The sequence below is a fragment of the Eptatretus burgeri genome, chromosome 2 (genome assembly GCF_056783735.1).
Source record: "Eptatretus burgeri isolate ZD-2024b chromosome 2, Ebu_testis_v1, whole genome shotgun sequence".
NCBI lineage: Eukaryota > Metazoa > Chordata > Myxini > Myxiniformes > Myxinidae > Eptatretus > Eptatretus burgeri.
This window is the reverse complement of record NC_140962.1, coordinates 43,171,103-43,315,281: the sequence shown is the minus strand read 5'-3', so window position 1 is coordinate 43,315,281 and position 144,179 is coordinate 43,171,103. Positions and strand designations below refer to the sequence as shown.

Sequence of the window (144,179 nt, the reverse complement as noted above, 5' to 3'; positions counted from 1 at the left end):
ACTCTTTTTTGCCAACTCGGAGAGTGATTTTTCATTTGACAGTTATCCTGTTGTTCCTATTCCTTTATTGCGTACTTCGATTTTGTTTGTTCCTATTCCTTCGTTTGTTTGGACTGTATGGAGCACAAAATTTAGTTGAACCAATCCTCCTGAAATCATTTTCCCAGAAAAGGTAACACAAACGGCCATAACGTCCTCAGAACACTAACTAAATACCCCATGACATATTGGCTTCACACGATACACTTTCATGTCCCACCGACACCCAAACTTTTCTATTGCGTTCGACGCCCTTGGTCCTGTCTGCTGGCATTAGTTGGTGGATGTTAATGATCCCACGGTGTTATTTGCGGAGTAGGCCAGCTATTGTGGGCACCATGGCCAAATTCCAAATTCCTGCCCGAACTTAGTTGAACATCAGGCCTGGCCAGCCGGTTCATTTTAGACTTGGGCCAAAAATCCCCCCCACCCCCCCCCGGCCAACCCCACAAGAACGTGGGAATAATTTTGGCCCTTAAAGAAAGAAGAAATTCCCTTCCAAGGAACTTTACCACAAGAGGCCCATCAAATCCTGCACTCTGATTGCCAACCTGTGGTTGTTTGTCCGTGCTCTAGCCTTTATCAATGCTGAGCATCAAGCAAGGAAGCAGCACGTACCATTTTAAAAGTCTTTGGTATAACTTGACCAGGTTTCAAACTGCTGACCTCCCAGACTTGGAGGAGACACTCAAACGATCGCACTCCTGAGTCTGGTGATCTTGATGGTTGATTCCGTTACACAATGAAAAAATAATGTTAAGATTTAACCTTGATATGTATAATCCCGAAAATCGGTTCCCCAATCCAGCATCAAGAGGAGCAGTTTGTGACCGTCATGTTGGCTTTCAAATGTTTAGACTAGAAGGGCACTGAGTGGAGCGCATAACTCTGCCACGTAATGCCTGATCCACGAGAACATTTCAGGCCCAATACATTTTTGAAATATCATGCTACACAGTACTATATCGTTTTTGGCCCCATCTCTCAATGGTGAAGATTCACTTAAAAATTAAATAATTCTTATATCCAGATCCGGATCCAGATCTTCACCAAAATATAATCGGTTCATCCTTGTCACACACCGAACCTGACCACAAAATTTCATTCGGATCCGTCCAAAACTTTTTTGAGATATCCTGTACACAAACAACCAAACAGACAAAGAAACAAACAGAGAGGGGTGAAAACATAACCTCCCTCACCTTCAGTGCTGGAGGTAATAAAACATCAGATGCATGGCTCGCCACGACTGTGCATTCATTTTGTACGTACAATGATATTCAGGCTGAATCTCTGTATCTCGGTGAATGTTTGGCTTCACTTAACTTGACATTCCAGTGATTATTCATCAAGAGTATTTCAAAAAGACAATTAGGCGTTCACATCTTATGACTTTCAGATCATCAGGATCTTTTCAAACAGTCATGCCCCTGAAGAATGTGGATCCAGGCCTTGAGCTTCAGGCTTCTCAAGATAGACCTGCGCAACACACCCCTTCCGGTGGCACTCATCGGAGGTGCTCCCCCAGGGTTGCACAACAAAGTGGTGTCCAATGTGCCAGCAAAGGTAAAAATAATAATAATTATAATGATTGTCACAATAACGAGTCATCAAAGCAATTGGATACACCAGATGTGATGGAAATTATTTAATTTATTATTCAGATATAATAGCATTGTGAAAACAAATGTGACATTTTATGAGTAATAATATCAATTGTTAAATAGCTGTAGTTTTCCTGGCGATGATTGTGAATGGAATAGTTTATTGAATATGATTTGGTCATGTTGATACTGTTGTTTTGTGTGAGCATTATTTATTTGTTTGCACCTCTTGGCAGGTTCTGCCTCTGGAAGTGGGCGCCGGTTATACTCCTGAGTGAAGTGCACACTGGAACATGGTTTGGGGTAGTAGTTACATATGTTACATATGCTTTTTGCCTCACATCTCTTTAATCCCCTCTTTCAACACCAAACTCTTCCTTTTCATTAACAAGACAATATCCTACACTACTCAATGAATGAAAAACAGGTGAACAGTTCTATCAACACAAATAAAAAAAACTTTTTGGAAAGTTGGTTTGTTTTGTTTTAATGCCATTTAAACATCTGTAGGATATATGTATATATATATATATATATATATATATATATATATATATATATATATATATATATATATATATATATATATATGTATATATACTGTGGGCAGGCAGGATGGCACAAGTTGAGTTGCCTGATCAAGATCGGCTTATTTAGACTTTAGTGAAACCTCAAGTAGATTATTAGCTTTTCTGGAATTGGAATTCCACAAAAGGTATATTGTCATCATGCACTGCCGATCTGTCTGTCTCCTATTTCGACTTCTCCGGCCAAACCGCTACAATGATGCGGCTGAAATTTGACAGCAAGGTTCTGCTCCTGACTGGTAACGGGAATTGCAAAGCTCGTTCCGGTCACATGACTTTTAGTCAATCAAAATGGCGGACTTAGTAAATTCCTTCAAAAATCTTCTGCTCCAGACCCACCGGTCAGAATGCTACCAAATTTGGTGTACAACATCAGATGAGGGTAGGGAGTGTAAATTGCGGAGGCCATGCGAATGACCTGATCAGAAGTGTGTCAAAATGACAGACTTCGTAAATTATTGGGAAAATCCGTAAATTCCTTCAAAAATATTCTTCTCCAGACCCACCATTCACAATGCTTCCAAATTTTGATTACATTATTCCAGAGCCGAGATAAGTTACAGGTCCATTGGTCCGATTTATATTAACTACGTGGGAGTGTAATACTACAATGATGGGCCAAACGACCTCTTTCTTCCTTGTTTAAGGTTGTACAGGATTGTGCAACCACTCGTTAGACTCAATGTAGTCCTGATGTGCCCTTTGTATATTAATTTCTGTTCTGCATATGGAAAATGTGGCTTAATGATTAGAGTATCCACCCTGATGGGAAGGTTCGCAGTGTGAACCCGGTCGAGTTATACCAGAGACTTAAAATGCTACGCGCCACTTCCTTGCTCGCCTGGAGAGACCACGTCACCAATGAGGATGTGCTGTCACAGTGTGGAAAACGGCACCTGAGTGAAATGATGGAGACGCGTCTGAGGTTGGCACGTCATGTCCAAGGACTACCTGAATGGTGATGCACTAAAGTCAGTATTGAATGAATTCCACTTGGCAGGAAAACAAAGAGGGAGGCCAAAAAGATTTGGAGCAGCACCTTTAAAGAAGACCTCAACGAGAAGGAAACCACGTGGAGCAGAGCGAAAGAGCTGCCATGGAACCGGATTCAATGGAGACCATTTGCGGCCCATAATGTTCCAAACAGGATGGGAGGAAGTAACTAACAAACTAACAAGAATCCCAGGGGAACTGTGGATTTAACAATAGCAATAGCAACAGCATTGATAACTATAAGGGCACTCGGTAGAGCACATACCTCTGCCACGTAATGCCTGATCCACGAGAACATATCGGGCACATTACATTTTTGAAATATCATGCTATACAGCACAATATCGTTTTTGGCCCGATCTCTCAATAATGAAGAATCACTTTAAAAATTCTAGTTGTCGGATCTGGATTTGGATCTTCACCAAAATCAAATCAATTTTTTCTTGTCACACACCCAACCTGTCTACCGAGTTTCATCCAAATCCATCCACTTTTTGAGACATCGTGCTATATATCGTTTTTGGCCCTATCTCTCAATGGTGAAGAATCATTTAAAAAATCCTCGTAGTCGGATCCGGATCCGGATCTTCACAAAAAATCTCACCAATTCGTCCTTGTCACACTCCGAACCTGTCCACAAAATTTCATCCGGATCCGTCTCCAACTTTTTGAGATACCTTGTACACAAACAGATAAACAGACAGACAAACAGACAGAAAGGGGTGAAAACATAACCTCTTTCACCTTTGGTGGTGGAGGTAACTAGAGAGTTCACAGAACTGTTTTTAGGAAAACCCTCTTTATCTGGAAAATCTCTGTAGATCTACACTCTGGAAAATCCTCTTTATCTACATGCTGATGACTTCACCCTCTGCCGTGACATCCCTCATCCTTCAGAAAGGCAGGCTGCAGCCTCTTCATCCCTCTCTTCAGACCTTGAAAAAAATCACAGGCTGGTCAAACACTTGGAATACATCTTTCAATCCCTGACAAATCTCACAATCTCACCTTTCTCTCTCCAAAAGGATCAAAAGGACCAAAAGCTATTTACTTTCTTAACAACCCACTTGAGGAAGTTGTCATTCAAACTCCTGGGTCTCACTATCAGCCATGATCTTTCTTGGACAAACCACATTTAAAAGTTGGCTTCCAAAGCCAGCCGCCGACTGGGCATCCTCCATCGTACAAAGTTCTTCCTTGACACACCTGAGCTCCTGTCCACCTACAAGGCCTCTCCCCTCTTGGCTGGCTCCCCTGCCTCAAATCTCGATCAGCTTGACACTGTGGAAACCAAGACCTTTAAAATTATTGGAATCTCCCTTGATGAAGCTGAGTCCATGGGCCAATCACATGACCATCACAGACAGGTTGGTGGTATCTCTGTCTTCTGCATATTATGAGACTAAGAATTCGTCACTCATTGGGTGTCATTTCCCTGGTGTCTGTTGATGCACCGACTGAGGCGCGTGATCTCGCCGTGAAGGACGCATTCTATGCCACGCTCGAGTTTGTGGTTGATCAATGCCGCAGACGAGATACATTTCTAGTCTTGGCGGATTTCAATGCATCGACTGGAACTGATAGGGATGGTTATGAGACGTGTGTTGGTCCCCATGGGTCTGGAACTGTGAACCTGAATAGCACTAAGTTCCTTGACTTTGCAAGAAGTCATGGAATTAGGGTGGCCGGTTCATGGTTTCAGTGCCCACAGGCTCATCGCTGGACTTGGTATTCCAACGCCGGTGGTGTGGCAAAGGAGATTGACCATGTCCTCGTTGATGGTGGCTGGAGGATGATCCAGAACTGCAGGGTCCACCGGAGTGCTCAGGTCCTCAATACTGAACACCGACTTGCAGCAACTATTAAGTTTCACCTTAAATCCAGGAGAATGGTACCATCCCAGCCGAGGCTGGATGTTGGCAAGCTCAAGGGGTGGAGGGTAGCTGAGGAGTTTGCAAACAGGCTGAGTGGAGATTTGGGGGGTCTGGGTGCTTTGGAAGATCCTGAAGAGTTGTGGAGCGCCTTCAAGACCACTGTCCTTGATGTTGCCGGTGGAAGTCTGGGAACTCACCGGAGGGCAAAGAAGAATTTTGTCTCTCAAGGGACACTGGATACCATTGACCAGAGTCGCAGGGTCAGGCTGAATGGCAGAGCTGAGCTGTTCAGAGAGCTGAGGCATAAAACTGAATGTGTGCCAAGGGTGGACAAGGAGGCCAATGTGCGAGGAATCTGTGAGGGGGTAGAGCATCACCTGTGGTCAAGTGATCTCGTCCTGCTTACAGGGGAATTCACACATTGCGTTCATCCAAGCACATCCCTCGATGTACTGCAGTTTGAGCAGAAGGTGGGTGGCTCTTGACAGAGGAGTCCGAAGTGAAGGCCCGCTGGGCCGGTTACTTTGAGCGGTTGTACCAGACTGATACACCAGCTGTCGAGTTGGACATCAGGGGTGTTACAATCCCTGTTTCTGACCCTCCAATCAACTGTGGTCCACCTTCCTTTGTGGAAACAGGCTGTGGTGAACCGGTTGAAATAGGGTAAAGCTCCAGGGATCTGTGGCATCCATGCTGAACTTCTCAAGACTGGTGGAAATGCTGCACTCGTGTCGTTGCATGCAGTTCTGTACTCTGCCTAGAACACAGGCATCATCCCAACTGAGTGGAAGAGGGCCTTGTTGTCCCTTGTTATCCTTCTCTGGAAAGGGAAGGGTGATCGCCAAGACTGCAACAACTACCGAGGGGTGACGCTCCTCTCAGTGCCGGACAAGGTCTTTGCTCGAATAATTATTGATAGGGTTCGCCACCATCTGCTTGAGCACCAGCGTTCAGAGCAGACAGGCGTTACACCAAAGAGGTTAACGATTGACCGTATCCTTGTTCTTCGGGTCCTCACCAAATGCAGATGAGAGTTTCAGCAGAGAATGCTTGCAGCTGATGTTGATCTTTGCAAAGCGTTCGATTCAGTGAATTAGGATGCCCTCTGGAGAATTCATGGTCTTTGTGGGGTGCCACCAAAACTGATCAATCTGATGTCAGAACTGCACTCTGGTACTGAGAGTTTTGTGAGATGTGGTTATGCCATCTCCGACTTATTTGCAGTTGTTAATGGAGTTTGTCAGGGGTGTGTACTGGCCCCCACACTTTTCAGCACTTGTATGGACTGAATTCTGGAGTGGATGTCGGAGAGATCAAGCTGCGGTGCATCGTTTGGGAATGTCAAGTTTTCTGACCTTGATTTCGCAGATGATGCAGTCATCTTTGTGGAGACTCAAGATATCCTTTTGGGGCCCCTTACGCTGCTGAATGAGGAGTCGGAGCTGCTGGGATAACGGGTTTCCTCTGTAAAAACTAAGATGCAGGCTTTCACTTACATCTTGGATGCTGCTATCTCGTCTATCTTGCCCCTGTTTGTGGTGAGGATGTTCAGATCGTGGAGAGATTCACTTACCTTGGCAGTGATATTCATGTCTCTGCTGGCTGTGAGTCAGAGGTCAATAGACATCTGGGTCAGGTCTGTGGAGTCATGGATTCACTGGATAATGGGATGTGGCACTGCCGGTACCTGTGCAGGAGGATGAAAGTCCGAGTCTTCAGGTCCTTGGTGCTTCCAGTCTTGCTCTATGGATGTGAGACTTGGACTCTGACCAGGGATCTGAGATGGAGACCTAATTCCTTTGGTACCAGGTCTCTTCGTAGAATCCTTGGCTATTGCTGGTCAGACTTTGTGTCCAATGAGCGGTTGCTGAGAGACTCAAATGAGATTTGTTACCTGCATAGTCGGTGAGCGTCAGCTGCGGTGGTATGGACTTGTGGCTTATTTTCCTGACACTGATCCTGCTCATCAGATTCTCTCAGCAAGGGAGGCTTGTGAGTGGAGGAGGCCAATGGGCCGACCACCTGCCTCGTGATTGCAGCAGGTTGATCAGTTTCTCAAGAAGATAGGGATGCTCAGGCATCTGCCTGGGGGATGGCCAGACGGAGGCCCCTGGAGTACCGGTGGAAAGTGAACGCAGCGACGTGCTGCTCTGGCGCATGCTCCCATACCTGACCTGTCTTCTACTGCCTCCTTTCTGGTCTTGCACCCTCTGTCTTTCTGTGCTTTGTCCCACCCCCAGGTTTCTGCAGGGCTCATACGGTCCACCATCAACCCCCTTTTGGTGAAATTACCTAAATCCAGGTTCCCTGCTCACCTCCACTCATTTGTTCCTCTTTTATCTCGCCTGTGGAATCAACTTCCATTCAATCTCATTCCTCCCTCTGGGTCTTCAAGATCGCTGTTCACCACCATCATCCCCAATCTGAAACCATATTTTCTACTCTCGTGAACCCCCCCCAAATCCCTCCTACTACAAATTTTTCAGTTTTTCCTTGGAGTTTCCTTCTGTATCTATGTTGTCCACCTCATGCATCCTGTGTCCAACTTGTCCACCCCATGCATGTGTGTTTTGCGTCCTGTTTTTGGCTGTTATGCCCTTATCTATTCAGTGTACTCACTCTTCCACGAGCCTCGACTATGTTTGCCAAAAAAAACCTTACCCCGTTATAGTATATAATTCAATTGAAATAAAATAAAAGTTTTAAAGGCTGTAGAAAAAAACAACATTTTTTCGGAAGTTTACCACTGTTGATGCACCGTCTTTTACACCACCTTATTGAACATGTTAAATTAGTTATTCATGCCTGTTGTTTGTGTCCTTTCTGATGCCCCTAAAAACAGTAAGTTTCCTGCTTGGAATGGTTTTCAACTCGGTTTGATGGCCAGACAGGCAGACAGACTGAAGGAATTGCTTTACCGTGCTGTGTGCATGCATGCTCGGGATGACATTCTGTACAATTTGCCAAATTTCGAACCAAAGTACTGCTAAACTGCAGGTTCATGTTCTGATTCGTATCCTGTTAAAAATTTAAAATTATATCTATATCAAGTAGTTCCTCGATCATCGACTGATATCTGTCAGACTGACAGAGTGAACCAATTGCATCACCCCGCTTTGTGCTACGCACAAGGTGTAACAACATTAAAATTCACAAGGCTTGATGAATTATGCTTTTATATGCCATTTACAGTTTGTTTCCACCGTGTGTGTATCAAAAGTTATAAAAGTTCAAAGTTTCATCAGGACTTCATGAACGCCCTGTACAGTGTAAAGTGTAACAAAAGACTTAGTACGATTTCAATTGTATATTTTCAAGCAGGTATGCTCGATTCAAAATTAACAATCACCCATCATAAAGTCGAGAATTGGGAGTGTTTTTAGCACTTTGATTAACAATGGTCGTACGGCGTGGAACGGTGTTAATTTACAATGATGGAATGGCGTGAATGATGTGTTTGATGTGACCTCCATCACATTGGAGGTAGACAGGCTCCTCGGGATGATAATAGTGAAGAAGAGATGTTTCCGACACCTCGTTCTTCAGATGATCAAACACAATTTGATGGTGTGGCTCCCATAGGAATTCAGAATCCTTTTTGAGAAGGTCTCTGAGAGAATCAGATTTCAAACTGAAGTCCTTGATGAAGCGTGACAGATATGTCATGAAGCCGATGAAATGTTGAAGCTTGGCTTTGTTCTCGGGTTTTGGAATAGCTCTCAGATGTTGGACCTTCTGCTGGTCAGGCCATATTCATTGTCTACCATAAGTATTACCGAAGAAGGTGATGCTGGTCTTCTTGATGTAGCATTTGTTTGAATTGAAAATGAGGCCTTCACATCATGCTATTTCCATCAGCTTCACGAGGTGCCGGTCATGCTCCTCCTCAGTGACGCCATAGACAGCGATGTCATCTGTTCTGCCAACTGCACCTTTACAATCTTGGAGAATACGGTCCATTTCCATCTGGAAAATGTCCTGGCTTACACACAGTCCAAAAGGTAATCGTTGGAAACAATACCGGCCCACTGGGGTCTGAAGTTTAAGAAGTTGTTGGCTATCTCCATCGGGTCTTACAGACCAGCACCCTGACTTGGCATCAAGTTTTGGGAAGTACTTCGCTCCTGCAAATTTGTGATTGAGCTCTTCCGTTGTGGGTATTTTATGATATGGATGAATCAGGGCTTGATTGAGATGCTTTGGGTCCAAACAAGTCCGAATATTGCCATCTTTTTTGTTACATACGTGAGAGAGCTGAACCACTCAGTCGGTTCCTTGATATGCCGTCTGACTCCCTGTAGAACGATCTCATCAAGTTCTGATTGAATTTTGTCCTTGAGAGCAGTAGGGGTTATACGTGGTGGATCAACATGTGGTGGGGCATTTGGGTCCACAACAAGCCTGTGCGTTGCATGAAATTCACCGACGCGGTCAAATTGTTGTGGGTATGCATCCATGAGTTCTTTCATGCTGTTGTAAACCCGTGGTTGGTTAGTGTTCACTGAACAATGCAACGTGACACTGTGAAGATTCTCACATGATGGAAGGCCAAGAACCGCAGGACCACTGACATCCACAACAAAGAAATGTGTGCTGGTCCACCATGATCCCTTGTAACTTCAGGTAATCACTACAGTGCCAAAACACTTGATGCGGGTTCCATTGTACGCAGTTAAAACGTTCTCCGCTGCCTGAAGAAAGCCAATGTTCCATCGATCCTGAGTTCATCCTTTGAATCCAGCATTTCGGGAAACGTGCGTCGAAAAGTGCGAATGGGTAAAGTGTTTCCTTGGGCACCTGTGGCCACCTTCAGCTAAAGATAATGAACACCTTTTCGAGGTGAAATTACAGTAGACATGCACAATTAGACATTGACACCCTCTCACAGTTTATATTCTCCAAGGAACTCAATGAATGTTTCTGTGCTTGTTTTGTTCAATTCATCTTTGCTGCTATTTCTAATGAACTATCTGTGACTTGCCTTTTAATCAATATCAAAAGTATTGTGCTGTTTATTATTGAATCCAATTAACAATAATGTATCTTTGTTATTTCCTTTATTGAGATAAAATATTCTTGTGTTACCTGGAAATGTAAAATGAGTTCCAGGAGACAATTATACAACTCCTTCTGTATTCTGGCATAAAAACTTGTAATGGATATATGTGTGTGTGTGTGTGTGTGTGTGTGTGTGTGTGTGTGTGTGTGTGTGTGTGTGTGTGTGTGTGTGTGTGTGTGTGTGTGTGTGTGTGTGTGTGTGTGTGTGTTTGTGTGTGTGTGTGTGTATGTATATGTATATATGTTAGCCCTTATAAACATCTGGTTTATATTAAAAGTAAAACTGGACAGAGAGCTCATGAGAAAGGATAGAGTACATTCTCTCAGTACGTTCACTTTGGTACCAGTACATTCACCTTATATTATGTTTCCATGTGACCTTCCCTTCAACTCAGTTGTCATCAATGTTGGACCCTTGCTCCAGATGTTTTTTCCTTCTTATTTTTGGTTAAACTTTCACTGATCATTCTCTCCCCTACTATACAACTTGTTATCTTGTTTTTCCTCCTCTGTTCCGAACAAAATGCATTCCTTCATTCCCTTTTTCCCTCCTTCCTTTTTCTCTCACAACCTGAATAAAAGCCTTGCTTCAAGGGCAACTAAAATTAGAAGGGTTGTGAGACTGTTCATGAGCACTTCCCTTTTCCATGTGTATGTATTAAACATTTGAGCTCTGTTGCATCGATCCTGAGTTGGAGATTGCTTTCTTTGACATTGGAGACTGGGGTTTCCTTGACAACCTGGCCTGTTCCATAGAATGTAATGTAAGCCTCGTTACGTTGACCAGGTGTATTAATCAAGTCGAAAACCAACGAATTGAACTGTGATGCAACGTCATTGGGGTCATTGGTGTTGTACCGATACCTGTGTTGCTGTTATATGGGGAATACTGTAAGCGTTGTAGGGGATCGCGAATACCTTACGTAGGGGTGTTGTCCTGGAACTCGAGGATCTGGGATGCGAAGCTTCTGGGAGCTTGGTGTCTGTATGCACTCGATGAGAGGTCGGGTCCCAGTTTTTGAAACTTGGACATAAGACAGCTCTTGGCCCAATGGCCTAGTTTAGCACACAATCTGCATGCGTCGTTGCAAGCAGGATATTGGTTACGTGCTTGGAGGGGGTGAGGTCCCACAGTTTTTGCACTTACTGAGTCTTGGGCCAACAGCGGAGATGCTTATGTTGGCAGCTGCTTTGTTAGCAAAGTCATTCATAGTTTGCAACCGTTTGAAGTGTGATGGAGGCTTCGTATGTGCGCACTATTTTCGAGGCATCATCAAGAGTAAAGATCTTTGGTTTTGTCAAAAGCTGCAGTCGGCAGATCCTGAAATTATCCGAGGGTTCCATTTGTTCCAGGAAGCAACGGAAAATATACGCGGGTTGCTGCAGCTGTTGGTCCATTGAGGTCCATGTGCTGTACCGTTTAAGGCCTTCATCTCCCACTTGAGGCAGGATCAGTGGCACCTGGTTCCTCTCCATAATGCCTCGAACTTGAAACTTGAAAGTACAGCTCCAATCACTGTCGAAACATTTTAAAAGCCACCGCTGCATTAGGCACGGTCCAGTCTGCCACTGCATTAGGCGTGGTCCAGTCTGCCACTGCGTTAGGTGCAGTCCAGTCTGCCACTGCGTAAGGTGCGGTCCAGTCTGCCACTGCGTAAGGTGCAGTCCAGTCTGCCACTGCGTTAGGCGCGGTCCAGTCTGCCACTGCATTAGGCACGGTCCAGTCTGCCACTGCGTTAGGTGCGGTCCAGTCTGCCACTGCGTTAGGTGCAGTCGAGGTTCCCACCAATTCCGCCATTGTGAATGGCGGCTAAGTGGGTCGACAAGGAACAAGCCCGATTTCAAAAGGCATGGGGAACACTGGCTTGTTACCCTGATGGGCTCGAATATGTGTCGTAAAACCGTTGCCACCATGTAAAGTACTAATGTAGATGATATATAAAAAGGTAATGTTTGAAGAGAACGATCATTTATTCAGGCATCCAAAACATCATGGTGTCGTGCTCATGTGACCACATACCCCAAATGCCCCGCATCCTCAGAACTCCTGCTTCGTATCCAAAAGCAAACCAATGTAATGCCATTACACCAGCCACGTGGCTCGACTGGCCAATAGCAGCGCTTCGGCTTGCCAACAATGAGGTCCAATGCCTGTGTCATTCTAACTGCATCAAGGCAGTCCACCCGAAGTCCTGCCCCAGGTGATGACGTACACCGCTGTCGATGTCACGACATTGGAACCTCAGTGTGGAGGAATGGTGACTTAATGCAGAGCATGCTGGTGACGACCCATATAAATAACCCAATTGGGGTCTCCTCACCTGTTTGGATAGGATGGGCTAATCACGTGGAATCCCTAACCTAACTAACCACTCAAGTTAACAATGTCACCTTTCAATGATGTACATCGTCACTAGTGACTAAATTAAAAAGACAACATATTAACCGGCACATGAAGGAAGTCCTTGATACACAACACGTCAAAATGGTCTATCCTGTATCACACTGACCTGGCCAAGGCTTTAAATTTAAATAACTGGCCAGTACATCTTTTGCTGATATTGGCGTTGCTGAAGTCGAAACGCGACATTGTCTTTCCCTGCAACAGTGTTTGGGATGCGCATTGGGATGTTTGTCTTGAGAGTGGTGTTGGTTTAGTCGTTCAGAAGGTGATGGAAGTGAGTGGTCGCTAGGCATGGAGCATAGGATCAGAAGAGCCATGAATGGGTCCACACCAGCACGTTTGGCTTTGACAAGAATGTTCTTAACTGTCTGTATTTGACGTTCGATGAAACCGTTTCAGGAAGGGAAGTGTGAGTTGGAGGTGATGTGGTCAAATCCCCATTTCTCGGCGATGTGTGCAAACGTTATGGATGAAAACTGCGGCCCATTGTCTATTACAATACAATCAGGTATGCCGTGTTCAGAGAAGACGGACCTAAGCACCTGGCAGACTTCCATGGCAATTCGGACTACTGCTGATCCTCTTGACTATAGGGAATTTTGAGTATTAGTCACATATGAGCAGGTATTCTGTATGGTCGAAGAAGAATAGATCAGCTGTGACAGTTTGCCATGGTCTCGTTGCTATCTTGTGTTGTAACAGTGGCTCAGGTTGTTGGGATTTCTCATTGTCCTTCACAGCACAGTTGAGCACTACAAGCCGAAGGGTGGACGATGTTGGTATGCCTAATATGGCTGAGCCTGTGACATGGAAGTCGGCATGGGCTGTTCTTCCTTGGTATGAGCGGGGTATACGTACAGTCCCAAAGTGAGGTATGTGAGATCCCCCATATGCCTGGAGGGTAGTCTTCTTGGTAATAGTTGCACCATTCTCAGGAAAAAAACCATGGGAGTCGAGCTTGCCTGGGAATATTCTTCTGAATAGTCTGAGTGGTAAAAAGTTTCCTTGGGCACCTGTGTCTCTCTTGGCTTTGAGAGTGGCTGGAGTGTGAAATGAAAGCGAGAGAAGAACCTTCAGAGTGTAGGCTTTATTCCATTTGATTGAAGCCGCTTCTGCGGGCACATCAGGGAATACAGGTGCAGCAAGGAGTACATAAGCAGTAAGGTATACACGTGCAACTAATCACCGCAAAATAAATCAGTATAAGCACGGAGTCCGATATACTCTCAATTCTCACCATTCAACGAGCACCAAGTGAACCGCCGCCGTAAATGACAATGCCCCTGGGACAATCACCCCGTTCGCGCGGAATCTTGGCTTTATCTATTCCGTGCTCGAGCCGCGCGACATGTGATCACACGTCACGTCCTTCGATTCACCACATTTTCCCCGTCTTTAAAATGTAACTAGAGGCCCAACTAACGCACCATGATTGCTTCAGCACGATAGGAGTATACATTTCAAGCAACGTGAACTATCTAAACTACAGAAGCATACATGCCAAGCAGTGAGGATTATTTTGAGTTGTAGGAGCATGGTAATGAGCATCGATATATTATGTAACGAGCATATAGGAGCATGAGCATCGAGGATGCCGATAATCCCCTTTACAGATTGAGTCGGCGAGGGGGTATTATCCGTCGACCTCTCCGGGAGTAAATGGCGGTTTCACTTGAGGGAGGCTTCCGATCCTCTTGGTGAGCCTCGACTCGTGCCGGGGATGACTCCCCGATCGCTCTCGGGTGGAACGCGGCAGCTCTGTCGCCACCATTCTCGGGTGGAGTTCCTGGGGGGGAACACCTGGGGAGGGGATGTCAGAGGGAGGAGTGCCAGATGGTGGTGTACCTGCGGGAGAAGTACCTGAGGGAGCCAAATGGCGAACCGACACAGTGGTCTCCCTGCCATCTGGGAGCCTGACATGAGCATACTCTGGATTAGTATCGATGAGTTCGACCCCCTCCACCATGGGTTCATACTTTCTTTGTCGTACCGGGCGTTTCATGAACACTGTTCCGGGATGGGTTAGCCAGTTGGGCACCGTTTGGCCGTCAACATAACGTCGCTGGTGAGTAAACATTCGTTCGTGAGGAGTTGCATTGGTGGACGTACAGAGCAAAGAGCGTATGGAATTCAGAGCGTCGAGAAGGGTAACCTCCCACCGCTCGGGGCCCAGTCCTCTTGATTTCAACGCCAGAGTTACGGCTTTCCAAATAACTCCATTATATCGTTCCACCTGCCCATTACCCTGTGGGTTGTAACCAGTCGTTCGACTAGTTGCTATGCCGTGCTCTAATAGGAATTGTTTTAGCCCGGCCGACATGAAACACGGCCCTCTGTCTGAATGTATGTACGAAGGTTTCCCAAACGTAGCGAAGAGGTCAGACAGACATTTCACGACAGTGCCCGAGGTCATATCCGAGCACGGAAATGTGAAAGGGAACCTTGAATATTCATCAACAACAGTGAATATGTATCTGTTGTCTGTCTCGGTCGGCAGGGGGCCTTTGAAGTCAATGTTTAGTCTCTCGAAGGGAGAAGTGGCCTTGATCAGTCTTCCAGAAGCCGCGCCATAGAATCTGAGTTTTAGTTCAGCACAAACAGGGCATGAAGCATTCATTTGTTTTTCGATAGAATATCTTCGATAGAATGGGGAAGGTTTTGTCTGCGCACGAAATGTGCCATTCTGGTTACCCCCGGGTGGCACAGAGACACATGGAGGTCTTGCAAAGCCTGACTGATTGTCGCCAAACAGTAGACCCGAGAGAAGGTGTCTGCAGCAGGGTTTTCTCTCCCGGGCTGGTAAACAATGTCGTAACTATAGCAGGCTAGGTCTATCCGCCATCTCATAATTTTTTCATTCTTAATTTTCCCGTTATTTTTCCCATCAAACATGAATTCCACGGATCGTTGGTCCGTGACGAGCGTGAAATGGTTTCCCAGTAAATAGTGTCTCCATTTACGTAGGGCTTCGACAATAGCGTACGCTTCCTTCTCTATTGCTGAGTGTCTCTGCTCGCTTCCAGAGAGAGTTCTCGAGAAGAACGCGACGGGTCGCCCAGACTGATTAAGCGTCGCAGCGATCGCGTGATCAGAAGCATCTGTTTCCACCACGAAGGGCACCGAGCTATCGATCGATAATACCACGGAATTACTGATATCATCTTTGAGGCTGTGGAAAGCTTTTACAACAGCGGCATCTGGTGGGAAGTTTTTGCAATGCACTCGGGGATGTATTTTCTCGGAGTATTGGGAAATCCATCTCGCATAGTAAGCGAACATGCCTATCACCCGGCGCATTGTCTGCAGGTCCTGAGGTGGGGATAGCTCACGAAGTGGGCGCAATCGTCCAGGATCAGGCTTAATCGTGCCGTCGGCTATTGTGTAGCCGAGAAGGTCAATTGACCTTGCCGAGAATATGCATTTCTCGTAGTTGAGGGTCAGATTATATTTTCTGGCAATGCTCAAGAATCTGTCCAGATTCATATCATGTTCCCCCTGATCCTTACCGCACACTGTGACATTGTCCACGTAAACAAAAGTGTCTTTGAGGTTTTCATCTGAGATGATGTCGTCCATAACTCGTTGGAAGCAAGCTACTCCATTCATGACACCGAACGGAATCCTCCTGAATTGGTAGAGGCGTCTACCTGCCTGGAATGCGGTGTAAGGTTTGTCTTCCTCTCGGATGGGAATTTGATGATAGGCCCTTCGCAAATCGATGGTGCTGAATATCTTATAATTGGCCATGTGTTCGACCATCTCGTCTATGCGCGGCAAAGGGGAGGCATCGAGTTGGGTGAAACGATTGACCGTTTGGGAATAATCGACAACCATTCATTTCTTATGATTCTGATTGGCGGTGACCAACACCTGTGCGCGCCATGGCGAATCGCTCGGTTCTATAATTCCTTCTTCTAGTAATCGCTTGGTCTCTGAAGCGATGAAGTTCATATCAGCAGTGGTATATCGTCGCAATTTGATCGCTATCAGTTTACAGACCGGCAACAAGTTAGCAAACAGCTGGGGGGACGTTACCTCTGCGGTGGTCAAAGCATTTAAAATTAGACGAGGTTTGCTTCCTCCAAAGGGTATTTCGACGCTCGTGTGCTGCTTGAGGACATTATGACCCAGAATTACGTCTGCGCATAAATCACGAAGCACCAGTACCCTTACATCCCGATGCGTGTACCCTTTTACGTCCAATTCAACATTGCAGTACCCTCGTACGCGGGACTGTAGTGATGTGGCGGCCATGCATACTGTATTGTCTGTCGGGTGGATCTTCCATTTCCTGCCCTTCACTAGCAAGCTGTTGACGAAACTTTCAGAGCTACCGGTATCAATCAGAGCCTCAGCCATATGCCCGTTAATGCGTACGTTGATGATAGCCTTGGATAGATTCCCCGGTGAGGCTGCAGTTAGTTTCTTTTGTGAGTAGAGAGCCGCAGAAGTGGGTTTATTTCTCCTTAGAGTAGATTTACATACCCTGGCATAATGCCCTTTCTTGTCACAATTCATGCATGTGGCATCTCTGGCGGGGCATTTGTGGCGGAGGTGTCTTTTGTACCCACAAAAGAAGCATTTACCAACCGGAGTAGTTGCTGAGGAGTTTGACGAGGTCTGGGTATCCGACTCCTCGGGTTTTTCTCCATCCCCTGTGTCAGGCTGTGTCTGTGTCTGTGGGGTTCCTTGAGTTTCCACCGTAGTGGCGTTCATTAGCAGCATCGGTGTCCCAAATGACTCAGATTGCTGCTGAGCCATATCCATCGCTCGAGCCTGGTCAACTACCTTTTCAAGAGTGGGTTGCGCTTTCTCAAGTAAGCGTTGCCGTATGTGGGCTGACCTGAGTCCTTGGATGAATGCCTCTCGGGTCGCTTCATCTCGGTGTTCCTCGGCGTTTACGGCCCGGAAGCTGCCGTCTTTTCTCAGCTGTTTCAGAGCTTGCAGGAACTGATCGATGGTCTCCCCGGCTGCTTGCTTGCGTGTGTTGAGAAGATGTCGTATGTACACCTCGTTCTTGCGCTTCACGTAGAGAGCCTGCAACACGTCGATCGCTGCTCCGTAGGTGTCACACTCCGAGAAGAGCCTGTAAACGCTGGGCGAGACATGATTCACAAGGGCGGCCAATTTGTCGGCTCCCTCTTCGATGATGGTCAGATAGTGTGAGAAGGAACGGAACCAATGCGACCATTTCATTTCTGAGTCAGTCGCGTTTGGGTCTGCGTCGAACCTCTCTGGTTTGTAGATCTTGTCCATCGTTGGTTGAGAGAGCCGAGAAAACCAAATGGAATAAATTGAAATGAAAGCGAGAGAAGAACCTTCAGAGTGTAGGCTTTATTCCATTTGATTGAAGCCGCTTCTACGGGCACATCAGGGTATACAGGTGCAGCAAGGAGTACATAAGCAGTAAGGCATACACGTGCAACTAATCACCGCAAAATAAATCAGTATAAGCACGGAGTCCGATATACTCTCAATTCTCACCATTCAACGAGCACCAAGTGAGCCGCCGCCGTAAACGACAATGCCCCTGGGACAATCCCCCCGACCGAGCGGAATCTTAGCTTTATCTATTCCGTGCTCGAGCCGTGCGACATGTGATCACACGTCACGTCCTTCAATTCACCACAGAGTGTTGAGACAGTTGTCCAATTAAATGTCTATGATGGCAAAGACTTCATCTCACTCTTCGCTCGGGACGAGGTCAGCGAAAGCAGCCCGCACAATGTCAAAGTCTCAAAACCTTTCTCCAGACAAGGGGAGATCCCTTGCTGACAGCATTGCTGTCGAGTTCTGCTGGGTGTGCGTTGTCGCTGGGTGGATTTCAAAATGGCTTTCCAGTGTCCCCATTTGCCGCATGCATCACACGTGGATCCCGAAGTTGGGCACATGGTTCTGGGGCCCCAGGGGTGATCCCTACCACACCATCGGCAATGATCCTTTCGACTGTTGGACCGCTGGACGGTGTAAACTGAAGTGTCGTTTGTGAATTGTTTGAGGTGGGCCCGAGTGGCTTCTCCAGTATGAGCCAAGTCCACCGCATTGTCAAATGTGAGGGTCTCATCCTTGACCAGCAGTGTTTCTTGGACTTTCTTGTGCCTGGTGCCGATTATTAGCTGTTCAATTAGATTATGAGACAGTCTTCAAGCTCTATGGTGGTGTTGACTCTGCACTTTTGAGCCTATAGCCTTAATCCAGTCATGAATTCAACGATGGATTGAACCGGCTCCTGTTTATACTTCGGTATGTGGAAACAGTTATCGGAAATTAGTCCTCGGCTCGAGATGTGTTGTGAACTTCTCCCATATTATCTTGGGTGATTTGCGATCATCGTCAGATTGGTCCCACAAAGTGTACATGTGGAGGCCTTGCTGCCCTCCGAATGGACGTCACTTGCTCCTCTGGGTTCATTCCAGCGAGGGGTCCCCTGAGTACAAGTTCAGCATACTGCTTGAAAGCGGCAAATGCAGAGGGCAGGTGTGGGGCCCGCCAGTCCATTCGAGGTGGTTCAATGCCGGACATGTTAGTCATGCTGACCATGGGAGAATGTGCATATGTCGACAAAAGGTCGCCTGAAGAACATGTCGGAATGACGTCCTCCCCCCAAAGCAGGCCCGAGGCATGCAGTGGGTGGGAAAACGTTGACAAAAATATGCTCTTGCCTGCCAGGGTCATTTAAAAGTCGAACATCACTGCAACCATGTGACAGATCGGGACTGAGCAAGGTGAATTAATAACCATGGGTAGAGCACACACACAAATAACCATGAGCCAGATACAGTTGGTTGCCAGAGGTGTATTGAACAGCGCACCAGAAGAGGAAGTACCATAAGTCACGAGTACAACAAACTGATCAAAAGCACAGAATTATATCAGTGAATCATATGCGAGTTATTGTGTTCAGAATTATTGGTAATAACAAAGATCTATTAATAATTCAGTGGTTGACAGCAGCTTCAAGGACATTAACTTGCAAGCCATATTTGAAGACCTGCGACCGGAGCAACGCCTTGTCAACATCTTGTTTAATGAAGTAAAGCTAAAGCAACCCATTCGCTTCGCAGCAGGCCATGTTATTGGTCATGCCACGAACAAGTCCCAGCGAATGGCCAAGTCTGCTCTTATCATTGAATTAGTCTGCCACTATGGAGGGTCAAGGGGGGGGCATTCGTTTGCATCCTATATCTATCTACGAGTATGCTTGATCTGAAGCAGCTCAAGGTCATGCTGTTGGAAACTATCAAGGTTGTGATGAACAGTCTCATTAATATGTGACAACTGACTCTGAACAAGGCCATTATGGGGAGCTTGATGGTCCAGGCAATGTTTTGTTGGATGCCAATGGCATCAACATGTTTCTGGTCTATGACTACGTTCACATGTTTAAGAACTTGCAAAGTAACTGGGTAATGGAGATAAGCCAAGAACTGTCTTTCAAAAAGGATGACACGGAATACCTGGCAAGCTGAAGTGACATCTCAGCCTTTTATGATGGGAACAGGAACACACCACTTTGTCCCACAAAGCTTACACCCACCTCAATCTTTCCGAAACCTCTGCAGCGACAAAATGTACCACTAGTTTTTCACGAAAAGACGAGTGCAGCATTGACTGCCCTAAAAGGTAAGGTTAATAACCAGAAAGAAACCATTAAATTAATTGCACTTGTCACTGAGTAGTTCAAAATAATGAATGTGAAAAACAAATTCTCTGCAATCAATGTCAATGATGAATCTCGTGATCCCTGGAAACTGAACTGTGAGAGTTTCAAGGAGTTCCTGGCTTTCTTAACGCCCAGGTTATTGTCATCCATTAATAAAGTTAAAAATAATAATGATTTTAAAAAACTGATTCTGATCAGGAAATGCAACATTGCGTTGAGACAACACCATCCTCTTTGGAGGTACTGCATGTAATGCACCCAGGTGTCAAAGCAACATCCAATTATAAGAATATCGAGGCACTGATACTCAAGACAACTTGAGTGCACAACACCTGTCTGGCCTGTCTGGACTAGCACCTCTGTCCTTGCATCACCATTCACCTCCTCGTTAAAATGGATCTGCAAGCTATGTAAAACTGTATTGTCAGATATTGACTGGGAGAGTTGAAAAAGATGATTTGCACACAGATGTTGATGTTCCTGGAATATGAAATGTTCATTTAAGAATCGCCGATGTGGACTGTTAAAATTCAATAATTGTGATTGTTGTCTGAATGACAAAAAGGGAGGATGTCGATGCAATTTCTCCATAATTAGCATAATGGGTTTGAGGATGATAATAATAATAATAATAATAATAATAATAATAATAATAATAATAAAATGTTGCCAAATAAACTTGATTAAAAATAAATGTATTGTTATAAACCTTTAATAGAAAATGCACTAAAATACGACATGATTGTTACAATTATTCTATGTGTTTGAACATATATCTATTTTAATTTGCATCTAAAATGACCTTATATCTCTTTTCTGCATTGAGAGATGATCAATTTGCTAAGTAAACGTGTCCAAAACAGATTGACCTTTCATAGACTAGATCAATTTTCCAAAAATCTTAATCCCGAAGGCAAATGGTGTTAATTTATGGCAAACAAGATATTTAGGGGTATTGAGGGGTGCTGAACTCAAATATGATGTATACCCAGCTCAAAAATGGCCGATAATGCCTTAACATTGAGAAATCCAAGATGGCCACCAACGACGGGCTGAAATGTATTTACGTTCATATCTTTTTGACTAAACAAGGTAGAAACTTGAATGAAATGTTCCTTTGGAAGTTTTTCATATCTGGGGAATCCAATGCCACATTCAGTTTTGATATAAAATGTGAAGAAACTGATTGAAAGTCATATTTATTGCAAAAATTGTCTTTTTTGAAGATGAATAATTCGTCGACCAGATAAGATCCACAAGCCCTCTCCCTCCCCACCAAGAACACAGACCGCCCATTTTTTAAAGCCCAGAGGCACTACGTGTGATTTAAATGTTAGCAGGAAACATATTAGGGATGCAATACTCATTTTGGCTTAGCAAAGTAAGGTACCCCCAAATAACACTGACGCGCTTCGACGTAAACCAACATTTGACGAGCAATTTGTTTATTTGTAACATGAGAACAATGACAAGAATTTTGGATTTAATCGTGCATGAATTCCATGAGTTTATCATATTTTCTGTCAGAGCGTAATATACAGTCCTTCATTGTGTGCACAGGTAGATGTGCACACATGAACTTATTCCCGGTCGTCATGACTGTTCCGGCAGTTGTCGCCAAGTTTCCTGCAGTTGCATGCCTCGATGCATTTCATGCGAATTTTCCTGCAGCGTTGGCTGAGGCACCCCTTTGTACAACCACATGAGGTGATCTTCCTGCATGCTTTCGGGATAGGTGGCAGAGAGAGTAGCCGTGGCATTAACTGACCGTCCAGGTGCATCCATCCCATTTGGGTCACTGGAGGAAGAGCAGGATATGGTGAGTGTGCTTGGTTCCACACACTTGCTTGATAGTGTGAACGCATGATGTGAAACTTTGCTGCATCTGAAGTTGGTGGCAGAGTCTCTTGTGCACGACCGATACAAAACAACTTGAGTCGTGCTTTGTTGCATGTATCGACCTCGGGCACGCCATATATCTTACAGATGAATTTCTTTGTTGATATAGCTATGCTTTTGGTGAGAGGGCCCTTGCCTAGGCCAATCAGATCAGTATGGTGTTGCTGCAACACCTGCCAGGCTGTTTTCTTTCCGTGGCAACTGAACTGAGACACACTATCACAGCCGGTTACGGCATGGAAGGCAACTAGTGTGTCCACTTGACCAGCAGATAGCAACATGCGAATTTCATGTACTGGGAAATACTTTTGAGCCTTTGACGTCCCAGCTTTCATGTAGAGATGTGTACATTCCATTCTGTCATAGTGTGCTTGAAGTAGAAGAAGCACGTCTGTATCACGTACTGACACAACTATAGTTTCCATATCAGCATGGATGCAGTGCAAATTCAGCCGGGTATCAGCTTCTTCGTGGTCAGCCCTCAGAGAGGAGACTTCGAGATCTGGATCAGATGACTTGACAGTGGTCGCTTTGGCGAACCCCCCTGCTACTACAACCACTGGTCCATCTCTCAGGCTGTGTTCAATCAGATGGTTTGAAAGTAGTAAAGCGAGATCTGCTTTATTTTCCTCGAGTGCCATAAAGCTGGAGCAGTCTGATAGGAGAGGAACTGATGGCTCGTTGTCTATTTGATGATGTACCGGTCGGTGGCGCTGCTTGCATTTGGTCATGGTACCTGCTTTGATACCTGTTGAAGACTACGTCGATCCTCTGGTATTTTGCTCCCATCTTCAACACATTGTTAGCAAAAGTGTTGGCATAGTCACCAAACGTTCCAATGTCAGGCGGCTTTCCAAGTGCCATCACGAGTGCTTGGCCATCAATGAGCAGGCAGCTGGGTTCATCGAGTGTAACATTTGCAGGAGTTTGGACTTGTTGCGTCAGTATGTTTGCCAACACAGACTTGTTGGTGGAATGTAGACTACCGCTAGTTGTGGCCAAAGATAGTGGGACGGTCATGAGTTCATGCTTGAGGATGTTTTCTAGGTTTACCTCGCGCCCTGCTCTATAAGCTGTCATGAGCCTTTGTAGAATGTTCCTGTCCACTTTGATAGTGTTTTGCTTGCCCTTGGAAAGTTGCACGACTTCGTACAAAGAGGCAAATGTATTGGCATATGTCAACCTGCTTGTAGATCTTATCTGGTCGACGAATTATTCATCTTGAATCAGTTTCTTCACATTATATATCAAAACTGAATATGGCATTTGATTCCCCATATATGAAAAACTTCCAAAGGAACATTTCATTCAAGTTTTTACCTTGATTAGTCAAAAAGATATGAACATAAATACATTTCAGCCGTCGTTGGCGGCCATCTTGGATTTCTCAATTTTAAGGCATTATCGGCCATTTTTGAGCTTGGTATACATCAGATACATCAGATTTGAGTTCAGCACCCCTCAATACCCCTAAATAGCTTGTATGCCATAAATTAACACCATTTGCCTTCAGCACTTTAAATATCCACAATTTCTCAAATTTTGCCTCGTCTATCAAGTAATCTTTTGTTCTTATTCAGTGCAATAGAATTGCCGATTATTTAAATTTATTCTGCTCACTAAAGGATTTTAATGAAATTATATAAGGCACCAGAAAGTTTGGTTGGAGATATTATTTCAGCTCAACTGGAATGTTGGTCTCAGGAAATATTCAGATGTGTTCACTCCGCCTCTGACAGCTTCAGGTTATATTGTTGTGGGCCGGGGTTCGGTAGCGATAAACGACCACAAGGGGGAGCAGTAGGGTCGTCTCCACCGAACACCCCGGAATTTAGGTCGTGACTCTCGGATAAGTCCGAAAGGTCACAGGTCCCTTTGCAGACCGTGGTCGCCAATATTTTGACGGCGTGAGGTAGGGTTAATTGCCTAACTTCAATCTACCTAAGTACCCACGTCGTCTAACTACCGGGGAAAACCACACCCTCGACGGACCTCGGGCGGAACGGGCCGTTTTCCGAGCCCGATCCGGTTGTAAACCGACCGGGGATTACCAAGATCCATTGGACCAAATGAACAATTTACGGCACGAACGGCCTCCCGAATTCCCAATATGCCCCGTGCTGGGTCAATGGTAGAAACGACAGGCAACGAACTGGAACATTTAACAGATATTTATTTGCAATAATAAGACAGTGCAAACTTCATCACGAATAAAATGCAATGTACAATGAGCAATCAACACATACAATTCTACTTAACAGACTGGCATCACACACACACACACCCACACCCAAAAGAAATTGACCCCGTCGGGTCTTTATTCGGCCCCTTAGCCCAGAGGGAAGGTGAGCTGGGGGAACAGAGCCTGGTCGTGTACCTCTCCGCCTCGTGCGGTCACACTGGACTCCAACCCACCACGGTGGGACTCGAACCCACGGCCCAAAATCCACGGTCCACGACCTTGGCTGCTTGGCTACCACCACCACGAGGAGCCACCGCAAAGGGGCCGCAGACCACAACCAAGACCAAGCCACCACGACAGACCAAAAGCAATAGGCCACGATGACTGCAGTACTCTGGTCCTGACAACCACTCTTCCTCTTCTCTGGCTACTCGCCTCCTGATTGGACGATGCGGAGGACTCCTTTCCTGGGCGGAGTCGGAGCTCTGAGGTGACGAGCCTCCCGATTGGACGGGGCGTCTCGGGGTGTGTCGGGGTGTCTCGGAGGCCCCCCCCCAAGAGGCTCCATAGTAGTTCCCAGCACTCTGGCCTCCCATTGGCCGGAGCGCCTCGGCCCTGCTCGCCCTTCGCCCATTACCTGGAGGAAACGCTCCATGCCCTTCCTCGGAGCAGAGCCTCGATCTTATGTGATGGAGGCTCTACTCACGCCTTCAGCCAAAAACACGTGGACAATGGAGTCGGTGGTTTGAGGAAGTGAAGGGGATTGATGTAAAAAAAAGAACTAACTATAAAGAAACTTCGCAGCGCACACATGTAATTCCCATGAGACATTGGGGATGGGGCCCAACTATAAACACATACTTATCGAGATAACTGAACTGCGGAGACTGCTGTCTGTTTGTGTGCACAAGGCTTCCAAATCCGTAACAATATATCATTCCCTCACCTGTTCAAAACAGGCTGACCTCCCCTTCCGTACCACAGAACGATGTCTCATCCATCAACGTACCCAAAGGGCTGCAGTCTTGACGTCATTCTGTGCCGGGAGAGAATTCAAACATCTGGTTCCTGAAATTATATGCCGAAGCTCTTCAAAATGAAGCCGATTGTTGCACAAAAGCTATAAGTAATCTCTTCCAAGAAACCTCAACCTGTCGATTGTGGTCCCAACATATGGGGAAGAAAAACATACTTCGTCTCGTTGAAAACGACGTAAGAATTCAAAATTTCTATGTAATGCAGAATTGAGAGGAAGACTCTGTTGCTTATTCAAATTCCTTTCAAATTCTCCATATCGATATGTCCGTATTTGTTTGTCTTTGTTTATGTTTGTTTTGTTAAATAAATGACTCATGTACAAGAGGAATTGAGAATTTCTTCGACACCCCCTTCCCTCCTCACCTCCCCCTCCCCTCCCCCCTCCCCTCTCCCCTCTCCCCTTTCCCCCCTCCCCTTTCCCCTCCCCTCTCCCCTCCCCTTTCCCCTCCCCTCCCCTTTCCCCCTCCCCTCTCCCCTCCCCTTTCCCCCTCCCCTCTCCCTCCCCTCTCCCTCCCCTCTCCCTCCCTCCCCTCTCCCCTCCCCTCTCCCTCCCCCTCTCCCCTCCCCTCTCCCTCCTCTCTCCCCCTCCCCTCTCCCTCCCCTCTCCCCCTCCCCTCTCCCCCTCCCCTCTCCCCCTCCCCTCTCCCCTCCCCTCCCCTCTCCCCCTCCCCTCTCCCTCCCCTCCCCTCTCCCTCCCCTCTCCCCTTTCCCCCTCCCCTCTCCCCTTTCCCCCTCCCCTTTCCCCCTCCCCTTTCCCCCTCCCCTCCCCTTTCCCCTCCCCTCTCCCCTCCCCTTTCTCCCTCCCCTCTCCCCTCCCTCTCCCTCCCCTCTCCCTCCCCTCTCCCTCCTCCCCTCTCCCCTCCCCTCTCCCCTCCCCTCTCCCTCTCCTCCCTCTCCCCTCCCCTCTCCCCTCCTCTCTCCCCCTCCCCTCTCCCTCCCCTCTCCCCTCCCCTCTCCCTCCCCTCTCCCCCTCCCCTCTCCCCTCCCCTCTCCCCTCCCCTCTCCCTCCTCCCCTCTCCCTCCTCCCCTCTCCCTCCCCTCCCCTCTCCCCCTCCCCTCTCCCCTCCCCTCTCCCTCCCCTCTCCCTCTCCCCTCCCCTCTCCCCTCCCCTCCCCTCTCCCTCCCCTCTCCCTCCCCTCTCCCCCTCCCTTCCCTCCCTCCCCTCTCCCTCCCTTCTCCCTCCCCTCTCCCCCTCCCTTCTCCCTCCCCTCTCCCCTCCCTTCTCCCTCCCCTCTCCCCTCCCTTCTCCCTCCCCTCTCCCCCTCCCTTCTCCCTCCCTTCTCCCTCCCTTCTCCCCTCCCCTCTCCCCTCCCCTTTCCCCTCCCCTTCCCCCCTCCCCTCTCCCCTCCCCTCTCCCTCCCCTCTCCCTCTCCCTCTCCCTCTCCCTCCCCTCCCCCTCCCCTCCCCTCTCCCTCCCCCTCTCCCCTCCCCTCTCCCCTCCTCTCTCCCCTCCCTCTCCCCTCCCCTCTCCCTCTCCCTCTCCCCCTCCCCTCTCCCCTCTCCCTCCTCCCCTCTCCCTCCCCTCCCCTCTCCCCCTCCCCTCTCCCTCCCCTCCCCTCTCCCTCCCCTCTCCCCTTTCCCCCCTCCCCTCCCCTTTCCCCCCTCCCTTTCCCCCTCCCCTTTCCCCCTCCCCTCCCCTTTCCCCTCCCCTCTCCCCTCCCCTTTCTCCCTCCCCTCTCGCCTCCCCTCTCCCTCCCTCTCGCCTCGCCTCTCCCTCCCTCCCCCCTCGCCTCTCCCTCCCTTTCCCCTCCCCTCTCCCTCCCCTCTCCCCTCCCCTCCCCCCTCTCCCCTCCCCTCTCCCTCCTCCCCTCTCCCTCCTCCCCTCTCCCCTCCCCTCCCCTCTCCCCCTCCCCTCTCCCTCCCCTCCCCTCTCCCTCCCCCTCTCCCTCTCCCCCTCCCCTCTCCCCCTCCCCTCTCCCCTCCCCTCCCCTCTCCCCCTCTCCCCCTCCCCTCTCCCCCTCCCTTCTCCCTCCCCTCTCCCCCTCCCCTTCTCCCTCCCCTCTCCCCCTCCCTTCTCCCTCTCCCTTCTCCCCTCCCCTCTCCCCCTCCCCTCTCCCTCCCCTCTCCCCTCCCCTCTCCCCCTCCCCTCTCCCTCCCCTCTCCCCTCCCCTCTCCCCTCCCCTCTCCCCTCCCCTCTCCCTCCCCTCTCCCCTCTCCCCTCCCCTCTCCCCTCCCCTCTCCCCTCCCCTCTCCCCTCTCCCCCTCCTCTCCCCTCTCCCCTCCTCTCCCCTCCCCTCTCCTCTCCCCTCCCCTCTCCCCTCCTCCCCTCCCCCTCTCCCCCTCTCCCTCCCCTCCCCTCCCCTCCCCTCTCCCCCCTCCCCTCTCCCCCTCCCCTCTCCCTCCCCTCTCCCCCTCCCCTCTCCCTCCCCTCTCCCCCCTCCCCTCTCCCTCCCCTCTCCCCTCTCCCTCTCCCTCCCCTCCCTCCCTCTCCCCTCTCCCCTCCCCTCTCCCCTCTCCCCCTCCCTCCCCTCTCCCCCTCCCTCCCCTCTCCCCTCCCCCTCCCTCTCCCTCTCCCCTCCCTCCCCTCTCCCTCCCCCTCTCCCTCCCCTCTCCCTCCCCTCTCCCTCCCCTCTCCCCTCCCCCTCTCCCCTCCCCTCTCCCTCCCCTCTCCCCTCCCCTCTCCCCCTCCCCCCTCCCCCTCCCCTCTCCCCTCCCCTCTCCCCTCTCCTCCCTCCCCTCCCCCCTCCCCTCTCCCCCTCCCCTCTCCCCTCCCCCTCCCCCCTCCCCCTCCCCTCTCCCCCTCCCCTCTCCCCCTCCCCTCTCCCCCCTCCCCTCTCCCCCTCCCCTCTCCCCTCTCCCCCTCCCCTCTCCCCTCCCCCTCCCCCTCTCCCTCCCCCTCCCCTCTCCCTCCCCTCCCCTCTCCCTCCCCTCCCCTCTCCCCTCCCCTCCCCTCTCCCTCTCCCTCCCCTCTCCCCTCCCCTCTCCCCTCTCCCCTCTCCCCTCTCCCCCTCCCCTCTCCCTCCCCTCCCCCTCCCCTCCCCCTCCCCTCTCCCTCCCCTCTCCCTCCCCTCTCCCCTCCCCTCTCCCTCCCCTCTCCCCCTCCCCTCTCCCTCCCCTCTCTCCCCCTCCCCTCTCCCTCCCCTCTCCCCCTCCCCTCTCCCTCCCCTCTCCCCTCCCCTCTCTCCCTCCCCTCTCCCTCCCCCTCCCCCTCTCCCCTCTCCCTCCCCCTCCCCTCTCCCCTCTCCCTCCCCCTCCCCTCTCCCCTCTCCCTCCCCCCTCCCCTCTCCCCTCTCCCTCCCCCTCCCCTCTCCCCTCTCCCTCCCCTCCCTCTCCCCTCCCCTCTCCCCTCCCCTCTCCCCCCTCCCCTCTCCCCTCCCCTCTCCCCCTCCCCTCTCCCTCCCCTCTCCCCCTCCCCTCTGCCTCCCCTCTCCCCTCTGCCTCCCCTCTCCCCTCTCCCCCCTCCCCTCTCCTTCCTGATTAATATGTTCTCCTTTTACCTCGAGAAGTCGATACATGAGATTATTTTATTCCGATGTGTTGTTATGTCTTGTTCACAAGAGCGGGTTATGACCGTAAAACAACAACAACAACATAAACAACAACAACAACATAAACAACAACAACAACCTCCCGCTCTCATCGGTTTCCTCAGGAAACGTTTCCTGCTGTACCTTTAAATTGAGAATGTTGATTTGACATATTTAACGGTGAAACACACACAAAAAGGTGCTGCCATCGTCCGCTTCCTGATGGTAAAGACGGTCTTCGGGTTCCGCGAGTCTGCCTTCAGACATCACGTGACGTGATCCGCCGAAGCTCGCGAGTCGCGTTCGTTGAGCTCGAGCTGCCGGAAGTCGCGTGCGCCGCCGCTTTTTCCTCACCGTTTCGATGACGTGAGGGAAGGAAAACGTTTCAACAACTTCGTGTTGGCGCAATGGACGAAGAGCGAAGGTGTGCGGAGTGCGACCGGCCCGGGTTTGCTGAAGCCCTCGGTTGTGATACCCTGTATGTATATAAACACGGGCCGAGGAACGTGTTCCTCAACCATTTACCTGTCGAGCTCAGGTAGAGTTTACCTTTATACAGGTAAACATCACGTGCGATTATAGTATTTGGTGAAACAGGATATTTATGATGTTCTTATGATTTTAACATCAGACATTAGGCCTTCGCTTTTGGAATGATTCGAGCGTCGATCAGGTGTTGACCAGTGGGTGTTGACCAATGGGTGTTGACCAGTGGGTGTTGACCAGTGGGTGTTGACCAATGGGTGTTGACCAAAGGGGTGTTGACCAGTGGGTGTTGACCAAAGGGGTGTTGACCAGTGGGTGTTGATCAAAGGGGTGTTGACCAAAGGGGTGTTGACCAAGGGGTGTTGACCAGTGGGTGTTGACCAAAGGGGTGTTGACCAAGGGGTGTTGACCAGTGGGTGTTGACCAAAGGGGTGTTGACCAAGGGGTGTTGACCAGTGGGTGTTGACCAATGGGTGTTGACCAGTGGGTGTTGACCAAAGGGGTGTTGACCAATGGGTGTTGACCAGTGGGTGTTGACCAAAGGGGTGTTGACCAATGGGTGGCTTTCACCCCGCTCGAGGAAGGGCGCTCAGCGCACCTCAGGCTCTGGCAGTGGCAGGAAAACCAAACCAAGTTGGACATTTGAAAGAAAACTGCGAAAGTCTCATGAAACACCGTGAGATGTCATTCTTTTGAAATGGTGGCACTGCTCCCCGAAAAACACCTCGTTTGGGTGTTCATGTAATTTGTACCTGCCTATCAGGTGTTATTTATTCCAGAAGTTTCCGCAACAACCTGCAATGATTTAAGATCAAAAGCCAGAAACCGTAACCGCGAGCCAACACCAGGATTTATTCGCTTATCTGGGATTGAAATTTCACACAAGGTATTGTCATCGCACAACGTCGGTCTGTCCATCTGTCCGACTGTAAGTAGGTCAAAATGGCCGACTTCGTAAATGTCTTCAAAGATCTTCTCCAAACCCACTCGTCACAATGTTAACCAAACTTGGGTTACAACATTAGGCCAGGGTAGGGACGTTAACTTGCGGAGGTCATGCCGATCACGTGACCGGAAGTGTGTCAAAAATGGCGGACAATCAATTTTGGGGAAAAAATCATGTAAATTCCTTCAAAAAGAATTGTTCTCCAGACCCACCAGTCAGAATTCTACCAAATTTGGGTTTCAACATTCGGCCAGGGTAGGGACGTTAACTTGCGGAGGTCATGCCAATCACGTGGAAAAAAAGTGTTCCAAAACGGCGCACTTGATAAATTATTAGAAAATCACGTAAATTCCTTCCAAAATCTTCTTTTCCAGACCGAGCAGTCAGAATATTACCAAATTTGATTTATAACGTTGGGGCAGGGCCCAGATAAGCTGTAGGTCCAGTGATCCTAATTGTTTTTACTTTTTGTTTGTATAAAAATGATCCATTAAGGCTCATGACATTACTTTTTACAGCACTTCTTGTTTCTTTATGGAAGTCCCATTGGTTTTGTGTCTGGCTGTCTCGCTGTCAGATGTAATTTATAAAATTCAATTCTGTTTACAATTACCTTGAGGGTGTTAATAGCCCCTGTCCCCCCAATCAATTATTAGCCTTTGTGGGACCTGAATTTCAACTCCGATTGTTGTTGTTATTTTTTTTCTAATGATATTTTCCACCGTCATGGCAAGTAGGGTTAGCAGAATAGATAGCTCAGGGCTACATCAATCTGAGCTGTTTTCTCTGAGTTTGTTACCAGCATGATTATAAACTCTACTCTGGTATTTCGCAGGCAGGACGTGTCGATGAGTACGCTGTCCATTGGAAGGGACATGAAGCTGGGGACCTTCTCACAACATTGGGGGCTGGTGACCGTTAAAGTTCCTTTCGGCATCTTTCACAAAGAGTAGGTGATTGTCGCTGGTCAGATCTCTATTTATTGCCCCAAATATTACCCCGGGAAGGCAATGGCAAAATCCCCCAGTGTATCTCTTTGTCCATAAAGCCGCTTCAACAGACGTCCTGCAAGGATCTGGGATTAATGAGTCATTGGCAAGTCGTGAGAGCACTTTATAATATACAGTGTATTGAGGTTGTGCTTACGAAACCTTAATTTATTTATTTAAACAACTACAAGTATGGCAAAATCCCCAAATCCCCCACGATTGTCGTTGCCAGGCTCGTCTGAATCCCGACGAACTGCTTCAAAGTGGTCACTGGCCAACTGATTCAGGCACTTTGAACAGGGTCTCGGGCCTGTTTACCATGTTACCGTGATCCGGTGGAACGCCCGAGCCAGTCAGGAGACACGCTTATTGAACCATGCGTCTGATCACCCAAATCAGGGACGCAAGCGGTGGCCGCTCGGACACGTACTGTTTGTATTGGGCTCCAATCGCCACACATGTAATCGGTTATTTAACGGACGTTCATCGCCAATGTGGCTCCCAATCAAACACCACTCAAATTGGTCCGAAACAAAGTGATTTTATAATGGTGTATTGAACGAGAAGAAAAGGACGACAGTACAAAGTAATACAATAAATTATTCGTGATCTAAAACCCCGTATGTGCCCTGAATTGCACATATTTATAACTTTCAGGCCTCAGGCAATCTACGAAGAACAAGAAACCGGGAACATTGGACAAGACTGAAATACTGGGGCTACATCTGAGGGAAAACGAGACCCAAGGTGTATTTGGCCCAGCAGGAAGCTTTTCTTGCTGCAAGCATGAGCCAACATGATGGGAAGGCAGATCCGGGTATTGCTTGTGATTGGGGGGGGGGGGGCTTTTGTGGAAGGAGTGGCTACTGCAAGCAAGACACGTCTCGTGTCCACCGAAACCACCAAGAGACCGGGCGCAGCCCTTTCCTTGTTCGGTCCGAGATCATCTCTTATCCCCCACAGTTCAGTGCCCTCCCCTTTATTGTCCCCCCTCCCACCCAGTCCATGATGTCACAGGCCCCACCCCACACAGCTGCTTCTGGCCCATGAGCCCAGTGCATGGGTGAGGTATCCTGTCATGACCTCTCACCGAGTTTGATGGTGCATGTCTGGTGATGGTGTTGTCGGTTTTTCCTGCCAAAACTCATGCCTACGGCTTGGTGAATCTTTATAAAGACCATATTAGATATATTACAGAGGGAAAGAACATTTTAAAAGATTGAAGGCGAAGTGTTTTTAGACATACTCATGCTGGGCAAGAAGACAGCAGCTTTCTAAACAAATAATTACATATAACCCTACATCACAATTGAATTACCTCATGCTTATGCTTATACATGCACTCAGGGAAATAGCTGTAGTCACATGATGTAACTACATTATCCCCTAGAAGGCATTCCCACAACAATACCTATTCCATTTATAACTGGATTGTGTTTGAAGTTGGGAAAACAGCTTAAGGACTGGCAATGATCTCTTCATTATTCAAATGTTTTGATTGTTGGAGTGATTTTCACAATACGAAGGTTAATTATGATTGCAGATATCATGATTTATGATTGTGGTGATTAATTAGTGTCATTGTCCCACAGTGCTGAGTGCCAACGGCTGCTATGCACTCTAAGAACTACTGTGGCTGGATTACTGGCTACTCGTTCTCCGAATGTATGGAACAAGTATGGGGGTCTGGAGCGTGTCACCCGGGACCTCCATGCAATACTCTTGCATGGACTGCTGCCTGCACATGTTTGTAACTATTTTTTCCATCCTGTAATCTCTTGTTTTCACTATTTGACACTTTTTAACTACCTTCTCGGAGGAGCACTAAGCAAGGAAGTGGCATGTACCATTTTTGAAGTCTGGTATGACTCGGCCAGAGATCGAACCACTGACCTCAGGGTCAGAGCAGACGCTCTGACCATTACGCCACCGAGGCTGGTCGCATTATAGTCTTAACTAGTAGAGCGCATACCTCCGGCACGTAATACCTGATCCACGAGAACATATCGGGCCCATTACATTTTTGAAATATCATGCTATATACAGTGCTAGATCATACCGGGCGTAGTGGCGTGCGCCTGTAATCCGGCTCCTCGGAGGCTTGGGTTGGAGGATCGCTTGAGGACGGGAGCTCTGCGCTGGGCCGCTATGATAGGGTGTAGGGCAGCCCGGAATCATGGCGTAACCCAATCCTTATCCCTGTGTCGTAAGAGGCGACCAGGGTTGCGTCAGGAAGGGCATCCGGCGTAAAACCTGTGCCAAATCAGTATGCGGATCATAACGGATGATCCGCTGTGGCGACCCCTAACGGGAGCAGCCGAAAGAAGAAGAAGATACAGTACTAGATCGTTTTTGGCCCCATCTCTCAATGGTGAAGAATCACTTGAACAATTGAATAATTCTCGTATCTGGATTCGGATCTTCACCAATCAATTCTTCCTTGTCACACACCCAACCTGTCCACCAAGTTTCATCAAAATCCGTACATGACTTTATGAGATATCATGCTATATATCATTTTTGGCCCTTTCTCTTAGTGGTGAAAAATCACTTAAATTCTAATGGCCAGATCCAGATGTTCATCAAAATCTAATCAGTTCGTCCTTGTCACACGCCCAACTTGTCCACCAAAATTCATCCGAATCTGTCCACAACTTTTTGCGATATCCTGCACACAAACAAACAGACAAACAAACAGGGATGAAAACATAACCTCCTTGTACCTGGTGTTGGCTTAATGGTTAGGGTGGTGAGCTTGGGATTCTCGGATCCTGAGTTCAAATCCCACTTGGCTGCTGAATTAATACCAGGTGGGGTTGACTCTGCCTGTCATCCTTCGAGGTTGGCAAAAGGAGTGCCAGCTTGCTGGTGTCATGTGTCGGAGTGGTGACCTGTCCAGGATTGTGCCCAATAGTCCAGAAGACTCCTTAATAAACAAAGAACTGAACGTCGTTTTTAATTCTATTAATTTTTTGAGGGGTTAAAGTTGAAAAACAAACCTGTCGGGTATCACCCCTAAACATTCCAGATAAACTGCCTTGATGTAATCGAGGGAAAGATTGTGAGCACACAATGCATAATGGCCACACAACTCGCTTTAGACTCATCAGAAAGTGAATTTGACAAATTATTTTATGATCAAGAATCCCCATATTACGACGATAGTCAAAATCATTATGTAGAACGTGCTGTCATACTGTACATGTATGACTCAGAGGTGAAGATTATGTCATTGGAGGGGTTGGGGCCAATGGAGTGTTATTTTGGGGTCAGGGCCAATTGAGCATAAAAGGGCCCCAAATAACATTAAAATCTTCCTTTCAAGAAAAGAACAACGATTAAGTGTTGAGTGAAGTCATATCTATTCATTAAACCAAACTTTTTTTTCTGATTCTGTGAACCTTTAACCAAAATCGAATCAACTTGTTCTTGTCACCTATCCAACTCGTCCACCAAGTTTTGACAGTCAATTCATAACTTTTTGAGATATTGTGCTATATATAGTTTTTGGCCTATCTCTCAATGGTGAAGAATCACAAATAATTCTAGTATCTGGATCTGTCGTTGATCGAACAAAAATCGAACCAATTCGTCGTCGTCGCACACCCATCCTCTTCACCAAATTTCGCCAAGTTATGTCCGAATCCATCTGTAACTTTTTTGAGATATCCGGCTCACAAACAAACACGGGTGAATACATAACCTCCGTCCACTTTTGGTGGTGGAGGTAATTGGTGTCTCATTTATCTGCATTTGCATTTCTTTTGTTGAGATGCAGTAGTCTTCTGTGCAGCTGGAGTTCTATCATTAAATGCAAGCTATGAGAAAAGGCTCATTTCCTGGTGGTGTCCATGTTTCCTACCTATTGTCCTCTTCGAAAATTGGATCTCTATTTACAGAGAGTTTAAAATAATTACCTGTTGTTTTTCAATGCAGCATTAAACATGAATTCAGTTTCTTTTGTGTCCAATAATAAATCATTTGTGCTCGACATTTAAGCGATGTAATCCATTTTTAATCAAATGCAGGGATCTCATCTTTTTCTCCTGTTTACAATACCAATTTGGATTTGAATATTGATACCGTGGTAATTGTTTGACACTTCTCAGATAGTCACGTTTTATTGGTCTTTTATGAAGTCATGATGGTGAGTTGGGAGAGGGAAAGCAGGATAGCTGTTGGTATCTTCCTATGAGATCGGTTCCCTTGTATGGTTTAACCTGCAAAAAGCTGCTGTACTCATATAATGCTGTCGGGGTGGGCAGCCACCACATCTCGTTGTCTGCCATCTTTCAGTTCGGGATGTGAAGCCATCTGTATTATCTGCAGTTGGTTCTGGATGTTAAAATCCCATGGTATTTCTGGGAGAGTAGGCCGTTGTGTGCTGACAACCGAGCTCAATTCCTCATCTAAACATTGATTACAATATGCAAGTTTATTTTCGAGAGACTTGGCGCGCCTACCCGTTGCTTTGTTGACAGGTTTAATCAAAACACTGCATGTTGTACTTCAGAAACCTATTGCAGGTTTATCTGTGTCTCAATGAGAATGGAAAATTAAGTGAAACACACGAAAAAAGACATTTTATAATGTGTAGTTGTTTCTGCTGTCATGGTGGTGGTTGTTTGTGTGCTCTTTCCGTGTACTTGTATCCATTTTTCTGTTGTTTCAGGAAGTATTTGTCTGCTCATTCTATGTCCTTCGAAAGGATTTTTGTTGTAGTGGAATAATGAATGTTAGTGTTAAAACCGCTCTCCACTACATTAAGCGGTCATTCCCGCTTCTTCTGCATTAAGCTGTCAATCCTGGAAAGACATGCTTTTAAAACAGGTATTTTTGAAGATTAAATGGATGCGAGTTTTTGTTCCAATGCCAAGTAAATGGATTACTAGCTTTCCAATAGTCCCATTTATATTATTCTGACAGCAGGAACCCTTTAGGGTGAAGTGTGGTGGACACACACAGATGGATGCTTCTTTTATTTCCGAGGGATGTGGATGTTCAGGTGTAGAGTCGGTGACTCGAACTGAAGTCGCAAAATTTTGTGACTGGCGACCTGACTCGGACTTGACACAATTGACTTGAGACTCAGACTTACGGTTGGTGTCCGGGGACTTGCGACTTGCTTGTGACTTGAGTTTATAATGACTTGTTGACAATGTTCGGCCAATTGGAAACGATGAACAGCCAATCAACACCCCACAATGACCAGTCAATGGGGAAGGAGGGGTGTGTGGAGCTCTTATAAACTCTGCATCCATTCGTTCCAGTTATTTCCCTCCTGTCGATGGGCGGAGCGTACTGCCCGAAACATTGAAGCCTACTTTCACTTTTTCTTCTCTTCTTTTGCTTTGGAGTTTTTAAAGTCTCAAGAATATAAATCACTGTTTTCGGAGCTAATACATGGTGCAAACCATAAACCTTTTGTTTTACATCAATTGAAGTTAATACGTTATATGTTTCATTTTAACGGACAAAATAAATGCACAAGTGTATGATTAAAATCTCCTTACCAGTTGCACATTGAATGCTTTGCTTTTTCATGTAAATCATTTAAACATAAGTTGTGGTTACTGATTAGTCTCACGTACATATGTTAAAGTAGGTACATTGGATAGAAGTAAATTTAACAAATTTATTTTTTCTGCGAACAAAGCAAAATATGTCCACTGCATGAAATTGACAAATAAAAACTTGAGTTGAACAGCTTTTCAGAACTTACTGTACATTGCAGTAAATGAAGCCCTGTGTCTTAATTCCTTGATAGCTTGGACTCCACTAAGTTCATAAGTAAATGTGGGACTTGACACAAGTTGAAGTAATACTACGATGACTCAAGACTTGCCATCAAAGAATTTAGACTTACTTGAGACTTGGCTCAAGTGACATATTGATGTCTCTGGGTGATGATGAAATGACATTTCATGAAATAAGAAAATATTTACATCTATTGATTTAACTTATGTTGTGCCCTCTCAATTTCAATATCATCTTTTATTGAAATTTCCTTTCACCAACAACTTAACATCCACATCCATCTAAATATGTACAAATTAATTGGCACATTATGAATGTACGAAATGCTTCCTTTTGTGTGTTCAGTCCTTTTCAAACTTTGTTATGACGTTTCAAAAGAAAATATATTTTGAGTTGGCATTGATTTTTATTTTTGGTTTTGCAATTACCAAAAAGTAATAATTTTTCGAACATGATGTACGTAATAAAGTCAAACCATGTCTCAAGGTAGATATTATTATTTTTGTCATTGTGGAATTTTTTTCCAAAAACTAGGTCATTCAGCCAAACTACAAATGTGACTAAATTAGCACGTAATAAGTTTGTCTGCATTCAGGTGTGTTTTCATGAGTCATTGCACTTTCGTACATATTGGGAAAGGATGCATTTTCATACAAATTGTACCGACATTGAACCCACATTGCTTCGTTGAGGTAATTGAACAACATAACTTATTGATGTTACAGTTTATTGACAACATTTACATTCACATGACAACATTTGCATTACAGTCAGTCAACGTTTACATTTTTAAATTCTGGAAACATTTTGTTTGCTGTTAATAACCCAGCATCAATTTTAGTATTGCACACACTTCTTCACATCTTTGCCAAAAAAAAATGATGAATTTGTTTTATGTTTCCAGGGATCTGATGTTATGTCCTTGTTTTTCAAAAAAAATTTGTATTTATTTATTTATCCAAGTTGCAAGATACAATTCTCATTGAGTCGTGAATACTACACTGCTGTAAAGGCCCACACTCTAATGATGTGCTAGTCCTCAATGTAATATCATCTGATTACACAGCCATTATACTAAAATACGCAACTTGGTTTCTCTGTCTGTCTGTCTGTCTGTCTGTCTGTCTGTCTGTCTGTCTGTCTGTCTGTCTGTGTGTATGTTTGACCGTGATACATTCGGTCGTTACTTATCCAATCTCAACCAAACTTGACAGCAGGACTAAGGGTCACACGATAGAGGTTGTAGTGACGTATTTCAACCCCCTTCACAAGGGGGTTTTCCATCTTGCGAGAAATCCATGTTAAGCTTCATATCCATGCTAAGATAGCTAATCGTGGCGTTTATCTAACAACAAAAGTAAATAACTACACTAATGATAATGGCAATTTACATTTTTCTTGTGTGGATGATGTCACTTTGGCTGTTTCCTTTAAAGGCAGAGCAGTCTGAAATGGAAAAATGTCTAAAAATAAATAAATATATGCGTGACATTAATTGACTTGGTGTTGCAACATATTACAATACCAACTTGATTATTATTTGGTTTTGTTTTAGACATTTTTTTATTGGGTAGTCAATATATCTCCCCTTATTGTCAGCTTTTCCGTCGTTATGTCTGTCTGTCTGTTTGTCTGTCCAGGCCAGTACCCCGTTAATGGTAGGCCGATTTTGATGAAACTCTGGTGGTAGGTTCATACCATGACCTAGTTGTACACGTTTGAGAACCGTTGCTATGGACCCCTCGGTTGCCTAGCAACGGGCCTTTGAAATTTTCAAAAAAATCTAAAAAATAAAAATATCGAAATTCAAAAATCAAACTATGATCGTTTGTGGGCAACACATTCAGCCTCCTTGACAAAAAAATTCAGCCCGCTCCCATGAAAACTGTCGGAGAAGATAGACTTTGAATGAACCCTGGTCGAAAAAAAATAAAAAAACCAAGTTCGTTATATCTCGGAGACTATGAGTCAGATATACATGAAACTGGTATGGTAGGTTCATGGTATGTCCTAGCTATGTGTGAGAAAGAACCGTTGCTATGGACGCTTTTGTTGGCTAGTAACGGCTGAAAAACGACTAAATTTGACTTCATCGACCACCCATGTCCGCCTACCGGCTTGTTTATAATGTGAGTTGGGTGAGGTCATAGATTTTACCTTTATGACATTTGTTTGCCATGCCTGTGTGCGTCCTCTATACTGATAAATGAAAAGTTAAAATCAAATGTCCACAAAACCCAGAAATTTGTACATTGGTCTGTTTAGTAAAGTTTATATCTTTCAAAACCTATCCCATACCTTCACTCTGGCTCCACATGTTTCAGGGATTATCCCATATTGTGCTTCACGATTGAATGTCAACACACTGGCATATAATGTCTCTGCTGCCAACAATGTCACCAGACCTTCATTTTACAACCTTTCATTCACATGGCTCTGTCATTATTCAGTGCATCCACGCACCACCCTGACCAAAGGGCATTGTTGGAGAGTTGTTTATTTTTGGCTTTGATGAACATTATTTTGTGGAAATGCGAACACTTGAAAGTGTAAGCTTGTTAAAGCATTCCTTTTTTTTTTTTTGGAATGTTCACACTCAACCAAAGCTTTATTTGCTTCTTTGGACTCAAATAAAGTGCATTAAAAATGGTAAATAATTAACTGTGCAGATTACGGTAATTTTTGTGGGGGGGGGGGTGGGAAACCTTAAATTTCCTTGTCTGTTCTTTACAGTATTTCCTTGTGCAATTATTCTGACTAGCATAACCCGCGCTCTGCGCGACATGTTGGGGTGGGTGTGTTTGAGAAAGGAACTGATGCAGAGTATCAGTAGTAATTTTACTTTAATGCAGTAAGTGGAATACAATGTTCAAAGTACTTCTTGATACACAATGTTTTGGGTTATAGCATTACAAATGCAGTAACCGTTTTTGGCACGATTTCACTGTTTCAGAACCATTTTATTTACTTTTTTTGTACCATGCACCTCATATGATCTTTGAGTTAATGTATGCTGAATATCACGTTACTCGAGCGCAGAACAAAGTCGAAGATAGCGCGACACGAAACCACAAACTCGGAAATAATATATAAGACTCGTCGAATACCTGCCCTAAGGGCGATCTTGTTCCAAGCATGCAACACATTCTTGTGATGCATACCTTTATTGGAGTGGTGCATAGGCAACTGACAGCTCTGTATATGCAAAAAAACCCGGGTAACGTGCATGAAGCAAAAACACTGCTTATAATTCAAAACACCTCACTGCACTGGAAACAGTGGGGACAGGAATGCTGTACTGTAAATGCTGAAGACTTGCAATACCCTCTCCAACCTGGAGGCAGCGCTACACAATACACATTTACATAGAGAATTTGCATCCTTAACCCCCCTCAACCCCCATCGTCCCAAGACCACCGGTAAAGATAAAAACACCTCTATACATTAATTGGGCTCATGCTGATCCTCTGCAGCAAGTCTGGATGTAATTGGGCCAGAACCGTAGGAGTAGCGTGACAAACAAACAAACAAACACAAACACCGGTCAGTGAATTTTAGTAAGGATTGTATTTCATCATCTGTTGACAATGTCAATTTTTTTTTATAGAAAGTGCTCCAAACAGTACAATCTTTTGAGGTACATTTGCTAAAATTGTATTTAAAATCAATTCAATGAACTTCTTTTGTATATCTGCTTACCTTTGTTGGATTTTTGTTTGAGACTGCATAACATTTAACATATTGCCCTCACCAGACATCCTACTGGCCACTCGTGCAAAGTTTGCAGCTCCTGACTGTCAATGGGGAACAGGTGAGGTCACGTTCCTAATCATTTGGTGATTACTTTCATCGTCATCATCATAGGCCTTGTGTGTTAGCTCATTGGTTAAGATGGCTGGCATACGATCCTCGGGTCTTGAGTTCAAGCCTCTCTTTTTCCGTTGAATTAGCACTAGGTAGGGTTGACTCAGCCTGTCATCCTTCCAAGGTTGGCGAAATGAGCAGCAGCATGCTGGTAACAGGGGCGTTACATCAGCGGCACAGCCGTCCCCCCAGAAAAATGATGCAGCCAAGCAGCCACATGCTACATACAAATAAATAAATAAATCATCATCATCTTTTTTCTGGTTTTATTCTGTTTATATTTCAAAATGATTCAACTCTTGTATCACTATTATAAATTGTAATAGCACACTTCAAATAAGGGATAATTACAACTTTATGTCGGATACACACCCTGGAGTTGTGGAAAGTTGAACATCTCTCGCAGAAAAAGAGATGACTCAAGCTTGGAGTGTGGATTTTTTTCAGTGATCCTATGGTTCCCAGTTAAATTCGAATTGCCATGAAATTGCATTGCCCTTCAAACAAGTAGTGTGATAGCCAAGTTTCAGAAAATTTGATTCATAGACACCTGGAGCCAGTCAAAGCTGCAGGCTCCTGGAGGAGCAATTACCGTATGCCCATGCCCACACAGTCATCTCCTCTTTCTGTAGTTTAGCTATTGTGACTATTTTACTCATACATTGGTCCTCCCAGCAATAAAATGGCCAAATGTACTTGGAGTCCTAATATATTTTGCTATTTAATTGAAACATATTTTTTTCTTTCTTACTTGACGTTATTTTTTGATCTCACAAATGTTTCTATTATTTGATAAGCCCTTGATCCTCATTAATAAATATCGTTGTGCCTTTATCAAAAGCAGATAATGAAAACACCTGTGTGACTTTCTTTTGGCGTTGCTACTTTGCAGCAACAGCTGGAGTAACTAGGAATTGGACAAAAAAAATTATGCCATTACAGTCTATCATTGTGTGTACTGGCCTTTGGCTTACATATCCACTCACAATTCTTCTCCTGAACAGAAAAAGTGGGAAGACTCGTGGTCTCCAGACCTTTCAAGAAGTTTTACTGAAGCAGACCAAGGTTCTCATTGGCTGAGACAAAACCTCCAATCTCTACAACTTTCGCCCCAACTCCGCCCTTTGATTTCACTTTCCATTCTTGATAAATACTATGAGGGTCAGTTGGATTGTGCTAACCCAAAATGTCTGATTTTTGTTTTTTTTAATGCATCAGTTAAGATGTGTTATTCATGTTGTTACTTTTAAATGTTTGTCCAGTGAGCTCCCTGCTGTCCACCATTTTGCTGAATGCCTTTGTGGCTTCTTGCACCATATTTGATCAATGTGGCCTTTCCTAGTGATGATATGTTCCTTTATGTGTGTGGTCTTAGTGTGGGCATTTGTACGCAGCATGCCTCATGCTGCTGCCCTGTTGCTCTGCCTGGAGGCTGTGGAACAGAGCAATGCCCCCCTCCTCGCTCGCCTCGACATCGGCCTGGTACATTCTCTCATTTTTCTTCCCACTGTCCTCGGTCTGTTTCTTTCTTTTGTTTTTGTCTACTTGTCTCATATTTGTGCTTTGACTGTGCTCTTGCATGTGCGAGCCATACTTCTTATCAACATGAATGTGATGTGATGAATTGATTTTGACATAAATTTATGTAAATGTGATGAATTTCTGAGATTGTTTGAAAACCTATTGATTTTGTCAAGTTAAACTTGATAAATGAGTTTACTGATACTTTTGTAGTAAGGAAATGAACTTTATGCATAACTGTCACAAAGGATAGCCGAGTAAGTCTAGCTCGGGTTTGAATATCGGCCCAGCTATAAACTGTCATCCTGGTGTTTTGCACACAGGGTGAGGCATCAATTAAATGTTTGTGCCGTCTTTGGGATTGATGTTAAACTGGGCATCCTGGATGCCAGCATTGGTTTGTGTGTACGTGAAAGATCCTACGGTGTCCTTCGTTATTAAGGAGGCGAGCTATCGCCGGCACCCTGGCCAAATTAAAAATTCCTGTTCAAACCAGCAGGAAGGTATGACATTAGAGGCATCCCCCCCACCCACCCAACTTACTGATGATGCCACCCCCAGCCATGTGCTGCATACTAAAGAAGAAGCCATCGAGTTGTGTTCTATTGAAGAATGAATCTTGGTTAACTCACACCAATCCTCCTCCTTCCACATTTCCAGTTTTCCCTCCTGAGAGTTTCCTTCTGTATACATCTTGTCCACCCCATGCTTCCTCTCTCATCCCTCAATCCTCCCCATGCCCATTATTTGTCCAAGTTTGCCTCTGTCTTGGTTTTCAACTGTGTCATTGGTGTTTGGTATTTCCCCCCCCCCTCTCTCAATTGTTCCTTTTGTCCTGTTGTGTCCTGATCTGTTTAGTGTACTCGTATGAGCTCTTACTCTCCTCCTTGTATATCGTATGCAGCACTCGGCTGCGTGTAGCATCATTGGCTGAGGACGCAGCCGTACCGCTGATTCAATGCCCCGATGACCAGTACACTAGTACTCATTTTGCCGACCTCACAAAGATGACAGGCTGAGTCAACCCCATCTGATGTTAATTCATTGGCAGACAGGGGCTCAAACGCAGGACCTTAAGATCCCAAACCACCACCACAACCGCCAAGCCAACACCAGGCTTAGCTGTTCCACGAGCCTCAACTATGTACTGTATACAAAAAGCAAAAATGAAGAACTAGTCTTACTCATGAATGATAGTGTTTATCTGCATTGGCGGACAGGTGGAACAATGGATGGAATTGACATAACGTTGATCAAAGTATGCTAACTGCCATGTGAAGCAAGCAGAAGCTGACATGTCAGGTGTTAACCCTTCATTGGAACAAACGTTTGAGTAGAAATTATACAGATGTTGTGCCTTCTCTTTCCAGCTCACTCGCGAACTCCAGCCACCAATGATGGGCTCTCTCAGCTCATTCTCAAGATCCACCTGGTCCCTTGAAATTCCACAATCGCCACCCTTCATTGCAAGAACCTTGGGTTCACAACACCGTCGCACACACCAGGAAATTACATCGCTGAACTCCAACACTCGCAGCAAGTTTCAGAGTGAGGCCTGGTGTTTATGTTGTGCTTAATTACTATTTTTTTTGAATGGGAAGAGCCTTGAAGTACTGTGTGTTAATCTGTCAACAAGCAGCATATTTTGATAGAAGCAGAATGTTCACTTTTTAAAACTTTGATACAAAGTAGATGTGCATTAAAACTACGAGTGAAGAACCCGTCCTCACAGATGAGTTGATTTCCTTCAGAATTGGGGCATTTCCATGCAACCTGTAATATTCCTCCCATTGGGAGCGGTGCATCGCCATGCATCGTTACATAGAGATAATTGGGGTCCTCTCCCGACCCTTAACCCTGGGACTGTTTTTATGCCTCTGCCAACGACGTTGCCCAAGTCATTGTTTTTGGGTTTTCCTTCCATCCATCCTTCTGTCCGTGATAAGTTTTCGTTCCCGCAATAACTTAAGAATGGCTGAAGGGCTCCAAGTCAAACTTGGTAGAAGTATGTATAATGATGCAAAGATGGACTGATTAGAATTTGGCATCAAGAGGTTAAAGGGCAGAGGTCATGTTAGGTCAAAATTCTGTTTCCATGCTAACTTGTGAACCAGTGATTGGATTTTGACCAAACTTGACACAAGGATGTATTATGATGCAAAGATGAAGTGATTCGATTTCGGCATCAAGACATCAGAGGTCATGTCAGATAAATATGTGATGCTTGAGAACAGCTGAAGGTATTGTTGCGAATTCGCGCCCGCCGGTGTGCGGACGGCCGCGTCACTCGAATCGCAACCGCGTCGCCCACCGGACGGACAATTCAGTCGTGACCCTCCAGGAACTATCGCCCGGAGCCAGTCACGGGTGGGCCTTTCGACCTCGTCACAATCGTGCCAATCGGCCACCCGCGTAGGATAGGGTTGTTCGCCAAACTCGACCTACCTAAGTACCCACGCGGATGGTAAACCGGGCGATCGTACCTCGCCGCAGGTCGACTCCGGACATGAACCGCTTAAGTGGTCCGTTCCATGCTACAGTGATAACCGAGCAGTGTTATCGTCGCCCTCGATGGTTCCGATTAATTACCGGGCGTATTAAGCAGGACCACTACGGACCACTACGTATTAAGCAGGACATTAATTACCACTACGGACCCTTTACGTGAAGCAGGATGGAGGGTCAATAAAGAAAAGACGAAGCGAAATGGGAAAACAGTTCACACAAAGCACATTTATCTCCCGGCACGCGGAAAGTACACATATACAGCCAAACAGACACATATACGCGGAAAGTACACATATACGACTTCCGGGTCCGGTTTTGAGCAGCAGAGGTCTCCTTTGGGGCTCCCTGCTGACTTCTCAAAGCTAAGTTTCCGGTTGTTATTTGTCCCGTTTTAACTGTTTAATTTTCTCACCTACATGTTACTGTGTGTTGCTAGTTCAGTTTTGTTTCAAAAATCGTGCTATTTTGTGAGTATTTTTGTCGACGTTCTTACCTGTGCTTGAGGCCTAGGCGTAGGCTTGAGGCCTACCGGTTCCACTCGGTGTTCGATCGTTTTTTTTTTGTTTGTTTTTTTTTTTTTTTTTTTTTTTCTCCCCATTACCTTCATTTTCTATCCTCCCCATTACCTTCAATTTTGATCCTCCCCACTTTCCAAACATCCCCCATTCTCCCAACTAATCTCTTTCTTATCTCAAAAAAAAAAAAAAAAAAAAAAAAAAAAACCTACAACAACAACACGCTCACCTTCTCCCGATTCTGCTTCTTCTTCTTCCTCTTAACTTCCTCCTCGTCTTTTCCTCGATTTTTTTTTTTTTTTTTTTTTTTTTTTTTTTTTTTACACTTCCATGACCTAATCTGTTGAACTCTCTCATATATTAATATAAACAACAAAAAAAAAAATATATATATATATATATATATATATACACCCAACAACAACAACACGCTCACCTTCTCCCCTTCTCCCGATTCTGCTTCTTCTTCTTCCTCTTAACTCCTCCTCGTCTTCTTCCTCGATTTTTTATTTTTTTATTTTTTTATTTTTTTTAATTTTATTTTTATTTTTATTTTTATTTTTATTTTTTTACACTTCCATGACCTAATCTGTTGAACTCTCTCATACATTATTTTTAACAACAAAAACGATCTTATAATGCTTCATCTTCCTCTCACACATGTGGTACTCTTTACTGTTTCACAATGCACTACTGCTATTTTAACAGACTGCTCTCTTTTCGAGCTCTCCTTCATTCCTTGCCTAAAAAATCCAACTATTACAGCGCTTCTTCTCTCCATGCTCTGAATTCGCCTTCATTGCACCCTTCAAGAATTGTGTTAAATCGCATCTCTGACCTAAAACTTTTAAAAACCACAGTTTGCCATGGATGCTCGCTTTCCATCAACCATTCTTTTTTTCCAAATTCAGTGCCAACTCACCCCCCTCACCCCTCACTCTCACTCTCAAAGCAATCATCCCACTCTTCTTCCTCCAAGCCTCCCTCTCACCTCTCTCAAAAATCCCCCCGTCACCTTTCTCCCACCTTTCATCCCCCTCACTCTTCCTTCTCAAAGTTTCCCCCCCTCTCATCCACCAACTTTCCTCCCTCCACTGCCCTCTCACCTCCATCTCTTCACTCCACCTCCTCAAATCCTCAACTGCCTTCTTCCTTGTCTCTTGTCCCCCTCAACCCCAGCACCACAGAGCCTTTTCTCCTCATTCGGCCCCCTCCCCTCGCTGTTCTGCAATACCCCACACTCCTTCAGCAACCCTCCTTACCTGCCCCCCTCGTCCCTTGTCCTACCCTCCCCCTCCCCCTCCACCTCCTGCACCCAAAGCCTCCTCCCCTTCCTCTTCATTAAAAGTGTGGATCTCAAATATCCGGGGCCTTCGCTCAAACCTTTCAGATCTTTCCATACAGGTTGCCACTGACAAACCAGGCATTATCTGCCGAACAGAAACTTTCCTCTCCCAAGACGTGTCTGACTCCCAAGTATCTCTCCCTGGCTACTCCCTCTTACGGTATGACAGACCTGAGCCTCGTCCTGGTGGAGGTGTTGCTCTCTACATCAAAGACTCTATTCCTCACTCTCCATGCACTGCTCTCACTCCCCCACACCCCCAGGAATACCTCTGGCTTCGGCTTCCCCTCCACTCCCACCTCATGTTTATATGTGTACTGTACCGTCCACCGAACAGTGATGACTCCATCTACATCTCACTATCCGAAAACATGGACCATCTTCTATCTTCTCATCCAAACTTTCTCTTCCTCTTATGTGGTGACTTCAATTGTCATCACGCCAGTTGGCTAGGTGTGGGTACCTCTCTCACCTGCCATGGCACCTCAGCAAAAGCTTTCTGCGACTCATTGGGACTGACTCAATCGGTCAACTTCCCGACCCGGATCTCAACCGATGGTACTCCATCTATTCTGGATCTGATTTTGACAAATTTCCCTGACAATATCTGCTGCTCTTCCTTCGCTCCAATTGGTTCTTCTGACCACGTCCTTGTTAAAGTGGACATCTCTCTGGCTGTTATCAGAGAACCACCTCACCGCCGTCGAGTCTGGCATTTCACTCAAGCCGACTGGCAGGGTCTCCGAGCAGCCATCAAACTTACAGACTGGTCTCCTAACTACTTTCTCAAACATCAACTCATCCTGGGAATTCTTTCAAAGAAACTTGCTCTCCCTCATGCACAGATTTATCCCCTCTCGTGTTCAGTTGTCTTACCCTTCCTCCCGCCCTTGGTTTACTGAAGCTTGTGGCGAGGCAGTTGTCCTGAAACAACTTGCCTTTGCCTCATGGAAAGCAAACCCAACTGAGGGCAATCTCAGTTCTTTCCACAAAGCTCGGAACAAGTGTGTATCTACCCTCAGGAGAGCCAGAAAACAACATCTTTCTCATCTCAAGTCTGAACTCTCATACCTCTCTCCCTCCTCAAAATCCTGGTGGCGTTTAATCAAATCTGTTTCTGGTGTATGTTCCCCCTCCATCCCCTCCCTTACCTCAAATGGCCGCACTGCTGATTCCACACGTGATAAAGCTGAATGTCTAAACTCGGTGTTTGCATCTAAATCTTGTGTCCTAAACCCATCACTATCTCTACCCACTTTACCCAGTCGCACCCAACTGTCCCTGGACTCTGTATCCTTTTCTCCTGACAAGGTGGAGAGCTTGCTTTCAAACCTCGAGTCAGATTGTGCAACCGGTCCAGACGGCATCAGCCCACGTGTCCTCAAAGCCTGCTCTTCTGCTCTTGCTCACCCTCTCTCTGTTCTATTCACCCTCTCATTTGCCCAAGGTCATCTGCCATCTGCTTGGAAATCTGCTAACATCACTGCCCTGCATAAAAAAGGTGCAAAAACAGATCCCTATAACTACAGACAAATCAGCCTTCTCCCAATCATCAGCAAGGTGATGGAATCCATCATCGCCTCAGATATGAAATCCTTCCTCTTCTCCAATGGCTTGATTTCCAATCATCAATTTGGTTTCAGACCAGGTCACTCTACCCTGGATATGCTGCTTCTGCTCTCCCATCAATGGATGGAGGTCCTCATTGCCAGACAGGAAATCCGAGCCGTATCCCTGGACATATCACGTGCTTTTGACACAGTCTGGCACCCTGCCATACTCACCAAACTCTCTTCCCATGGTATTCAAGGCCATCTCCACTCATGGCTCGCAGACTTCCTCTCCTGTCGCAGTCAACGTGTGGCCCTAAATGGAGTTCTTTCATCCCCTCTTCCTGTGCAGGCTGGAGTTCCTCAAGGTAGCGTTCTGGGCCCTGTTCTTTTTCTGGTTTTCATCAATGATCTCTCGGACTCTCTGGAAAATCCTCTATTTCTCTTTGCCGACGACTCCACCCTCTGCCGTACCATCTGTCATCCCTCAGACCAGCAAGCAGCAGCTTCTTCACTCACTGCAGATCTGGATAAAATCACAAACTGGTCCAACACATGGAACATGTCTTTCAATCCAGACAAATCTCACACTCTCACTATGTCTCTTCGAAAGGACCGTTTACAAAACCCCCCCATCCACTTTCTCAACAATCCTCTGGAAGAAGTCTTTTCTTTCAAGCTTCTAGGTCTCACTATCTGCCATGACCTTTCCTGGGAAAGTCACATTTCCAACCTCGCCTCAAAAGCCAGTCGCCGACTGGGAATCCTCCATCGTGCAAAGTCCTTCCTTGGCCCTCTTGAGCTCCTGACCACTTACAAAGCTTTTGTCCGTAGCCTGATGGAGTACTGCTCTCCCCTCTGGGCTGGTGCTCCTGCCTCCCACCTTTCTCGGCTTCACGCTGTCGAAACCAGGGCATTTAAGATCATCGGCATCTCCCGCAATGAAGCTGAGTCTTTGGGCCTCTCACTCAATCACCGCAGGTTGGTCGGTGGTCTTTCTGTCTTCTACCGACTCCTCTCCAGCCTTGCCCCCCCTGCTCTCTCTGCGATTTGTCCCCACCACATTTCCACAGTGCGCTCAAGGTCCGCCAACAACCCCCTTCTGGTAAAACTACCAAAATCACGAATCACTGCTCATCTTCACTCTTTCATTCCTCTTTTTTCCCGCCTTTGGAATAAACTTCCTCACTCTATTCTTTCCCATTCTTCCCTCCAGGCTTTCAAAACAGCTGTTCACCACCACCTCTTATCTTCCCCCATCCAAATCCTCGATCTTTTCTACCCCCGATAATCCACCCAAGCCCACTTCCTTCATTTCTCCTGCTTTCCTTCCTGAAAATCCCTGAAATGTCCATCTTCTCTTCGCCATGTTCCCCGTCCCATCTCCATCCCTCTCCCTTCCACAGTTCACCTAATGTGTCTGTTCCCCACTGTTTTGTCCCTTCCACTCCCGCCCCTCTTGTCTCATGCCTCCTTGCTGTGAGTTGTGTGTTAGCTCTCATATGAGCCTCGACCAATGTATACAAAAAAAAAAAAAAAAAAAAAAAGTCAAAATGCACATATAGCAACAACGACGCAGAGTTACTACCGACTATGCGCACACACGGCAACACTTATGCATTTCTACTTTACAGACGGCGCCAACACATTTACTTAAAAGCAAAGGAAAGAAGCCACCCTCATAGACAAGGGGGCAGACGCGCCTGTGGGCCAATATGTGCGCGTGACCTGAAGGAGCGGCGAGACCGGGGGAGGGGGGGGGTCCCACCCGCGTCCTCGTGACTCGTTGGCGGACGAGCCGCAGATGTGGCCGCATGGCTGTGCCCCGACTCCGTGCTCCTTGGCGGGTTTCGTTGGCACGACGTTTGGAGTGGGATGGGAACCGGGCCCCCTTGTTGCACTATCTCAGCGCGGGGTAAAGGGGGAATTGTTGATGCCCTGGGGGAGGAGAATGGCTGGCTGGCTTGGGTCCCGCGACGAGCGATCCCACACCACGACCTCGTCGCCGACCGCTGTCCTTCTCGCCTCGGACCTGAGCTCCTTTGCCTCTTCCCGCAACTCTTCTCAGCCGACTACAGAACCCAACTCGATGACACACCGATCACTTCGCCACCCGACTCGACTCACTCTACAACCGTCTCGACTCTGCCACACCGATGACTCGACTCACTGCACCCGACTCGACTCGCTTCCACACCGATGACTCGACTCACTTCGCCACCCGACTCGACTGACTCTCCACCGATTCGCCTTGCGCTCACCGTTTTATAGGCCGGCAGGAGAAAACAATATGCAAATATCCGGATCAGGATGACCTCGGGGGCGGAGCGACGCTCGCCAATTGGACGGAGGAAAAGGGGGCGTGAATCTCTCCTGATCCTAGAATTTGCATATATCGATTTCACACAGACTCGCCTGGAGGCGGGGCCAAGCCGCTCCACACTTGCTAATTGGACGGAGGGGAAGTGGGCGTGTAGCGTTCTTGATCCGAATTCTCCCTCGGAAAGGCCGCTATTTGCCTCGCGGCTCGGTGAGTTCGGCACCAATCGCCGAACGGGCCCGAGACAGCCCGACGCTCAGTGTTCACAGGTGGTGCGGGAATGGCCGTAGGAGAGAGGTGAAGGTGGTGGAGGGTTTTCGGTGGTGGTTTGATGGTTGTGGTGCCGTTTGGGAATGGCGATGATGCGATGATGTGAGAGCGAGTTGTGAAGGTAAAGGTCGTGGCTGTTGGCGTTGTTGTCTGAGGGTTGGAGCGTGGTTGGTTCAAAATAAAGATAGAACAGAAAAAATGGCTATCTCAAAGCATCGCAGCCCGAACGAATCGCATAAATTCCCTCTATACAATGGTTTTGGGGCCAACTACACATGTACTTTGAGATATCTCACCGACGGGCCCTTCATTGTGTAATGCGAATTTCCACAGCCGTGACATAATTCTACGAGTGAAGAACCCGTCCTTACAGATGAGTTGATTTCCTTCAGAATTGGGGCATTTCCATGCAACCTGTAATATCCCCTCCCATCGGGAGCGGTGCATCGCCATGCATCGTTACATAGAGATAATTGGGGTCCTCTCCCGACCCTTAACCCTGGGACTGTTTTTATGCCTCTGCCAACGACGTTGCCCAAGTCATTGTTTTTGGGTTTTCCTTCCATCCATCCTTCTGTCCGTGATAAGTTTTCGTTCCCGCAATAACTTAAGATCAGCTGAAGGGCTTCAAGTCAAACTTGGTAGAAGTATGTATAATGATGCAAACATGGACTGATTAGAATTTGGCATCAAGAGGTTAAAGGGCAGAGGTCATGTTAGGTCAAAATTCTGTTTCTGTGCTAACTTGTGAACCAGTGATTGGATTTTGACCAAACTTGACACAAGGATGTATAATGATGCAAAGATGAAGTGATTCGATTTCGGCATCAAGACGTCAGAGGTCATGTCAGATAAATATGTGATGCTTGAGAACAGCTGAAGGTATTTATATTAAACTTGGTACAAGTATTATGATGATGTAATAATCTGGACGGAGGCATATCGGTTGATGTCATGACGTCAGAGTGCTGTTATAATGTTTGTTTTTTTAAACTCTCTCAAACCTACCAGGTTGGGATGGCTACCTCCAACTTAGGTTTTTGCTTTTATGTTGAAGAGGATGAATTATCATGACTGCTTATGGTCTCCTGCACCGTGGGACAGAACATATTGAAAACAGGATGTTATCGCTAAAAAAATTAAAAAAAAATCCTAGAAGTTGCACAAATCATTCTAAAATTCACCAATTCTCTTTGCTATGATGTAATGAAAACTAGTCATCATATATGTGGTTGGAGAATGCATTGAAACATATGTCTGTTTTTTTGTTTGTGGGACAAAATGCATTCAAACTAGATGGTTGTACTCTGGGTGTGCATGGGAATGTTCCATTAACTTGGGCTGGCCACCTCCAACTTCGTCTCCCCTTCCCCTTGCCGATCCCCCAGGGAGTGGGTGTTTCTCATGAATATATATCCAGAATCTATGTTTTACTTTGTTTCAACCACAAAGTTTAATTTTGTATCTTGTACTGTGTAAATGATTTTTTATATTAAATGACCTTGCCATCAAAAATGGGCCAACACAATTTTCTGCTGATTCCTCTCCAACACAGGTGTCGGCTTATCAAACCTTTCCTTAAAAAAATAACAATGCTTAACCATCGTTTGTGTAACTCATTACCTCCACTTCCAAAGGGAGGTCGAGGTTATGTTTTCACCCTCATCAGTCTGTCTGTCTGTGAACTGGATATCTCAAAGTTGTGGACGGATTTGGACAAAATTTGGTGGAGAGTGGGTGTGTGACAAGGCCAAAATGATTAGATTTTGGTGAAGATCCGGATCTGGCTTCCAGGATTTATTTTAAATGACTTCACCATTGACAGGCAGTGCCAAAAACGACATGCGGCACGATAAAAATTGTACTAGGAGGTGGGAATCGACGAAGGTGTGTGTCATCTCCTTGAACCATCTCGATGACTTGCTTGTTTGGTGTGAAATTGCACCTAGCCATGGGTGGCAACTTTATGGATCACCTTTAACATAGGTAATGTGCAGATTATCTGGGAAATGCAACTTGCAGATTAATTGCCAGGATTGCCGTGTTCAGGTGAGGACGCTGTAATTGTAACATGACGAGTTGCACCGTCCAATTTCCTGATTGGGTTACTTTCCTCAATAGCCGTGCAATTTGCACACACATGACTAATATACCTATTTCTGAACTGTGAATCTGTAGTTTATTTCGCAATTTCATAGATGTTGCTTAATTATTTTTTTGGTGAAGAATATATTTGTCCTCGTGGTATGACGTCGCCAGAGGCATTGTTTTCGGCCTTTCTTTCGAGATTGTATCTTGTTTTGCATTTGTTTTATTTATCGATAACCTTCTGTGGTGTTGGTTTTTTTTGTTTTTATTTTAGGCTTGGACAACCTCAATTTCAAAATGTCAATCAATAGTTCAGCATCCACTTTGCCATCTGGGGTGGAATGTCACCTGTCTTCTACGACTGCCTCTGACACCTCAAGCCCATCGCTGCTGACGACAAGTATCTCTTCACGCAGCAATGACTTGTCTGTTACTGATGTGAATGATGAAGGAGGAGATGGAGTCGATGAGGGTCTTGAGTATCTCGCCATAGGGGATGGGATTAAGAAGTTGGAAATTTCACATCATGCTGGAAAAGGTCAAAGGTTTGTGTCTTTTATCTTATTACTTTTTGTTGAAATATTCGAGTTCATTTTTACACAAGCATAGACCCCATCTCTCAAAAATGTCTGCCAAGCCAGTTGTCTTACTGCATGGAATTTTTTATAGTAAAATTTGATAGTGCGCTTACCTCCATGGAAAGCGAGGTTGGGCTTGCATTTTGGTAGCCCTTTGGCATGAGCAAATAAAAAAACAGAAACAAAAGTAACCAAAACATTTTTCTCTTCTGAAGGACTAACAGTGTAGGCATCAGTCACACTTTACGCACATGGCAGTAAATGCACTCTTATCACCTTTCCGTTGATAAAATCAACTATCTTGTCCACTGATGCAGACCGACGTTAGCCTTTATCGAGACAGTTATGACCTCCGCTACCGAAGGTGAAGGAGGTTATGTTTGCACCCCTTTCTGTTTGTTTGTTTCTTTGTTTGTGTACAGGATATCTCAAAAGGTTGAGGACGGATTCAGATGAAACTTGGTGGACATGTTGGGTGTGTGACAAGGAAGAATTGATTCAATTTTGGTGAAGATCCGGATCTGGATCTGGATCTGATAATTTAAGTGATTCTTCACCATCGAGAGATAGGGCTAAACCGATATGTAGCACGATATCTCAAAAAGTTGTTGATGGATTCAGATGAAACTTGGTGGACAGGTTGGGTATCTGACCATGACGAATTTATTTGATTTTAGTGAAGATTCGAATCCGGATCCGACTACTATAATTTTTAAAAGTGATTCTTCACCATTGAGAGATAGGGCCAAAAATGACATATTACAATATCTCAAAAGGTTATTGTCGGATTCGGATATAACTTGGTGGACAGGTTGGGTGTGTGGTAAGGACGAATTGATTTGGTTTTAGTGAAAATCCGAATCCGGATCTGGATACGAGAATTATTTAATTTTTTAAGTGATTCTTCACCATTGAGAGATCGGGCCAAAACGATATAATACTGTATTATGTATAGCATGATATTTCAAAAATGTATTGAGCCTGATATGTTCTCGTGGATCAAGCATTACGTGGCGGAGGTATGTGCTCCACCGAGTGCCCTTCCAGTTAACCTCCGCCATCTTCGAAGATGGATGGAGGTTACTGTTTTCACCCCTTTCTGTTTGTTACTTACGAAATCTAAAGATTTCGTAAGTATATTGATGACTTCCGTTTCTGTTTGTTACTTACGAAATCTAAAGATTTCGTAAGTATATTGATGCCTTCCGTTTCTGTTTGTTTGTTTGTTTGTTTGTTTGTTACTTACGAAATCTAAAGATTTCGAAAGTATGTTGATGCCTTCCGTTTCTGTTTGTTTGTTTGTTTGTTTGTAGGCACGATAACTCGAGAACGGAAGAAGCTACCAATGTCAAATTACACCACGTGATTCAGGAGGCTGATGGCTAGTACTAATTAGATTTTGGTCAAAGGTCAAGGTCACAGTGAGGTCAAATATTCGATTTTTGATGGTTTGGTACAGATAACTCGAGATAATCGATAATAAACGGATCAAGAAGCTACCAATGTCAAATTACACCACGTGTTTCAGGAGGGTGATGGCTAGCGCTGATTAGATTTTGGTCAAAATCGGTCAAAGGTCAAGGTCACAGTGAGGTCAAACATCCAAAACATTCGATTTTTGATGGTTTGGTACAGAATCATCATAGAAACTTCTGGTTTGCGTCGCTACCTTCTCTTGAGACAGCTTTTATAAGACAAGGTCAGAGGTCAAGTTGACGATTTCGTAAGTACCAGTCTATGACTGCTTGTTTGTTTGTTTGTAGGCACGATAACTTGAGAACCGAAGAAGCTACCAATGTCAAATTACACCACGTGATTCAGGAGGGTGATGGCTAGTGCTGATTAGATTTTGGTCAAAATCGGTCAAAGGTCAAGGTCACCGTGAGGTCAAACATAATTCCGTAAATTCACGTGGAGAAATGGAGTATTTTTGCTTCACTCGACGTTACGAGATCATTTTAACTTCGATTTTAATTTTGTCTTCGGTTTTTGCGATCACTGAGGACGCTTAAAACTCGGTTGTCGAAATTCTGGTAAAAATCGGATGTTTTGGAGACGTTTTAAGATTGTATAAAAAATATTTCACTCGACGCGTCACGGGTCATCCCATGATGCAGTGCGCTCGAGCAGACGCGTCGTTGAGTTACGTTAAGGTATAATTGCGTGGAGAAATGGAGATTTTTGCTTCGCTCGACGTTACAATTTTTGATGGTTTGATGCAGAATCATCGTAGAAACTTCTGGTTTGCATCGCTACCTTCTCTCGAGACAGCTTTTATTAGACAAGGTCAGAGGTCAAGTTGACGATTTTGTAAGTACCAGTCTATGACTGTTTGTTACTTAGGAAATCTATATTGATGCCTTCCGTTTCTGTTTGTTTGTTTGTTTGTTTGTTTGTTTGTTTGTAGGCACGCTAACTCGAGAACGGACGAAGCTACCAATGTCAAATTACACCACGTGATTCAGGAGGGTGTTGGCAAGTGCTGATTAGATTTTGGTCGAAATCGGTCAAAGGTCAAGGTCACAGTGAGGTCAAATATCCGATTTTTGATGGTTTGGTACAGATAACTCGAGAACGGAAGAAGCTACCAATGTCAAATTACACCACGTGATTCAGGAGGGTGATGGCTAGTGCCAATTATATTTTGGTCGAAATCGGTCAAAGGTCAAGGTCGCAGTGAGGTCAAATATCCGATTTTTGATGGTTTGGTACAGATAACTCGAGAACGGAAGAAGCCACCAATGTCAAATTACAACACGTGATTCAGGAGGGTGGTGGCACTGATTAGATTTTGGTCAAAATCGGTCAAAGGTCAAGGTCACGGTGAGGTCAAACATCCAAAACATTCGATTTTTGATGGTTTGGTACAGAATTATCGTAGAAACTTCTAGTTTGCGTCGCTACCTTCTCGAGAGACAGCTTTTATTAGACAAGGTCAGAGGTCAAGTTGACGATTTCGTAAGTACCAGTCTATGTCTGCTTGTTTGTTTGTTTGTGAACAGTATTACGGAAAAACTCCTCGACAGATTTCGACGAAACTTGGTGGGGGGGGGGGTTAGGTATGGTCCAAGGATCATGCCATTAAATTTTGGACTTGGTCCCCCCCCCCCCCCCAAAAAAAATTTAGAGAAAAAAATTTTTTTTTTGGAATTTCTACATGTTTTCAGTGATTTCCAACCACCCCCCCAAAAAAAAATTGAGAAAATTAATTTTTTTTTTGCATTTCTCCATGTTTTAAGTGATTTCCAACCCCCCCCCCAAAAAAAAATTGTTGGAGAAAAATAATTTTTTGTTTTGCATTTCTACATGTTTTAAGTAATTTCCAACCCCCCCCCCCAAAAAAAAATGTAAGAGAAAAAAATTTTTTTGCCACTTTTTTTTCAACAAAATTTCAATTTCTTTTTTTGCATTTCTACATGTTTTAAGTGATTTCCACCCCCCCCCCCCCAAAAAAAAATGTTGGAGAAAAGAACTATAACTGTCAGCACTGTTGACGTCATATTTAATGAATAAGATATAAGGTTCACTTGAGTGATCCAGCAGTATTGGCGGTGGAGGTTTTGCAATCTCCCGAGTGCTCCCCCTCTAGTTTTTCTCTGTTTTTACATGAACTTGTAGACATCAAAATTTCAATGAAACTCTAAGTGAAATGTGGATCATCCTTCAGGTTTGTACTCGTATACGAGTGTAACATAAAAGGAAATTTTCTTTCATGTGATAATTTCATAAATCTTTTAAAAAAAATTTTTTTTGGAGATGGATGAATTGTCCAAGATATCTGATGAAATTTCATTCTTGCTTCTTGACAGAAAGTGTAGAAACTGACATTGAAGTTCTGTGAAACGGTTCCAAAATTATTTCACAGAATTGTATTTTCACCTCATTTGAATTGGAGGGAACCTTTTGGTGGCAATTTTTTTTCTTCCCTTTAAATCAATGACTTTGCCACTAATTACATACTTGCATTTTTGAACAGATCTTCACCCAGCATGCAAACTTTGTGTTTGATATTATTTTATTGTGCTGTTTATTGGTGTGCAGGGAGGTCCAAAGTGGAGGTGTAAGCATCGCTTCTGATAGGGTGGTTCCTACTACTCGGAAGATGATTCATCATGTTAGATCGCGATCTGACATTGTTCAACCAAGTTTTTCCCACCGTATGATGGGATCAAATGAGGGAGAAATTGGGGTTGTATCGGTAGTTAAGCGGAATGAGCTCATGTTTTACCATTGTATGGAGAGTCTTGGACTGCCTTTGTACCCCACCTCCCCTCCCTCCCCACACCCTCCCCCCCCTTCCACTTGTTTGATTGGGAAATGCATTGCTTAGTAGTATGCATTTAGCTCTCAGGGTATTCTCTAGTCATTTTCTGCTTTACTGCTGTGGAGTCTCAGCTGCTATTTCTTTTAACACATCGTCACACCTCATGGAAGAGTTCTTAATTTATAAGCAATCACTTATGATTGCAGGTTTGAGTGTCGATCAAAAAGTTGGATAAAAATAATATTTTGGAGAAGGTTGAACATCGAAGTATTATCTGTCATACAAGGGCATCAACTGAATGTCGATGCATCTTTACTTTGATTCCACGGACATTAATATCCAATGGACAAATCGATAATCTAGGATTTGAACTTTGTGTCACACTGTAAACAAATGTTCTCAAGATGGGAATGTCAAACAGGCCAACTCAAAATGCTTCCAGAAGCAACAGCACCCACAGCAAATGATGAATATTGACCACCACCTAGTGATAAATATTTTAAAAATACCACCACCGAGTACAGCTGCCCAGCAAGGCAAGACTTAATTCCGAAGTTTTTACCACTGAGTGGTCTTCATCTGGGAATGGGCAGGCATCACGTGCCAGGTGTTAAGTACTCCCAAGGGGAGGTTTCATGTGACTACTTTGGGTCTTACCATATGCAGACGGAAAGACCTAAAGTAGTTATCATCATCTAGTAACCTCTCTTTTTAAACATTTTTTTTTAATTCCTATTTTTGTGTGGTACCTTTGATGAAAGAAGCTTGTGCTTAAAAAAAAAATTGGATCAGCAATGGATTTAAGATTAGTATCATCATCATCATCATCATCATCATCATCATCATCATCATCATCATCATCATCATCCATGTTCTATGCAGGGCGTGCTGAAGCAGTTACTAGGCAACAATCCTGGTCAGGTAGCCACTCCGTGACCCAGGACGTCAGGGCAGGAATTTGGAACTTGTTCAGGGTGCTGGCAATCGCTCGCCTACTTTATGCGAAGGACACTGTGGGATCTTTAACATCTACCAACTAACGCCGACAGATGGGACACCAGTTTGACGTCCATCCGAGGCACGGCACACACATTGATGAATCATCCTGCCTGTGAAACACTGGGATGACAGTTTATAGCTGCTCTGGGATTCAAACCCAGGCTAGACACCTTTAAAGGTGGGAGTGCATACCTGTTGCCCATCCTGCCAGCCCTAATATTATTATTCTTATTATTATACTTAATATCATAAATCCCATGCCTATATCAGCACATGCCAGTTTTTTTGTGAAAGATATATATATATATATATATATATATATATATATATATATATATATATATATATATATATATATATATATATATAGATATATATATATATATATATATATATATATATATATATATATATATATATATATATATATATATATATAGATATATATATATATATATATATATATATAACTTGGTGTCACAATGTGATGAATGCTTCAACGTATAGACCCATTGTATTTTATTTTGAAACATTTATTCATTTAAATTTGTATATCATTTAAAAATATGACTATTTACTGTTTATGTTTATAGTCATCCAAATCCAAGGGATGGAAGAGGGTGGAAATGTTTATGGATGATAATAATTGGGGTGGTTGGGAAATGGGGAAGCAAAAGGATAGCTCGAGGAACATAATATTTTATTAACCGACAAACATTGCCTTGACAGTCAGAAGATAATGCTGTCGACAACAATTCTATAAGTTTCTGAAGATGTGCTCTAGATATTTGAAGATGGGGAAAGGCAATTTGTATGTTTTGGCACTTGGTATCCTGGAATTGATTTTTGTCTGAAGTCAGAAATCAGACCTGGAGCTCAATGAAATCTCATAAAGATAAGAATCTAGTCAATCATCTGGGATATGACATTTATTGCTGGAAAGTGGAAAATGCTTTACCTTTCCTTCACACAAAGACTGCTTGGAAAATCCAACAATTCATTGCTGTGGCCAACCATTATAAGAGTTGCTCTTTCTAAATATCCTTGGCCTTAGAATCAACTGAGGCTCATGTTGGACTGACCACTTCTTCAAGCTGGCTTGCAAGGCTCGGTGGTGTCTTGGTTGTGCTCTCCAGAGCGAAGTCCTTCCTTGACTATTCCTAACTTTCATCATAGTCCTGGACCAAGCATTCATTTGCAACGTCATGGTAGAGCATTGCTCTCTCGGATAGTTCTGTGATATACCATTTTGCACCCCTGGAGGCTGTAGAGGTCAAATTCCCCAGCGTTATTTGTGTATCTAGGACATCAAATTCCCCAGAGTTAAGTCATACTCAGTGGCATAATGGTTTGAGGGTCTGCTCTCAGTCTGGGAGGTCAGCGATTGGAACTCGACCCTGGACAAGTTGTACCGAAGATTTAAATTTTTTTATCCTGCCCCCTCCCTCTCGGAGGGAGCGGGATATTGTAATCGTCCGGTTTGTTTGTCTGTCTGTCTGTTAGCACTTTACGGCAAAACAGCTTCAGCAAACACTATCAAATTTAATCCACAGGTGGGCAATGAACCTGGGACGACCCCATTAACTTTTGGGTCCAATTGGATCAAAGGTCAAGGTCACAAAAAGATCAAAATCGTTTTTCGCTCATAACTTCGTCAAAAATGATCTGATTTACTTCAAACTAAGCTTATAGTGAACCTTATTCTATTTGTCACTTATAATCCTACCCATTCCTATAGTGAAAAATGCATATTTGTGAAGATCGGTAGGGTCCGAAGTTTTGGGGGTCAGGCCATCGGTAAAAATTACAAATTTTCCATTAGAACTAAAACATGGTTACGAAAATACAACTTTACGGGAAAACGGCTGGCTCAAACACTTTCAAATTGTATCTACAGGTGGGTAATGAACCTCGGACGACCCCATTAACTTTTGGGTCCAATTTGGTCAAAGGTCAAGGTCAGGTCACGAAAAGGTCAAAATCGTTTTTCGCTCATAACTTCGTCAAAAATGGTTTAATTGACTTCAAACTAAGACTAAAATATTCCTTATTCTATTCCTTATAATCAACATTCAGGTTAAGGCTATATCAAATTTAAATTCGATCCCCAAAATAACTTTATGCCTTAAATGAGCGGGATTTGTTGTGCGTGGCACCACTTGTTATAAGCTTCTTTCCTGCCATAAGCTTCCTTGTTTGATGCTCAGCATTTATAAAGGCTAGAGCATGGACAAACAACCATTATGCAGGCTTTCTGGTCCTAATGTTCTCGTGCATTGAAGTTCCTTGTAAGGGAACTCTTAATTGAAATGAGACCGAGGTGCCAAGTTTGCTTTTCTCCCTTTGCAGACATGTTGGTGGTCTCATGGTCTGCTCCTGCGTCATATCTCATCTTTCCCCTACGACCCTCTCTGTGCTTTGTCCCTGCCCAGCTCTAACTGGTCATACTCTCTTCTCTCGGAACCAATTTTGACCCTTACTAAATCTCGGATTTATGCTCACCTCCATTTGTATGTAGCCCTTCTCTCTCAAGTGTGGACCTTCCTCCTCGAGTCGATACAGTCATGCTCGTTCCTTTAATCCTTCAAGATGATGATTTGTATAATAATCTGTCATCGATGATCCCCACTCGTAGTTTGTTTATAAACGGAAAAGACATTATCTATTTTATGTATCCACTTTTAGTTGTCGTGAAGGATTACAACATAAACCAGGTATTATTGTCAGGTTCCGAACTTGATGAGTCTGTCAGTAATGATAAGATGATGTATAGTGTGATTAAAATGTATTTCTGCTGTTTGTCAGGGCGACCCAGTGAGGGCCAGTCGCTGATGAGCTTCCTTGCTGAACAGGACTTTGGTAGTTGTGCTGATCTGGAGAGGGTAATACTTGCATAACTTCACCTTGCCACCCTTGCATTTTTTTTCGTGCACATCTATCCTGTGTCTCACCCCTTCCTAATGTAGGATAATTATTCTACTTCCCCATTTATTTATTCATTCATGTTGAATCATCCTTGTCTGCAATAAAACATCTTCCGAGTCCTTTTATTGGGTTCTTTCTATTCACCAGGAGAATGCACACTTTAGCATCTCAGAATCTCTCATTGCTGCCATTGAGCTCATGAAGAGCAGCACTCTTGCTGCCAGGACAACTCGTACTGGGGGTGGACAAGGCATTCATCACAGGGATGACAGTGATGGCTGTGGAGAAGATGATGGAGATGATGAAATCCAGCAACTAAAGGAGAAAATTCGACAACGAAGAATACAGATTCGTACAGAGAGAGAATGTGACCTCATTGGGGATAAAGGTCAGGATTACGCCTCTGCTTTATTGTTTTTCTTGTTTGTTTTCCCACATTTGTTTGTCGAACTGCTTATTTACAAATGCACTTTGCTCTACAGGCTATTCTGTACTCTACTGATAAGGCCAAAATATCCTTTTTAGAAAAACAAACAAACGAAAGGTGGTCAATTTGGGAAGTTATTCTTATTATGATTGTGGTGACATGATAGTTCAGAGACCTAACCTAACTATAAACTTTTGGATTGGTGCATCACAAGCGGAATGCATCAATGAGTGTGCCAACCTTTAGAGGGATGTTAAGCTGGGTATCCTGCCCTTTAACATTCACCGGTGAATGTTAGATACCATGATATCTTTCGTAAGAGCAAGCCACCCTGGCCATATTTCAAAATTCCTGCCCTATCGCTCGGAAAGGCAATGGCAAATCACCGTGTGTTATCTCCATGGAGAGTTTAAGCTGCACTTATTACTCTGGAAAACGGTATGAACAATGGATTCGATTTTTAATACTTTTTTGGGGGGAGAGAGATGTTTGGTCGGAGGGATTGAGGGAGGTGAGTGGATGGAGAAGACTACATACAATTTTTTTTTCTTTTTATGCCTCCGCTGATTAAGTCGCCTCGAGGCATTGTGCTTCGAGTTGTATGTACGTCTGTACATCCGTCCATGCTAATTACCTCCGCCACCGAAGGTGAAGGAGGTTATGTTTTCACCACTTTCTGTCTGTCTGTCTGTCTCTGTTTGTTTGTGTACAAGATATCTCAAAAAGTTGGACGGATACGGATTAAATTTTGTGGACAGGTTTGGAGTGTGACAAGGACGAATTGATTGGATTTGGTGAAGATCTAGATCTGGATCCGGCTTCTAGAATTTTTTAAGTGATTCTTCACCATTGAGAGATCGGGCCAAAAACTATCCATAGCACAATATCTCAAAAAGTTGTGGACGGATTCGGATGAAACTTGATGGACACGTTGGGTGGTGACAAGGAAAAAATGATTCAACTTTGTTGAGGATCCGGATCTGATAATTTTTTTTAAGTGATTCATCACCATTTAGAGATAAGGCTGAACCGATATAAAGCACGATATTTCAAAAATCTATTGGGCCCGATATATTATCGTGGATCAGGCATGACAGGGCGGAGGTATGTGCTATACCAAGTGCCCTTCTAGTTTTCTTTGCAACCGCTTGTCCGACTGACATTAAATTTTCACCATAGGTGTAACTACTCATGTAAAATGTTTCAATGATAATTATGACGTCATACGTCACGTGGTGTGGCAGCCATGTTGGAAAAAAAGGAAAAACTTTGGACCTCTGAATCTCCAAAACCGTTCCATGGAAAAAATTGAAACTTGGCACATGTAAAGTACTCCCCATGGGAAACAAGTTTTTCATTGTTAATGAAGATGTCATAGGTGACTTCGTTATGACGTCATAATTGCATATGTCAGATGCTTTATCCAATCAGTATAAAAAATTTTCCTGGGTCATCTCGGGATGAATTGTATTCGGGCGGGGGGGAGGGGAGGGATTGATTCTGTCATCGATCACGTGGTCCGTCAGCCATATATATTTTTTTCACATAAAAACCTACAAAAATCTTCTTCTCTGAAATGGCTGAACAGATCAAGGCAAAACTTTTCAGTTATGGTCACCTATCCATGAGAAATCAAAAGTTCTCCACCGATGACGTCATTGGTCACATAGTTTGGCAGCTATGATTTTTGAAGAATAAACCTTTAAAAATCATCTTCTCCAGAACGGCTTGACAGATCGAGGAGAAACTTTACCCACATGTTCCCCAAGCCCTTGGGATACCAGGGTGTTCATGAATTATAATTAATAGTTGACATGGTCTGGCAGCCACATTGGATTGAACAAAAATCTTTTAATAATTATTAGGGTACCCTGTCATTCTGACAGGGAACCCTATTGTTTTTCTTCTGTTTATTTCCTTATTTTTTATTATTCATTATTTACATTTTTCCGCCGACAATTTTGCGGGTTCTTTCGCTTTAAAAATCATTTTCTCAGGAACGGTAAGTCCAATCGACACGAAATTTTCACCATAGTATGTACCTTTTTTGATAGCCAACTTAAGTGGTAATTGTGACGTCATAGGTCACGTGTTACGGGCGCCATCTTGAAAAAACCTAAAAACTTTGGACCTCTGTATCTCTGAAACTTTCTAGGGTAAAAATGTTTTCGCTTCATACATTTGAATAAGCTCCTCAAGGGGAACAGGGGTGATTTTTCGTGAGGTCATCGGTCAAGAGGTGTGCCGGTCAAAATTCGTTAGGTGCAACGCTGCATAGGAAAAATCGGAAATTTCTTGAGCCTCATCTGCACAACAATTGACCGTAGAAAAAATATATTATGATGTCATAGGTCATTGGTTCGCCAGCCATCTTGTTTTGGGAATTTTTAAAAAATAAAAAATTCTTCTCCAGAACGTCTAAACAGATTGAGGCGAAACTTTACACACACATTCCCCATGAGGTCCTTTATCAAGTTTGTTAATTTCTTATTGATCGGTCATACGGTTTGGCGGCCATCTTGAATTTACCCAAAACCTTCAAACATCTTCTTCTCCAGAAGAATCAGCTCGTCAGATCAAGGGGAAACTTCACAAACCTATTGGCCACGAGTAGTGAATATAAGTTTGTTAATTTCTAATTGATAGGTCCCATGGTTTGACAGCCATGTTGGATTCATGAAAAATATTAAATAATGTTTTCTCTGGAATCACATAACCTATCGAAGAAAAATTTGCAACTGTCATCCTCCATGATGTCTGCATTCATAGTAAAAATTATGATGTCACAAGTCACATGGTTTGGCGGCCATCTTGGATAGAAAAACTGACCTTATCCGATTTATACGAAAGTTCACACACTGTTAGGGTCCCCGATGGGAAGCTGAATATAAATTTATGATGTTATAGGTCACATGGTTTGGCAGCCATCTTGGATTGAAAATGAATGAATTTTAAAAATCTTCTTCTCCAGAACGGCAAGACAGATTGAGACGAAACTTTACACATATATTCCCCATGTGGTGCTTTCTCAAGTTTGTTAATTTCTTCTTGATCGGTCACATCATTTGGCGGCCATCTTGAATTTACCCTAAAACCTTCAAACATCTTCTTCTCCAGAACGGCTGATCTGATCAAGGGGAAACTTCACACACGTATTGCACATGAGTAGGGAATACAAGTTTGTTCATTTCTAATTGATAGGTCACATCGTTTGGCAGCCATGTTGGATTTAAGAAAAATATTAAATAATGTTTTCTCTGAAAGCGCTTTCCCTATCGAAGCGAAAATTTGCAACTGCCATCTTCCATCAATTCTGCATACATGGCAAAAATCATTAGGTCACAAGTCACATGGTTTGGTGGCCATGTTGGATTTAAGAAAAATATTAAATAATGTTTTCTCTGGAATGGCTTAACCTATCGAAGCGAAATTTTGCAACTGTCATCCCCCATGATGTCTGCACACATGGTAGAAATTATGACGTCATAAGTCACATAGTTGGGCGGCCATCTTGGATAGAAAAACGAACCTTTTCCGATTAACACGAAACTTCACAGACATGTTCCACGACACAGTTGAAAGCAGAATCTAAATTTTTTTGTCATCTCATGTTGTATCAAGGGCCAATGTCTGGGTAGTGCACATGAGTAGTGAATATAACTTTGTTAATTTCTAATTGATAGGTCACATCGTTTGGCAGCCATGTTGGATTTAAGGAAAATATTAAATAATGCTTTCTCTGGAACCGCTTAACCTATCGAAGCAAAAATTTGCAAATGCCATCTTCCATCATTTCTGCATACATGGTAAAAATTATTACGTCACAAGTCACATGGTTTGGTGGCCATGTTGGATTTAAGAAAAATTTTGAATAATGTTTTCTCTGGAACGGCTTAACCTATCGAAGCTAAAATTTCCAACTGTCATCCTCCATGATGTCTGCATATATGGTAGAAATTATGACGTCACAAGTCACATAGTTGGGCGGCCATCTTGGATCGAAAAACGCACCTTTTCCGATTAACACGAAACTTCAGACATGTTCCACGACACAGTTGAAAGCAGAATATAATTTTTTTTGTCATCTCATGTATCTCATGTTGTATCAAGGGCGGAGGTCTGGGTAGTGCACACGAGTGGTGAATATAACTTTGTTAATTTCTAATTGATAGGTCACATGGTTTGGTGGCCATGTTGGATTCATGAAAAATATTAAATAATGTTTTCTCTGGAATCTCATAACCTATCGAAGCGAAAATTTGCAATTATCATCCTCCATGATGTCTGCATTCATAGTAAAAATTATGATGTCACAAGTCACATGGTTTGGCGGCCATCTTGGATAGAAAAACTGACCTTATCCGATTTATACGAAACTTCACACACTTGTTCGGGTCCCCGATGGGAAGCTGAATATAAAGTTATGATGTTATAGGTCACATGGTTCGGCAGCCATCTTGGATTGAAAATGAATAAATTTTTAAAATCTTCTTCTCCAGAACGGCATGACAGATTGAGATGAAACTTTACACATATATTCCCCATGTGGTGCTTTCTCAAGTTTGTTAATTTCTTCTTGATCGGTCACATCGTTTGGTGGCCATCTTGAATTTACCCTAAAACCTTCAAACATCTTCTCCAGAACGGCTGACCTGATCAAGGGGAAACTTCACACACGTATTGCACATGAGTAGGGAATACAAGTTTGTTAATTTCTAATTGATAGGTCACATCGTTTGGCAGCCATGTTGGATTAAAAAAAATTAAATAATGTTTTCTCTGGAAGCGTTTAACCTATTGAAGCGAAAATTTGCACCTGCCATCTTCCATCAATTCTGCATACATGGTAAAAATTATTACGTCACAAGTCACATGGTTTGGCGGCCATGTTGGATTTAAGAAAAATATTAAATAATGTTTTCTCTGGAATGGCTTAACCTATCGAAGCGAAAATTTGCAACTGTCATCCCCCATGATGTCTGCACACATGGTAGAAATTATGACATCACAAGTCACATAGTCGGGCGGCAATCTTGGATAGAAAAACGAACCTTTTCCGATTAATACGAAACTTCACAGACATGTTCCACGACAGATGAAAGCAGAATCTAAATTTTTTTTGTCATCTCATGTATCTCATGTTGTATCAAGGGCCAAGGTCTGGGTAGTGCATATGAGTAGTGAATATAACTTTGTTAATTTCTAATTGATAGGTCACATCGTTTGGCAGCCATGTTGGATTTAAGGAAAATATTAAATAATGCTTTCTCTGGAACCGCTTAACCTATCGAAGCGAAAATTTGCAAATGCCATCTTCCATCAATTCTGCATACATGGTAAAAATTATTACATCACAAGTCACATGGTTTGGTGGCCATGTTGGATTTAAGAAAAATATTAAATAATATTTTCTCTGGAACGGCTTAACCTATCGAAGCTAAAATTTGCAACTGTCATCCCCCATGATGTCTGCATACATGGTAGAAATTATGACGTCACAAGTCACATAGTTGGGAGGCCATCTTGGATAGAAAAACGCACCTTTTCCGATTAACACGAAACTTCAGACATGTTCCACGACACAGTTGAAAGCAGAATATAAATTTTTTTGTCATCTCATGTATCTCATGTTGTATCAAGGGCGGAGGTCTGGGTAGTGCACACGAGTGGTGAATATAACTTTGTTAATTTCTAATTGATAGGTCACATGATTTGGCAGCCATGTTGGACTCAAGAATTATATTAAATAATGTTTTCTCTGGAACCACATAACCTATCGAAGCAAGACTTGGCTACTATAATCTTGCCCCATGCCTGCACATATGTTAACAAGGACAAATGTGTCCAAGAGCCGCGTCCTAAAGGTTTTGTCTTCACCAGAAGAAGAAGAACAAGAACTTAAGAAGAAGAAGAAGAAGAAGAAGAAAAACAACTTCCGATGTTTCATCACATGCCTTGACGGAGCCAATAGCGAGACCAGTCATGGACGAGCGTCGTTCATGACAAGAAAATAGTGTATTTACGAAATTACAATACATTAAATAGTAACGTGAACTTTTCTAAACTTTAAAGCAAATGTCCAAATATATTTAAAAGTTCATGATAGACGCTCTCAAAAGGCACCCTCAATGCGAGGATGTGTACAAGTGTTTAGTATTTAAGGAGATACGGATCCTGTATATGAAATAGTCGAGTCCTAAAGGATCTGTCTTCACCAGAAGAAGAAGAAGAACAACAACAACAACAACAACAACAACAACAACAACAACAACACCAAGCTCTTAATTTTAATTTAGAAGAAGAGTAAAAAATGAAGAAGAGTAGAAATTGAAGAAGAAGAGGAAATAATGAAGAACAAGAGTAAAAAAATAATGAAGACGAGTAAAAAATAATGAAGAAGAGTAAAAAATGAAGAAGAAGAAGAAGAAGAGTAAAAAATGAAGAAGAAGAATGAAAAAATGAAGAGAAGAGTAAATAATGAAGAAGAAGAGTAAAAATTGAAGAAGAGAAAAATGAAGAAGAGTAAATAATGAAGTGCTAAAATAAGACATGCTAAAAATTATGACGTCGTCACATTGTGTGGCGGCCATCTTGGATAGAAAAACACACCTTTTCCGATTAACACTAAACTTGACAGACGTGTTCCAACACACGGTTTGAAGCAGCATATAAATTTGTGATGTCATAGGTCACATGGTTCGTCAGCCCTCTTGGATTGAAAATTTATAATTTTTTTATTCTTCTTCTCCAGAACAGCCGGACAGATCGAGGCAAAAATTCACGCACACTTTCCCCAACACATCCTTTCATAAGTTTGTTAATTTCTAATCGATAGGTCACACGGTTTGGCTGCCGCGTCAAATTTACCCTAAAACCCTCAAACATCTTCTTCTCCAGAACGGCCGGTCAGATTGAGGGGAAACTTCACGTACGTGTCGCACCCGAGTGGTGAATATAAGTTTGTTAATTTCTAATCGATAGGTCACACTGTTTGGCAGCCACGCCGGATTCAAGAACAACATTAAATATCGTTTTCTCCGGAACTGCTCATCCTATTGTCGCGAAACTTTGCGACCGTTGTTTAAGTCTCACGTCGTATCGAAGGCGTCGTGTACGGGTACCCGTTCATCACTGCCAGCAGTTATAAAGTGGCAGTTCTAGTTTTTCTTGAACCACTTCATCAATCGACATGAAACGTCACATTTATGATCCAGTACTCATGGGGAATATACGGTTTAAATTTCAACCTGATCAGGCGCATGGTTTTCCATCCAGAATTGTTTAATATTTTGAATCTGGGTTCAGGGATTTAAATCAAACTTGGTACAAGTATGTATAATGATGTAATAATGTGGATGGAGGTATATCTGGCATTGTCGAAGAGTGCCCTTCTAGTTATGAACATGTTGTGGTTTAATAGTTGTTATAGCTGTTTAAAAAGTAACATTTTTTTTGCATAAATCACAAACAACGTACCCCACTCGTATACATATTTCAATTCACCACCGACATATTTCCAGCTTTCTTAACATTGGATTTTTGCTTCAGCTTTATATATTTGCATTTTAGTAATGCTAGTTTGTGAAGACAAATTATGAATTTTTTAACGTCTGCATCATTTTGATGGTCACAACGGCATTTTATCGGGTCGTCATCATGAATGTGTGTTGGACTGGGATTCAACTTGGAATTTGGTCCACTGGTTGCATCGTTGTTCAGGGTTGGCTGTGCTGCTGATCACATGATGGCAGGAATTGGGAATTTGACCATGCTGCCAGTGATAACTCGCGTACATCTTTGTCGAAAGATGCTGTGGCATATTAAACGTCTCCCAGCTAATGCAAACAGATGGGTCCCCAATTAAACGTCCATCCGAGAGGCTACACACGCACACCCTGCCTGTGAAACACCTGTCCAACAGTTTGTGGTTGGTTTCACAATTTCACTCAGATAAGTGTAATACGTACCTCTGCACCATCCTGTTTGACAATGTATTGAGTTATAGTTGGTAATAACCTTTTGGGCTGGCAGGTTGGCCTGGAGGGATGCGCACTCGCCTCTGAGCTGTCTAACCTGGGTTTCGAATCTCGGCCCAGCTGTAAACTGTCATCCCGGTGTTTCACATACAGGGTGATTCATCAATATACGTGCCATCCCTCGGATGGACTTTCAACAGGAATCCTGTCTGCCGGAGGGATGTTATGCTGGTGGACGTTTAAGACCCCACTTTGTCCTTCGTGAATAGTACGCAAGCTATCGCTGGCACCATGAACAAATTGCAAATTGTTGCCCTCACTACTTAGTCGAGCATCAGGCCTGGCCAGCCGGTTCGTAAAAGACAATGGTGAGGAATGTTCTGATGGAACGAAACATTGTGGGTTCCACCCATCTTATCATTCATTCCGACTGACCAACAAAAACAACTCGTGTCTGAAGAAAGCCCTACGATTGATTGTTTAAGCAAAGCAAAGAGATGATTGATCTTATCACATCAAACCTCTTTAATGTGAAAAAAAGGGAATGGAAAGTCACTGAGGTATAAGTAAGCACCATTAGTATTCATTGAGCCAACAACAACTCGTGCCAAAGGTAAAATAACTCGGGAGAATTTGACCTCATGGAGGAGATGTTAGAACAAGTGTCTCGAGTCTCAGGATATGAGGAGGCCCTCTAATATATATTCAACGGCACTGCACCAAGGATCTTTGCGCGTTATTCTAGGTAAAATTTCAACCATTTCAGCATTTGAATTTTTAAATTGTTTTTCTTTTCAGAATCAAAGGAGCAGGAGGTGAATGGTGCTGTTCAAGAGCCTGAGAAGCTGGAAGAGGCTGCCACTGGAGCAATGACCACAGGTGGACAATTCTTCATTGCACATATGGTTCATAATGCTCATCTTGGTAACCTGTGATCATTATCAGCATAATAACAATTATGACAAACCAAATGTACCTGGTGAACCTCAGACATTCATCATCTGCATTTTAGTCATGGAGCTATTATAGTTAACTTTATCAATCTCTTCCCAGATCTGGAACGAGAACATGATTCCAGAGATAGGACGAACAGTGAGCACTCGTGAGTTTGAAAATGAGATTTCATTTTGGAGGAAAAAGTAATTTTTTTTTCCTTTTCCTTTTATTATCCCCACGCTTTTTGAAAAAATAAAAATAACAGGGGGATATTTTATTCGGCTCTTTCTGTCTGTCTGTCTGTCCGGCACGCTATCTCTTCCTAAATGGGTTGTGTAGAAATTCACCAAACTTGATTATGATCATCACATGGCAAGAAGGTGCGAGAGCAGAATCATTTTTGGCCTCGCCACCTGGGGCTGACGTGAGTGTGCTGGTCGGGTCAAAAGATCAAATACCAAAAAATGCAATTCATGGACACATTGAAAAACATTTTTTGATGCAACTTTGTATTTACAATCAAAATTGGGGGACGCATAAAATATGTAACGATTTTTTGGATTTGACCCCGGTTCATGCCCCAGGGGGTGGGGGACTTGTGGTCACAGGGGTCAAAATAGCATGTTTGTTTTTTTAATTCAAAATTCGATATTGCATCATTCGTGGTGGAACTTTTTGCCATCTTTCAACTTTGCTTTTGGTGGGGAAGCATAAGGATTTGCGATGGCATGCCATCCGACTTTGCTTTGCTTTCGTTTTTATTTTCAAATGGTTTGCCAAAATGAGTGCGTTTTTTAAAACTGGTTTGGGGAAGCAATGGATCCATATTAATTGACTAATCATCTTGCTTTGTGTGGTAATGCAATATTTCTGCATTGAAGTGCATAAAAGTAGAACATGGCCCGATTGTTCACCAAACAGGCAGACCAACTCCGCTGAAGCCGTAGCATTAGGATTGCTGCGCCAATTCGCTGGGTTGAGCCTCCCTTCGGCCTCTCAGCTGAGCTGGCTCGTCAGTGAAGAGGATGTGCCTCAGAAGGTGCGTGCCTGTCCATCTACTCAGGATTGTCTTTTTGATTGTTTGTTTTCTCATTTCCCTGCAATGATAAATTGAGCATGTGAAAGTTAATTCCACAATTTATAGTTTCCCCAAATGTGGAGCTAATTCACTCATTCGTTTATCTTGAGTGAAGTCCGAAGATATTCAGGTCGAATAAAGTTGAATTGATGCCTGCAAACGAGTAGTAGATGCTTGTGAAAACATGCAGATGCATTTTGTGGACCATTCATCTTGATGAAATTGAAATTGTTTTTCTTCACCAGAATTGTGCAATATGAATTCCTTATTGCATTATTGATATTAAATAATAATAATAAAAGCTTATCTCAGGCTCATGGAAGGTGAGAATTATTTTGGATAATAATGATGTAGGACATGACAGAAGGTGCTGCCACGCCAAGTGACATTGTTTGAGAACAAGTATGAATTCTGCAAATGCAAATTCAGTGGTGGGGCGGCGTAATAGGGGGAACTTTTGGAGGTTCGGGTGGGGGGGGAGGTGGTTAACAACCTTCATCTTTTGTATGCAGGAAGTGGTTGTGCTTTTGCATCATCTTTATGTTGGAGACACAGATGTTTCATTGATGCGTTAACCCAGGAATTTGGAAATTTGGCCAGAGTGCTAAAGATAGCTCACCTACTCTTTGTGAAGGACAAGTGGGATCTTTAACGTCCACCAACTAATGCTGGCAGCCGGAACGCCCGGTTTAACATCTTGAGACGGTTGATTTCCTTTTGTAGACATTTCAGTTTTAACTGTAAGTGTTTGTAATTGTTCTGTGTGAGTGTGACGGTGCTGTATGCTACGTTGTTGAGGTAGTGTAAAAAAACTGATACATTTGTAGGAATGTTTTTTTTTTTATTGTGGTAAGTTTCTTCCCCGTCAGGATTATCTTGTTGCACCATCTAAAGAACTGAAGGTGTTTGGAAGTGGTTGGTTTATGGGTGATGGGTTGAAACAAAGCAGTTATTTATTAGAAAGAGAAATACATGAATTAATTAATTGTATTCGGTATATTTGTTCTTGTGAGGTGTAACATACTGTACTTACTGCTGTGATTCTCTGGGTTGTTTTTAAAAGGAAAAGCTGCCCGAAATTCGGTTTGATCCACACATATACTTTATAAATCGACGGACATGGGGAAGAGCTGTTTTCTTGTTTTCAATTATTTTTGTTTGTTGGCCATTGAACCACACATGCTATATATATGTATTCCGACACGGCTGGTGCTGCAAAGAAATAAGGAAAAACAGACAAACAAATATACATTGTGACAAAGTTCGCAGGATCATGGTGCCATCTGGGAGCTGTAATGAAGAGGATTACACACCGGACAGCATCCCGCCAGAATGGGATGCTTGGATCCGTGAACGCAGGAATGACCCTCCAACTCTTAAGGAAGTACAGAAAGGTGCAGCAAGGCAACAGCTGTTTTGGAAGCTTGGTCAGGATGCGAGTGAGAGGGAGCAAGAGCGTAGTGAGAGGGAGTTTCAAGGGGGTCTCATTAACAGACATAGACCTGGCCCCTTTGAGCCAGAGGCCTGGAAGCCAAAGGGAAAATAACAAGAAAGCAAGAAGATATGGGGAGCCAAACATGTTGGACAAAAGGTGATGAAGATTTTTTTTTTTTTTAATTCAACAGTAAATAAATTAAGGTTTTTCCCTCCTTGGAGTTTCCTTCTGCGTCCATTTTGTCTACCCCATGCATGCGTATTTTGCGTCCTGTTTTTGTCTGTTCCATCCTGATCCGTTCACTGTACGAGCTCTTCCACGAGCCTCGACTATGTAGCCAAAAAAACCTCAAAAACCAAGGCTAAGAAGAGAAGGTGAGTGTGCGTACCGTTGAGCTTTCTTGTCATTTTCCATATGCCACAGATTGGTGATCGGTCCTGCTGCCCAATTCCTACAACTTGTATTCTGTCTAAGGATGAGGGAGCTCTGATAAACAAGCAGCTCTTGTCCTTCCTTATATTATGCTCTAACACCTTAACATTCCATTCCACATTTTTGTGATTTGCTTACCAGGCTCCTCCTGATGACTCCCTCTTTGCTTCTTCGGGTTCCCTGTAGTCCCTGTAATGTCCATCTTGTATACCCCATGTTCCCTGCCCCATCCCTCTCCCGTCCACAGATCTCCTAATGTCTCTGTTCCCCAATGTTTTGTCCTTCCTTCTCCCGCCCCTCTTGTCTCGTGCCCCCCCCCCTTGTGCATTGTGTGTTCGCTCTCATACGAGCCTCGACAATGTATCCCAAAAAAAAAAAAAGAATTACATTCTTACGTGAAATTAGTTCAGTATTTTACCTCTTCTCAGTTTATGACCTTTTTATGAACCCCAAGGTCATCTCATGATGGATACTGTGCCCAAAGTTGGGGTACAGTTTGCCCGTGTATGCTTGGTGTTTTTTATTTGTTTAATTTTTTAAGATATATATTTCTTTTTTACACTAATCTAAGGCTCATAGAGTACCTTGTACATATATCACATGCATGACAAAGATGTTGCAAGATGATAGTGTACTTTTACATAAGTTGCATGACCATCAGTAGACAATGGAAAAATCCATGGAATGTAGGATTTGAACTTGGGTTCCCTGCATCATGAGCCATTGGTTCAGTGGGAACATCAATAGGCCAACCAAGCGCTGTTCTTGAACGAGTGCAGGCTAAAGCTGTTTGTGTTGTGACATCTTGCTTACTGACAACCTTCAACCCTCGGTCCACTACACAGCAGTTTCCTCTTTCTCCCTTTTCTCCCAGTATTACCATGGACATTGCTCTGCAGAGCTAAAAACTGCAGTCCCCCCACCTATGAGGTGTTCACTCCACTCGCTTGGCTTCAGTTAGTCACCCTTATTGTATATCCTTTCAGACATGAAGAACCGATAAATATCTTCCTTCTTTCTAAGCACTTCTACATTCTGGAACCAGAACTATATTCTTTGCACTCACCCTTCTCCTATGCATTTCTACTTCCTAAAAATAAAAACGTTGATGAAGCCAACAAAGAAAGTGAAGTCTATGACGTTCTAATCTCAGGTGCTCAAATGTCCAGGAAACACACTTGTACTACCTATGTATTATGTAACTCATTTACAACTAGAATGGCACTGGGTAGCGCATACCTCTGATGAGCATACCACTGAGCGCATACCTCTGCCAGGCTGAACAGTTTACGTTTTGGATCCCACTGATGGGCCACACCTGCTGACCTGAACCAAAATCTAATTGGCTTGTTCTTGTCTTCGAACCAACTCATCCAGCATGTTTTGTCCGAATCCGTCCACAAAGTTTTGAAATATCATACTCTTTATTGTTTTACCCCGATCTCTCAATGATGAAGAATCACTTAAAAAAAATTCCCCAATCTGGATCTTCACCAACATCGAAGCAATTCTTCCTTGTCATACACCCAACGTGTCCACCAAGTTTCGTCCGAATCCGTCCTTAACTTTTTGAGATATTGTGCTATATATCATTTTTAGCCCTATCTCTCAATGGTGAGGAATCACTTAAAAAAGTTATAGTATCCATATGCAGATCTTCACCAAAATCTAATCATTTCGTCTTTGTCACACACCCAACCTTTCCACCAAATTTCATCCGAATCCGTCCACAACTTTTTGAGATATCCTGTTCACAAACAGACAGATTGAAAGAGGTGAAACCAACCTCTGTCCACCTTTGGCACCGAAGGTAATGAGGCTTCCAAGCACCCCGTTTGCCATCCCGACGCTTGGTTATATGAATACAGATGGAATGTAGGACCACAACGGACCCCTCCCAGATTATGTATTTGTTTACCCTTTTGCAAAATGCTATGCCACTTGCCACCAGTGATTGTTCATATCTTTTCCAGTTTGTTTTGAATATCATATCTAATTATTAACAACTGAATCCTCGAGGCTCGGCTGACCGAAAAGCTTGCATTAATAAAAATCCCATCTCTGGTCTTAGGGAGCAGGATTTTAAAAATAGCTGATAACTTATAGCAGTTTGAGCACAGCTTTCTTTGCTGACAACAAACCAGTTCATTTATGTTAAGTTTACAACACAGCATAGCATATTGTGTACAAGGTGAACAAAGACTCTGGTGGGGTATGCTGTTTGCTTGAGCTGGAAATGATATGTTAAGTCTATTTATTAGCACAGATTTTAAAATATCCTTCATATTATCAAAATTATTAGTCTCACCCCGAAGGGGATGCGAGACTATTGCAATGCGTCTGTCTGTCTGTCTGTGTCCACAACCATATATTTTCGCTTCAAAGATGTTTTTCTCTGCAATCGCTTGTCCGATCGATGCAAAACATTAAACGTAGGAGGGACTCCCCGTGGAGAATAGTTTATTGCTAACTCTGACATCATAGGTCAGTCACATGTTATGGCAGCCATATTCGATTATAAGAAAAAAAAATTGGACATAATTTTCTCCGAAACCACCCATTTAAAAAAATTGAAACTTGGCATATGTCATCAACTCCATACGGGGTATCGAGGGTGATAACGATGATGTCATCTGTGAAGTGGAATTCCATCCATAATTGGTTGAATTGAAATCTTTATCCGAAAATTCTGAAACTTCTCAAATTTGTTCCATGACCGGATGTGAGTGAAGTATTAAATGAATGACGTTCATAACCCATGCCAAGAAACTATGTGACATAATAGGGTGCATGGATGATTTGGGTATATGGGCCACAATAGCAGTGAGCTATTATAGTGGCATGTTCAGTTAATGATGTTCAATATGTGTGAGGTTTTTGTTCAGAATGAATGTGTGAGGCGAGACTATGCGCTCTACGAGTGCCGTTCTAGTTATATCAAATTTTGTTCTCAATGAGAGTTTATTTTGCTTTACATTCTTGTTGTGGTGTCTCAATGTGACTTTCTTTTGCCCACTCACAATAAAAATTCAAGCCTTGTACCTTTTACTTTGCTTTCCATCCAGCTACTGCCAATCCCACCCTCTGTACCTGTGGGTCCTGATGATGGAGAGAACTCAGATCTTGTACCTTTGCACATACGTGTGCGTGGTACTTTGGATTGGGCTCCACCACGACAACAACTCATCTTCAATATCCACCCAACAATGAGGTACTTTCATTTGTTGATGAAAAAAAAAAAAAACAAGCGAATTTCTAATTCATAATATATGGAATGATGATTTAACTTAAAGGAATGAAAATCAATTTCGAACGAGTCAGCAACAAACAAGGAAATGCTAATTTAAGAACTGGGAATGGAATGACTGAACAATGTGAGCAACATTTGAATGAGAGTAGGCGAGATTGTTTTTCAGTGTGGAATTGATACATGAAGTTGAAATCAAAGTTATTAAACCGATTGACTCTGATTGCTCACGACGTGTTGTGCAGGCGGAAAGTGGCTGTTGCAAAACAGAACTATAGATGTGCTGGGTGTGGGCGTAGAGTGGAACCAGGTCAGTGTGCACAAGCTCAACTCTGTATGCAATATGTTTGGAGGGCATTTCGCATTCTTAACCATTGCTGTTTACTTAGTTGGTCATGGTTGTTATGAACAAAACAAGTTGTGTTGAAGACTTGGGCGTTTTATACAGGGTTCTTGAAGCGCCTGCGGTACTGTGACTACTTGGGCCGGTACTTCTGCCCCTGCTGTCACCAAAGAGCTTTTTCGCCCATTCCTGCACGCATCCTGCATAAGTGGGACTTCTCACGGTGGGGTCCAACACCAACCAGGATACCTCGGGAGGGCACGGGCTCTGGGTCTTTAATTCAAAGTGGTTCTCCTTCTTTTCCACACATCAAGCTGAGAGATGTTTATGTAGCACGAGCTCGGCCTTGGAGGTGATAAACTTATGCTGAAGTGTGGCGTGTGATGTGTGTAGGTATCCCGTGTGCGAATTTTCACGAGAGTTGCTTGCCCGACTGTGGAACGAACCACTGTTTCATGTGCAAGCTGTGAACCCCAACATATACCAGAAAGCTAAGGCACTGAGTGTTGTGTGGGTAAGGCTTCATCATCACTAGTCTTCAGCCTTTCTTTCATTTCAATTTGGTCACTAAAACTGCCTCAAGCATGTATGATTGTTGTTATTTATTGGTTTCAAAAATTTTCTGTCACCCTTCAGCTGTTTTTGAAATGCCTGGATTAAATTCCAGTGTCTAATACAATGGCTTTCGTATGTGTTGGCGAATCTCTGCCTGTAACATAAGGGGCCAAATTTTGGAAAGGCATTCAGTGATTACCTTGCGAACACATGCCTAGCCCTTAAATGCTGACAAAAACACCATTTTACGTGCACAGCTAATCACCCGTCTAAATAGCAATTTACGAAGGCAGATAAACAGCCGTTTAGTTGTGCGTATTCAAACAGCCGATTAGCCTGTGAAACACAGCACATATCTCCAACATCCAATTGAAATGATGCACTTGCATAGAATCACAGCGCCACAGACAATTGGTGAAGGGGATTCAGTGCATTGCTCCTCATCGTTCGTTAATTTAGGTCATCTTACACTAGATTCAGTAGCCAATGAAATGATTCCTTTGAGAGTCTGTAACGCCGGACAAATTTGATATTGTCATGCTACTTAATTGCATCTATAGGCCTTGTGTTGACTTCACAGTTAAATAGGCTGGCTTAAGATCATAGGGTCTTGAGTTAAAGCCTCTGTCTTGCCATTTAATTGAGTGGGTTGACTTAGCCTGTCATCCTTCCGATGTTGGCAAAATGAGTACCAGCTTATTGGTGATGGGGCATTGCATCAGTGGCACAGCTGTGCCCCCAGAAAATGATACAGCCAAGCAGTCACAGGCTGCACACGAATAAATAAAAATTGCATCTATCCTCGAAGATTCTTGATGCACGTCGGCAAACTGCCCTACCCATATCCTCTTCTGCCTCGTCCTGATCCAGCTAAAAATATCGCCCCTTTACTGTAGTTATTCTCTGCAAACTACTGTAATGAGAACTGTAATCACTTCAGTTCCCGGCAATCCTTATTACAGTATACTTAAATCGCAATAGAGTAACCTATAGTTATTCTAAAGTTAACTTAAACTGCCAGCAAGTATATGAGAGTACAACTGCAGTTCTAACTAGACGTATCATTTTTGCCTGAGAGCAAATTCAAGCAAACATCCCATGTAAACTACCAATTATTGTATAAGCCATGCAATGCTTGCTCCAAGGCTTTAAACGTACAGTACTCTTAAACATGCCGTTGCTGACGTGTAAAAGGTTATTTGGTATTTAAATGCTTGTGATTCGGTTTTGATAGCGCATTAGACAATCGGTCTTCCGTGATTTGCGTCCAACTTTGAACGGGTGATCATCGCATGATTAGCGATTCTACATGGTCGAGCTCTTGAATGCCTTTCGTAAATTCAGCCCAAGTTGTTCACTTCATCAGAAAGTCTCTCCCTGCAGGACCTCAGGAAACGATTGGTTCCACTCAATAACCTGCTCAAGCTGTGTCGCTTTGCAAGCAGGTATTGTTGCTCTTTTTTTTAAAAACAAATTTGGAAATGCTGATCCTAAATGTATATTGACCACTGTCTCATTGTGACGTTGTCATTGCTTTGCTCCTTATATGTTTTAGAAGAGTTAAATGATGCCTTAATCACTTGCTCACCTCTACAACACTGATCTGCACTCTCTACGTTTTTTTTTTTTTTTTAAGTTGCTTTGAACTTTTGTTTCTTTGTACAAGATCGAAGCTTGTGGAAGAGTGAGGTGACTGAGGATAAAAAGCAATCAGCTGACAGTGGGACAGTGGAGCCACATTTGGACGCAAAAGGAAATCAAAAAATGGAAAAGAGGAGGGGAGGAAACACAGTGACCTGGAAGCAAGAGGATTGTGTTAGGTTGGATAGGGTTCATTGGTTTAAAAAATATTGTGGGTGGTGATTGGGGGGGGGGGGTGGGGTGACATAATGATTGTGTACCACCTGCTTTTGAAACCCTGGAGGTAAGAGTGGGATTGTCTCGAGGCAGTTCCACAAATGGGAGAAAAAGAGTGGAGGTATGCAGTGAGCCTGATTTGTGAGTTGAACGAGAAGGTGAGTACTGGAAGAATGCATGAGTTTGAAAAGAGCTGGGGAGGGTTGGAGTGCTGAGAGAGTGGAGGGATCAAGACCAGAGGAAAGGTCATGACAAAAAAAATAGAAGTCATTGACCTGTCTGCAGTAAAAGAACAGGCTTTGTTCTTCAGCCTCATTTTGGGAGATTCCAATAATGTTGAGGTTTTTAGATTTGACAGATTCCAGGAAAGACAGATGTGATGCTGTGGCATCAGCCCATAGGGTCCTCCATTGTGCTATGGATGAAGCCCTTGTCGGCTGCAAGTAGTTTTGATTTTTCATGAAACGATGGATGAGGTCCAGCCTGTGGCTTGCTTTGTGGTAAATCCAGAAGCTGGCTTAGCTGATGGTGAGGCATTGAAGTTCAAGAGACCAAACTCTTCCATTGGCTAACCATGAAATAGTTTGGAGGGTTCGTTTTGTCATAGTTCTGGAATGACAGGGTGAGTGCGAGATTTTCCAGGATTAAAGGAGCTGTCATATCGAGACAGACAGACAGACAGACAGACAGACAGACAGACAGACAGACATCTGCCATTTGCCTGTCAGTGGGAGTGGTTACTGTACACTTATAATGTGGAGTCGTCTACAAAAAGGAAGTGTTTTCTGGAGCATTGGAGAGGATGTTTTATCGAAATGAGGAACAAGATTGTGCCCAAAAAACGACCTTGGAGCACCCCAGCCGACACTGGGAGAGGAGAAGAGATGGTTCCATTGAGAGCAACATGTTGACTGCACGAGTGGGGGAAGTCAGAAGTCGGGGTATAACCGCGGCCTTGCATGCCACCGACAGAGAGCTTGTCAAGCAATGCTGAATGTTAGATTGTCACATTCCTGAGATATGTCCAAGGAAACAAGTCCTGACCCCTTGTTACCCTCGCTGGAGGAGAGGATATTGCATTTGGGTCCGTTTGTTTGTTTGTCCGCACAGAACTTTAGTGTTTTTCTCCGCAACTGCTCCTTGGATTGTGACGAAATTTTCACCATAGTAGCGACTACTCATGTAGAATGTTTTATTTATAATTATGATGTCATAGGTCACGTGGTGTGGCAGTCATGTTGGAAAAACGGGAAAACTTTGGACCTCTGTATCACTGAAACCGCACCAAGGAAAAAAAAATGAGACTTGACACATAGCAGGTACTCCTCATGGGGAATGTTTGATTATTTTTTATGACATCAAAGGTGCCTTCATTTTGACATAATAATTGCATATGTAGAACGCTACATCTGATAAGTATGAAAATCTTTGAAGGTCATCTGGAGATAAAATGGTCCACAGAAAAAAAAAAGATGACTTCATCGGTCATGTGATTCAGCAACCATATTGTTTAAAAAAAATTTTTTTTAAGTTCAAAAATCTCTGAAATGGCTGAACAGATCGAGGTGAAATTTTACACGTATGACCGCCTATCCATGAGGAACAAAAGGTTCACACATATGATGTCATTGGTCACATGGCTTGGCAGCCATATTGTATTTACCCTAAAACCTATTACAAAAATCTTCTTCTCCAGAACAGCTGGACAGATCGAGGGGAAACGTCACACAGATGTTCCCGAAGCTTTGGGGATACCAGGGTATTCACAAATAATTGATGTCACATGGTCTGGCAGCAATATTGGATTGAGCGAAAATCTTTTTTTTTTTAAATCCTTCTCTTGAACCGCTTCACCAATCGACATGAAATTTCATAATTATGATCTAGTAGTGATGGGGAATAATATGTTTTAAATTTCAACCTGATTGGACACATGGTCTGGTGGCCAGAATTATTTAATTCTTTGAATCTGGGTTCTTTTTGATTATTTTGTATTTTGAAAAGGCTCACTTGGCTGTGCCTGGACAGGTTTGTGGGTAGAGGAGTTGCAGCTGAAACCCGAATCCTATCAAGGTTCGTCCTGATGACTTCATCTTTGCTTTTTCCTTGTTCAGGTTCCTTCTGATTACTCTAATGCAGGACTGTACCTATTTGGTCTTTATTTGATTTGAATTGAATTTATTTTAATCCCATTCTAAATCCAGTTGAATAATAAATTAATGTCCTGAGTCAGGATCAGGTGTCCAATCAAAGTGGAATTGCATCAAAGCAGGACATCTTGGGACCCGGTCCATCACTGCCAGCAGTTATCAAGTGGCAGTTCCAGTTATGTTTATTATTAATTCCGTAACGCACCAGTCGACAAACACCACACAAAATGCACTACACAAACACCACACCACACAAAACAAGTCCTGGCGAGGGTCTGCAATCTTTGAATGCTATTTTTCTTGTTTGAAATTTTAGAGCCTCCAACCATTCCTGAGAGATAATCAGCAGCCTGTCTGGAGGGGACAGAATCCAATCTGGTCGTCAGAGATTGGGCTGTTTGAAAAGAGGAAACACTTGACCCCCTTTTAAAACTTCGTTTATTTCTAGATTTGATATAGCAGCTTGGTTGAGTGGGTTAAACACTCCTCTGACTGTTGAGGACTGCAACTTTGAATCCATCTTTTACAAGCCTCGGTAGCATAATGGTTGGAGCGTTCGCTTTGGAGAGGTCAAATTAATAATTATTTGGTCAAAAGGTCAAAGGTCATTGTCACATAAAATCGTCAATTTTCATTATTATTGTAATTTTTGGCCCTATCTCTCAATGGTGAAGAATCACTTTAAAAACTAAATAATTCTCGTATCAAGATCTGAATTCAGATCTTCACCAAAATTGAATCAGTTCTTCCTTGTCACACACCCAACGTTTCCACCAGGTTTCATCCGAATTCATCTACAACTTTTTGAGATATCTTGCTATATATCGTTTTTGGCCCTATCTCTCAATGATGAAGAATCACTGAAAAAATTCTAGTAGGTGGATCCGGATCCGGATCTTCACCAAAACATAATCAGTTCGTCCTTGTCACACACCAAACCAACCTGTCCACAAAATTTCATCCGGATCCGTCCACTACTTTTTGAGATATCCTGTACACAAACAGACAGACAGATAGACAGACAGACAGAAAGGGGTGAAAACATAACCTCCTTCACCTTCGGTGGCAGAGATAAAAATCAGAATCTCTGCAATTTAACGCAGGTGGAGACCAATTCACTTGGTATGTGTGATTTTGAAGGTGATTGGTTATACCTGAGCTAATTTGCAATTGCTGTTATCAGGGGGGTAGACACTTAACCAACCAAAATATTGTAGTTTTTGTATTTTTAATTCATTTTCTGAAATTTGTTGAATTCGTTTTTCCCTTGGAAGCTGTGGGTTATGGTGTAAATAAAGGTGGAAAAGTCTGATTTAATGCAATTTAATTCCAGGCCATAAGGCAACAAAAGGTGAAAATTTTGAAAGGGTGTATCGACTTTCTATAAGCGCTGTGTGGTGTCATGTCATTGGTCACTTCGTCTGGTGGCCCTATTGGACTGTTAATGAAAATGTAAAAAAATTATTTCTCTCTCTCTCTCTCTCTCTCTCTCTCTCTCTCTCTCTCTCTCTCTCTCTCTCTGAACCTTTACTTTTTCATGTCGATTTGAATCGAGATCAAATGTAACAGTGGGTTGACATGTAACGTGTGCAGAGGCATATCCATTGACACATTTGCATGAATTTCTACTTTCTAGTTACCTCTGCCACCAAAGGTGAATGAGGTTATGTTTTCACCCCTATTCTGTCTGTTTGTTTGTTTGTCTGTGTGCAGGATATCTCAAAAAGTTGTGCACAGAACAGGGTGAAAATTTTGTGGACATGTTGGGTGTGTGACAAGGACGAACTGATTTGATTTTAATGAAGATCCGAATCTGGATCTGGATACGAGAATTGTTTAATTTTAAAAGTGTTTCTTCACCATTGAGAGATCAGGCCAGATATCGAGCATGACATTTGAAAAATGTATTGGACCCGATATGTTCTCGTGGATCAGGCATTGCATGGCGGATGTATGCGCTCTCCAGAGTGCCCTTCTATTTCATTATTTTTTTTAATTTTTTTTTTTGGTATACAATGTCAAAGCTCAGATGAGAACAAACACACGGAACGTCCAACAAGGGGAGCATGAGGTAAGATGGGTGGGAGAGGGAAGGACAAAACAGTGTGGAACAGAGACATGAAGAGTGAAGAGATCTGTGGAAGGGTGAGGGATGGGGCGAGGTGCACAAGGTAAACAAGATGGACACTACAGGGACTTTAAGGTCCTTACACGATAGGGGCTTTCAGGAGGGAAAGCAGGGAATTTGAAGGAGGTGAGTTTGGGGTGGATTAACAAGGGTAGAAAAGATCGTGATTTTGGATGGGGGAAGATCAGAGATGGTGGTGAACGGCTGTTTTGAAGACCTTGAGAAAAGAGTGGGATTGAAGAGAGTGAGGGAGTTTGTTCCAAAGGTGGGGAAAAAAAGGAATGAAAGAGTGAAGGTGAGCAGTGATTCTCGATTTTGGTGGTATTACCAGAAGGTGGTTGCTGGCAGACCTTGAACACCCTGCGTAAATACGGAAAGGGGGGGGGGGGGAGTGGTTATCATATCGCAGACAGAGTGGGTGCGAGACTTTTTCTAGTTTAATTTTTGATGGTATTTTTTTTTTATGTATCTTTTTTTTTTCGTGATGCATTGCTCATAATTAAATAAATGAGATGTTTTGCTGAGTGTTGCAGTGTACTGAATAACAAAAACTGGTCTTGTAACTCGTGCAATTCGGAAGTTGGTCATGAAAGAGGTAATGGGAGTGCAGTGCATGCACGTTTTTAGAATTACTGTGTATTGATCTTGCCTTATTCTGTGCCTCCTAATACAAGCCATATTGTGTAAGCAATCGATCCACGTCTGTTGACCATTTGTTCTAGCTTGCGTGAGCAGTTTTCTGCACTGCCGTCACACCTGACCAACGAGTTGCATGTGTACTCCCTTGGGGAGCTTATGGATGCTCGCTCCGGAATGCTTGCCCTACGCCTTCAGCCCCTCCTGCCCGCCAGCACTCAGCACATTGAAAGCTGTCAGGTATCATATTTATATTAAGAAGTAATGAACAAATTTAGTTTGTGCAGCTCTCTTCCTTGAACATTGAGGTATTCACCACACATCTATGGAACTTGTTTCAGTGAATGCTCACTAAAGATATTTGTAATATTTCCAATCTGATGGACCTCATTGAGGGGAAACCCTTTATTGGTGATTAGTAATATGATTATTTATTTTCAGTCTTTAAAACCAAGAATCATTTGCACAACAGCTTCTGCTTTCTATTCATACACAGTTTCGAGAAAAAAAATAATGGTTCACAACATGGAAAAAGGAGAGGGGTATTTTGAATTGGCCCTCTTTTGACACAATTTGCATCTGTGTATGGCTTGTGGGCTGTTGTGTGCATGATCGTGGGTGTTCTGTGAAGACGGCAGGATCTCCAGTCGTTATTTTACCATTTTGTTCCAAGCTGTTCTGCACTAACGTGAGTCAGAGCTTGCGATTACAAGTGACCTCACTATTGCTGCGGCTGTTACAACCACCATGGGAAGCCACTGCCGATAACTGCATTGACGCTGATTGATCTTAAATCTCCATTTTGTGACACTTGGGTGCTGTTCTTTCATCTACCTGTTGATGCGGCATGGGAGTTATGGCCGTATCTTCATCAGCCATTTATGGCACTTCTTTTTTTTCTTTACAGGAGCGATGCTTCATAAGTTTATATACAGGGTGATCCATAATGTGCAACTTTTTATTTAAATATAATCGTTTCTACTATTATTATTGGTCTTTTTGTTGTTTTTTTTGGTCTAACTAAAAACACCATTCTCTAAGAGATTAGGCAGGGGATTGGGGGTGGGAGGGGGTTGGGTGGTGACTGGTGGGGGTAATGTATCTGTGCATACCATCAGGACGGCAGTGTGTTAATATTATTATTGTTATGGTACAAGCCTTACAGACTGGTACCCTATTGATTTACTCCTGTTTATTATTATTTTTCGATACAGTAAATCCTCTAATATCGCGGGTTTCGACCAATCGTGGGCAATCTATTGTGTTCCGATTTAGTTACACAGATGCCAACCCTCCCGATTTCATCGGGAGGCTTCCGAAAATTCACCCAAACTCCCGCCCTTACGATCACTATCCTTATCCTCCCGAAATTTTGATATTTTTGCACTGTTCACTAATCAGAATGTACTAGTATGAGAATTGAATGAAAAGCATCGTCTGCTACGTATAGCATGTGGTAACTCCATAACGTTCGCTGCTACCAAATTGTACGTAAAAAATTGCAAATTCAAATGAGGAGCAGCGAAACATTGGGTCTGGATCTCGCTTATGCGATCATGCACTGAGATTTAGTGCATGCGGTATGTGTGCAATACAGTGCATGCAGTATGTATGCACAGTGTATATGCATGCGATACGCTCACTGCATGCAGCTGGGCCCCGTACCAGCCCGGCGGTCACGACCACCGTGCGGTGTTTAACAGCCGCTAGAGTTCTACGAGTCGCGCTGCAGCTGTGGAACATCGACTTCGAAGTTACCGATGCTTCAAGCCCTCGATGTTGATTACGAAATGGCAGAAAAGAAGCTTACGAAGACCAAGAAATGGTCTCAGAAGTACAAGACCGAATACAGTCTCTAATACCCGTGTATTCGAAAGTCTGAAAGAGGAATTCATCATGCGTATTGTACAGTATGCAGCGTTGATATTTCAGTTGAGCACGGAGGTCGCGATGATATTCGGAAGCATGTTGGAAGCAAACGGCACACAGACATTGCAAAAGAGAGATCTTCGAGCACGAGTACCGGTACACTTCTGAATTATTTCACCAAACAAGGGACAAGCGAGGAAGAGGATGTTACCCGAGCGGAACTTCTCTTTAGTGGATTTATTGTGGAACATAACTTGCCCATATCAGTCTCAGATCATGCTGGACCTCTATTTCTAAAGATGTTTCCAGATTCAAAAGTTGCTTCAAAGTATGGATGTGCAAGAACAAAAACTTCAGCAATAATTGGTGAGTTGTCAAATGTTACTGCTTCATCTATTGCCGATATTGCTAGACTAGCTCCATTTAGCCTAGCTACAGACGGTAGCAATGACAGTGGTGAGGCCCAGCTATATCCTGTCCTGATTTCGTACTATGACAACAGTGCTGGGATTGTGAAGCAAGGTTTGCTAAGTTTGCCTGCGTGCAAACAACATTCCACTGGAGAAAACATTTTCAAACTGCTTGATCATGAGTTCAGTGACAGGAAAATTCCGTGGGGAAATTGTGTTTCCTTTTGTGCTGATAATGCCTCTGTCATGGTGGGCAAGCACAAAGGAGTCGCTGCTTATATCCACAAACAAAATCCAGAGTGCTACATCATGGGATGCCCTTGCCATATGATGCACAATACGGCCAAGAAGGCGGCTCAGGCCTTACCCATTGAATTAGATGACTTTCTCATCGATATTTACTACTACTTGGACAAAAGTAGTAAACGCGTCAAAGGAGTGAAAGCACTGCAAGAACTCTGTGATGCACCGACACACAAGATTCTGAAGCATGTCGCAACAAGGTGGCTGTCCCTTGGTCAGTGCCTAGACAGGCTGATTGAACAGTGGGAGCCACTTCGCCTCTTCTTCAAAGAAGAAGTACGAAGAAAAATGCAACCAACTGTAGCCAAGACTCTAACAACGAGCAAGAAGGACGGCACTGTATCTACTGCCAGTACTGGCACTGCAGGATCAAGCACTAGTGGAGCAGCATTCACCACTACCACTGCAGTATCTGCTGCGAAGAAGACAGCAGGGACAGCACCAAAACCAATGCTGAGAGCAGGTAGCATCACCGGCCCTTCATCACGTTCATCTACAAAGCAGATCCCTTCAGAGTCGAGAAAGACTGTGATAGTCCCATCTACAGGCAAAGAAGGACCCAAGTTAACTTCTGCTTTTGCCAAATCACTTGATAGAAGCTCAGCAAAACCTTCGAATCAGAGGTCTTCTTCCTTGGCTGCACCTACCTCAAGCTCTCTCCTCAAACGTAAAATTGGATCTGGTACTACGAGTCTGACCTCTTCTGCTGGCAGGAAACGCAAGTGTGATCGCCCTGCGGCTAAGTGTACTACGAGTTCTACAACTAAAAGCGCATCTTCCTCAAACACTGTGCAGGAATCTAGAGAAAAACGTGTCAACAGGATGTTCTTGTCTCCACAAACAAAACTCTATTGTTTCTTCCTTCGATATGCTAACAAGCTTTTTGAGAAGGGGAATCTTCTGCTCCAAAGAGACGAACCCTGTATTCATCTCCTGCACGGAGAATTGAATGGTCTTCTGAAAGATATCTTCGTACGGTTTTTGAAACCATCGGTGTCATCGGTTGCTCTGGTAAATGTACCCTTCTCTGACAGAAATCATCAGAAGAATGATGAGGACCTCATGATTGGGAACGATGCCAAACTGTATATAAGGGAACAAAGGAGTCTCAAGAAATCCACCTTCACTCTGAGTGAGTCAGACATCCAAGGTTTCTTCAGTGCAGTTCGCTCATATTATGTGAAAGCCTGCAATTACATCTTCAAAACCTGGCCGCTAGATGATGAATTAGCCAAGCATGCTCAGGTGCTGGATGTTAAGCTACACCAAGAAGTGGGGTTTGACTGTGTGGAGTTTTTCATCAAGAAATTCCCCTGTCTGTTCAGTGGCGGTGATAGTGACATAGACAGTCTTGAGAGTGAATTCGCTCACTACCAGGCAGACGCCTCCATAGCTACAATTGCTACTGAGACAGTGAGACTGGATGAGCAGTGGCATCGGATTTCACAGCTCACAGATCCCTGCACTGGTGCCAAGAAGTATCCTAATTTGAGCAAAGTGATGAAGGGAATCTTGGTCATTCCTCATTCGAACGCATCATGTGAGCGGGCACTCAGTCTTGTACGGAAGAATCATACTGAATTTCGTCCCAATTTGAGTGTCAAAACCCTGGAAGCTCTCTTAATTGAAAAACTAGCTCATAACACCCCTTGCTACCAGAGAGAATACAGCAAAGACATAATCAGAAGGGCTAAAAGAGCCACACAGCTGTCACTCAGCAAAGCTGCCATGGAAAAAGCAAGCAGCAGTAGTACCAGCCAGTAAGGTAAGAAAAATATTGCTTCTTTTGTGCTTTTTGTTAATCTTTGATTGTCCCCTAACTTACTAATATTAACATACATGTAACATTAAAAAGTGCACAATTTTCCCCTTTTTTGTTCAAAAAGTGGGAATTCTTAACATGTTAAATGCTCCAAAATAGGGCTCAGAGGGCACTAGAGAGCGTCTAGAACCCCAGAGCTTCCAGGGCCCTAAGGCGGGCCCTGGACCCCGCCGCAAGGGTCGAGCGCTCCGCGCTCGAGATGTGCGCTTCGCGCACATTATTTGGTGTCGGTTGCAAATCCTCCCTAATTCTGATTTCCAAAAGTTGGCATCTCTGTAGTTATCGCGGTATTTCATTTCGGCCAATCGCGGTTTTTGAGCCAAGATGTGTCATTGTTTGCGTCCGCATGTGCAATTACCTCCTATTACGAGCCTTTTGTTTATCACGCACCGTTAATTGTCGTAATCAGACCAGCATATCGGGACGAAGCTAAGTTTAATAATGAATCGCCATCAAACAGGAAATGACATTGTGGATTCACTTTGACTTTAAGTGGACCAGCTTACGAGAGAAATCATTAAGGTTTATCAACATTTTCACGAGGCACCCGGGAACGAAGGCTCCAGTTCAACCGTGGCTCATGGAACTAATTGAGGCTAAACGATTTATGCCGCAGCAGGTTTTTAATTCCGAAGAGACGGGATTATTTTGGAAGAGGATACCATCTCATACTTCCTCTCCAAGCAGGGAAGATCTGCTCTGGATAAACGTGGCTAAAGGCCCGGTCACACCTTGACGTTTTAGCCAGCGATGGCAACGTATTAAAATGTATCTAAAACGCTGGCTTACGTTGAACTTTTGATGTTTTTTTTAAAAGATTCGGACGTATTCATAGCGACTTGGTCTTATGTATACCGCATTGGTAACGGACACAGAACGTTTCGTTGTGTTATAGATAACTTATACCAACGAATGCTGAACCTGTTGTCGGCCTACACAACCGATGCCCAACGATAGTCTAACTTAGGCATAAAGCGTTGCACGCATCGCCGACGATGTCGTGACGTAGCCTATTAAAAGGCTGATGCACAACGATTCGAATCATAACTGCCGTAGAAATGGAAGTGTCAACATCGCGGTCACACCTTGGCGATCTTGCCAGCGTATGCCGACCTAAGAAAAATGTGTCTAAAACGTTGGGACTCGTCAAATACGGTATGAGTAAGTTTGGTATACGTGAGTACAATGCTAAAGTACGCTATCATACGTCGTAGTAAGTAGAGTACGTCAAGAAATTTTAAACATGTTCAAAATTTTACGACGTACTCGGCGTATGACACACGTTCCGCATGCGATGGGGATAAGTTTTACACACAATATGTGGACGCTTACACACGTCCACAAAGGCTACTTATAAGCTACTCATAAGTCGAAACACGTCGCGGTAATGTCTTTTTTTTTACGCGAAACTTATTTCTAACTTATGTTTGACGTGCTTTGAACCAATTCTTTACGTCGTCCCAACACACATCGACGTATGTAGACGTATTCCAATGACGTCTTCCGGTCGACAAAAAAAAAAAAAATTAACGTGTTTCTAGCTTACAACTGCCATATAAAGACGTGTTCCCAGCGGTTTTGGGAATTGGTATATAAAAATGCTGCTCATAAAAGGGGAACCCAACAGTGTTTTCAAGTCCTTTTTGAGTCGATGTCCATGTCAGCAGTAACAGTATCATTATCAGTATCAGTATCAGTATTAGTATTAGTATTAGTAGTAGTTTGTTCATGTTGGCAGTAGTAGGTGAGTGTAAGGGGGAGGGTGTGGGTTATGATGGATCGTCCTTGCGTTTAACGATTTAACGATTTAAATGATAAACTCAACGATTTAAATGGCTGCATCTCCACTATTGAAAGTAGACGCTTGCGCTCAACAATTGGATTTTTTTTACACTCAACGACTTTTAAACGGTACCACTCAGCTATTTTCATTGTTTACAATGAACGATTTAAATTGCTGTCACTCGCCTTTGTTTTTTGACGCTGGGGTTTGGAAATTTGAAGCGTTTCTTCTGAGCGTGTTAAAACGCTCAAACTCGACTATTTTAAATAGACGCTGCCGATGGACAATTGGAATCATAGCCAAGCTCGACATCGAAGTGTGAACATCCTCGTCATGCCGAAGAAAAGTTTGAAGAATGCTGCAAATAAGTGTCCTGGCCGTGGCCGTGGACGCTGACGCAAGGACGATCCATTATACCGACGTCTTTCAGCCTATGAGTAACTTAAAAGTAACGTCTGTCGATGTGTAGCAACGATCGCGTAACGTGCCAACAACACGTTAATCACAGGTTAGAAATGAGTTTTTGGTACGCTAAACATTACCTCGGCGTGTCTCAACTTATGATTAACTTACAAGTAGCATGTGTTGACGTCTGTCAACGATCGCAGACCGTGCATACAACTTGTGGCCAGCATAGCAGAACGTGTGAGTTATACGCCGGCATACGTCGTGAAATTTCAAGCATGAAAAATTTGAGGACAACCAAAAAGTACAACATTTAAAGCCAACGTACAACGACGTATGGCAGTGTTTTTCAGCGTGCTCTCAATGTTATCAAAACTTACCAATAACGTATTCAACGTGTGCCAGCGTTTTAGAAAAAAAATTCAAAAATCGGCATACGTTGGCTAAAACGTCAAGGTGTGACCGGGCCTTAAGGATCGTTTTATCCTTCTAGTATGTGGCAATGCAGCAAGAAACTTTGTTGTGCTCCCAATGATCCAACAGCCATCACAACTTCGACATCCACATCTTTATAACCTCCACCCTCTTCCCTATAGCAGAATAATCATCATCTCCGAGCTAAGTCTTGTGTTTTCCATTTATGGCAGAGGACAATATGAATGAATGCGTAATATGTTTATCCCTCACCCACCTCACTTTTCTTGGAATAAATTTAAAAGGTAAAACGATTGTATATTTGTTTAATTAACCTCCGCCATCTTCGAAGATGGATGGAGGTTACTGTTTTCACCCCTTTCTGTTTGTTACTTACGAAATCTAAAGATTTCGGAAGTATATTGATGACTTCCGTTTCTGTTTGTTTGTTTGTTTGTTTGTAGGCACGATAACTCGAGAACGGAAGGAGCTACCAATGTCAAATTACACCACGTGATTCAGGAGGGTGATTGCTAGTGCTGATTAGATTTTGGTCAAAATCGGTCAAAGGTCAAGGTCACAGTGAGGTCAAATATTCGATTTTTGATGGTTTGGTACAGAAAACTCGAACGGAAGAAGCTACCAATGTCAAATTACACCACGTGATTCAGGAGGGAGATGGCTAGTGCTGATTAGATTTTGGTCAAAATCGGTCAAAGGTCAAGGTCACAGTGAGGTCAAACATCCAAAAAATGATAGCTCGAGAACGGACGAAGCTACCAATGTCAAATTACACCACGTGATTCAGGAGGGTGATTGCTAGTGCTGATTAGATTTTGGTCAAAATCGGTCAAAGGTCAAGGTCACAGTGAGGTCAAATATTCGATTTTTGATGGTTTGGTACAGATAACTCGAGAACGGAAGCTACCAATGTCAAATTACACCAGGTGATTCAGGAGGGTGATGGCTCGTGTTGATTAGATTTTGGTCAAAATCGGTCAAAGGTCAAGGTCACAGTGAGGTCAAACATCCAAAACATTCGATTTTTGATGGTTTGGTACAGAATTATCACTTATGACCGATCAAACCTCGAAAAGGAACATCTGCGGGTCCCCGGCAATATTCCTGGCAAGTTTCAATCCGAACGGACCGGTGATCATCCGGTTATTAATAATTTGGGGAAAAATTGGCATGAGAAGGTGGAACGACACCTTCAGCTGCTATATATACACCTTTTCAACACTGAAAAAGCAGTAAAATGGCCATAACTTGGGAACCGCTCGTCCGATTGACATCAAACCTCGAAAAGGCGCATCTGCGGGGCCCCGGCAATATTCCTGGCAAGTTTCAATCAGATCGGATCGGCGGTTGTCAAGAAACGGCGGTCGCAGACAGACAGACAGACAGAGATTGCTGGAATTATAGATAGATACAGTAAGTCATTACTATCCAGAAGTGGTGCGTGCCCGAAAGGAATGTTCACATGCATTCCACGAATTATCGCTTGCATTGAAGTAACAACTGCCGTGATACTTACACACACAGAGTTAATTAAAATTAAGTTTACCTCCCCGTCTTTGCTTGCCATGACATTTGCTGCCATTGACCATTGCCACTCCTACACCACGGTAACTAAATGGCGCCCTTTCCACATCGGCCACGCCTACGCAGCAACGTGTCTTGTCATTGGTTTGGTAAATAAATGGCCATAACTTGGGAAGCACTTCTCCAATTAATATCAAACCTTGAAAAGGCACATACTCAGGTCCCCAGCAATATACATGGCAAGTTTCAATTAGATCGGACCAGTGGTTGTCGAGAAACAGTGGACACACACACACACACACACACACACACACACACACACACACACACACACACACACACACACACACACACACACACACACACACACACACACACACACACACACACACACACACACACACTCTGCTAGAATTATAGAGAGATAAAATGTAAATGTGGGAGAAAGGGTTACATGTGCAGACGACTGCGGAATGCTACAGTTTTGTGACTTTGATAAAATAATCTTGAATAGTTACGTGGAGAAATGGAGATTTTTGCTTCGCTCGACGTTACGAGTTCGTTTTAACTTCGATTTTAATTTTGTCTTCGGTTTTTGCGATCGCTAAGGACGCTTAAAACTCGGTTGTCGAAATTCTGGTAAAAATAGGATGTTTTGGAGACGTTTTAAGATTGTATAAAAAATATTTCACTCGCGCGTCATGGGTTGTCACGTGGAGCAGTGCGCTCGAGCAGACGCGTCGTTGAGTCATGTAAAAGTTTTGCGTGTGCGCGCTGACGGTGTTTTCGATAAAGATGGTGTTTAAAAGTCATTTTTATCCCAATAAAGGTTATCGTCGCATGCCTGACTCGCTAAGCCGTCGGATTATGTAAAGATTGTTGGTGGATGGCCGAATATTACGGTTTTGTGACTTTGATAAAATAATATGAAATAATTGCGTGGAGAAATGGAGATTTTTGCTTCGGTCGACGTTACGATTTTTGATGGTTTGGTACAGAATCATCGTAGAAACTTCTGGTTTGCATCGCTACCTTCTCTCGAGACAGCTTTTATTAGACAAGGTCAGAGGTCAAGTTGACGATTTCGTAAGTACCAGTCTATGACTGCTTGTTTGCTTATTGATTTTCCTCCCTTCTTTTAAATTACAGCTTTGTCAAGCGAGGGGCTTCATCTGCGAGTTCTGCAAAAACCCAACAGACATCTTATTTGCATTTCAACTTGAAAAGTGCAGTCAATGCCCAGGTACCTGGCCTGTGTGCACTTTCCCTTGTGTGTCTGACCTTCCCTGTTCTATTTATTCATTTGCACAATTTACCTCGCACCTTTAGAACATGGAAGAAAATTCAAAATTTAACAAAGCCATTCTGTCGCATCTTACCTGTGTCACCAGACGTTACGATCACCACTGTACGTATTGTACACGTTTAGCTTTCTCCAAAACCTTGATAAGTGACTCGTACACTCTTCAAGCGGGTCACCTCTGGGATGCAAAAACTCTGCATAACACTGCCATTTGATACCCTGCTTCTATTATTTATACTCACCCTCTGCATTTGGCCTCATGAAGCAACAGTGTAAATAATGCTGCGACGCATTTCAAACATTTTTAATTCGAGGGTTGACGTGTTGCGGGAGGAGACTTTGATCGAGATGGAAAACTTGATGCCCTTTGTGCATCATTTGGGAGCAAAATTCAAACAGCATGACAGTGGCACTTCTATTCTGGGTATCTGGCTGATTGATGTAGCACTCAGGTGAAAGTCAAAGGAGCACGTTTCTGTGGACAGACATAGTGTGTTTGTTCAGGCACCAGTTTGAGGGTTATTCAGTATTTAAATGGAATTCAATGCAATAGGATGCATTTAAAAAGTATACATATACAGGTATAACAAGAGGCTTAAAGCTAACAAAGCATTTTCAATGAAGTCCAGCCATTGGGCACATATTGCAATTCCCAAGGACTTGTGACAGACCTTTTTGTTGAAGCCTGAGGAATTGTCACGATTTTGTGAGTATTCCACAAAGTGAAACCCACATATTTTAAGCTATAATTTAGTGGGGAGGAAGAGGTGTAGTTGTGTTTAGATTGTCTTGGGCTATTTGTGCGAGCTTGTTGATTAAAAGAAAAGTTAGTACGAGTTTCCATTTTTCTTTTATTTTTGGAGTGGAGGACGGTGGGCAGATAATGAGTGCCACATTTAATGCCTTCAATTACGTTGCGGTATTAATGGGAGTACAGTGTAGAGTTGTCTGATATTTGTTTGATTTTGGTGAAGATCCGAATCTGGATCCTGATTAAATATACATATATTTTTTAAGTGATTCTTCACCATTAAGAGATGGGGCCAAAAATGATATATAGCATGATATTTCAAAAAGTTGTGGACGATTTATGACAAATTTGGTGGATGAGTTGGGTAGGTGACAGGAAAAAGCTGATCCACCAAATCTTGCTGGCTCATCCACCAAATCTTGCTGGCTTCTCACTCCAAGCAGACACGTTTACTTCAATATGTACTTTTTTTTCGATCAACTGCAGAAATATTATTCTTATCTTCTTTATTATCAATGGTTTCCTCTCACATAACAAAGGTCTTGACTTGAATAGAGTTGCCACTGGTTATGAAATATTTCAAATTTCATTTTGGAAATGTTTTAAACCTTCGTGGACGTACTCGCCTGTTGGACGTAATTCGTGGATGTAATTTCGTAACCTGTTGAACTGTGCTTCCTGTTTATTTGTACATTGTTGAAAGGATTTTGATTTGTAAACGCGATGTAATCATATTACAATGAATTGATATGGCAGTTTGACTTGCCTTGCTAAGTGCTCGGTCTTTGTGTGAATCGTCATCATCATCATTGTGCGTATGTCTGTCTTTATGTCCATGAACTACTCTGAGACACTTGGATTGATCGACTCCAAATTTTCGGGGTATACTCAGAGGGGCCCTACTTCGGTTTTCCGTGAAAATAGTTTTTTTTTCGAAAAATACTATTTTTGAAGTTTTTTTTGGATTTCTCAAAGGTGTTGTTATTTGGGTTATTTATCTATTGTGATGGACCAGTCCCATCACTTTGTCTGTTAACTACTCCAAGACCAAGGGCCATAGATAGTTTGAACGGGAAACTCCTATTACGCATGTATGAGCCAAATGAGAATTGTCTCCCTTTCATTAGAGGTCCCACAAGCAACCGGATTATGTGATATTTCAATGCATATACCATCGTGGCATCGCATATCAAAACCCCCCCCAAAAATCAGATTTATAGCATTTTAAACCCTTTAGATCCTTTAGAGACCCCCATTAGACCCTAACTAAACTATTGGATGTGGGGGGACGTCGATGACCTTTACGCCCTTTAGACCCGTTAGACCCCTTTAGACGCACACCACACAAATGTCTATCGAGTCTTATTGCAAAATACAGATGATACTTTGTTTTTCAGCAAGTAATGCACAACCTCCACCGACCTGGAGGGTGGGGTACTCTGATAGTTCGAAATAAATGTATTATTGGCTTTGGTCTTCATTTATTTTTTTGTGATCTTGTTGAAGAATTGCTTTTAAGCTGCAATCGACAATGATATTGTTGTGGACCTGGGGTCACGGAGGTACTACGAGGGTGGTGGGTATCCCTGGTTCTCCCTGGACTCACCGGGAATCGCAGGCCGTTGCACATGAAAAACTTTGTCGCGGCAGGTCGCTAAACGACCACGAAAGCCAATAGCTTGAATACGTGACTTAGGGTCCTCCGTCTGACACCGTTTACCGAAGAACACGTGGTGATCTTATTGGGGAATCGCGCCCTCGGCAATTATGCTTTCGTTATCTTTTTTTGGATCTTGTTTACTGCGGCCGAGCTTTCTGCTTGCACAATGCCGGACTGATACGAGAACCCATTAGTGGGGAATTATAACCTCCCAGCTAATCTACATACGGACATTGCTTGACCAATGGAAGAAAGGACAACCACAGGCAAATTGGAAATATAACAAGAATAATTTATTTACATTGAGTGATGAGGGGTATGGGAAGGAGGGAGGGGAACTTAAGCGCTTTAATGGCGTCAAAGGAAACCAGGACAGAAGAAGGGGAAATGCAATAAAAAGAGTGTCATCAAGGTGTGTATTTATTTTTTAAAAATAAAAAGTGAAAGCAAATGTACAAGTTGCAGACTTGATCTATGCCTTACCGACTGGCTAACAAAACAGGAAACACACATGGGGAGACAAATTGGGACTGGTACGTACCTCATCCTCCCCAACTTGGTACCAGCTCTGGCGGGAGCATGAAGCAACACATCCAAGACCAATGAAGAAACGAGTGCGACAACCCAGGCAGAGAGAAAGCGAGCGCGTGCCATGACCAGGACCCCGGTAGCTCAATGCAAAAGAAGAAAGTGATCGTGGCAACCAGGACCAAGGTAGCTCGGGGGTGATGACAGAAAGAGAGGGAATCGGCACGCCGAGTGCAGTTTTATAGCCCTGGGAGCAGGTGGGGCCAAAGAGCCACGTCAGATCCCCCGAGGCGGCCTGCGACCAGCCATTGGGCCACGTCAGACCCCACGAGCCGGCCCCATGCCAGCCATTGGAGGGTCCCCCGCAGCCCCACCCATTCTGCCGCCTGGCCGGATAGTCATTTGATCCTTCTGGCTGTCGTCATGAACAGAGCTCCACACTTAACATGGGGGGAATCCCTTCTAACCCCATGCTCCTGGGACCAACCCCAAACGTCCAACAATGTTCATGGCACAAAGCCAGGGAATGGATAAATCATTTCAGAGAGGCTTGGTCGTGTCTTGGTTTGTTAGCAGTCATTTTGGGTGGAGGGGAATAAACGGGGATTAGCGAAACGGAATACAGTACAGGGGAAGACGGCAATAAATTACATTACAGGGTCGACGTCTCTACAGATGAAAAGACAAAGACTTTGTGGGGCTTTAAAGAATAAAGGGGAATGGGAGAATTTGGCGCACGTTCCAGAATGCTGATGTTACTCGCACACGTTGAACGCCATAGCAGTAAAACACACACGCTCCATGTGATGACGGCAGTCAAGGCACACGTCATCACACGCTGATGTCTATTACCCCCAACGTGTTGAGAGGTCGCTAACTACCCAACCCAACACATTCAATTACATAATAACCCCTATGGGGAAGGCGCTATTCTTAACGTCCATTACAGAGATAACTATTCTAAAAGTCTACGTGCTGTGGGTGTTTCAATCTCAGCATGCGGTTTATAAAACCGCAACAATATGTATCCCTTTCTTTTCGGCTAATCATTCTCTTTTAATTCTTCATCTGTCATTTTACTTTTTTTCCAACTCTGCCCCCTGCAGATTGCAGCGCCTGTTTCCATCGTACCTGTTTCCATGCCTCGACATGTCCCCGCTGCCCACGCCTTGCTGCCCGTCGCCACATGTTACAATTGTCCATAAATGAAGAGAACGATCAACCGGCTCAGCCCATGGCTGATGACACCAAGGAACGGCTTTGTTCGGACACCAAGACAATAGCACTATGAGGGAAACCTGTCCCACCATTGCAACACTCGGCCTTGCCTGAATCGTGTTCTGTCCATGTGTTCTAACTGTTGGATGATTCTGGCAGAGATTCTGCCGTTGATAGGTAACAAACGGTGCACTCTGCCCTCGTGGTAATTTTTCTGTCTTTGGTTAGCATCACTGCCTGAATGGTGGTTGATGTGGACTAGCCATTAGATTATGTACAACAGATTATATAAATTGTTTAAATTATGATACAAGTATGTTTTAAACTTTTGTTGCTGTTTGCACACCACTGTGGTCACTTTTTCTGGATTCAAGTGCTTGAGGAAATATTCCTAATTTTATTTCGTTTTTTTTCCTTCAAATATTGTCTTTACGTTCACGACCCTTGCAGTATCTATTGATGTTGTAGTAAGTATGGGATGCATTTTCAGAACAGGACAACCTGAATCCATGGCAATCCTAATGACTTAGCAAGCTGTCTGGTGCACCTTCGTTGTGTTGGTGTTTTTATTTTTGGGATCGGAGACGCAGTAGTTGACGTTGCAGCAGTCTTTCACCCACCCACGGAATCGATTGTGTGACTTGAACGAGCAGGAGGCACGTTCACATACTTTTCACTTTTCTGTGGGGCTAATCCAAAACTGACTTAATTATATTTTTATATATTTTTAAAACTCATTTTCACCTGGACTGGAGTAAGGTGGCGTTTGCGTCAAATTGCACGTCCGATGCCTTTGAATGTTTTGCCTTCGTATTCCTTTGTATTTCGGGGACGATAAGAAATAACTCTTTCAATGAATGCCTTTGTGCTGCTCTTTCTATTCACCCGCAACAATATTCTGAGTGCTGAAGCTTAATATAGTCATTGTACACAATATGCTGCACTTGCATGCTCGGAATGTTTATGCTTCACCCTGATTTTTGTCACGTATTTGTTTAGCTGTTGGACATTTCGTTCTGACATGTTTTAAGGTATGTAAAACACTCCAACACTTTCAGCTCGTTATTCGTGCTTGTGTGACCTTTATTGCACTTCCGACTTGTCAATAAACCTTTCTTTATGAGGGTAGTTTGAGGTTGCATCATAAAATAATAATAGATCACTGGAAGTGTGAGTGGTGCAATCTGGCAACCCCTATACGAATGATGTCACAGCTGTGCAAAGCATTCTGAGTGTTTTGAAGACAGCAGCACTGTCATGAGTCAAGGGGTCAGCATTGTTCAATTAAGTTTCTGGTGAACGAAAATGCCAAGCCGCCTGAAATTTAAATGAGATTAGCGGTGGTTTGGTGATGCACATCTCTTAGGCAGACGTGTGTGATGCAAAAGTTGTTTTAAATGGACATGAATCAGGAACAGTTGCGAACATACTCGTGTGTATCAAGTGTTGCACCTCCCATTTTGGACACTCATTATTTGAATTTGCATGACGAGGCAACAAAACCAAGGCACGAAACGGCTCCGTTTGAATTTGGGAGGGGGAGGACAAGGCATTAAAACTTTTTCTTTTCTTTTCCGAAACCTCCAAATATATTGTTATGGGTATGCCAGCCTGGTCACGAGTGGCCTCTCTTGGACCCTCTTCCAGATTTTTGACCCTGAAGCCGACGAGCCACGGATAACTCCGCAACCCAATGGGTTGCTTAGCAACCACGGATGCCATCTGAGGTGACGAAATCTGGTTGGATCCCCGTGCCCAAATCTCGCATTACCTTACCGGTAATTTAGTTATACCAGATGGGGAACTGTGCTCTCGATGCCCCACTTTTATCTATTAATTACGTATAGCTGAGTGGAACATCGGCCAGGCTAGCGTAGTGAATCAACAGGGTGCAACCTCTCATCTACTAATGACAAACTATGTCTAACCAATGGAGGAAACGGTTAACGAGCAGGTTTGGAAATACGTTGTTGCGGTTATGGAAATGTACCCCGGGGTGGAACATACAACACATAAAGGGATTCTCTCGTTACATATTTCATAACTAAATGTGCTTAGTAATGTACCTTCCCCGCGTTTCGGGAACGGGGAAAATGCGTTGTGAGTGTTAGCATGTTCCATTGTTCCATCTCCGCTGTGATTCCTCACTTCCTTCAGACTCCTTCATCCACCGTCCATCCTTCTTTCAGCTTTCCATCCATCTTAATTCCTCACGCTTTCACTCCCAAACATCTATTTTCCGTGTTTCCGGAAAAGCCTTCACCCTTTACCTCTCGAACCCTGTAAACCCTCTCTCCATTTAGTCCATTCTAAATACCTTCCATCCTGAATCATTTTGAATCCTATCCCCCCCCCCTGCACCTTCCCACACCAAAACCACACCAACACCACTGACACACTTTCAAAGCCAACATTAGTGCTGCGCAACCGATACCAACAACGCACTGCATATCCTACTACATGCTCTGGCAGAACCTACAATGCCATGGCGTAACCGACGGGGGAAAGCTGCAGGGCCAAGTGCAAGCCACAGGGCGGATGCCTGCGGCGAGTGGGCGGGCCTGCCCGGTCAATGACAATGCACACGCACCAGGTGTCAAAGCATGCTGCGGCGACTTCTGCTCCCTGAAGACACTGTCCCGTCTGAGCGCCAATAAAAAATTGTGTGCGCCGGAGATGGCATCTGTTTAACGCACCCAGGAACCTGGCTGCCTGTTTGACACACCCAGGAGTCTGCCTGAGAAGAGATCCGAATCTGCCTGCCTTTCTATGAGTACGAATTACAGCCTGTTCAAGTCGCGTTGGGGGGAGAAACCAAATGGTGCGGACCAAAGGGTCTCGAGGGTGGACAGCAGGTAGGCAGTCCTCGGGTGCGCAGCGGCTCCGTACCAACAAACACGATCTGTTCTTTCGATCTCTAAATCACCCCCCCTTCCCACCCCCCAATTCATCTACTTGAAATGCACAAAATAATTGACAAAGAGCAATCAACGATTAACCTCTTGACCCATCTGGGTGAGGTACTGATGTGTGCCTCACACCTTTTTCCTCTGTAGCTTACATCGCATACACTGCACCTCTCCCAATACTGCACTGAGCACTGACACACACACCATTTCCTTTCTTCCACTTTCCTTCCCTTACCTGCACGTTGGATTGACGCAAGCCCACCTGTTTGCATACGGTATGAAAGGGGCTGACCCAAAGCCCTGGTCTTCATCTCTTTCTCTCTCTCTTTCTCTCTCTCATTACGTTTCTCTGGTATAAGGAAACACAACGCTTGCCAGTCCATCCCTAGATAATTAAAAGTGTGTAAGGGGATCTTCTATGCTAGGGGTAAGACTGTTCCTGTGTTTCTGCTTGTAAATATGTACTTTATAAATTGTGCCTGCAAATACATGCCTCATTGAAGCATTGGAAAGCTATTTCAAACCTACGTTGTCTTTTCCTTCATTCAAACGATATTGCATATGTACTAAATAGAAGTGACGTTGTACCCCATTGATTCGTTACGCTAGATAGCCAATGCCCTCACTGACAGTTTCACTCGGCTGTACATGATAAGTAAATGAGGTGGGACATTGAGAGCGTGGTTCCCCAATTAAGATAACTGGCTCAACAGATAAGGTAACACGACGCTGGTTTTGAAGTCTCTGCTCGAACTATTTGGCCCAACTGGTGTCCACGGTTGCCCAGCATCCCGTTGGGCCACAGAGTTATCGATGGCTTGTCGGCTTCAGGTTTGGAGGTGAGGGAAGCAGGTCTAAGGAACCCTGTCGTGAAACCCCTCTGTTGACCCCGAAACCATCACAAAGTCTTGTATTGAAAGGCATATATTTGCAGGAGATTGCACACAAGAAAGCTTGGCTCCACCTGGATGGGTGAGGAGTAGCAGCTGAAACCTGCAGCATATCCAGGTTCCTCCTGATGACTTCATCTTTGCTCTTTACTTATTTTGGTTCCTTCTGATAGGAGGAAAACCATGGGGTAACCTTTCCAGGTCAGATTGCGGTCATGTGTGTTGGGGTGCTGCTGAGGCGTCATCCACCGTACGGTGGTCTCCTTGAGTTAACCTGAGGCGGTCCCTTCGGGTGGGTGCCTGGAATATCCTATCCCGAAGAGAGGATGATCACCTGTCTGTTATCATGTGAGCTCAAGCGTTCGGACATGGGTATTGCAGCACTTTCTGAGGTTCGGAGACCGGATTGCGGCGAGATCATGGTGGGTGGTTACACCTACTATTGGTCTGGTCACTCTGATGGTTACCATACCCAAGGAGTTGCTGTAGCTGTGTCCAATAAGCTGACTCCAATGATAATTGAGGTAACACCGGTCAATGAGCATATTATGAGATGAAGGACACGTCACTCCTTGGGTGTCATTTCCTGGGTCTCTGTATATGCTCTGACTGAGGCGAGTGATCTCACCGTGAAGGAGGCATTCGATGCCACGCTCGAATCTGTGGTTGATCAGTGCCCAAGGCGAGATACTCTTCTCATCGTGGGGGATTTCAATGGATCAATTGGAACTGATGAGGATGGTTATGAGACATGTGTTGGTCCCCATAGGTCTGGAACTGTGAACCAGAATAGCATGAAGTTCCTTGACTTTGCAAGAAGTCATAGATTTAAGGTGGCCGGTTCATGGTTTGAGCGCCCACAAGCTCATCGCTGCACTTGATTTTCCATCGCCGGTGGTGTGGTAAAGGAGATTGACCATGTGCTCATTGATGGTTGCTGGAGGATGACCCAGAACTGCAGTTCTCAGATCCAGGGTCCATCGGAGTGCTGAGTTCCTCATTACCGACCACAGGCTTGTTGAAGCAACTCTGAAGTTCAGCTCAAATCTGGGAGAATGGTACCATCCCAGCTTAGGCCTGGATGCTGGCAAGCTCAAGGAAGAGAGGGTAACTGAGGAGTTGGTGAACAGGCTGAGTGGAGATTTGGGGGGTCTGGGTGCTGTGGGAAATCGTGAAGAGTTGTGGAGTACCTTCAAGCCCAACCATCCTTGATGTTGCCGGTGGATGTCTTGGAACTCAACGTTGGATGAAGAAGAATTTTGTCTCTCAAGGGACACTGGATACCATTGACCAGAATCGGAGGGCCAGGCTGAATGGCAGAGCTGAGCTGTTCAGGGAACTGAGGTGTAAAACTGCAGTAACGCTGAGGGTGGACAAGGAGGCCTATGTGCGAGTAATCTGTGAGGAGGCAGAGCATCACCTGTGGTCAAGTGCTTCTACTTCTGCTTTTAGGGGAATTCACGCATTGCTTTCCTCAAAGCCTGTCCCTCAGTGTACGGTAGTTAGAGCGGAGGGTGGTAGGCTCTTGACAGAGGAGTCCAAAGTGAAAGCTCGCTGGGCCGGTTACTTTGAGCGGCTGTACCAGGCTGATCCACCAGCTGTCGAGTTGGATGTCAGGGATGATTCTATCGTTATTGCTGAACCGCTCATCAACTGTGATCCACCTTCGTTTGTGGAAACACCGGCTGCGGTGAACCGGTTGAAATGGGGTAAAGCTCCTGGGATCTGTGGCATCCATGCTGAACTTCTCAAGACTGGTGGAAATGCTGAACTCGTGTAGTTGCATGCAATTCTGTGCTCTGCCTGGAACAGGGGCATTATCCCAACTGACTGGAAGAGGAGCCTTGTTGTCCCTCTCTGGAAAGGGAAGGGTGATCGCCAGGACTTCAACACCTATCGAGGGGTGAAGCTGCTCTCAGTGCCGGGCAAGGTCTTTGCTCGGATAATTCTCGATAGGGTTCGCCACCATCTGCTTGAGCACCCGTGGCCAGAGCAGTCACACTTTACACCAGAGGTCAACGATTGACCGTATCCTTGCCCTTCGGGCCCTCACTGAATGCAGATGAGAGTTTTGACTGGGGCTGCTTGCAGCCTTTGTTGATCTCTGCAAAGCGATCAATGCAGTGAATTAGGATGCCCTCTGGAGGATTTTTGGTCTTCGTGGGCTGCCACCAAAACTGATCGATCTGATATCTGAACTATACTCTAGGACTGTGAGTGCTGTGAGATGTGGTGGTACCATCTCTGACTTATTTCCAGTTGTCACTGGAGTTGGTCATGGGTGTGTACTGGCCCACACACTTTTCAGCACTTGTATGGACTGGATTCTGGGGAGGATGTCGGAGATATCAAGCTGTGGTGCATCGTTAGGGAATGTCAAGATCTCTGTCCTTGATTTCGCAGATGATGCAGTCACCTGTGCGGAGACTGGATATCCTTTTGGGGGCCCTCGAGGTGCTGAATAAGAAGTCAGAGCCGCTGGGATTACGGGTTTCTTGGGTCAAAACTAAGATCCAGGCTTTGAATGACATGTTGGATGCTGCTCTCAAGTTTGTACTTGTTTGTGGTGAGCATGTTGTGGTCACGGAGAGATTCACTTACCTTGGCAGTGATATTCATGTCCCTGCTGGCTGTGAGCCAGAGGTCAATAGACGTCTGGGTCAGACCTGGGGAGTCGTGGATTCACTGGATCATGGGGTGTGGCGCTGTTGGTATGTGTGCAGGAGGTGGAAAGTCCGAGTCTTCAGGTCCTTGGTGCTTCCAGTCTTGCTCTATGGATGTGAGACTTGGACTCTGACCAGGGATCTGAGATCTGACCAGGGACTTAATTCCTTTGGTACCAGGTCTCTTCGGAGAATCCTTGGCTGTCGCTGGTCGGACTTTGTGTCCAACGAGCGGTTGCTGAGAGAGACTCCAATGAGATTTGTTACCTGCATATTCCGTGAGCATCAGCTGTGGCTGTATGGACATGTGGCTCGTTTTCCTGATGATGATCCTGCTAACCATATTCTCTCAGTGAGGGAGCCTCATGAGTGGAGGAGGCCAATGGGCTGACTACATATCTCGTGGTTGCAGCAGATTGATCAACATCTCAAGGAGATGGGGATGGGCTGGGCATCTGCCTGGGGGATGGCCAAACGGAGCCCCTTGGAGTGAAAAAACGGAGCAGAAAGTCGACGCAGTGATATGCTGCTCCGGCGCATGCCCCCACACCTGACCTGACCTTTGGAATTTTACCCAGACCATTGACAGCAATGGAGCAAAGTGTTACAAGCATTGAATAGCATGTAGGATATTATAAGTTTTGCAATATCATTATTATATTGTATAATCTGATGGAGTACTGCTCTCCCCTCTGGGCTGGTGCTGCTCTCCTCATGGAGCCTGATGGAGAACTGCTCTCCTCTCTGGGCTGGTGCTCCTGCCTCTCACCTTTCTTGACTTCACACCGTGGAAACCAAGGCATTTCGGATCATTGGTATCTCCCGTGATGAGGCTGAGTCTTTGGGCCTCTCACTCTCTCACGGCAGGCAGGTTGGGGGTATTTCTGTCTTCTACCGTCTTCTCTCTGGTCTCGCCCCCACTGCTCTGTCTGCGATATATCCCCACCATATTTCCGCAGGGCGCTCAAGGTCCACCAGCAACCCCCTTCTGGTAAAACTAACCAAATCACGAATCGCTGCTCACCTTCACTCTTTCATTCCTCTTTTGTCCCGCCTTTGAAATAAACTCCCACATTCTCTTCAATCCCATTCTTCCCTCCAGGCCTTCAAAACAGCTGTTCACCACCACCTCTTATCTTCCCCCATGCAAAACCTCGATATTTTCTACCCCCGTTAATGCACTCCAAACCCACCTCCTCCAATTTCCCTGCTTTCCTTCCTGAAAGTCCCTGTAATGTCCATCTTGTATACCCCATATTCCCTGCCCCATCCCTCTCCCTTCCACAGATCTCCTAATGTCTCTGTTCCCCACTGTTTTGTCCTTCCCTCTCCCAACCCTCTTGTCTCATGCCCCCCTTGTCGTGTGTTGTGTGTTTGCTCTCATTCGAGCCTCGACAATGTATGCAAAAAACAATAGAGGTTGTGTGGTTGTTGCTATATCGCCATTATTCACTCGTCGATTGGTTGCGGCACTGACAAATTGGGTGTGACCGTGTTTCCCAGCATCGTTATTCGTGTCTGTTATCATCCATCCACCTCAGCAAACAACAGTCCATATAGGTGGTGTAGAAAATCACACACTTTCCTCACCTCGTGTTTCCTCACCTCTCACAGCAGTGATTATAATATTGGTGATTATCGTGCGGCGTCTTTATCACGTGCTTTCCTCATGGTATTGATGATGATATGTTGTGATCGATAATATTTCTTTCAAAAATGACAAAAACAGCTTCTGGTCGTGTCACACACCCATCATGTCCACCAAGTTTCATTCAAATCCATCCACAACTTTTTGACATATCGTGCTGTTTCGTCCTATCTCTCAATGGTGAAGAATAACTTTAAAAACTCCAGTAGTCGTATCCGGATCTTCACCACAATCTCATCAGATCGTCCTTGACACACCCAGCCTGTCCACAACATTTCATCCAAATCCGTCCACAACTTTTTGAGATATCCTGTACACAGACAAACAGACAGAAAGGGGTGAAAACATAACCTCCTTCACCTTCGGTGTCGGAGGTAACAAATTGATCAGGTAGTTCACGTTTCATGTGAGCAGCCGACTTTGGATATTTTTCGTAGTAGTAGAAGACGACCCTGGCATTTCTTACTCTGTGAGTTTATTGTTCCAATATATTTATGTGTGTCCTACGTAACTGCGTACCTGTCAAATTAATCTTATTTTCTCAAACCAAACAAAAACGATTCGATCCAAATGCCATTTTCACCTTGGGTAGTATCACCTGTATGACATGATGTGGACAAGTGAATCCAGCGATTCGACGAAACAATGAACAACGACAGCTGGGTAAGCATTGGGTTGAGGCAGTGAATTCGACACGTCAAGTTTCACAAACAAGGGTCAAGGGTGTGTTCAGTTACCAAGTCTCTCGTGGAGAACTTGCTCAGTGCCTGAAGCACTTTAGCAAGCACTCTATTCGAAACCGTTGATAAGGAATGGCTAGATTGGCAAGCACTAGCTAACTGCTTGGTAACTGAACACACCTCTGCTGTTTTCTTGGACGTCAGAAGGATGTCACAGATGCACAAACTATCCAATATTGAGGGGTCATTAGTTTATGGATTTAAAAGAAAGGCATGATTTATTAGGAATAAATCTTACCTAGAGGTACTTCCTTCAAATTGTTGGGAGATGCCATTTTGACCAAAGCATCAGCTAAAAGGATGTGATGTTTGGAGTGGAGCAATGGACAGCGATGCTGTGTGGATATGGAACACAGGGTAAGGTTTTGTACGCCGACAGAAAATGATATTAAGCTGTTTAATATTTAATTATAAAAAGTTTTAAACATCTACCCCTCTTGCATAAACTTGTACTCCCGTACCAAAAGTAACGGCATATACTCCTTTATAATTGTGACAACGTCCCATGTACTATGTATGGGTTCATCTAATTTTTCATTGCCCTGAATATTTTGAGTAGACAGTCAACATAAAGGTGCAGTGACATTGTTCAACATCAGGGCATCTCGTTCCGGAGGAATAGGCTGACATTGTTCGTACAGGAATAATAGTCCACTTTCATCCATTATATAAGTATCCTAAAGTCAACTCTGGGGAATATCATCATGAAGTAGATACTACACGGAACACCAAGCCTAACCACTGCTCACGTAAAGTATCAAAATTAACCTGAAAAAACCAGAAGGGAAATCTAGAACGGATTGTTTGATAGAACAGATGTGGCTTTTGTCACATTAGACCTGGCATCAAAATGTGAAAACTTTGGAAGGGGTGAATACTTTTGGAGGCCACTGTATATTGCAAGAATAGCATGTAATCAAACGGAAGACCAAATACTGCATTGGAAGAATTGAAACTTTCTGCAAGAATTGATAAAGAAAGAGAAACAAAAGTGACAATTGCTTTGCAATACATGTCTCCTTCCGGATCCAATGAAGAAGACGAAGAAACCCTTTAACTTGCCGTGTTTGGGTCCATTTTAAAAAATAAAAATAAAAGGAGAAGCTATTTTTATTTTCTGATAAATTTTGTCGACTAGAAACCGATAGACAACTAGGATAACAAAGCGTGGATAAAAATTTGTTTTCTTTAACACACACTCGAGCTGATACCAGAACCATAATGAAGAAGAAGAACCTTTCGAACTCAATGTGTTTAATTCGCTTCGAGGCTTTGCCTATTTCATTCCTGTACTAATAAATGTCAATGTGTTTCAGCATGTGTACCTCCTCCATAACTCCAAAACCACGAAATCTAGCAGCCTGAAACTTTGCCTGCATACTAAAGGAACTCCAAGGAAGTGCATGAGTTTTTGGGTGTTTGGATTAATTAAAACATCCCCTTTTGAAGATGATTAATGGCCTTATTTAATTATATATCCTTTATCAGGCAATGCTCGGAAACCTTGCTGCTCTGGGGTCTTAAGGCGTATCCTGGGTTCCCTCGCTGGGGTCTGAAGCCGCCATGTTTTTTTGGCCTGCTCAACCATGCCTTGACTTGGAATAGGCCACAACAATTTCTTAACGATATAGCACTCAAAATGTTTTTTTTTTCACTTTTCTTACTGATATCATTGAATGCCTGATCTTCATACCAACGAATAGCTGTATTTATAATTGTCGAGTTATTAATGTTTAAGTTTGGGCCGAGCTGATGGTTGGACCTCGGTTGGTTGCAAGGTTTCCAATATAGCCTTCCGGTTTTCTTCCAATGAAGATGTCGAAACGAATTTTTTCACGGAAGTTATGCATTTCACCACATGCTTGATGTTAATATGGAATAGGCAAAGCCGAGAAGCGAACGTAGAATTCTTCTTACATTCGCTTCTTAAATATATAAAATTAAAGTCTTTTTGCTTTGAAAAAATAAATATTACCTCAACATTACCTTCACAACAACAACAACACCGCCTAGAACAGGATCTCATCTGAAAAAAAAAAATTTCCTCAACATCACCTTCACAACAACAACTACACTGCCTAGAACAGGATCTCATCTAAAAAAATAAATATTACCTCAACATTACCTTCACAACAACAACTACACCGCCAAGAACAGGATCTCATCTAAAAAAATAAATATTACCTCAACATTACCTTCACAACGACAACTACACCGTCGAGAACAGGATCTCATTTGAAAAAATAAATATTACCTCAACATTACCTTCACAACGACAACTACACCGTCGAGAACAGGATCTCATTTGAAAAAATAAATATTACCTTAACATTACCTTCACAACAACAACTACACCGCCCAGAACAGGATCTCATCTGAAAAAATAAATATTACCTCAACATTACCTTCACAACAACGACACCGCCCAGAACAGGATCTCATCTGAAAAAATAAATATTACCTTAACATTACCTTCACAACAACAACTACACCGCCGAGAACAGGATCTCATCTAAAAAAAAATTAATATTACCTCAACATTACCTTCACAACTACAACTACACCGCTGAGAACAGGATTGAAATGAATGCGAGAGAAAAACCTTCGGAGTATAAGGCTTTATTTCACTTGATTGAAGCCGTCTCTACAAACACAAAAGGAATACATGTGCAGTCGATCACCGCAAAATATATCAGCAATTAGCCAGCAGAAGCACGGAGTCCGGTATATTCTCAATTCTCACCATTCAACGAGCACCAAGTGAACCACCGCCGTAAATGACAATGCCCCAGGGACAATCCCCCCGACAGCGCGGCATCTCGGTTTTATCTGTCTCGTGTGCGAGCCACGTGAAATGAAAGCGAGGGAAGAACCTTCAGAGTGTAGGCTTTATTTCACTTGATTGAAGCCGCTTCTACGGGCACATCAGGGGAGACAGGTGCAGCAAGGAGTACAAATGTAGCAATGTATACACGTGCAGTAGATCACCGCAAAATAAATCAGCATAAGCATGGAGTCCGGTATACTCTCAATTCTCACCATTCAACGAGCACCAAGTGAACCGCCGCCGTAAATGACAATGCCCCAGGGACAATCCCCCCGACCGCACGGAATCTTGGCTTTATCTATCCCGTGTGCGAGCCGCACGACATGTGATCACGCGTCACGTCCTTCAATTCACCACATTCTCCCCATCTTTAAAATGTAACTCGAGGCCCAACTAATGCACCATGATTGCTTCAGCCCTATAGGAGTATACATTTCAAGCAGCGCGAACTATTTAAACGACAGAAGCATACATGCCAAGCAGTGAGGATTATTTTGAGTTGTAGGAGCATGGTAATGAGCATCGATATATGATATAATGAGCATATAGGAGCATGAGCATCGAGGATGCCGGTAATCCCCTTTACAGATCGAGTCGGCGAGGGGGTTTTATCCGTCGACCTCTCCGGGAGTAAATGGCGGTTTCACTTGAGGGAGGTTTCCGATCCTCTTGGGGAGCCTCGACTCGTGCCGGGGATGACTCCTCGATCGCTCTCGGGTGGAACGTGGCAGCTCCATCGCCACCGTTCCTGGGGGGGGAACACCTGGGGAGGGGATGTCAGAGGGAGGAGTGCCAGATGGTGGTGTACCTGCAGGTGGAGTACCTGAGGGAGCCAAATGGCGAACCGACACAGTGGTCTCCCTGCCATCAGGGAGTCTGACATGAGCATACTCTGGATTAGCATCGATGAGTTCGACCTCCTCCACCATGGGTTCATACTTGCTTTGTCGTACCGGGCGTTTCATGAACACTGTTCCAGGATACGTTAGCCAGTTGGGCACCGATTGGCCGTCAACATAATGTCGCTGGTGAGTAAACATTCGTTGGTGAGGTGTAGCATTGGCGGACATACAGAGCAAAGAGCGCATGGAATTCAGAGCGTCGAGGAGGGTAACCTCCCACCGTTCAGGCCCCAGCCCTCTCGATTTCAGCGCCAGAGTTACAGCTTTCCAAATAACTCCATTATACCGTTCCACCTGCCCATTACCCTGTGGGTTGTAACCAGTCGTTCGACTAGTTGCTATGCCGTGCTCTTATAGGAACTGTTTTAGCCCGGCCGACATGAAACGCGGCCCTCTGTCTGAATGTATGTACGAAGGTTTCCCAAACATAGCGAAGAGGTCAGACAGACATTTCACGACAGTGCCCGAGGTCATATCCGAGCACGGAAATGCGAAAGGGAACCTTGAATATTCATCAACAACAGTGAATATGTATCTGTTGTCTGTCTCGGTCGGCAGGGGCCCTTTGAAGTCGATATTCAGTCTCTCGAAGGGTGAAGTGGCCTTGATCAACCTGCCAGGAGCGGCGCCATAGAATCTGGGTTTTAGTTCAGCACAAACAGGGCATGAAGCATTCATTTGTTTAATATCTTCGAGAGAATAGGGAAGGTTTTGTCTGTGCACGAAATGTGCCATTCTGGTTACTCCTGGGTGGCAAAGAGACACATCTAGGTCTTGCAAAGCCTGACTGATTGTCACCAAACAGTAGACCCGAGAGAAGGTGTCTGCAGCAGGGTTTTCCCTCCCGGGCCGGTAAACAATGTCGTAACGACAGCAAGCGAGGTCTATCCGCCATCTCATTATTTTTTCATTCTGAATTTTCCCGTTATTTTTCCCATCAAACATGAATTCCACGGATCGTTGGTCCGTGACGAGTGTGAAGTGGTTTCCCAGTAAATAATGTCTCCACTTACACAGGGCTTCGCCAATAGCGTACGCTTCCTTCTCTATTGCTGAGTGTCTCTGCTCGCTTCCAGAGAGAGTTCTCGAGAAGAACGCGACGGGTCGCCCGGACTGATTGAGCGTCACGGCGATCGCGTGATCGGAAGCGTCCGTTTCCACCACGAACGGCACCGAGCTATCGATCGATAATACCACGGAATTACTGATATCGTCTTTGAGGCTGTGGAAAGCTTTTACAACAGCGGCATCTGGTGGGAAGTTTTTGCAATGCACTAGGGGATGTATTTTCTCGGAGTATTGGGGGATCCATCTCGTGTAGTAAGCGAACATCCCTATCACCCGACGCATTGTCTGCAGGTCCTGAGGTGGGGATAGCTCACGAAGTGGGCGCAATCGTCCAGGATCAGGCTTAATCGTGCCGTCGGCTATTGTGTAGCCGAGAAGGTCAATTGACCTTGCCGAGAATACGCATTTCTCGTAGTTGAGGGTCAGATTATATTTTCTAGCAATGCTCAAGAATCTGTCCAGATTCATATCATGTTCCCCCTGATCCTTACCGCACACCGTGACATTGTCCACGTAAACAAAAGTGTCTTTGAGGTTTTCATCCGAGATGATGTCGTCCATAACTCGTTGGAAGCAAGCTACTCCATTCGTGACACCGAACGGAATCCTCCTGAATTGGTAGAGGCGTCTACCTGCCAGGAACGCGGTGTAAGGTTTGTCATCCTCTCGAATGGGAATTTGATGATAGGCGCTTCACAAATCGATGGTGCTGAATATCTTATAATTGGCCACGCGTTCGATCATCTCGTCTATGCGCGGCAAAGGGTGGGCATCGAGTTGGGTGAAGCGATTGACCGTTTGAGAATAATCGACAACCATTCGTTTCTTATGGTTCTGGCTGCCGGTCACCAACACCTGCGCGCGCCATGGCGAATCGCTCGGTTCTATAATACCTTCTTCCAGTAATCGCTTGGTCTCAGAAGTGATGAAGTTCATATCGGCAGTGGTATATCGTCGCGATTTGATCGCTATCAGTTTACAGTCCGGCGACAAGAAAGCAAACAGCAGGGGGGACGATACCTCTGCGGTTGTCAGAGCATTTAGAATTAGACGAGGTTTTCTTCCTCCAAAGGGTATTTCGACGCTCGTGTGCTGCTTGAGGACATTATGACCCAGAATTACGTCTGCGCATAAATCACGAAGCACCAGTACCCTTACATCCCGATGCGTGTACCCTTTTACGTCCAATTCAACATTGCAGTACCCTCGTACGTGGGACTGTAGTGATGTGGCGGCCATGCATACCGTATTGTCTGTTGGGTGGATCTTCCATTTCCTGCCCTTCACTAGCGAGCTGTTGACGAAACTTTCAGAGCTACCGGTATCAATCAGAGCCTCAGCCATATGCCCGTTAATTCGCACGTTGATGATAATCTTGGATAGATTCCCCGGTGAGGCTGCAGTTAGTTTCTTTTGTGAGTAGAGGGCTGCAGCAGTGGGTTTATTTCTCCTTTGAGTAGATTTGCATACCCTGGCATAATGCCCTTTCTTGTCACAATTCATGCATGTGGCATCTCTGGCGGGGCATTTGTTGCGCAGGTGTCTTTTATACCCACAAAAGAAACATTTACCAACCGAAGTAGTGGCTGAGGAGTTTGACGAGGTCTGGGTATCCGATTCCTCGGGTTTTTCTCCATCCTCAGTGTCGGAGGTGCCCTGGGGGGTTCCTTGAGTTTCCGCCGTAGCAGTGTTCATTAGCAGCATCGGTGTCCCATATGTCTCAGATTGCTGCTGAGCCGTATCCATCGCTCAAGCCTGATCAGCTACCATTTCAAGAGTGGGTTGTGCTTTCTCCAGTAAGCGTTGCCGTATGGGGGCTGACCTGAGCCCTTGGATGAATGCTTCTCTGGTCGCTTCATCTCGGTGTTCCTCGGCGGTTACGGCCCGGAAACTGCAGTCTTTTCCCAACTGCCTCAGAGCTTGCAGGAACTGATCGATTGTCTCCCCGGCTGCTTGCTTGCGTGTGTTGAGAAGATGTCGTATGTACACCTCGTTCTTGCGCTTCACGTAGAGAGCCTGCAGCACGTCGATCACTGCGTCGTAGGTGTCGCACTCCGAGAAGAGCCTGAATACACTGGGCGAGACATGATTCACAAGGGCGGCCAATTTGTCGGCTCCCTCTTCGATGATGGTCAGATAGTGTGAGAAGGAACGGAACCAATGCGACCACTTCATTTCCGAGTCAGTCGCGTTTGGGTCAGCGTCGAACCTCTCTGGTTTGTAGATCTTGTCCATCGTCGGTTGAGGGAGCCGAAGGGATCAAGTGAAATAAATTGAAATGAATGCGAGGGAAGAACCTTCAGAGTGTAGGCTTTATTTCACTTGATTGAAGCCGCTTCTACGGGCACATCAGGGAATACAGGTGCAGCAAGGAGTACATATGTAGCAATGTATACATGTGCAGTCGATCACCGCAAAATAAATCAGCATAAGCACGGAGTCCGGTATACTCTCAATTCTTACCATTCAACGAGCACCAAGTGAACCACCGCCGTAAATGACAATGCCCCAGGGACAATCCCCCCCGACAGCGCGGCATCTCGGTTTTATCTGTCTCGTGTGCGAGCCACGTGAAATGAAAGCGAGGGAAGAACCTTCAGAGTGTAGGCTTTATTCCACTTGATTGAACCCGCTTCTACGGGCACATCAGGGAATACAGGTGCAGCAAGGAGTACAAATGTAGCAATGTATACATGTGCAGTAGATCACCGCAAAATAAATCAGCATAAGCATGGAGTCCGGTATACTCTCAATTCTCACCATTCAACGAGCACCAAGTGGACCGCCGCCGTAAATGACAATGCCCCAGGGACAATCCCCCCGACCGCGCGGAATCTCGGCTTTATCTATCCCGTGCGCGAGCCGCGCGACATGTGATCACGCGTCACGTCCTTCAATTCACCACACCACGCGTCACGTGATAACGCGTCACTTCATCCTTTATTTCATCACAAAGATCTCATCTTAAAAATCATCAACTACACTGCCTAGAACAGGATCTCATCGAAAAAAATAAATATTACCTCAACATGACCTTCACAACAACGACACTGCCAAGAACAGGATCTCATCTAAAAAAATTAATATTACCTCAACATTACCTTCACAACAACAACTACACCGCCGAGAACAGGATCTCATCTAAAAACATTAATATTACCTCAACATTACCTTCACAACAACAACTACACCGCCGAGAACAGGATCTCATCTAAAAAAATTAATATTACCTCAACATTACCTTCACAACAACTCGACCGCCGAGAACAGGATCTCATCTAAAAAAATTAATATTACCTCAACATTACCTTCACAACTACAACGACACCGCCAAGAACAGGATCTCATCTAAAAAAATTAATATTACCTCAACATTACCTTCACAACAACTCGACCGCCGAGAACAGGATCTCATCTAAAAAAATTAATATTACCTCAACATTACCTTCACAACTACAACTACACCGCCGAGAACAGGATCTCATCTAAAAAAATTAATATTACCTCAACATTACCTTCACAACTACAACGACACCGCCGAGAACAGGATCTCATCTAAAAAAATTAATATTACCTCAACATTACCTTCACAACTACAACTACACCGCCGAGAACAGGATCTCATCTTAAAAAAAAAAAATCCTCAACATTACCTTCACAACAACTACACTGCCGAGAACAGTGTCTCATCGAAATAAATTAATATTACCTCAACATTACCTTCACAACGACAACTACACTGCCTCGAACAGGATCTCATCCAAATAAATTAATATTACCTCAACATTATACCTCAACATTACCTTGACAACAACTACACCGCCTAGAACAGGATCTCATCTAAAAAAAATTAATATTACCTCAACATTACCTTCACAACTCCAACTACACTGCCTAGAACAGGATCTCATCTAAAAAAATTAATATTACCTCAACATTATACCTCAACATTACCTTCACAACGATAACTACACCGCCGAGAACAGGATCTCATCTGAAAAAATAAATATTACCTCAACATTACCTTGACAACAACTACACCGCCTAGAACAGGATCTCATCTAAAAAAATTTATATTACCTCAACATTACCTTCACAACAACTACACTGCCTAGAACAGGATCTCATCTAAAAAAATTAACATTACCTTAACATTACCTTCACAACAACTACACCTCCTAGAACAGGATCTCATCTAAAAAAATAAATACTAGAAGCGAACATAGTATTCTTCTTACATTCGCTTCTGACTTTACCTATAACTTGTTGACAACTGTATACGCAATTTCCGGTTACTTCGGCCTGGATTCGGGATCAGTGATCAAATAACGTAAATCACGATTAAAAATTATTTTTTGATGATGCGGGAGATATCTTTATTAAAATCAGTGGAGGAAATATACACCACGTCTGATATTATTTGGGTCTTTCATGTCTCCGACGATGCCTTTCTCTCCCGGCATGCATCATTCTCCCTGACAAAAACCTGAAACAAAAAGAAACCGAAGCAAAAGGGTCATAGCCAATGACACGGATTGCAAATTGCAAGGGTATTGTGTTGTTGTTGTTGTTGTTGTTGTTGTTGTTGTTGTTGTTTCCTCTTCTCTCATGTTCACGAGTGAAGTATGAAGCTCACTGCGTTCGCTATAAGCTGTTAGATTACACAAGGATTGTACATGGATGCTTTAAACATCGTGTTTTACGACGTCGGAAAGGATTTTCTCGAGAATGTACGACGTGGCTGGTTTTTTTGCTTCGATCAGCTTCACATTTTTTGAACTTAAATTCCATTTTTGTTTTCACTTTTCACAGTCGCTGAGGTAGCTCAACACTCGACTGCAGCAAGGTTTGCGAATATCGGGTGTTTTTTTTTTTCAACGTTTGTACGTCTTATTGTGGATATATATATATATATATATATATATATATATATATATATATATATATATATATATATATATATATATATATATATATATATATATATATATATATATATATAGCAACGTGAGCTGAGGAGCTTCCATATACTTCAAAGTGGCTTCATGACTTTGTCTTAAGTTTTTTTCGGTTTCTGTTTTTTACTTTTGGTATTTTCTGATGTTTGTTCAGACTCGACTAAAACAGATTCCATGAAAATTTGATTAATTTTGGTCATATAGAGATTTTGTATGGGAAATATGAGGCTTCTCGAATGTTCGAGGCGACCTCATGGCCTTGCTTAACTCTAATGTGATTTCTATTTCCACTTCTTTTTTTTTTATAGTCACTGACAGATTGAGACTCGACTGCAACAAATCGTGTGAAAGTCTGACGAAAAGCACCTTTTTTCCTCAGGTAAATACATTAAATTTCAAATGACCGAGATTGACCTGAAAGGGATACTATATGATTTAATGTACTCGCTGCTTGACCTCGCATCCTGTCCTCTGCAGGGACTGCTTATCCATGGCGTCTGCCAGATCAGTCTATTTTCTGAGGTTTCGCGAGGTGATTTTATTTTTTTCTGAGGTTATTTTCTGTTATTTTGTGGTTATTTTTTTTCTGAGGTTTCATGATTCCCTCTACAGGGAATCAAAGCAAATCTGGTGAAAAACGGACGTTTTTTTCTTTAAAAAAAAAAATGTTAGAATGTTTGCACGAACCGTGAACCCATGTACCACGTGACGCATGCTCAGATAAGCAGGCAACTTGGCAGATGATCTGCAATGTTTATTTCATGGGCAATTAAACTTTGCGTTGTCTCCAGGGATGTTTATGTTAAAAAGCAACTCTTTTGTGGATAAATTCATTATTTGAAGGAATTCATTTAATTTATTTAACTGCTGCGGGCGCAGTGAAGACCGGCTGAGGGATCCTTTTGGTATACAGCCACAGCCTGACCAGCCGTTCCTCATTAACCATTTAATTGGAGTGCTTGCTTGAGTGCTTAAGCCACCTGCCGAGCGCCGTGCAGGCGATAGTGGTACAGTTAGTGTCTCGATCGGGATGTGCAGTCAGCAGTTGCTACAAGGTAGAGGTGCATGATTTACAAAGGTTTTATGGTTTCTGTTTGTTAGTTTCAAAGCAAAATATATTTGATAAGACCCTATTTCCAAACCAGCTGCCTTATTAACCTGTTTTCTAAATTACAGAGCCAATTTTTTTTCCACCAGTCACATGGCGATTGATTGGCAGCTGTTTACAAAGATGAATATTTATGCACATCTCCCTGAAACATCTAGAATGCAATGTCGTTTTATAATCTATTTATTGAAATTCCCCCGAAACAAGGGTGAAATCTACTCAAGGTTTTTTGGGTTGCACACAGTACGTAGTACATATTGGAGGCGGTAATCACACTAACTCCAATCTGTCGATTCCTGAATAATTGCCGATATCGATCGAGCATTAATACTGTGTGTGCGCGTGTATGTATTGTTTATAAAGCATAACGTTTTCTCTCTGCTCACTATCCTGCCCCCACCAATCTCTCTCTGTCTCTCTGTCTCTCTGTGTCCCATCCTCACTCTGCCTCCACCTAATACAGAGCAGCAAGCTCCTGCACATCTCTCTGTCTCTCTCCGGACGTGTCCAGACGGTGTTTATCTCCGGGTGGTGTTTTTCTCCGGATGCATTCGGATGGAGTTTGTCTCCGGACGTGTGCCGACGGAGTCCGTCCCCGGACGTGTGCCGATGGAGTCCGTCCCCGGACGTGTGCCGACGGAGTCCGTCTAGGACAGTGTTGTTTGTTTCTGGACCTGTCTGGGCAGTGTTTTTCTCTGGGCATGTCTGTGTTTGCTTCCGGACGCATCTGGCCAGTGTTTGTCTCTGGACGCGTATGGGCAGTGTTTTTCTCCGGACAGCCTAGCTCCAGGTGGTGTTTGTCTCTGAACGGATCCGGGCAGTGTTTATGTCTGGACGGGAGTGTGTCTCCGGGTGGTGTTTGTATCTGAACGCGTCCGGGCGGTGTTTGTCTCCGAAAGCATCTGGTCATTGTTTGTCTCTGGTCAGCTTAGCTCCAGGTGGTGTTTGTCTCCGAACGTGTCTCGGTGTTTATGTCCGGACGGGAGTTTGTCTCCAGACATGCCCATGCAGTGTTTGTCTCTGGGCAGGATTTATGGTTTGACCAGAAGAAAATGGATTTCAGACATTATTTTGTTTCCATCTTCACTGCTATTCTATGCAGAAGCATTTTGATGAGACAGTATGAATAGTAATTAACACTCCACCACATATCTGCCTTCCTTTCCTTTAACCTTTTGCTGTCTTCTGTTCCCCCACCCCTCCTCACTCTCCCTCCCTCCTCACTCCTCCACCCATCCTCACTCTCCCTCCCTCCTCTTTCTTTCCTACTCCACCTCCTCACCCCCCCTGGGTGTGCGCTGCTGCTCGCCACAGGGCGAATCCCCCTTACCTGTGGCTAATATTTTAAACCACCCATTAGCCACTGTGGCTAATCCATGTTTCAGTGGTTTTTTTTACCAGTTTTAGACAAATGTTGGGTGATTTTAGCACAGAATTCAACCTTCGTTGAGACGGCCACCATTTTGTATGTTTTGATTCCGGGAATCACGCGTGATTTCGTTCAAGCTTATATATACTAACTTTAGTTTTAAACTAGTTTCTAGTAAAACAAATCAACCAAAATTACGCATGATTCCCATGATTCTCGTCTCAAAATTTTATTTTAATTTTTTTGAAAATTATTTATTTTTTATTTTTTTCCGGAATGATTCGGCGCTACATGCTTCGTTGGGTCAGTGGTTGCCAGGTGAGTTTTGACACAATCAGTAGTAGGACGAGTTTGTTTGGATGAGTGAGTTTGATTGGGTGACTTTGGTTGGTTGGATGAGTGAAGTTGATGGGTGAGATTGGTTGTGTGAGATTGGTTGGATGAGTGAGTTTGATGTGTGAGATTGGTTGGATGAGTGAAGTTGTTGGGTGAGATTGGTTGGATGAGTGAGTTTGACTGGCATGAGGTTGGTCCAATCCTGGTCCACAACCACCCCCATCCCCCACTACCACCTACTAAAGGCACAACGACCCCACACACACACACACACACGCACACACACACACACACACACACACACACACACACACACACACACACACACACACACACACACACACACACACACACACACACACACACACACACACACGCACATATACACATACACATACACATACACCACCTCCCCTGATGGTCGTTCATTCAACCAAACTCACTCATCCAACCAATCTGAACAATCCAACTCACTCATCCAACCAACCTCACCCATCAAACTCACACATCCGCCTTAAAATTAACTTATTATTTCATATTGCTAAAAAAAAAACTTTTGAATAAAATATGTGGCTATTTCCTTTCTCCTGTGGCTAATCATTCTAAATCTGGATTAGCCACAGTGGCTAATTCCTTTTGAAAGCCAGAGCACACCCAGCCCCCCTCTCCCTCCCTGGTTATTGTCTCCTCCGGTTTGACCAATCTGAACTCCATCCTAGTTGCGGAGTCGCACTGTACATCAAGAACTCCATTTCTCACTCTCCATGTACTGCTCTTACTTCTCTCAAATCCCAGGAGTACTTCTGGCTGTGACTTCCCTTCTGCTTCCACCTCTTGTTTGTCTGTGTGTTGTAACATCCTCCAAACAGTGACAACTCAATCTACATCTCTGTCAGATAACATGGACCAGCTTTTAACCACTCATCCCAACTCTCTCTCTCTCTTACTCATATGTGGAGATTTCACTTGTCACCATGTCAATTGGCTTGGTGTTGGTACCTCTCTCACCAGCCATGGCATGACAAGGAAAGGACTTCTGTGACTCCATATGACTAACTCAATCTGAAAAATTTCACACCTGCATTTATGTCAATGGCAATTCCTCCCTTCTAGATTTGGTTATGACCAACTTCCCCAACAATGTCTCTTGCTCTTGATCTGATCATGTGCTTGTAAAGGTCAGCATCACTCTAGCCAGCCTCAGAGAACAGCTTCAGCATCGGTGAGTCTGGCAATTCACTCAGGCAAATTGGCAGGGACTGCAAGCAGCCATTGCACTTAGGACTAGTCTCCTATATCTGCCACCCCTGATATTAACTCGGCATGGAAATCCTTCCACATAAACCTGCTCGAATATGCACAGATTCATCCCACCTTGTCGTCAATTATCATACCCATCCTCCCACCCATGGTACACTGAATCCTGTGGTGAGGCAGCTGCTTTGAAGCAACTTGCTTTCTCTTCCTGGAAGACTCAGACCGAAGGCAACCTCAGAGCATTCCACAAAGCCCATAAAAAGTGTTTCCACTCTCAGGAGAGCCAGAAAATGACATCTGTCTAACTTCAAAAATGAACTTTCAATCCTGTCTCTCTCCTCTAAAACTTGGTGGTGTCTTGTTAACTCTGTCTCTGGTGTATGCTCCCCCTCCATCCCTTTCCTCACTTCAAATGACACCACAGATGATTCCGCTTGTGAGAAGGCCAAATGCCTCAACTCTGTGTTTGCTTCCAAATCTTGTGTCCCCAACACCTCGCTCTCTTTACCACTCTACCCAGTTGACTCGACTACTCTTGGACTCAGTGTCTTTTGGACCTGAGAAGGTGGAGAAGTTTCTGCCATCCCTCGACTCTGATTCTGCACCTGGACGGAGCAGCATCATCTCACGTATCCTCCAAGCCCGCTCTGCTGCTCTTGCACATCCTCTCTCTGCTCTTTTCACCCTGTAATTTCCCCATGGTCATCTTCCACCTGCTTGGAAATCAGTCAACATCACTACATTGCATAAACTGCATTGCATTGGTCAGCTTGCTTCCAATCATTAGCAAAGTCACAGAATCCATCATTGCAGTTGACATAAAATTCTTTCTTTTCTCCAACGACCTCATCTCAGATCATCAAATTGAATTAAGATCAGGTCACTCTACCTTGCACATGTTGCTTCTGCTATCCCCAAAAATGGATGAGGCCCTTAATATCAGACATGAGATCAGGGCCTCTCTCTCTCGACATATCTCAAGCTTTCGATATAGTCTGGCATCCTGCCTTCTTCTTCAAAATCCCTGCCTGTGGCATCCAAACAGGTCAGATTGAGGTCCTTGTAGGCTTTAAGCACTTCTGTATCATATGCCCTTTGGTGGATGCATTTTTATGGGTGTATCGATTTCTATGGGTAGATGAGCGTACAATAAAGTGTACAAAACCGACTACCGAACCGACCGCAAAAAATGCCAAATAATTAAAGCGTTACAGCTCGGTATTTCATTGCAGGATAATAATATAAGAGATCTTTGTAACAGTTTTATCATACACATTTTTTTAAAAGATGGTCAAAAAATTTTTTTCTGGTTGTTGCCCTTTAGTTTTTAATCCAAGTCAAGCTTAAAATTAAGAGGGATCGCTGATCTCCACTCTTGGGTTACTGACTTTCTCTGCTCTGATAGACAACGTGTGGCTCTCAACGGAATCCATTCACCTTCTCTCCCAGTCAAGGCTGGAGTACCCTGAGGAAGTGTTTTAGGCCCCATCCTATTCCTAATCTTCAACAACTATCTCTCTTAATTTTGAGCTTCGATACTGAAGACAGACAAGTGAGAAGTAAACAAACATTCTCACTTTGTTAAGGATTTGAAGGATGTGAAAGTTTGGTGAAGTATTTGAAAGGTGACGGACATGGAAATGTGAAAGACTTGCTTCGTTCCATTGATGTGCCTGTGTTTTGGAGTCAGGCTGGAGTCGAGCATTTGTGGGATGTTGGAGTCTGGGAAGTTTTGGGGGGTAGCGTGGTGCATGAGCAAGAGCCCTCAACTTTGGCTGCATACCTTGTAACGAAAAGGAAGGGAGTGTTAATTTAAATTGAAATAGCTCCAATATGTGAGCAGTCCAGGCGATTGACTTGGGACCATGGAACAGTCAGTTTCCATGATACAAATAAAATGATTAGAAATAGAAGCCAAGTTTACCAAGTTTAAAATGTAAAAATAATTAACTAACAGCTGTATTATGTTTATTACTATTTGCATCAGAGTTATTGATGATTAAATAATCTTGGACTGTAAGTAATTCTAAGTGTTTGTTACTCTTTCATGGCCGAACCGTAGCACCAAGAGACCCCAAATTTTGAATGTAGGAACTTCAGAATCTGGGCAAGGTTTTAATCGACCACACCATTGGCCTTGAAGTCCGTTTTGAGACCACCAAAGGCTGCTATAAAGTGAATATTGGGATGTAGGGTCATGCAGTGCTGTCGCCAGTCCACAGGTAAAAAGTAACCACCATGAGGCCAAAACTCCATAGCTTTTCAATGTCCAACACGTATCCTGAAACCCCTGCGGGGAAAAACTCCATCCGGGCAGTGCCGGGTACCCTCCCCTCCACAATGGTAAATAATTTATGTTCAAGTTGATGTCATTGATAACACGAAATCGTGGAATAGTTTTTCACTCCATCGGACTGATGGGTGACTGGGGTGATTGGGTTTACTGGACATTTCCCTGCAATGAAGATCAAATAACCCACAACAAGCTACTTTCTGGGCTGCATTTGGAGGAACACAACTAAACAGCTTGATCAGCCCAGTGTGATGGAACATGATGCACACCTCCCCTTAGGCTCCAAGAAAGTATAGATTCAAATCCAGGTTAGAGGTGAGTGTATTTTTTTTTTTTTAAATCGGTGGCTGAAATATACAATCAATCCAATATACTTTACATCAACTACAATGATTCCATTTACAAAGTAAGTTGGAGAAAATATGGCCCTGTTGGGAAAGGTAGGACCCTCTCCTGTCCTCTTGGGTTATTGTGTTCTGTATACTGTGTATTTTTTTTTTTCATTCTAAGTTGCCTGTAATGTGCCATCAACAAGAAAGTCCCCTGGAGAGTACTTGCGAAGGAGATACCACACAGTCAGGCTCAGATTCAATCGGATTTAATGCAGACCACGACCAGCACTCGCTCAAGATGGGGGTTCCACACCCAGATGCCCAAGATTCCCTGCTGTACATACATATCAATACAACAACCAGTTCCGACTGGCACCCGGTGTTTGGCATTCAAGATACTTAGCGCAGCATCAGGACCGAAGATGTATCACTGAGAATGGAACAACTTGTCCCACTTTTCCCAACAGGGAATCTTTCCCCACCTTGGTCTAATTGTGTGTAACACTTTGGTTTTACATTTCAGCCGTTTCATTAAATTGTTTTCATGGAATATTGGTGAAAGGTAACCAACTCATAATACAGGGAATGGGAGTAAACAAAATACATGGTGGCAATGTGCAATTGTCCTTTATTATCTTTTACACTATACAAGAAACGTATTGTTGTGGAAATGATAATTAGGGGTTAATAAATGTTTCGTATAGCACAGTCATCTCTGTATCTGTCCTTTATGTTTATTTTAAAGCGCACACAAAACCTTGAGGAACAAGACAGTCGGAGGAATGATCAGGTGCCATCCAAACTGTTGTTAACTTCACAGAAGTTAAATCACCACAGCGGGCTCACAGATAAATTTGCTGTGCACATGGCTTTTGGGCAGTTAGTTGCATCCTGAGCTGGTTTACGTTGGATGCAAAGGGCAGGCTGAAGAGGGCAGACAAGGGGATAAGCAAGGGCGGCAGAGTAAGATTTGAGAAGATATAGTGGAATTTCACCACCGACGTAGGATCAAGGCTGGCCAGAACTTTCTCTACCTTCTTGGTTGCAATATTAGTGTTCAAAAGTCATTGATTTGGGTATGAAGGGATAAGGTGAGGACATGGAGGGCTGGGTTTGGTACATGGACTCTGTCATTCATGAAATTCTATCTTTTCTTTGGGAAATAAAGGAGGACAACACCGATTGTTGACAACACTGGTGGATAACTAATGATTTATTTTCTTCAAATGGATTTTCTTGTTTGATAATTTTGTGTTCTGATTTTCTTCAAACGGATTTGCGTTTTCTTTGCCACTAATTTTACTCAAGGTTTCTTTTGTCATCCAATTAACCTTACCTCTGTGAAAAAAACGGCTGATGTAAGAATCTTTTCTATGTCATATGTAAACACCATTTGTCATGCGTCCTCAGCCTGTGTCGGTTGTTTGAGTTTTGTTGCTGTTTTTGGAGGCACGGTGAAAAGACTGAAAACATGGTTTGTCACTTGTCATCTGGAAAACACACCAATTACTGATTATCATTACCACACTAATGTAACATAGGCTCACGGAGTCTCTGTGACAGAGTATCGTCACGAATGCCATGACGATGCCATCACGATTATGATCATTAATGTCCATCAACGAATGCCAGCAGATGGAACACTGAGCTTGACGTCCATCCGAGGAACGACAAACACATTGATGCCTCACCCTGCAGATCAAACACCAGGATGATTGTTTATAGCTCGGGCAGGATTCAAACCAAGGCGAGGCACCTCAGAGACGTAGTTGCATGCCTCTAGGATCATGACACGACATACATTATATATATATATATATATATGGGTTTATGCAGATGATCAATGAAGTTCTCTGACCTGGATGAACACCATGATGATACTGTCACGACGACGTTATGACTGCACCCTCAGAGGGGCCTTTGCAATGTAAAGGTAAATGTAATTTGCTGTCACCAAGCAGATGAATAGCAAAGCTCTCGACTAGTTTTGCATTTTTTGGTGCTTGTCAGGTCAACACATCCCTCTTCCATCCACTTCGTGTCTTTTACAACTTTCTGCTTTATACTGGTTAATCCATCCATCCATTGGGCCCGTTGGTTCTGCCTAAGCAGTCTCCTGGGCAATTGGTCACAATCCTGGACGGGTCACCACTCGGACACAGGATACTAGCAAGCTGGTACTCATTTTTGCCGACCTCGGAAGGATGACAGGCTGAATCAACCCCACCTGGTATTAATTCAATATCCAATCAGGATTTGAACTCAGGATCCGAGGATCCCAAGCCAACCACTAGCCATAAAGCCAACATCAAGCATACTGGTTAATGATGCACCCCTAACTCTGATTGGACAGGAGCCACTTCTCAGGCCATCATTTAGATCATCAATGCATCTCAGAAACAAGTGGGGGGGGGGGGGTGGGATTTCAGGATGGAACTTTGACTTATGCGACTCATTTATCTATATATTACTAAAACTCTCATCTTGTGTGTATATTGTTGCGAATTCGCGCCCGCCGGCGTGCGATCGGCCGCTCGACTCGAATGGTGGCCGCCTCGCCCACCGGACGGACAATTCAGTCGTGACCCTCTCGGACCAACGCCGGGAGCTAGTCACGGGTGGGGGTTTAACCTCACCATGATCGTGCCAATTGCCCACCCGCGCAGGATAGGGTCGCTCGCCAAATTCGATCCACCTAAGTACCTGCGCGAATGGTCGACCGGGCGATCACACCTCGCCGCAGGTCGACTCCGTACACGGGCCGCTTAAGCGGTCCGTTCCGTGCTCCAGTGATAACCGAGCGGTGTTATCATCGGCCTCGACGGTTCCGATTAATTGTCGGACGTATTAAGCCAACTACGAAACCTTTACATGAAGCAGGATGGAGGGTCAATAAAGAAAAGACGAAGCGAAACGGGAAAACAGTTCACACAATGCACATTTATTACGCGACACACGGAAAACACACATATACAGCCAAACAGTCAAAATGCACCTTCAGCAACCCAAACAATAAAAGCAAGAGTTAAACCGAATACGCGTACACACGGCAACACTTACACAGTTTTACTTCACAGACGGCGCCAACACACATTCACTCAAAAGCAAAGGAAAGAAGCCACCCTCATAGACAAGGGGGCAGACGGGCTTGTAGGCCAATATGCACGCGTAACTTGAAGGAGCGGCCAGGCCCGCGAGACCGGGGGGGGGGTCCTACCCGCGTCCTCGTGACACGTTGGCGGACGAGCCGCAGATGTGGCCGCGTGGCTATGCCCCGACTCCGTGCTCCTTCGCGGGTTTCGTTGGCACGACGTTTGGAGTGGGGTGGGAACGGGGCCCCTTTGTTGCACGATCTCAGCGCGGGGGAAAGGGGGAATTGTTGATGCTCTGGGGGAGGAGAATAGCTGGCTTGCTTGGGTCCCGCGACGAGCGATCTCCCATGGCGACCTCGTCGCCGACCGCCGTCCTTCTCGCCTCGGACCCGAGCTCCTTGGCTTCTTCCCACAACTCTCCTCAGCCGACTGCAGAACCCACTCGATACCTTCGCCACCCGACTCCACTCTCTGCCGCTGCCACACTCTGCTGCTGCCCCACTCTGTCCTCCAACCAAAAACTGACTCTCCCCAGACTTCAGGCTCCACTCGGCTCTCCAGACCCGACTTGACTGCCCCGATTCGCCTTGCGCTCGCCGTTTTATAGGCCGGCAGGAGAAAACAATATGCAAATATCCGGATCAGGATCACCTCGGGGGCGGAGCCACGCTCGCCAATTGGACGGAGGAAGAGTTGGCGTGAACCTCCCCTGATCCTAGAATTTGCATATTTCGATCTCACTCAGACGCGCCTGGAGGCGGGGCCAAGCCGCTCCACGCTTGCTAATTGGATGGATCAGAAGTGGGCGTGTTGCGTTCTTGATCCGAATTCTCCCTCGGAAAGGCCGCTATTTGCACTCGCGGCTCGGTGCGTATCGCTGAACGAGCCCAAGACAGCCTGACGCTCGGTGTTCACAGGTGGTGCAGGAATGGCTGTAGAAGAAGAGAGGTGAGGGTGGTGGAGGGTTTATTGGTGGTGGTTTGATGGTTATGGTGCCGTTTGGGAATGACGGTGATGCGATGTTTGCGGGATTGAGTTGTGAAGGTAAAAGTCATGGCTGTTGGCGTTGTTGTTGTTGTTGTTGTTGTCTGAGGGTTGGAGCGTGGTTGTAGTTGGTGATGATGGCTGGTGTGGTGGTTAAGATGGTTGTTGTGTGATGGAGGTTGAGACGTGGTTGGTTCAAAATAAAGATAGAAGAGAAAAATGGCTATCTCAAAGCGTCGCAGCCCGAATGAATCACATAAATTCCCTCTAAAGAACGGGTTTGGGGCTAACTACACATGCACTTAGAGTTAACTCACCTACGGGTCCTGAATGGTGGTTGTGGTTTGCGAATTTCCACAGCCGTAACAATATATATATATATATATATATATATATATATATATATATATATATATATATATATATATATATATATATATATATATATACACACATGTATGTATGTTCCTGAAATACAGCCAAAATGTTACACGATATTGCAAACATTTTAGGGCCACCCGACTCACCATTCACCTGCGGTGTGCAGTATCAAGTTTCATTCAAATTCGGGCAACGAAAAAAATATTAAACAAGTCTGAAGACGATGATGGTTCACGAGCGGTATTTGACGATGTAGATTTTTTCTGAAGTCAAGGATGAGACAATGTGATAATGTTTGACCAAGTTATAAAAATTAATCAACATGATGTGGTACGAGTGACAGGTTATTAGCTGCAAAATGTCGAAAACCCGGTTTCGTTCAACAACTTTCAAAATTTGACCTTTGCATAACCTTTAAAGGTCATAAAACAATGTTGTGGACATTAAAATAAGGAAACAGGATACGTGCTATAGCTCATTGGAGTTAGTTCATCGAAGAAGGGTGAAAACCCAGTTCGATTCCTACAACTTTGAAAATTTGATCTTTGTGAACTTTAAAGGTCAAAGGTCAAGGATTATGACCTTTGGTGCAAAACTTCCTCCGGAACATTCCAGGAACAATATAACGTCATATAGGCTATATGGCATTTCGCACTCCTCGGATTATCCATACTTTCATTAAATCAGCGTAACAACAAACATGAATGGGGCGCCACGGGCAAGGTGTTCGAGAGAGAGCAAAATGGTTTCAAGACTTTAGGTGGGGAATGACCTCAAGATTATGCATAAAAAATATTGTCATCCGAGCTCTCTCTCTCAAAGTTTGGGCGGTCGTATGATTTTTATGTCAAAATTTGCAATTTTCTAAGTTCGTGACCTTGACCTTGGGACGAAAATGAAAAATCGAGTTCCGTGGGGCTATGCAGGTGCCATTTGGCTAACTAAATACCGAAACCCCTGCCAGATTCGACAAACCCCTCGGAGAAGATGGATTTTTATGTCAAAATTCGCAATTTTCTAAGTTCGTGACCTTGTAACCTTGACCTTGGGACGAAAATGAAAAATCGAGCTCCATGGGGCTATGCAGGTGTCATTGGGCTTACCAAATACCGAAACCCCTGTCAGATTCGACAAACCCCCGAGGAGAAATGCAAATTGACATCGGATACCCCGTAAAAACACGTTTTTTTGGGCGTGGCTCCACCCATAATGGGCGCACCACGCCCATTCTCAGGAAAACACAACTCGACCAAGATATAAACCTCCCACCAAAATTTTATCCGGATCGGATCAAAACCCACGGAGCTATGCTCGGGACAGACAGACAGACAGACAGACAGACAGACAGACACACAACAATAACGAATATAGTGGTCACTTATTTTTTTCGTGAAAATATTTTTTGTGAACCAAAAATCAATTCCCGATTCAGTCAAGTAGTCTTCGGGAGAATTTGATCAATACAAACAACCTCAGCGGTATAGTTCGCTGTAGCTATCTTTTTTTTTTTTCTTGAGATGATTGTTTTTTCATCAACCGCTGTTACAACGGAAACCCAACGTGTTCATGGGCCGTCTGGTATATTATTAAAAGGAGAGGCGTCTGTCTGTGTCCATCAGGTGAAGAAGAAGCAGGACCTCAAGCTTTAACGTGGCGGATCCTGCTGTTATAGAAAAATTAAAATGGTACCATTGGAAAGCTAATAATCGATTTACTTGGAACAAAAATTTCTGTCCATGTCATCATAAAGATGCCCGTTTAAAAAAAAAAAAAGGCCTGTATTTGTCGAATTGAAGACGAGGAGGCGGGAATGTTGAGGTAAAGGCAACGGTTCCACAGGTAACATTTATTATTCTAAGACAGTAGGAACCCTTTAGAAGCCCACAGAAGGAGCACACAAAATTATAAACTGCATTCCAGTAATATTTCTTGAAGCAATGCAAAAATATATATGAAAGTACACCTAAGGAAAACACAAACAACAACCACAGCCACCATGATTGCAGCAACAACAACAACAACAAAGTGTTACAAAATATCCTTTTCTCACAAGTTTCATTTCATTTTACATCCTTATTAAGATTCACACATAGACATGCAATACATTTGTGAAGTACAACACGCTGTTTTTTTTGATTAAACCCATCAGTGAAGTGATGGGTATACAGGATTTGGAACTACAACACCCTTTTGTTAACTGTGCTTGAATAAAAACCTCAAAATAGTTGTACACCTACAGTAAGAACATAATTTGTAATTTATTGACTAATTTTCTAACTTTCTTTATCATCAGCTGGGCTCCATGCTTCATCAAGGTTTCAACCCTTTCTGGCCAGAACTTCCACAAATAGTGGGTCCATAACCTCTGCCATGGGTCCATATATCTATTGGTCCACAACCTCACTTGTGTCTCAACATCCTGTGTTTGTGATGTAGAGTCGACATGAACATGTCGACTCTATAGCACATTACCCATGAATACATACACATTTTATCTTACATATGACATGTACGTTACCGAGATGACGTACTTTTCACCTTCCACTGAATTGAGCTGCTATTCAAATACAGAAACTGTCATAATAACGTATCTTAAACATGCTCTACTGTGTTCCTTAACAACCACTGAAAATGTTTTGAAATGTATTTCATCGAATGCTTCATTAATAATATTTTTGGCTGCTCTTAGAGCACCCTTATTCTGGACATTTCCATCTGTCTGTCTGTCCGCGAAACTTTGGTCAAGCCTAGGGGGCTAAACCACTCAACCGATTCCAACGGAATTTGGTAGGTAGGACCAATATTTCTGGGAATCGTGTGCTTTCGAATCCGGGACCCCGGGCCCGAGCAACGGCCCTTTAAAGTGGTCAAAAAATCGAAAAAGATTTCAAAAAAAAAATCGAGGCTTAGAGTTCTGTGCGCAATCTATCTCGCTCGCTTCGTGCCAATTTGCAGCCCTAACAAAAATATTTGTAGGAGGAGATAGGTTTTGGGCGAGTACATGTCGAACATTTCAGTAACGGTTAATTGCCAATATCTCTAAGAGAAAGAGTCTGATTTTGATGAAACTTGGGTGAAATGTGTACAATGTGGCTAGGATGTACACAAAAATGAATGGTTGCTATGGACACCTCCGTTGCTTAGAAACAGCTAAAATACAAATATCGTACATCATACACTTTTTGTGGACTGTACAAAAAAAATCAATACCTCCGAGGGACCTGGTTTTTTTTTTTTGTACCCAAGGAGAATGTCTTACAGCATCATATAAAATAATAAAATCTTTAGCGAATAGATAAATGGAATTTCCAGGGCTGCCATTTGTTAGAGTCTCTTTGGAAACATGCCTGAAATTTCACAAAGCGGGTTTCTGGGCGCAAACTAAGAGGGTTGTGATAATCATATTTATTGTGCTAAATTGATTGATAGCATGTACATGAATATCGGCGAGTCGCGTCGGCCAGCTTTCCATCTGGAGCGAGCAGCCATGTCGCCTACCGGCTTGTTACACTTATTGTTTTTATTGAATTCCATTTGGTGTCGTTTTGTGACGCTGAAAAAATACTTGTTTTCATTACCTTCGCCACCGAAAGTGGAAGGACGATATGTTTTCACCACTTTCTGTCAGTCTCTGTTTGTACAAAGGATATCTCAAAAAGTTGTGGACACATTCGGACTAAATTTGGCGGACAGGTTGGGTGTGTGACAAGGAAAAATTGATTCCATGTTAGTGAAGATCTGGATCCGGATCTGGATACGAGAATTTTTAACGTGATTCTCCACCATTGAATGATCGGGCTAAAGACAATATATCGAGCACGATATTTCAAAAAGTTGTGGATGAGTTGTGACAAAACGATGCGGATGAGTTGGTTAAGTGACAACAAGCCAATTCGATTTTGGTTCAGGTCCGGATCCAGATCCGACCAATCAGTGGGATACAAAGCATAAACTGTTCAGCCTGGTGGAGGGATGCGCTCGCCCAAGTACCATTGTCCTTTGATAACTGTAGCTCCAAGTGTGAAGCATATGTATGACTACCTGTTTTGATCTGTTGAAAAGTTCTGTGATGTGATCTGTTCTGATCATTTCACAGGAAACTATACCATAGAAGAGCTTTGTAGGTACGTTGCTGTTCCAACAAAGGCATTCGTACAATGTTGATTGGAAAGAATTTTTTAAAACAATTTAGTGGGAAAGATTATTATTATTATTGATATTGTTATGGTTTTGGAAAAGTTGGTATTGTTATGGTAAAATCATAAACTGGTCCAACACGTGGAACATGTCTTTCAATCCGGACAAATCTCACACTCTCACTATGTCTCTCCAAAAGGACTGTTTGGAACCCCCCCCCACCCCCAATCCATCACTTTCTCAACAATCCACTGGAAGAAGTCCTTTCTTTCAAGCTTCTGGGTCTCACTATCTGCCATGACCTTTCCTGGGAAAGCCACATTTCAAACCTGGCCTCCAAAGCCAGTTGCCGACTGGGAATCCTCCATCATGCAAAGTCCTTCCTCGGCCCACCTGAGCTCCTGATCACATACAAAGCTTTCGTCCGCAGCCTGATGGAGTACTGCTCTCCCCTCTGGGCTGGTGCTCCTGCCTCCCACCTTTCTCGGCTTCACACTGTGGAAACCAAGGCATTTCGGATTATTGGAATCTCCCGCGATGAGGCTGAGTCTTTGGGCCTCTCACTGTCTCACTGCAGGATGGTCGATGGTCTTTCTTTCTTTCTTCTACCTTCTACTCTCCGGCCTCACCCCCCCCCCCCCAGCTGTGTCTGCGTTTTGTCCCCACCATATTTCCGCAGGGCGCTCAAGGTCCCCCAACAACCCCCTCCTGGTAAAACTACCAAAATCACGAATCACTGCTCACCTTCACTCTTTCATTCCTCTTTTTTCCTGCCTTTGGAATAAACTCCGTCTCTCTATTCAATCCCATTCTTCCCCCCAGGCCTGCAAAACAGCTCTTCACCACCACCTCTTATCGTCTCCCATCCAAATCCTCGATCTTTTCTACCCCTGTCTATTCACCCCAAACCTGCCTCCTTCAAATTCCCTGCTTTCCTTCCTGAAAGTCCCTGTAATGTCCATCTTGTATACCCCGTGTTCCCCGCCACATCCCTCTCCCTTCCACAGATCTCCGAATATCTCTGTTCCCCACTGTTTTGTCCTTCTCACTCCTGCCCCTCTTGCCTCATGCCCCCCCTTGCTGTGCATTGTGCGTTAGCTCTCATAAGAGCCTCGACAAGGTTTACAAAAAAAAACAAATACACCACTTAAAAGAAGTCCAAGCAAGGGTTTGCAATGTCTGATTGCTCTTTTTCTTGTTTTAAATGTTATAACTTCCAAGTTATAATACAATTTATATTATTATCATTTATAAACTTATTTTTGAAATCACTGGATGTCAGAATTATTTCAGAGGAATCGTATCTACACTAGATGAGCAAACCTTCCATCAAAAGCCTCTGCTGTGCGAGTACACTTTTGACCTTTCTGAGCATCTTTGAAGTCCACTTTTTTTTTAAACCACGCATGAGTACCTGCGTACCAATTATGTGAACTGCTGTTTAAATTGTCTGCTTTATGTGCTTTATGTGAGGACTCTTGATGAGAAATTAAAAATATGACTCTGTCTAAGAGAGGATGATCACCTGTCTCTGTTATCATCTGAGCTCAAGCGTTTGGACATCGGTATTGCAGCACTCTCTGATGTTCGGAAACCGCATTGCGGCGAGATCATGGCGGGTGGTTACACCTACTATTGGTCTGGTCGCTCTGATGGTTATCATGTCCAAGGAGTTGCTGTAGCTGTGTCCAATAAGCTGACTCCAATGATAATTGAGGTAACACCGGTCAACGAGCGTATGAGACGAAGGATTTGTCACTCCTTGGGTGTCATTTCCCTGGTCTCTGGAGATGCTTCTCCTGAGGCGAGTGATCTCACCGTGAAGGACGCATTCTATGCCATGCTCGAGTCTGTGGTTGATCAGTGCCCCAAGTGAGATAGTCTTCCAGTCATGGGTGATTTCAATGCATCGACTGGAACTGACAAGGATGGTTCTGAGACATGTTGGTCCCCATGGGTCTAGAACTGTGAACCTGAATAGCACTAAGTTCCTTGACTTTGCAAGAAGTCATGGACTTAGGGTAGATGGTTCATGGTTCCAGCGCCCACAAACTCATCGCTGGACTTGGTATTCCAACGCTGGCGGTGTGGCAAAGGAGATTGACCATGTGCTCGTTGACGGTCGCTGGAGGATGATCCAGAACTGCAGGGTCTACCGGAGTGCTCAGTTCCTCAATACTGACCACAGGCTTGTTGTAGCAACTCTGAAGATACAGCTTAAATTCAGGAGAATGGTACCATCCCAGCCTCGGCTGGATGTTGGCAAGCTCAAGGATGAGAGGGTAGCTGAAGAGTTTACGAGCAGGCTGAGTGGAGATTTGGAGGGTCTGGGTGCTTTGGGGGATCCTGAAAAGTTGTGGAGTGCCTTCAAGACCACCGTCCTTGATGTTGCTGGTTGATGTCTTGGAACTCACCGTAGGGCGAAGGAATTTTGTCTCTCAAGGGACACTGTTTATCGTTGACCAGTCACAGGGCCAGGCTGAATGGCAGAGCTGAGCTGTTCAGGGAGCTGAGGCATAAAACTGCACGTGCAGTAAGGGTGGACAAAGAGGCCCCTGTGAGGGGGTAGAGCATCACCTGTGGTCAAGTGATTCTCGTCCTGTTTACAGGCGAATTCGCACATTGCATTCTTCCAAGCCTGTCCCTCGGTGGACTACAGTAAGAGCAGAGGGTGGTAGGCTCTTGAGAGAGGAGTCCGAAGTGAAGGCCCGCTGGCCCAGTTACTTTGAGCGACTGTTCCAGGCTGATGCACCAGCTGTCGATTTGGATGTCAGGGGTGTTACTTTCCCCATTGCTGACCCTCCAATCAACTGTGGTCCACGTTCCTTTGTGGAAATACAGGCTGCAGTGAACCGGTAGAAATGGGGTAAAGGTCCTGGGATCTGTGGCATCCATGCTGAACTTCTCAAGGCTGGTGCAAATACTGTACTTGTGTCATTGCATTCAGTTCTGTGCTCGACCTGGAACACTGGCATCATCCCGACTGACTGGAAGAGGGGCCTTGTTGTCCCTCTCTGGAAAGGGAAGGGTGATCGCCAAGACTGCAACAACTACCGAGAAGTGACGCAACTCTCAGTGCCGGGCAAGGTCTTTGCTCGGATAATTCTTGATAGGGTTCACCACCATCTGCTTGAGTACCAACGTCCAGAGCAGTCAGGCTTTACACCAAAGAGGTCAATGATTGACTGACTCCAATGCAGGACTGCATCTATTTGGTCTTCCATTTGATTTGAATTGAATTTATTTTAATCCAATTCTGAATTTAATTGCAAAATAATAATAATTAAAAAAAACATCATGGGTCCGGGTCAGGTGTCCGATCAAAGCGGGATGTCTTGGTTCCTGGTCATCACTGCCAGCAGTCATAAAGTGGTAGTTCTAATTATGTCTCATTAATTGCGTAACACAATGGTACATAAACACTACACAAACACCACACTAAACAAGTCCTGGCGAGGGTCTGCAATCTCTGATTGCTCTTTTTCTTGTTAAACCTTGTGATCATTTCACCTTTTATTTTGTAATAAGCAGTTTTTGCGGAAGCTGTTTATGCATGTAACTTCCTGGTGTGATCCTTTTTCTTTAAAAAAACGCATTCAATGTTTAAGCACATGACCTTGTTGACATCTAAAATACTTTAAAAGTAACATTCATTGTTGTTTCTTATTTTTTGCATTCAATGTATCTTATTTTGCTTGATGGCTTTCTGATTAAAACGAACCCCAGGTGAGGTTTACCTGATTCTTTTTGAGGTTAAGATGTTGCAGACATGGTCGTTGTACATGCAGGAATGAGTGGAATATGGAATGTACAGGTTATTTGGTCGCTTACTGGATGCAAGGGGATGCCAGGTTATGTTTTCTAGCATTTTTCCCACAACAGGAACAGGAACAAAGTTCATGAATTGAGCAATAGATGTTAATCTATGGTGAGAAAAACGTTTTTTTTGCATTTTAGGAAGATGTGGGAAATACCTTGAGGACAAAAAAAACATTCCAGAAGAATGGGCGGAACCTAAACAGATAGAGGGCAGGAAGGTTTAGAGAGGGAACTAAGGCTTTTTTAGGTTAAAGAGAAAAGGGAGGAAAGAAAGGAAGGAACTGGTCATGATAGTGCAAGTGGAATTGGCAAGCAGGAATCAAAATTGCAAGGAGAGAGTAGTTAAATATTCCAAACCAATTATAAAAAGGAATGAATGGGGAGCTCAAAACTAGTATTTTGTGAGGATTGCAAAAGATTTGCAGAAAGTGAGACCTAGTTTAATGGGGAGTAATTGTAAGATATCAGCTAAATAAGCTACAAAATGTACAGTTGTAACAGAAAGGAGATAACATAGGAGGAGGCACAGCAATCTGGGCAGTCCTAACTCCTCTTATATACACAGGTGAAGGTTATAATGTTCATCAATAGTGGCTCCAAGTGCAATAATGTCATCTTGAAACACCAGTACACATGATAACACTCCCATTCAAATTGAGATATTTCACTATTACTGGAAATACAAATGAGAAACATCAGAAAATGATCGTTTCCAAATGGAGTGATCGAATGCTTTAAGTTTGCGACCCTCTTCATCCGATGATAGTTGCCAATATCTGGATGAAGCAACCAGCAACGAGAATATATCTGCGTCTTCAACACATGGACGAAATAACTCGAAATCTGGAATGAAAATTGAAAACGTTAAGAGATCAGCGATGTTTAGTTTTTTTTGCTGGGATGTGCCATTACCAATCAGCTTGCTATCGCTTGCCAAGCCAGCTGTTCCTTATCAACCAGTTAATTGGAGTGCTTGCTTGAGTGCTAAAACCACTTGCTGAGCGCTCCACAGTCGAAAGCAGTGCAGTTCGTGTCCCGATCAGGATGTACAGTCGGCAGTTGCTACAAGGTAGATACATGTGGGTACAAGAGGTACATGTGGGTAGATTTGGATCTGTAAAGCAGCTTCTCCAAGGATGTGTGTGCATGCCTGCACGCTTGGTTATTAGTAGAGGAAATAATGGATAAATCGTTCAAATGATGATACAAGCATGAAACTTGGCATAAACATTCACATTGGGACACTCTTCAAATTTAGTCGATGAGCCAAGTGAAAATCCAAGATGGCCACCAAATTTCTAACCCAAAACTCCATTTTCACCATATCTCTGAAGATTGTTGATGGATTTGAGTGATGCAAGTGTCTACCTATATGTTTTTTGACATGTCAAACCTGATTTTGCCATTAATTATCATCCAAGAGACCTCCTTGTATCACTAAACTTGTTTTTTTTAAGTCAATGTATTAAAAAGTTCATAGATTATACCACTGAGGGTGGAGTAGCGATCTATGTTAACATTTGATATTAAGATTGAATCTTTAAAATCTTTCAAAACATACACAGGATCCATTTAAATTTCAATATGACAGATGATTTATTCATCTTTCACTGTTTCAATACAAAAACGCATTAAAATGTAAATGCATAATCATTTAAAGTTGAACAAAATCTTCCAATTTTCATTCAAACCATTAAATCTTGCCGAACACACAATTTAACTTGCTGAACATACAGCTTAACTCATTTTGGCCAGGAAAAATAACTATAGCAGTATCTTTTCAAAGTTTCTGGACGGAATCTTCGAACATATGCTTTCGTTAATGCCATTTGGACGGGATCAATCACTGACTAGTTCCATACATGTAAATACAAGGACAAAAACAGCTCCTTTGCCGTGTGTAATTGGGTGCACAGTGTCTCTAAACTGGGAACAAGTCATGCACAATGTGCATCAAGTAACTAGAGTCATTGTCCTTTCTTGCTACTCCAGACACGTGCAACTGCAGAGTGCTGTGCAGCTCAAGCCACACCGAAAACATTTACATCTTCCACCGCATTCTTTCTTGCATCCACACTTGGTCAGCTGCTGGCAGCTGGCTGCAATGGAAGGAAGGATAGTCCAACATGTCCTCCAGATACCATCTTGTTTGTTCAAACACCCCAAGCAAACAACAAATTAGCAACTAGTTACTTAAAATAACATTGGTTTGGGCACAAAAATAAACACAACAGGTTAAAAATTGATATCTAAGAAGGTTTTAATGGGTATAATCTGTTTCAGCATGTCCAAAAACATATTATTAGAAACTGAAATCATTCAAATAAGTCATTTCTTTCATGAGATATGTCAAAAATTGTATTTCATGGGTTTAACCAGTGGCCATCTTGAAAAATGGCGGCCATCTTGGAATTTTGATTGGCTCATCGACGAAAATTGAAGAATGATGCTTTGGGCATGTTCATCCCAAATTTCATGCTTGTATCACCATTTGAAAGATTCTCCTCAAAATCAACTGTTCGCTGCTCTACTATATGGGCGCCATGGTGGCAAGGCTTCTTCCAGTATCTGACGATGATGATGGGGGTGGAGGTTTTAACTTTTAATCTCAGCAGCATATGATAAAAGGATACAATTGATGGTATCCCTGCTCTTCAGGTCCTCACTGAACGCAGACAAGAGTTTCACAGGGGATGCTTGCAGCCTATGTTGATCTCTGCAAAGTGTTTGATTCAGTGAATCGGGATGCTCTCTGGAGGATTCTTGGTCCTCGTGGGGTGCCACCAAAACTGATCAATCTGATGTCCGAACGATACTCTGGTGCTGAGAGTGCTGTTAGATGTGGTGATACCATCTCTGACTTGTTTCCAGTTGTTACTGGAGTTCGTCAGAGGTGTGTACTGGTCCCCATACTTTTCAGCACTTGTATGGACTGGATTCTGGGGAGGATGTCAGAGAGATCAAGCTGCGGTGCATCGTTTTGGAATGTCAAGATCTCTGACCTTTATTTCGCAGATGATGCATTCATCTTTGCAGAGACTCTGGATATCCTTTTGGTGGCCCTCGAGATGCTGAATGAGGAGTCAAAGCCACTGGGATTACGGGTTTCCTGGGTCAAAACTAAGATCCAGGCTTTCAATGACATCTTGGATCCTGCTATCTTGTCTGTACATGTTTGTGGTGAGGATGTTGAGGTCACGGAGAGATTCACTTACCTTGGCAGCGATATTCATGTCTCTGCTGGCTGTGAGCCTGAGGTCAATAGACATCTGGGTCAGGCCTAGGGAGTCATGGATTCACAGGATCATGGGGGTGTGGCTCTGTCGGTACCTGTGCAGGAGGACGAAAGTCCGAGTCTTCAGGTCCTTGGTGCTTCCAGTCTTGCTCGATGGATGTGAGACTTGGACTCTGATCAAGGATCTGAGATGGAGATTTAATTCCTTTGGAATCAGGTTTCTTTGGATAATCTGCCTTCCCTTCCCCCACCCCTCCTCACTTTCCATCCCTCTTCACTCTCTATCCCTCCTCACTCTCCATCCCTCCTTGCTCCCCCACCTCTCCTCATTCCCCCACCCCCTCTCTCTTTCCCCCTCCACCACCTCACTCTCCCCCACCCCTCTTTCCCCCTCACTCCCCCCCTCCCACTCACTTTCCTTTACCTCCTTACTAATCCAGTCAGCAAAGTGATGGGTGATATTTGCTTCTGTACAAATACATATATATAATTTTTTTTTTTTCTAAAGAAAGACCTACCCACATCTCTCACCTGTGAATGGAGGGAACAGCTCTCACCGAATCGACGACACCCAGGTGGCTAGGATTATATAAATGATTGACCCTTCCCATGCTCCTCCAGCCAAAGTAGCTGCATAAAGCAACCCAAGAAGACTTACACAAGGTAAGTGCTCAACGTTGTTTCGAACCCTTCCCAGAGTTCCTTAACTATAAAGACGTTCACATATAGTACACACACGACAATCCCAATACTTTAAAAAAAATACTGTGTATATATATATACATATACGAGTTAAAATGGAAGGAAGGATGATAACAGAGAAAGGGAGTGGGGAAAGTATATGAGTCGGTGAAAAGGTAAAAGGAGGGAAGACAGGATTATAAGGAGCATGTGGGGGGGGGGGGGTGTGGACTCGGGAACAGCTTTCAGCCGTACATGATAACGTAGTAATAATAAATAAATAACCTCATGCAATATTAATGAAAATTAAAAAACAAGCGGTACCTTGTAAGGGTTACATTGAGGAACGTTGCTTAGCAACGGCAGCGGAAGCAGAATGGTTGTGGGACACTGGGACTGTGAAACTGTATATATATATATATATATATATATATATATATATATATATATATATATATATATATATATATATATATATATATATATATATATATATATATATATATATATATATATGTCGGGGTAACCTGGGAGATCATCTGAGGTTGTGATGAAATATATATTTAAATTTAACCACCACACATTAATTAATCCGGTTCAGCGTGTTTGGTAGCTGACTGGTTGATTTTCATAACAATCAACGTCACAATTGTTTAACAGGATGAAAAATACGAAACGTTCGTCGTTTGAGATAAGTTAGTCTGATGTGAAGCATTCATCCTGAGAATGCGCGGGAAAATTAATACCAGGCTCGAGGGAATTGTACCTTCTTCGATGTGGCTGTCCGTTAATTATTATTATTATTATTATTATTATGGATATTAATAATTTCAGCATCACGTGACACGCGTCACTTTTTTGATGAACATTTTAAATTTTCGGCAATTGATAAACTCATTGCGTTTAATGTTTCTCCATCAGCCGTGAGACTCCCGAATGGACGACTGGTCGTGACGTCATGTTGGAGGCACGGTGGTTGACGTCATATCACATCATGTTTCTCAACCAATGGGATCACGTCACGTGACGAGTGGGCGGTATTTGAGGTCCCCGAAATAAACGCGTGACGTCATGATCGGCGAAGTGTTGTTGTAATCGATGATACGTTTTGAAATTTTTGACACATTTGCATTGGAAAAAAAAAAAAATCTTCTCCTTTGCAAATACAATTTATACAGCGCGTGCGTTCGTGACGTCACAGCGCGACGGGTTGTATTTCCGCCGGAAAGTGGGCGGTGCCTGCGCTCGTGCTCGTCCGGCGCGACCAATGGTCGTTGAGGACGGGGAAAAAAAAAAAAAAAAAAACGTGACGCGGGGGCCGAACAAAGCAGTCCTCGGCGTTTCATGTGGAAGGAATATTTAAAGAAAATATGGGCGTAGTTATGGTGTTTTATTTAACGATGTAACCCGACCTGTTACTGTATGCTTGTGAACAAAGAAGGCGGAGGCTTCATTGATTACAGTTCTCTTGTTGGCCGGGATGGGTTTACCATCGATCTGACTGACAGGCCGGACGAGCCGGTGCCGGTGCTGTTGTGCAGGGAGCGCGTGGTCGCGTCTCAGGTGAGCTCTCGGGCGTGCTGTGCCGTCGTTTTGTGGCCTCAGTCCGGGTACCTGGTACTTGACCCTTCTTTCTCACCGGAGGCGCTTTAATGGGCCATGAGGCCACTGTGGGATGGTTTGTTCGTGCTACTTGACCGTAAACCTCCTCCTATCTCCACCGATCTTTGTTTTTAACCAATCTGTTATTGACGACCTTCATTGTTGTCTCCCCTCATCATTTCAGTTTATAAATACTTTTTTTTTTTATAACTGAAAGAATCACACAGGCCCAAAACGTGCCTGACGTCACGGCTGGGATACCGCTTCGTTTGGATCGCCGCGCTCATTGGACAAACCGTTTAGTTCGGAGTCCCTTGTGTAGTTTGTTACCGTCCACGGAGCTCAAGGTGAACTGTGTCGGTGTGTGTGCTTGTTCTCTATTCCCGCAGGTAATGTTTTTTTTTTTTTTACTCAATACCTCGTTAAAAGTAACCCGTAATCAGGAAAGGTGACCCGTAATCAGGAAAGGTGACCCGTAATCAGGAAAGGTGACCCGTAATCAGGAAAGGTGACCCGTAATCAGGAAAGGTGACCGTAATCAGGAAAGGTGACCGTAATCAGGAAAGGTGACCGTAATCAGGAAAGGTGACCGTAATCAGGAAAGGTGACCGTAATCAGGAAAGGTGACCATAATCATGAAAGGTGACCATAATCATGAAAGGTGACCATAATCATGAAAGGTGACCATAATCAGGAAAGGTGACCGTAATCATGAAAGGTAACCCGTAATCAGGAAAGGTGACCGTAATCATGAAAGGTGACCGTAATCATGAAAGGTGACCATAATCAGGAAAGGTGACCATAATCATGAAAGGTGACCCGTAATCAGTAAAGGTGACCCATAATCAAAAAGGTGACCTGTAATCATGAAATCTGGCTTCACATGTCCATAATTCGGGTTCATTCATTACAAAACGACATGAACGCTGTGAGTGTGTCCTTCCAATGTGACAAGTATGATCGATCATCGATCTTTGCGAACAAGTTTTGATTGATCGATGACATCCTGTACCTGTATCTGTACATTCGACAGCAACCGATGAACTTTCATCGGGTTGAAGAGGTGGGGGAGGGGGGCGTTTCTGACAATACAAGGGTATTTAAACCAGCACAATTGGAGTGATAGACTGACAATTTTCTTTTTTGGTCCCACCAGCTGGAGGCTTGACGCACATTGCCAGATTATTACATGTTACACGAACAAAGGGCGCATTTTGGCTTTTGGGTGATTGTGAAATGCAACTTCGCTTTGTGACGAGGGGAAGTAGTCCTTCAGCCTTTAAAGGCCAAAAAATAGCCATTTTTAGGGGTTAGTCGGATTAAAAGTCTATCTTCAAGGGAATTGACTGAATGGAATGGGTTCTTCGGTATTTGAATGGTAAAATGAATTATCTAAAACTTGTTGTTGTCCGATTTTTCATTTTCGTCCCAAGGTCACAACGTCAAAAACATAGAAAATAGCGAATTTTGACATAAAAATCATTCGACCGCCCAAACTTTGAGAGCTAGGATGACAATATTTTTTTATGCATAATCTTGAGGTCGTTCCCCACCTAAAGTCTTGAACCCTTTACACCATTGGAAACCAGGTGAACGGTTTACCTTTTGTATTCCACTGATGAGGCTGCACCTGGATCCCAATCTTCACCAGAATCGAATCGCTTCGTCCCTCTCACACACCCATCCTCTCCACCAGATTTCATGTGAATCCACATCCCCCAAATGTTTGAGATATCCTGTTCATAGACAAACAAATCGAGGAGAAAATGTAACCTCCGCCCACCTTCGGAGGTGGGAGAGGGTTCATAGAACGGCTTACCCCACCTCACGCATTCTTGAAAAAAAGAACACGGGACGTTATTGGAATAAAAAGAAGAGGAAGAATCTCCAAGTTCCCCTGTCCTGAGAGCGTGAGTGGCAAATTTAATTGGCCGAGATGTCGGACCATTGTGTCCAGGTACTGCTGAACTGAAGGTTTTTGGAAATGCAAACAATGCGATTCAT

The 144,179-nt window shown here is 44.0% G+C and overlaps 3 protein-coding genes and 1 long non-coding RNA gene across 18 annotated transcripts in view; 3 read left to right on the top strand and 1 right to left on the bottom strand.

Moving 5' to 3' along the window:
* The window catches only part of CCDC39 (coiled-coil domain 39 molecular ruler complex subunit), a 101,930-nt gene extending 99,817 nt beyond the window's left edge, over positions 1-2,113 (top strand). For all 7 annotated transcript variants that reach the window (XM_085869148.1, XM_085869149.1, XM_085869146.1 and 4 more), the window contains 2 exons: positions 1,439-1,605; positions 1,880-2,113. In XM_085869148.1, the coding sequence (XP_085725274.1) occupies positions 1,439-1,605; positions 1,880-1,917 (205 nt within the window). In that variant the 3' untranslated portion in view covers positions 1,918-2,113. The remainder of the gene's footprint in view (positions 1-1,438; positions 1,606-1,879) is intronic.
* Positions 2,114-28,922: 26,809 nt separating this feature from the next.
* Positions 28,923-100,072, top strand: RUBCN (rubicon autophagy regulator). 5 transcript variants are annotated; one of them, XM_085869141.1, is made up of 21 exons: positions 28,923-29,346; positions 32,822-32,975; positions 40,741-40,797; positions 41,855-42,011; positions 42,226-42,332; positions 43,742-43,919; positions 53,242-53,512; positions 57,587-57,702; positions 61,614-61,690; positions 61,881-62,121; positions 70,935-71,015; positions 71,190-71,238; positions 71,994-72,111; positions 77,083-77,228; positions 77,510-77,574; positions 77,713-77,830; positions 78,001-78,121; positions 79,546-79,607; positions 85,020-85,173; positions 94,634-94,727; positions 98,833-100,072. In XM_085869141.1, the coding sequence occupies exons 1-21, from the start codon at positions 29,216-29,218 to the stop codon at positions 99,015-99,017; spliced, it is 2,682 nt and encodes an 893-aa protein (XP_085725267.1). In that variant the 5' UTR covers positions 28,923-29,215; the 3' UTR covers positions 99,018-100,072. The 5 variants fall into 5 exon arrangements, with proteins under 5 accessions (XP_085725267.1, XP_085725268.1, XP_085725269.1 ...); XM_085869142.1 differs by having other exon boundaries at positions 28,924-29,286; XM_085869143.1 differs by having other exon boundaries at positions 28,925-29,232.
* Positions 100,073-138,234: 38,162 nt separating this feature from the next.
* On the bottom strand, positions 138,235-143,914 carry LOC147031922 (uncharacterized). Its single transcript, XR_015054945.1, has 2 exons — positions 143,778-143,914; positions 138,235-138,756 (listed from the first exon to the last, which is right to left on the bottom strand). It is a non-coding gene; the product is annotated as an uncharacterized LOC147031922 (long non-coding RNA).
* Positions 141,866-144,179, top strand: part of LOC147031921 (long-chain-fatty-acid--CoA ligase 4-like) — a 117,115-nt gene continuing 114,801 nt past the window's right edge. For 2 of the 5 annotated variants that reach the window (XM_085869136.1, XM_085869133.1), the window contains exon 1: positions 141,866-142,136. Coding sequence is in view for 1 of the 5 variants with exons in the window: in XM_085869137.1 (XP_085725263.1) it covers positions 141,996-142,136 (141 nt within the window). In the remaining 4 variants the exon portion in view is untranslated. The remainder of the gene's footprint in view (positions 142,137-144,179) is intronic. The other 3 variants (XM_085869137.1, XM_085869135.1, XM_085869134.1) reach the window with 3 other exon arrangements.

Bases quoted from the DNA above. Each gene is read 5' to 3' on its own strand.
- RUBCN (XM_085869141.1), top strand. From the start codon at position 29,216: ATGGACGAAGAGCGAAGGTGTGCGGAGTGCGACCGGCCCGGGTTTGCT. The intron at 43,920-53,241 runs GTGAGGCCTGGT...TTTTTATTTTAG, and splicing joins CACTCGCAGCAAGTTTCAGA to GCTTGGACAACCTCAATTTC. The intron at 71,239-71,993 runs GTGAGTTTGAAA...TTCACCAAACAG, and splicing joins AGGACGAACAGTGAGCACTC to GCAGACCAACTCCGCTGAAG.